General features: G+C 35.8%; 9 protein-coding genes and 1 non-coding gene across 19 annotated transcripts in view; 4 read left to right on the forward strand and 6 right to left on the reverse strand.

The window, feature by feature from the left end:
- Positions 1 to 5,491, reverse strand: part of OSCP1 (Organic solute carrier partner 1) — a 35,578-nt gene extending 30,087 nt beyond the window's left edge. The window contains exons 1-2 of the mRNA XM_017620150.1: positions 5,375 to 5,491; positions 5,066 to 5,285 (exon numbers count right to left, since the gene is read on the reverse strand). Of these exons, the coding sequence (XP_017475639.1) occupies positions 5,066 to 5,198 (133 nt within the window). The 5' untranslated portion in view covers positions 5,199 to 5,285; positions 5,375 to 5,491. The remainder of the gene's footprint in view (positions 1 to 5,065; positions 5,286 to 5,374) is intronic.
- An 11,926-nt stretch (positions 5,492 to 17,417) lies between these two features.
- Tes (testin LIM domain protein) lies at positions 17,418 to 20,046 on the reverse strand. The gene is made up of 3 exons (XM_017620262.1): positions 19,544 to 20,046; positions 18,269 to 19,408; positions 17,418 to 18,210 (listed from the first exon to the last, which is right to left on the reverse strand). The coding sequence occupies exons 1-3, from the start codon at positions 19,839 to 19,841 to the stop codon at positions 17,621 to 17,623; spliced, it is 2,028 nt and encodes a 675-aa protein (XP_017475751.1). The 5' UTR covers positions 19,842 to 20,046; the 3' UTR covers positions 17,418 to 17,620.
- A 7,736-nt stretch (positions 20,047 to 27,782) lies between these two features.
- On the reverse strand, positions 27,783 to 28,819 carry LOC108363919 (myb-like protein AA). The gene is made up of 2 exons (XM_017617483.1): positions 28,053 to 28,819; positions 27,783 to 27,846 (listed from the first exon to the last, which is right to left on the reverse strand). The coding sequence occupies exons 1-2, from the start codon at positions 28,817 to 28,819 to the stop codon at positions 27,783 to 27,785; spliced, it is 831 nt and encodes a 276-aa protein (XP_017472972.1).
- LOC108366063 (KH domain-containing, RNA-binding, signal transduction-associated protein 3-like) lies at positions 28,439 to 32,026 on the reverse strand. 2 transcript variants are annotated; one of them, XM_017620376.1, is made up of 7 exons: positions 31,921 to 32,026; positions 30,664 to 31,151; positions 30,035 to 30,159; positions 29,445 to 29,968; positions 29,256 to 29,366; positions 28,971 to 29,185; positions 28,439 to 28,899 (listed from the first exon to the last, which is right to left on the reverse strand). In XM_017620376.1, the coding sequence occupies exons 2-7, from the start codon at positions 30,989 to 30,991 to the stop codon at positions 28,823 to 28,825; spliced, it is 1,380 nt and encodes a 459-aa protein (XP_017475865.1). In that variant the 5' UTR covers positions 30,992 to 31,151; positions 31,921 to 32,026; the 3' UTR covers positions 28,439 to 28,822. The 2 variants fall into 2 exon arrangements, with proteins under 2 accessions (XP_017475865.1, XP_017475930.1); XM_017620441.1 differs by lacking the exon at positions 31,921 to 32,026 and adding an exon at positions 31,288 to 31,868 and having other exon boundaries at positions 28,823 to 28,899.
- A 1,739-nt stretch (positions 32,027 to 33,765) lies between these two features.
- Positions 33,766 to 35,651, forward strand: LOC108364001 (uncharacterized). The gene is given in 3 exon segments (XM_017617578.1): positions 33,766 to 33,774; positions 34,044 to 34,666; positions 35,177 to 35,651. Coding segments are annotated over 3 exon segments (936 nt in total). The 3' UTR covers positions 35,481 to 35,651.
- A 6,977-nt stretch (positions 35,652 to 42,628) lies between these two features.
- Positions 42,629 to 45,675, forward strand: LOC108366188 (uncharacterized). Of its 3 annotated transcripts, none has more exons than XM_017620605.1 (7): positions 42,629 to 42,829; positions 42,890 to 42,996; positions 43,052 to 43,194; positions 43,245 to 43,936; positions 44,025 to 44,740; positions 44,810 to 45,074; positions 45,153 to 45,675. In XM_017620605.1, exons 1-7 carry the CDS (start codon positions 42,802 to 42,804, stop codon positions 45,173 to 45,175), a joined length of 1,974 nt encoding a protein of 657 aa, XP_017476094.1. In that variant the 5' UTR covers positions 42,629 to 42,801; the 3' UTR covers positions 45,176 to 45,675. The 3 variants fall into 3 exon arrangements, with proteins under 3 accessions (XP_017476094.1, XP_017476031.1, XP_017476162.1); XM_017620673.1 differs by having other exon boundaries at positions 42,630 to 42,829; positions 42,896 to 42,996; XM_017620542.1 differs by having other exon boundaries at positions 42,629 to 42,996.
- ND-B14 (NADH dehydrogenase (ubiquinone) B14 subunit) lies at positions 45,321 to 47,545 on the reverse strand. The gene is made up of 3 exons (XM_017620786.1): positions 47,299 to 47,545; positions 46,987 to 47,102; positions 45,321 to 45,935 (listed from the first exon to the last, which is right to left on the reverse strand). Exons 1-3 carry the CDS (start codon positions 47,426 to 47,428, stop codon positions 45,807 to 45,809), a joined length of 375 nt encoding a protein of 124 aa, XP_017476275.1. The 5' UTR covers positions 47,429 to 47,545; the 3' UTR covers positions 45,321 to 45,806.
- On the reverse strand, positions 46,019 to 46,100 carry TRNAS-UGA (transfer RNA serine (anticodon UGA)). The gene has a single exon. It is a non-coding gene; the product is annotated as a tRNA-Ser (tRNA).
- A 5,743-nt stretch (positions 47,546 to 53,288) lies between the features above and the next one.
- On the forward strand, positions 53,289 to 114,180 carry hebe (protein). Of its 7 annotated transcripts, none has more exons than XM_017621287.1 (3): positions 53,289 to 53,450; positions 74,002 to 74,126; positions 110,262 to 114,180. In XM_017621287.1, exon 3 carries the CDS (start codon positions 110,279 to 110,281, stop codon positions 111,920 to 111,922), a length of 1,644 nt encoding a protein of 547 aa, XP_017476776.1. In that variant the 5' UTR covers positions 53,289 to 53,450; positions 74,002 to 74,126; positions 110,262 to 110,278; the 3' UTR covers positions 111,923 to 114,180. The 7 variants fall into 7 exon arrangements, with proteins under 7 accessions (XP_017476776.1, XP_017476375.1, XP_017476440.1 ...); XM_017620886.1 differs by lacking the exon at positions 53,289 to 53,450 and adding an exon at positions 54,268 to 54,754; XM_017620951.1 differs by lacking the exon at positions 53,289 to 53,450 and adding an exon at positions 54,268 to 54,746.
- Positions 114,181 to 130,873: 16,693 nt separating this feature from the next.
- dila (centrosomal protein dilatory) lies at positions 130,874 to 140,214 on the forward strand. Its single transcript, XM_017621387.1, has 14 exons — positions 130,874 to 131,634; positions 131,703 to 132,017; positions 132,068 to 132,294; positions 132,367 to 133,925; positions 133,983 to 134,112; positions 134,200 to 134,337; positions 134,434 to 134,671; positions 134,742 to 134,924; positions 135,003 to 135,220; positions 135,288 to 135,513; positions 135,579 to 135,790; positions 135,852 to 136,023; positions 139,663 to 139,784; positions 139,860 to 140,214. The coding sequence occupies exons 1-14, from the start codon at positions 131,608 to 131,610 to the stop codon at positions 139,990 to 139,992; spliced, it is 3,900 nt and encodes a 1,299-aa protein (XP_017476876.1). The 5' UTR covers positions 130,874 to 131,607; the 3' UTR covers positions 139,993 to 140,214.
- The last annotated feature ends 3,965 nt before the right edge of the window (positions 140,215 to 144,179 follow it).

Consider the following 144,179-nt stretch of genomic DNA (forward strand, 5'->3'; position numbering starts at 1 on the left):
GAATAACTGCTCCAAAACTTTAACGATATAGACTTGTGAGGTATCAGTGGAATGGTATTTTCTCACCCTTTTTATTTCTTTGCAAAAAGACTCGTTCACGTCCCAATTTTTTTCTTTATCAAACACCATCACATCTAAATTCAACATGGAATGACACTCGTTTATCTTATTTACCTTCCTCTTTAATACCTTGAATGAGCTTATTCGCAAATAAATTAAAAGGTGAGGTGAGAAAATATCTTATCAATGATATCTCATTAGTCTAAATAGGAAAGGTTTTGGCGCTCAAGCGCCAAAGGTTTCAGTGGTCCTGAATTTTAGTCCCCTCCTCCAGAGCGCGGAACATTCGCAAAGTTAGTGTCTCATTGATTCAGACTCTTCCTCATTTTGCAGTAGAGAGTCAGCGGGTCCCGGAACGTTTTTGTTTCCATGCGAAAGATTTGTATTTTGTTTAAGGCAGTGGTTGGCGCACAACAGGTGAAGCCCATTCTGAACCGCGAATTTATATAAGGTGGTATCGATTCAACAAATGCAACAATTACTTGTATTTTGTTTTTGCTTTGAGCGGACCATTGTAAAGTTTCAGCTATTCTTCCCCGAAGGAAAAGGTTGACAGAAAGTATAAACACTCTCACGTTTTCACTCACTCGCTAGCCAAATACAAAATTTTGACAATCACACGCTACTCACAGCTGATGAAACAACACCACCTTATATAAATTCGCCTTGACCTGTACACTCGCTTTTACATAACATAAAAAGTACATGCAACCATTTTTTTATTTTTTGTAGCACCGTGTTATTTGAAAAATTCTGGCTGGGGCTAGTCAATTAAATTTTGCAGAGTGTACGGGGCTGGTCCCAGAAGTACCCGACCTAACAAAGAAAACACAAAAATTTTAGGGAAAGAACTGTCTTGCTCCTCAAAATAGCCATCAACTGCCGACATCACTTCATCGTCGTTAGAAAATCTTTGACCACGGAACCATTTTTTGAATTTTGAGGACTGAAAATAGTACGAGGGGGCGGATCTTTTGCGAATGCGAATATTGAAGGGCCCGAAAATAACAGTTAATTTTTTTTACGAGTTAAACTTTGCCAAATATTTTTTATTCCCAACTAAAAGTCCTTTCCGGACAATAAACAAACCGCTTATCCAAATTAAACAAGTTTGGTACCAATTGAAAGAGGACTTAAATAGCTTTAAAACTGAAATGTCTAAACGAGCAAAGCCACCTATTGAAAAGTAGTTCAATAAAAAATGTTAATTAATTACCATAGAACAAACCTTGGGTCAGGTATATGAATTTCTTTAGTATTAAATTATATAAAAAAATATAAATAGAGGTGGTAACCTTCGTTCGTTATATCTGTTTAAAAGCTATTTCAGTCCTCTTTCACATGATATTAAATTTGTTTAATTTTCATAAGCTGTTTGTTTATTATCCAGATAAAACTTTTATTTCGGAATAAAAAATTTTAGGCCAAGTTTAACTGGTAAAAAATAACTGTTATTTTCGGTCCCTGGAATATTGTGTAAGTGCACTGATAAAACGTATATCTGGCCAGTCACAGAAGAAAGTATTAAAAATGACTTACAAAAACTAATATCGAAAAACGCTGTTAACGTTACAGGTTCTTTAAATTAAGAAACAACCAAAAGAATGAGAATGAAGAATTCTTCGGAAAACAACGGTGTTTAAACAACGATGTTGCCATGATACTAGATTGTGACGATGAAAGTCAGGGGGATACATCCGACATTTGCAGCCCGATGCAATTCTCAAAAAAAAATTATTGCACCGCAATAAAAAAAAAAAAAAAAACAATAAATATAACTGAAAGTCCTTTCGACTGGTGCAGTGTCAATCGAAAAGAATTTACAATTTTGTCCAGTCTCAAGTTTTTCAAGTTTTTCGCCTCGAGCGAGCAATTATATAGCGGCCCTGATTTACGACCCATTAAAAACTTTTTACTGGATACAATGTTCCAATTACTAACCTTTACATTTTTTATTTAACTAAATCACCTAATTTATTCATCTAAATTATTACTTAACAAGTAAAAAAGTTAAGTTCGGGCGAAGCCGAACATTAAATACCTGGCGCAAGTATTCAATATAGTTTTTTCAGCTTTCCGAAAACTACCGCTACATGGTAAGCAGGGGTGCGGTTACCCTATTTTAAACATCTTCGATAGAACGTTCAGTTAGATATAATCAGATAAACTTATATAGATATATGTGGGCGGCATCACGCCCAATTTCCAAAATTCAATAATAATGTTACTTTTCAAAGGATTGTTTGGGTCAAATTAGCGTCCTTAAATCTCGAAATATCGAAGTTTCAAACATTTCTGAAATTGACCGGTATGAAAAAGTGGGCGTAATTTTAGTCCGATTTCGATAACTTTCAACGCTTTGCCTTTATGTGGCAACCACAATAATCATTTCGAGTTTGGTACACATTGATCGAACGGTTTACGAGATACACATATATGATGTAATTGGGCGGGGTCACGCCCATTTTAGAAGCATTTTATTATAAGCGTATTTTTTGTTAAAGAATTATTGCAAACATCAATCTTGAATAAATTAGCTCCAGTATTTACTGATTTATCGAAGCTTTCGTATTTCTCTAAATTGCCGTTATATGGGATGTGGGCATGGTTATTATCCGATTTTTTAAATTTTCAGCCGTTTGGTATGTTTTGTGAAGGCCAACAACTGTGTGAAGTTTGGGAGAAATTGGCGGAGCGGTTCCCAAGGAATACTACACGTCCATTTTCCAAAAATTTATAATATTCTTATTTTTGATTGTAAATATAAGTTTCGAGTGAATAAGCTTCAGTAGTTAGTAAAATATCGCAATTTTCGTATATCTGAAAACTACCGTTGTATGAGAGGTAGGCGTGGTTATCGTCCGATTTTGCCTATTTTCAATACCATCCGTCCTACGCTCAAAAGAAGTTCACATACCAAGTTTCGTTAAGATATCTCAATTTGTACTCGAGTTATCGTGTGCACAGACGGACGGTCGGACGGACAGGCAGTCACCGCTTAATCGATTTCTCTTTTCATTCTGATCATTTATGTATACATTTGCCTATATCTATTTCGATTCGTTTTGCCTGTTACAAACAACCGTTATGTGAACAAAGTTATAATACCCTTGTGCGCAAGTGCGCTCGTGTATAAAAATACTTGACATCCGCATTCGCATCCGCATCCGCGGATGTCTAAAATTTCACATTCGCAACATCCCTGGTCTATAATTACACACCTGTCCATTTTATTTAAACATCAAAAGCTCCTCAGCATTCCAGTAAAATGAGAAATTTATGATGTAAAGATAACTACGAATAAAGCGAGAACGAGAAATTTTATTTGTTTTTCAAACAAAATATTTGAACAAAAATCTATCGAAATTTAAAATAAATGTACCTTTTTACCAATCAACTTTTTTCTATAAATTTTGGTAATAATTTACCAAAGGGACAACCGTGGTGCTGATAGTGGTGACGCCGATTCGATGACGTCCCAACAAACAACAAAGATGAAAAATAAACCTACTTGCGTGATTTTCAATTAATCCATAAAAATAAATTAAATTGATAAGTTGGACAAATAAATAATTAAATTTATTTGTGGTTGGATTCTTTGACTAAATAAAATATTAAATTTATTTGTGATTTGATTCGTCGAACACATATAAAACAAATTTTATTTGTGATTTGATTTGTAGGGCAAATTGCATAATTTTTTCCGTGATTTTCCATAAAAAAAATACGTTTTTCATTGAACGCATTCACGATTTTCGAGTTTTTGCTGAACAAGTAAAATTAATATTTTATTTCTCCGACAAATCAAATCACAAATAAATTTAATTTTTTATTTGGTCGAGGAATCAAATCACAAATAAGTATTTTTTTTTTGTATTCGTCCAACGAATCAAATGCCAAATAAATTGCATTTCTTATTTCGTTGGCTAATCAAATCACAAATAAAATAATTTTTAATAAAAAACTTTATTTCTTATTTGGTCGACGAATCAAATCACAAATCAAATTTATTTTTTATCTGGTCAATTGATCAAGTAGATTTTTAATTAAAAGTGGATTTAATATCAAAAGGATTTTAAATCAACACTGAAAATAAATATATTGATTTTCAAGATTTCTATACCATTTCTACAAAAACTTGTTTTCCCCATATCAAATACAGGGAAAACTTTGAGCGCTTTTAGCGACCTCTAAATATATTTTGATTTCAAAATAAAGAAACAGGGGTATAATGTTTTTCGCCATAGAACAATTCTAAGGGGTGAGAGCATTACAATTCCGACTTTACTTTTTTTTTGACCCCCCTAATGTACATACGTAGAAACGAAAACAAAGTTTTTATGCTTGTTATAAAAAAAAATTGGTCAAAGGATAGCAATTATCTGTGTTTTTCCCCTATTTGGACCTGTTTTTTATAAAAAAAACGCAAAAATCCGGTTACGGTTTTTTTCGGAGCACAAAACCCCACTGTGCGGCGTCGCCGTCGCCACCGCTAAGCCTATGGGCGTAAACCTCTAGTATGTAGTACCCATTAATATGTATGTACATACATACATATGTATGTATGTAGTGTCACTAATACCTTATTCGATATTCTAATAAGAATATTGTAGTTTTGCACTAACTATTAACCAAACTTGTATTGGATTTTGGTCTAATTTGAATAAACACTCATTTGTACGTACACACAAACTCTACATACATACATATGTACATCTTCGTGTATCAAATGTGATTTTATGAGTACTACAAATAAATATTAGCCCACACGCTTAGAATTCCCATAATGTTTTTGACGCACAAGGGGCACCAGTTTTAAGTGGCTAATTTCAGCTTAAGCACAAAAATTTATGCATGGATTCGAGTACATATATGCATACATATGTATGTATGTATGTATGTACGTGCAAAGAAATATTAAACTCGTGCATTTTCGCCCCCACGACCATCATTTGCACACACCATTACCCTTAAATTTTTACTAACTATTGTTGTTTTTGTTTACCTTGAGTGGACTTTTCCTCAGAAATTTGTTGCGCCTTCAAACGTTGATCAATCACATAGAGCATTTCGCAGCCCAAGTTGACCAGTAGAAAGATGTTGGCGCGCGGATTGCATTGACGGCTCAAGGACGCCATGGTGGGAACGTTAGACGACTTAAATAAACAAAGTAATCGCCAGCCAAAACAGCAGCTAGAGGCGCGCAAAGTAAACGTATAAAACTTCTTTATGTTGAAGACCAAAAACGGAAAAAAAATTATTTAAATTTTCTTAACGGTTATCGGCTGCCTATATATGTACATAAAAGATTTACCGCGATAACACACGCTCGCTTGCTCTAAATTTGCACGTTTGAATTTCACGAATACACAATTTAGCCGGAGAGCGCAACGTCTAGCACGCTAGCGATCCAACTGAAGACTAACTCAATCAGAACTATGTAGGCGCATACTGGAGTCAATTTTGTTACACAAGCGCCCCCACACCGGCATCAGCCGCCTATTATAAACACACACACACACTCACTCCTCAACTAAACACATACAAAGATACAAACATACATACGCCAGTTCATCGAAGTGGAGTGTGTTCGCTGTTGTCACTGTTTTCATTGCCGGTTAGCGCGCGCGCGCGCGTGTACACACACAGCTCTTTGCCCCCAAAAACGCTGGAGGCGGCGTCGAATGAGTGCGCTGGAGACATCGACGCGCGCGCTGACGCTAGCGTTTGTGTGTGCACTTCTTCACCGAGTTGGAGCTTTGCAGGACAATTAGTGGAAGCAATATCGCTCGCTAGCTAGCAAACAAGTGAACACAAGTCAACGTCAGTCAGTAAGGCATTCGGACAGTCAGTCAGTCACTCAGGTAGTAAAATAGGCAAAGTGAACAAGGCATTTACTTGCATATCTAGTACCTGCTGAGTAGTACTTTAGTATGTGGGAAAATATGAATTTCTTATGCAGAGTACTAAGTTTAATGGTACATATACATACATACATACATATGTATATATGTATGAATATAGAATAATCTTGTTTTTATTTTAGCCAAATTTTTGTGTTGACTAACTGCATGGCACGCGAGAGCTGCATTTTAGGCTGGCGCTCGCATTCTTAAAAGCGGCACTTCGTCTTTTCGATTCATTATTTGGTTTTGAGAGTACATATGTATTTCTTTTTGGCGGTGGTAAGGAAAGGTGTAAGCGCCGGAATGTATACTAAAATATACATATAAATACCCATTTTGCCGACTATGCACACACACAGACCTACGCGCATTTATGTACCTATACTTGTATTTGAATGTGCATACAGTTAAAAAAAAAAATATTTTTTAGCTAGCGGTAAAATGCAGTTGAGACGAGACTAGTAGAAGAGCTCCACGTAAACATTGAACTATAAATATTTTTGTATGTATGTACGTTAATAATATTAGGTTGGTCCGAAAAAGTCAAGTCGGTATTTTGATGCTCTCACCTCCTAGCATTGTTCTATACAGAAAAAAATTATAACCCTGCTTTTTTAGTTTAAAATCAAAAAATACTTAGAGAGCACTCAAAGCGCTAAAATTTGTTCATGTATTTTATATGGCAAAAAAAAACAATTTCTCGCAGAAATGGCATGGAATTCTTGAAAATCAATATTTTTCGATTATAAAACTATGTTTTCGACTATAAACTATTTTTTGATTTCAAAAAAAAGGAGTATACATTTTTTCGGTATAAAACAATCCTAGCGGTGAGAGCATTAAAATTGCGACTTAGCTTTTTTACATGCATTTCTGGACCACCCTAATGTGCATACATATATAGTTAGATAAGTAAGGAGCTAAAGACAGCTGAGCACTACTGCATTCGCGGCAAAGTCATAGTCATAGTAGTGAAAGTTATTGATCCACCGACGATATTAGCATGTGTTCCACAACAATACATTTACTACATAGGTATTTATGTATGTAAATATGTAAATAGATATTTTAGTAAATATGCACATTAGACCGTCTAGAAAAAAATTTCTCCGTACTCCGCTTAGTTTTGCAAGGCAATTTCGAAAAAAAAATGTTTGGCCGACCGTACGGTCGCTCCTTTACATTTTGCGTCATATCTTCAGCATTTACAGATGGATCTTAAAGTGTGATATATCGATATACATGTCTCGGAAATTTTTTTGTTCTAAAGTTTATCGGAGTTTGGGTTTGGAGTTTGCCAAATTGCGAAAATAAGTGTCTTGGCAATTGCTGTAGTGTCATAAAGAAATGCTTTTGTATAAAAACATGCTGTAAGGGGTTTCTTCGTCAAATTTGCTTAGAATTACACATAGAATTATCCTATGCTATACGCGCATAGTCCAAAAAAAAAATGGCCCGCCCTAACGTACATACAGTGACGAGCAAAACTGTAACATGGTGTAACACTTTTTATTTCAGCCACCGCTATATTTCCAAGTTCTAACGGCTTTCATCCTTTTGTTGTATATTCCTGTTGGTACATCGCTACTCCCTCTTTCATAAGGATTTGAAGTCAATACAACAACAATAAAAAAAACAGCAGACAAAAATGTAAATTAAGGCAGATGTTACAGTTTTGCACTCACTCTCAGTTTTGCATTTGACAGTTATCTCTTACTTAGTCGGAAGTCAGATGACTTTTTTCTATATTGTATTGTATTGAAGAAGTGATCACGAGTAAATAACATAGTTAATCAGAAACCATAAATGTAAATAATAGATTTACTGTGGAAAGGCGGGACCGCACGAAAAGTGGCAAACAATTTTGGAATTTGCTACTTAAAAATGTTAAGACTGAGAGCAAATATAGCCTGATGTGTTCCCAAGGACAAAGGAAGTCTGTCAAAAAATATTACGGTACGATATCTTGTGAACTTAGCAGCAAGCAGCGATGCAGCCACTATTACAGAAGCGCTTAAGGTATTAAACTTTAATGCAAATCAATAGACAGCAAGGCGAAGAATTGCCAAATTGAGCGCAAAGGCATCATAAAGAAGAAAAAAGCAAATTTGTGCATAATACATGTGCGAGTGTGGCAGCATTTCGCTGCATCGCACGAAAACCGAACCGTTGCCTATTGGGATATGTTAGGCCTTACAGAATGCAATAAAATAACACATTCTTATGTTTCAATTGAAGGTTATTTGGTCTGACAAGCCTAAATTAATCGCTTTCAATCAGATGGCCGGGCATGGTATTGGATCAAAGACCCAAATTAAGCCCATGCGCATTATGTAAGGAAAACTGTGAATCACAGTGGTCGGTCAATAATAGTTTGGGGTTGTATTTAAAAAAAAGTTTTTGTCCGTTAGTACGTATTATGCGTAAGGAACAGTATCTGTTCATATTTCAACAAAATTTGCAAGGTCTAGTCGAAAAAATGAGAGTTTCTGCTGAAAAATCACTCAAAACACATTGCACATGTTCACAAAGCCTGGATACAAAAGCAAAAATTTGCTAATTTCAAATGACCTCCACAATCCGCGGACACGAATCTCATCGAGAATTTGCGAAATCAACTAAAAGCACAGCTTAATAAGTATCAAAGTCCGTAATATCGAGTACATGAGCTGTGAAAGCAAACTAAGGATATACCTCCAGAGTTTTTACAAAGATACAAATAAGGTATGCCAAATCGCATCCAGGAACTGAAACAAGCAAAAGAGTACTGAACATTGTGTTAGTAGTTCTTTTTTTCCGTGAAGATTGTTAAAAAGTTCTTAAAAATATATGAGTGCAAAACTGTAACATCTGCCTTTATTTACATTTTTGTCTGCTGGTTTTTTTATTGTTGTTGCATTGACTTCAAATCATTCTGAGAGAGGGAGTAGGGATGTACCAACAAGAATATACAAAAAAATATGAAAGTCAAGTTAGAACTTGGAAAGATAGCGATGGTGAAGTAAAAAGTGTTACACCATGTTACAGTTTTGCACGTCACTGTATATACATTACGGTGCATCACTGTCCATACAAAAAAACATCGGTACTGGTTTTGCATCGCAATTATAAAATTTATTATATTTTAAGAATCCCCCAAAAAATTTAAGTGAGCTGAACTTGTTTGAAAATATCTCCAAATATCGAGTTTTAATAAATAAAATTCGTTTCTTCTCAAAAATCACCTCAGATTATAGAACACTTTACTCTTAAAAGGTCTGCATGAAAATGTTTAAAAATTTTATCCACGGAATCAAAATAATGAGAGGTTTGGAGGTGTTTTCCAATCAGTCTAGCTCACGCAAATCTTAATATTTTTCAGAAACATTTTGACGAAAGTCTTAAAAAATAAATAAATTTTATAATTTCGGCGGAAAAGCCTTTTTTTGGTTATGAACCCTATTGTACGTACATATTTGTATGTATAGGATTGCCAGATTTTTTATGCGGGTAATCAGTACGTTAGACTTTTTCGTGCTAAAAAAAAAATCAGTACTTTACTATTTTGGTATACATATAATTAAAACAAAGTTCTTAAAAAATAAAAATGTTATTCATATTAACATGAGTGTACACATCATTGTACACTAGGTGGTCCAAAAATGTACAGTCGGATATTTTATGTTCTCACCCCTTAGGATTGTTCTATACCGCAAAAACTATACCCCTGTTTTTTCTATTTTGAAATCCAATAATATTTAGAGGTCGCTCAAAGCGCCCAAATTTTCCATGTATTTTATATGGGAGAAATCAATAAAAAATCGTTAGTATTAAAAATGGTTAAATAAACAATTATTGAAAGTCTTCTGAAGACAACTAGAGTTTTTCGATAGAAAAATATTGATTTTCAAGAATTATATATCATATATCATTTCTACGAAAAGTTTTTTTCTTTCATATTAAAATACATGGAAAACTTTGAGCGCTTTGAGCGACCTCTAAATATTTTTTTGAATTGAAATTAAAAAATAGGGGTATACTTTTTTCGATATAGAACAATCCTAGGAGGACAGAGCATTACAATTCCGAATTCACTGTTTTTGGGCGACCCTATTGTACACATTTCAATAGCAATAATGAGATCATTTCCATTTTCAGTGTTTAAATAGTCAAAGAATTCTATTATTTCTAATTTTAAAGTTACTTTTAATTTGAAGTTCAGTTTCAAAAATTTTAATTAGAAGCCGGTTTCTCTCTTTGTGCATGGAAGCAAACCTTACACTTAAGATCCTCTCAGCTGCTTCGTTTGAGAGTATTGAAAAAAAAACTCAATTAAATATTTTTTTCAAACTGTGTAAGAATACCACTTTTTAAGGATTTCCTCTGTATTTCCTCATGGAAAGTCTAAGAATGTGCTAAAAAGAGTATCTAACTCTATGTCTTGTATGCAAAAATATTTTACAATGTCAGTAAATTGAGAAGAAAGAATAATTTTAAAGCTGAATTTACATGAGGCGATTCAACATTTCTCAAGAAAAATCGCTCGTGTAAATGGTGATTCGAAAATCGCTTGCCTCAAAGTAGACATAAACGCTGCATTTCTTTATTCATTCTGAATGTTTGGAATAAACTTTTCTGTTTACTTATTCTTTAGAACGTATTATGCTAACGTATATTTCAAACGCATTCTGTTTATTCTGGCTGTAAAATAGGATTATCTGGAATGTATAAAGAAACGTAGCCAAAGTCAACATTTGCAGGCGATTGACGCCTCTCAAAAAATCGCCTCATCTAAAGGCAGCTTAAGTTATAGGCAAAAGCCATTCGAATATTCAAATTTACTGTTATCAAACTGAAAGATATTTTCGAGATACCTAACAACACTCGACAAAAAAACGTCAGCCTTATTTTTAAATAATTTAAGCTCTGTCATATTATCGCAACTGGTACGTAACGACCCAGCGATATGCCCATAAAGCTATGGATATTTTTGTTGTATTAATTTCTTGGGCATATCAAACATTATCTAAACCAGGTAAACTATAATTAAATTATTTTTTTCTTACTTTTTACAGTACAATTTAAGGAAGCTCCAACGTTATGTAAAAACCTTAAGAAAATCCTAAAATATTTTGTTTGAATTGAAAATTCAGTACAAATCAGTACACATTTTGAAAAAATCAGGACATTAGCGTACTGATTGAAGAAATTAATAAAATCAGTACAAGAGTTGAAAAATCAGTACTGTACTGATAAAATCAGTACGTCTGGCAACCGTATGTATGTATGAATCTGTGATGAGCCTAACTTCAAGAAACATCAATAGAGCCACACATAGATCAACGATGTCATTAAAGCGATAAGCCGGCTGCCCACTGTAACGATTGAAAGTAAATTATGTACATACATATTTACATAGTTTCAAGGCTGCATGACAAAAAGTCCATAAAACAGTCGTACAGCTTATCTCGAGCATTGCTTTAAATTTGTAATGATTATAAACGGTAAAATTATCAAGTACATAAAAATGAGCTGAGAAAAGAATATTTCAGATGAATTTTAGGAATTAGTCAGCTGTACCTTGAAATTACAACTCAGAGTTCGCGTGTATGACCAAATAATAATCGACGTAGTGATCTAACTCATTATTTTGACTTATTTAATTCTCTTCGTTTTATTTCAATTCATTTATTTATTTATTTTATTTTATTTTATTTTATTTTATTTTATTTTATTTTATTTTATTTTATTTTATTTTATTTTATTTTATTTCATTTTATTTCATTTCATTTCATTTCATTTAATTTAATTTTATTTTATTTTATTTTATTTTATTAAATTTTGTTTTATTTTATTTTATTTTATTTTATTTTATTTTATTTTATTTCATTTCATTTCATTTCATTTCATTTCATTTCATTTCATTTCATTTCATTTCATTTCATTTCATTTCATTTCATTTCATTTCATTTCATTTCATTTCATTTCATTTCATTTCATTTCATTTCATTTCATTTCATTTCATTTCATTTCATTTCATTTCATTTCATTTCATTTCATTTCATTTCATTTCATTTCATTTCATTTCATTTCATTTCATTTCATTTCATTTCATTTCATTTCATTTCATTTCATTTCATTTCATTTCATTTCATTTCATTTCATTTCATTTCATTTCATTTCATTTCATTTCATTTCATTTCATTTCATTTCATTTCATTTCATTTCATTTCATTTCATTTCATTTCATTTCATTTCATTTCATTTCATTTCATTTCATTTCATTTCATTTCATTTCATTTCATTTCATTTCATTTCATTTCATTTCATTTCATTTCATTTCATTTCATTTCATTTCATTTCATTTCATTTCATTTCATTTCATTTCATTTCATTTCATTTCATTTCATTTCATTTCATTTCATTTCATTTCATTTCATTTCATTTCATTTCATTTCATTTCATTTCATTTCATTTCATTTCATTTCATTTCATTTCATTTCATTTCATTTCATTTCATTTCATTTCATTTCATTTCATTTCATTTCATTTCATTTCATTTCATTTCATTTCATTTCATTTCATTTCATTTCATTTCATTTCATTTCATTTCATTTCATTTCATTTCATTTCATTTCATTTCATTTCATTTCATTTCATTTCATTTCATTTCATTTCATTTCATTTCATTTCATTTCATTTCATTTCATTTCATTTCATTTCATTTCATTTCATTTCATTTCATTTCATTTCATTTCATTTCATTTCATTTCATTTCATTTCATTTCATTTCATTTCATTTCATTTCATTTCATTTCATTTCATTTCATTTCATTTCATTTCATTTCATTTCATTTCATTTCATTTCATTTCATTTCATTTCATTTCATTTCATTTCATTTCATTTCATTTCATTTCATTTCATTTCATTTCATTTCATTTCATTTCATTTCATTTCATTTCATTTCATTTCATTTCATTTCATTTCATTTCATTTCATTTCATTTCATTTCATTTCATTTCATTTCATTTCATTTCATTTCATTTCATTTCATTTCATTTCATTTCATTTCATTTCATTTCATTTCATTTCATTTCATTTCATTTCATTTCATTTCATTTCATTTCATTTCATTTCATTTCATTTCATTTCATTTCATTTCATTTCATTTCATTTCATTTCATTTCATTTCATTTCATTTCATTTCATTTCATTTCATTTCATTTCATTTCATTTCATTTCATTTCATTTCATTTCATTTCATTTCATTTCATTTCATTTCATTTCATTTCATTTCATTTCATTTCATTTCATTTCATTTCATTTCATTTCATTTCATTTCATTTCATTTCATTTCATTTCATTTCATTTCATTTCATTTCATTTCATTTCATTTCATTTCATTTCATTTCATTTCATTTCATTTCATTTCATTTCATTTCATTTCATTTCATTTCATTTCATTTCATTTCATTTCATTTCATTTCATTTCATTTCATTTCATTTCATTTCATTTCATTTCATTTCATTTCATTTCATTTCATTTCATTTCATTTCATTTCATTTCATTTCATTTCATTTCATTTCATTTCATTTCATTTCATTTCATTTCATTTCATTTCATTTCATTTCATTTCATTTCATTTCATTTCATTTCATTTCATTTCATTTCATTTCATTTCATTTCATTTCATTTCATTTCATTTCATTTCATTTCATTTCATTTCATTTCATTTCATTTCATTTCATTTCATTTCATTTCATTTCATTTCATTTCATTTCATTTCATTTCATTTCATTTCATTTCATTTCATTTCATTTCATTTCATTTCATTTCATTTCATTTCATTTCATTTCATTTCATTTCATTTCATTTCATTTCATTTCATTTCATTTCATTTCATTTCATTTCATTTCATTTCATTTCATTTCATTTCATTTCATTTCATTTCATTTCATTTCATTTCATTTCATTTCATTTCATTTCATTTCATTTCATTTCATTTCATTTCATTTCATTTCATTTCATTTCATTTCATTTCATTTCATTTCATTTCATTTCATTTCATTTCATTTCATTTCATTTCATTTCATTTCATTTCATTTCATTTCATTTCATTTCATTTCATTTCATTTCATTTCATTTCATTTCATTTCATTTCATTTCATTTCATTTCATTTCATTTCATTTCATTTCATTTCATTTCATTTCATTTCATTTCATTTCATTTCATTTCATTTCATTTCATTTCATTTCATTTCATTTCATTTCATTTCATTTCATTTCATTTCATTTCATTTCATTTCATTTCATTTCATTTCATTTCATTTCATTTCATTTCATTTCATTTCATTTCATTTCATTTCATTTCATTTCATTTCATTTCATTTCATTTCATTTCATTTCATTTCATTTCATTTCATTTCATTTCATTTCATTTCATTTCATTTCATTTCATTTCATTTCATTTCATTTCATTTCATTTCATTTCATTTCATTTCATTTCATTTCATTTCATTTCATTTCATTTCATTTTATTTTATTTTATTTTATTTTATTTTATTTATTTTATTTTATTTTATTTTATTTTATTTTTTATTGTAATTTCTTGAGATTTATTTCGTTGTATTTTATTTTATGAAATCTTCAATCTTATATTGCTATATTTTACATAATTTTATTCATTTTATTTACTTTGATTTATTTATTTTATTTTGTTTTATTACATTTTATTTTATCGTTTTTTTTATCATTTTATATTATTTTTCATTATTTTATTTATTTTTTATTTTCTTTAATTTATTTCCTTTTTATTTTATTTGATGTCATTTCGTTTTATTATATTGTATTTTATTTTATTGAATTTTATTTATTGATTATTGTTATTACTTTTTTCATTTATTTTTTTTTTTTGTTCTATTTCATTTTATTGAATTTTCTATTACTTTATTTTGTTATACTTTTTTAAATTTTTTAATATTTTATTTATTTTATTTTCATAAATGTATATCTTTTATTATTTTAATTTGTTTCATTACGTCTAACTATATTTATATTTATTTTTAATTTAATTTAATTTTTTTATATTTTATCATTTTATTTTATTTATTTATTTTTAGACTTTTTATTTAATTTTATATTTGTAACTTTATACCTTTTTTATATTGTATTTTAATTTTTCATTTTATTTTGCGTTGTATAACATCATTTTATTTTTCATTACTTTTTAATCAATTTTTGCATTGCACTTCATTTTGTTTTAATTCTTTTTATTAAACTTTTTTTGCTTTTTTATTTTTCAAGATTTTTTTTTAGAAATTAGCGACTCACAGGAATTGTTATTTTAACATCCCTTTTTCCACAAATTGCCTGCTTGGTCATCTTTCCCATCCTGCTCTGGATTTATTAAGCCTACAAACTATAGCAGTCAGATCACAGCTAAGCCAGGATTGACCTCATCTCGCGCGGAAGTCCATATTTATCCTCCTACCAAATAACTTCGTAAAGCAAGCGGTTTAAGCCTTCCAGGTGTAATTCACTATGATTGCGAATGTCCTGTACAATTTCCCCCTAGGCGAAGCGGTGCTTCCTGAGTAACATGCTAACAGAAATCTCTCCGGACAGAAATAAACCAATAGCATAATTTACATTCGGACAAAGGCCTTCAGTTTCCAGTCTTCAACGCTTTAGGGAATCACAAAGATGTTGTTTTAGTAACAGCAGTAGTCAGCGCCTCCAGGACTCTTGTCGATTGTCAACACGTAATTTATCCGACTCGAAGAGACTGAGTTTAGGGAAGCTTAGAGCGTGTGCAGGCGCTGACCTTTAGTTTTCTGGTGTAATGGTAAATATACGACGAGAGGTGTTTAAGTAGCGACTATGGCCTCACGCAGAACATGTAGTTATTGAAATTTTCATCCGCATTGTCGCTGTGTAGTTAATCATCTACCGCCCAATCGCCTTGCAAGTCGCGGATGATGGCCACACCTTAAGGACTGTCAGCATTTAAGTGGCACCAAGCGCTCTCGTGCTTTGTGCCGGTTGCCAGTTCATCCTCCAATCCTTGTTGTCAAGTTCAACTAACGGGAGGCCTGGGAAGTGTGCCATTCCGACTGGATTGGACCAGAGGGAGAGTGGTGCTAGTTGAGTGGGATTAAGCTAACATGTGAAGAGGACACTCATTGGGGATATTGGGGTCGAGTCTCGACAGGTAGCTGTTGAGGCGACTACAATATCCAGACCGTAAGTGGGCCGGGGTAAGGCGGGTCTCTCTTGGCAGTTGAAGCTCCGTCTCTTCTACGGGTGGTGATTGGGCTCCAGTTACGGCATTCATAGGTCGAGAATCAAGGTAAGTGGTGATCGATTCCCTATGAATGCCGTTGATCGCTCGTCGTAACGTAGCCAGGTCCAGTGGTTGGTCGATATATGTCTGTACCGCGTCCTTATAAATGAATAGGTGCCCCCTGATGTGTCGGCGAAGGCTCCTCCCCTAGCAAAGGTCTGTTAGGGTGTTCGCTTCTGTGGCACCCCACCAGAAACTACTTACAGAGCATTATGATATGCTCCCTTACGGAAAGCATTTGGACCTCGCTGTGTAGGTGGTGCTCAGGCGACATCAGAAGGCGGAGAAGGAGACCAGGCTATCAAAGGGTACCCAAAAAAAAAAAATTTTTAAGGTCCTTCAGGCGAGGATTGCCGGGATCAACCTGGCGTAGGTGGTCACGCTCATTTGCTAGAACAGCTGCTTTTGCCGGGAAATTTGGGCAGACTTCCGCGATGTTGTATGAAGCGAGCCCCTGCGGCAGTGACTACCCTGCCGAACTGGCGTGTATGTCTGTGGGTATAAGAAAGGCTGGCGAGCTGCTGCAGCTGCCCACAATCCTGGTGGGGGCGTGGTCGTTCATGGTGCAAAGTGTCGAATCGTCTATCTGCTCAGCCAATAGGTTTCCCCAACACACATTTGCCAGGCTTGATTGCGAACGATCGTGGTAGGCGTTGAAGACACCTACTACCATTCGGTTTTCACCTCCTCCGGCTGTCTTGGGAATGCTGTGGTCTGACCTCTTTCGTCCAGATGGTGAAAAGGTTTGCAGAGGATTTCTTAGGGGTGAGGGTTAGGGTCCTTGCAGTGAAAAAAAAAACAAGAAAGTTGGGGGAGGTAACCGTTTACTTTCGACCACAAGTCATTAATTTCATTTCTGGACGCCATTATCGAGATATCGTCAGCACAAAAGATGATGGAGACTCCCTCTGGTGGTCATCCTCTAAAATCAGGAAAGTCACGGAGTGGTACTCCGTTCTTACTTCTTGATTTTCAATTCTGGTATCTGGCGGACCTGTACAATGTACAGGTTCAGTGAATAAACATTTAATGCGCGCTGGCAAAGACAGCAATTTAAAGCAATTTAAATTTTACTTCGTTAAAGTACTGACCTTTAAACCCCTACACACATATGTAAAACTTCAGGCTCACATTTAAAAAGTGTATAAGTTTATTTCGTGACACCTCAAAGCGTGCAAATACAATAAGTAAACTGGCATACTTTTGAAAAAATACAGTATATAAAAATATTTATGTATATTATGCATTTTTAAATAGGAATTATGTCATTGTTCGTCTTGTGCTAAATACTTATGTTATAGTAAATACTAAGTTCTATATCAAACATTGTTTCATATAATACTTCTAACACATGCTGGGCTGCAAAAAGGCATTCTCTGTTTCACGCAAAAGCGACCACCGATCAACGATTTGCCACAATCAACACCTGCACAAATAAAGCAGTTGCTGTGCCAATGCACATCACCCCAAGCAACACCTTGATCGGTAGGTTCGATTTGCCGATTGCAACGTTCGCAAGTGGCCGCAAAAAAATCGTTGTAACATTTCAAGCATAACGGCATATTAGTCTTTTCGTCTGGTATGTACTGTTGCCCAGCCAGCGGTGTGTCACAGTGATAGCAGCAAAAATGTTTAATATGAAAAGTAGCACCTTCGGCGGCAGTGTACTCTTTTGTGAAGATTAATTCATCGCAAGCCTTGCAACGCGGTATCTTCAAATTAATAGCTAAATCACGACCGCAATAAACTTGGCCACCGTGAAAGAAATACACCAAATCCGCCAACAGCTCACGGCATGTATAGCATTTGAAACACTCGGGGTGCCAGGCTATTTCTTTACCAGCACGTTCTGCTTTTACAGCGACATCACCAAGTGCTATGGGCTTGGCGCAATCACGACATTTCACAACTGGTGGAGGTTCTGCAATATAATAAAGAAGATAGAAGGATATTTTCTAAGTATTTTTGTATTTACATACCTTTTGCTACATTGTTAGCAATGCGTATTTGTTGAAAGGCACTTGGTAAACCCCCTGCCACCGTGTCAACGCTACCCACCGGTGTTGAGGCCTTAGAACCAAAGCCTGAATCGTTACTGTTGGAACCACTAAGTCCCGGCTTTCCTAAACCAGTATCTATGGGACTTGTATACATAATAGCAGGGCTGTTTGGCAGTTGAGATACAAAACTACTGAGCTCCTCGGCTACTGGTTTGTTCACTAGCACCTCCTCTCTGAGCTCCTGTATGGGGCCTAAGACGCGACACTCGGCGAATTTTATATCATTTTGTTTTAATGTGTCATAAAGTGCATCATAAAATGGGCTATTCAGTAAGGCACTTTGCACCGCCTTTACATTGACACCTATGTCTTTAAGCTTCTGCTTTGTGGCTGAACTCAAAATTGACGCATTCATGAAATCTGGCAACATATGCGCTTGTGAAATTACTACAGGTAAAGTGGCCAAGCCTTTACTTTTATTTTCCATGGCCTTTTTAAGTGGTTCGGAATGAAGTATTTGAGCGAAAACAGTATCTTTATCGTAATCAACATTTACTGGCAACCCACATACACTTGCCAAATTGCATAGAGTGCCGAATTTAAGTTTCCTTGCGGGCGTTTCCTGCCGCATTTGAGCGCTATAACGTGCATGAGCCAGACTTTTGACCGGTACCGGTGAGTGGAAGGATATTTCACTTGTTTCGCTACTTAGGGCAGCATTTAATGGTATTTGTTGAATGTTCATTGGCAGTGTGTATGCATCCATGTTAGAAATATTTTGTTGTTGCGGTGTTATATATTCAACAAAACCGATGCCCATATTACCGATGCGTACAACGACTCCCTGGCCAACGCAATTTTCTCTAATCTTCACTACATATTGCTGTAGTTGTGCGGCTTCGGCTTCGCTCAGATTGTCACATAGTGCAGCATTCAGATCATGTGGCGGCACTTGGAATTCCAATTGTTGCTTACGTTTTTGAGCAGCATCACTGCCCACAACTGGCACTTTGGTAGCACCCAATTTTTCCATATAATCGGAAACAACATCTGGCGTGGTGTTCGGTGGCACCCAATCTACTTGTACGGGTTGGCTTGCAAGCGCTTTAATCTTAATGACTGCGAATGAAAGAAATATCTAATGTTAATTAAAGACGCTAACTTAACATTTCCTTACTATAATTTACATACACACTTTATATACATTAGTATACTCATATATGATTGAGAATGCAGATAACATCGACTACTTACAAGCTGGTTTTGAACAGATTTGTCCCAAAATTTCAAACTGTGCCCATGATGACAGGTCATCATCCACACATTTGTGCTGATCCTTACGACATTTGCAATTACGGCATACTTTACGCCAAAAATGCAAATCCAACCCAGGGCATTTATCTCCACATTCTCCACAGGGCGCACCAGCACCCACTTCGTGACTCAACTTTGTGGAGCGTTGCAAATTCTCACGGCGGCTTTCTAATTTCGATAGCCATTCCGGCGCAACAGGCTCCTCCACGCAGTTCTCACTGTTGCCACGTACACTCATTTTTCTGTCCGCCCTGTTGCTGCTTTGTTTAATCCTTGGGAGTAGTTTGAGTTTATATGTACATACATATGTATTTACTCTGATGAAGTCATGGCTTTCGCTCAACTGGTACAAAACGGTACAAGGCACAAATAACTATTTTTATTTTAAATTTAAAGTTAGTTTTTAGACACTTTTCGGTTGGATTTTTAAATATTTTAAAATTAATTTACAAGGAATTCTAAAAAAGTCCTTTCGAACAAATTGCAAACAATTTTGTATTTCACCACCCCCACAGCTATCATCAGCGTTCGGATGTCGCTCCGATCGCAGTAGATCTACTCCTATTTGTTTTATAAATTTACAATCTAGTCCGCTAAAATATGCTTCGATTTTTTTCCTTTTTTCGATTCACATTAATTTAGGGAGAGGGTTAGGCTCCTAGCAGTGAAGAAGCGAGAAAGCTCGGAGAGATATCCGTTTACTTTCGAACACAAGTCATCAATTCATTCCCAGTCGCCATTATCGAACAACCGTCAGCATAGGAGACAATCGAGACTCCCTCTGGTGTTTGAGGGCGATTTGAAATGTAGTAGTTAAACAGTAATGAGGAAAGGACACCACCTTGTGGAACCCCCTGTTTTAGTTTTCTAGGTTTACTCGATTTGTCTCTAAACATAACTGACGAGTTTTGACCACTTAGATAATTCGCCGACGACCATTTGAGCCTCTGTGGGAGAGAAGAGGCCTCTATGTCTTATAGCAGCGTGGAGTGGCTGACGGTGTCAAACGCCTTTGACAGGTCCAACGCTACTAGAATAGTTCTCTCACAGGGACGGTTGCGGTGAACTGCCGGCTAAAATAGCTCACGCATCGCTCTGGGTCTGAAGAAGCATGGTCACCGAAAGAAATTTCGACCCTGTTACCCTGCTTCGTCGGATTGGACAGTAACCTCACGGTTGACACCAGCGGCAAAATTTCAAGTTTTCAGATGCTCTTCCCACTTTTTCCGTTTATGTACGTTCACAAGCTGCCGAATCTCCGCGTTGATATCCCTGATACGGGGATTTCCGGTATCGGCCTGACGAAGGTTGTCACGCTCATCGGCTAAAACAGCCGGTTCAGCAGGAAAGTTTGAACGGAGGTCCGTAAAGCATCCTGGCAGTACGAAGCGAGCTGCAGCAGCAGTGCTAACCCTGCGGAACTTACGTTCACCAATGTAGATGTCCCTCGAAAGCAAAGTCGGTTGGTTTATCGATCGAGATGACTATGGGTAGATGGTTTAATGCCAAAGTCTACATAGGTCGCCATGATACGCTGTTTATGAGACCAGCGCTCACTATTATTGTCTGGCGTGCTGCAGCAGCTGCCCATTATCCCGGTAGGTGCGTCGTCATTCATTGTGCCGAGTGTCGAATCGTCTATCTGCTCAGCCAAGTCTGTTGCCCTACGCTCGTTTGACAGGCTTAAATGCCAAAGATCGTGGTGCGAATTAAAGTCACCAACTACCATACGGTTTTCACCTCTGAGGAGCGCACCTATATCAGGGTGATATCCTGTCTGGCAGCTGGTGACACGTTTAATTGCTGTGCAGCTTCGTCTCTTGGGCAGCAGCTATCAATATACCATGCGTTCCAATGAAGACGGTTATCTCCTCGATCTTGCTCTGAAGCCCGTTACAGTTAAATTGAAGGAGCTTCATGTACTTCGGGAGACGTGTTGTTATGCGGGGTGTGAGGGATGTGTGTTGCCTTGCCGACATTGGCTGTGTGCGTGGCTGTGGAGGATGCCGCCCTGTGGTACTAGTGGGTGGTGTCGCATTTTGGATTGGCGAACGAGCAGCGCAACACGGACCCTCGAACTTCCTCGTCCAATCTCGCGTGATGCGCAGACCTGAACATGCCCTAAAGTGGCACCAGCCAAGGCAGATGTTGCACTTGACTGTCGTGGTTGGCGGCGGCATGTGGGTGGTAGTGCGGTTGTGTCTGTTGTGTGATCTGTCGTGGTTGTGGTGTGGTCTATTGTGTTGTTGTGTTGTGGTGCTGTGGTGTTTGTGTTGAGCTGCTCAGTTGGACTGGTGTCAGCCGTGAAGACTGCTCTTTTTGAGCAGCATGGGGCCACAAATGATGAGGTCCACGCACCTCGGATGAGTTCGTAGGCCTGAGCAGACTCTGAGGTGACTCCACCCGTCGCAAGAATTGCACTTGAATGAGGTGGAGTTGTGGTGTAGTCGTCTCTGGCATACACAGAAGGTGTTTCTGGCCTTGGGTTTGACTCGATGCCAGCCCTGAGCAGAAGAATACGTAGCAAATGTAGCCCTATGGACGAACAACTTCTGAGATACTAAATATGAAAAATATGCTCACAACGAGTACGGTATCGATTTCAAATAAAATATGGTAGCAAATGGTAAGTTCGGACCGGAGACGGAATAAGGCCTATCACTACCGAATATTAGTTGCGATCCCGTACAAGTCCGGACTAGTCAGAATTACTGGAAGGAATCAGATTTTACTGGAAAGCGATCCCGTACTCGGTTCTCTGACTATTGAGAGGACAAAAAAGAGAGTGAAAAAGGTCCTCTCTCTGTCAAAAGTTACCAATTTTAGTCCGAAGATTTTTTGCTGGTAAATTCTGGTAAATGTGTCAAACGATGAGCTGTAGTGTGTTTGGCAACCAAATTGTAAACAAAAGAAAAAGTTCACTCTGCTAATTCATGTTGAAAAGTATTTAATTACTTGATCAAGTTGATTCTAATGAATTTTGAAGTATTTTTGGTTATTTACATGTGCTAGCTGAGTGTGTTTACATAAGAAATAAGCAAATATTTACAACCAAAATTTGGAGGTTATGTTAAAGTTGACTGAAGTCCAATTATTTACTTCCTTTTTTCATAAAAAAATCGCTCGTGTTTATAAATTTTTAAATTTAACAAACTAATTTATTCAAATTATTGTAGACAAAAATGCAACCATGCGCCACAACCACATGTTTTTCCTGTTTGCAAATTCTTGCTGGCAAAATTTTTTCCAGCAAGAATTTGCAACTTCTCTCCAAGAGAACTGTCACTTTGCTCTCACAATTTTTGAGTGTTGGATAATTTTTTGGTCTGCACGAACGCGATTTGGGCAAAAATCGTGATAATTCGTACAAATTCGTACAAATTTTTTGCTCGACGAACAAACCTAATTTGGTTGCCAAACACACTACAGCTGATCGTTTGACACATTTACCAGAATTTACCAGCAAAAAATTCTCGGACTAAAACTGGTAACTTCTGACAGAGAGAGAACCGTATTTACTATCTTTTTTTGTCCTCTCAATAGTCAGAGAACCGAGTACGGGATCGATTTCCAGTAAAATCTGACTGATTCTGACTAGTCCGGACTCGTACGGGATCGCAACTAAAATCTTGAAAAGTGTCAAACTCAACTGAATTTGAATTAACGGAAATTAAAGAAGTAAAAAAGTGAATTGAAGGTGGAAGGAGGCAAAAAATAATTGATATAGTAAGTGTTTATTGTGCTTGTGCTTGTGTGAATGTGTTTTGTACATAAATTTTATTCTTATTTGGAATAAAAATTTGGTTTTTTGCGTTCCTTTACTTTTCCTATTATTCTCTTTTAGTGAGCGCATTTTGCTTACGCTCTTGCATTTTGACATTTTTCAGGTTTTAGTCCGAAAAGATAAACCGACTGTTAAAGTCGGTTACGGTACAATGGCAAAGTTGTACGGCAACCTGGACATCTGAGACACAACACAGTCGAGGTGACTATTTTTGCTTATAGACAGGCCGGGTAGGAAATGAAAACCCAAAGCAAAGAACATTCAGATCAGATTTTTGACTTTAAATATTAAAAGTAAAAGAAATTAATATTAAAATTATAATAGAAATAGAACTAAATTTGACAGTTTTGAGTAAAATGTAAACAAAGTTGAGGAACAAATGCACAATACTACCAAATCTCGAATTAAAAAAAAAAAAAATAGGATCGATAGAGACCATTGAGGTGAACATAACGGTATATTTATTTTTTTTGGGAAACAACAACTACAACAATTATTAAAGGTCAAAGTTCAAATTAAGCATTTTCTCAAATTAATATTTCTCGAAAACCTCTTCAAGGAATTGGACAATTTTGATGTCATTTGATAGAGAATTTAATTCTCTTTACATATTTATACATATACCTTTTTATAGTTTTCACGAAAATGGAATTAATGTGGAAAAAAGGTATACAGGGTTTTTGTGTATAAACACCTTTCTCCGTAGGCGGCCTTCGGCCGCACTTATGGATTATAACCCTCACAAAGTAGAATTCTCTTTCTGTGTTGTGAAGAAAAGGCGCTGAACACCTTTTGCAGAGAACACCTTTCTGCGTAAGCGCTAAATAAATATGTATACAAATTAAAGAGAATTAAATTCTCTATCAAATGATATCAAAATTGTCCAATTCCTTGAAGAGGTTTTCGAGAAATATTAATTTGAGAAAATGCTTAATTTGAACTTTGACCTTTAATAATTGTTGTAGTTGTTGTTTCCCAAAAAAAAAAAATACATCGTTACACTCACCTCAATGATCTCTATCGATCCCCGTATGAATTTTTTTAATTCGAGATTTGGTAGTATTGTGCATTTATGCCCCTCAAGTCGCTCGCCGGCAGCACTTGGGGCAAAGACAAAGAAACGTTGCTGGCAACATACAAGGCATTGCCGCTTTTAAATTATGTACCACCAGTTTGGACGCCTTGGACTAGTTGGACGAAGCTACAGACTTGTCAGAACGCCGCACTCCGGACAGCGACCGGGTTCCTTCTGATGTCGCCTGAGCACCAACTACACAGCGAGGCCCAAGTGCTCCCCGTAAGGTAGCAGAACAAAATGCTTTGTAAGCAGTTTCTGGTTGGGTGCCACAGAAGTGAACACCCTAACAGACCACTGCTAGATAAGGAGCCACCGCCCAGGCACGTTAAGGGGCACCTATACGTGTAAAATAGGCGAGCCTTAGGAGTACCGCTACAACAACAGCAACAAGAACAATTTAAAAAAGTAATCTCAACTCCGAAAACACATATACAAAGGGCTTGTTCGAGTTGCAACCATAACCGCAGTACTGCGCGAATCATTAACGGATTTCTAACAACGTATTATCAGTTGGGCACCTTGTAAACTTTCATCACTGCTGCAGTATTGCCGCTTTTATTACACGCCTCGAACAGGCCCATACTCCCAGTTTTCTAAGCACAAAAAAAAAAATAGAAAACATATGTTGTACATTTTTTGTATTAATTAATGTATTTTTTTTATTGTATACCATTTATTTTTCGTAGAGTAATTATTATTAATTGCACAGTGCAGCACGTTTACAGAAAAGAAGGCGTCATTCAAGAAACGAGACTCATGTAAAAGCCATCCAAAATAGAGTGCAATACGTTTGTTTGGCCTTCTTCAGCGTTAAATCCCAATTCATTGCGAAAGTTTATAAATTTTTAAACCAAACACTGCTGCAATCATCGTAAGTAGTATTTAGTTTTTTTCATAGATTTTTTTTATTAATCCATATAGCGATTATCGTTTTTATTATTTTTTCCATTATATATACTGTATGCGTATGTATTATTTATTCATATTTTCAAAATCGATTTAACGACTGCTTGGTTTAATTTTATATTCTTAAAGTTTATACGTGTTACAATATTTTTTTATAATTTTATATTTGCTTGTAAGTATCATATTAGTTAATAACTTTATGCTTTATTAAGATTTCGTTACAAACTATATTTATGTGTATTGTATATTAATGTGTGGTTGTTTTTTTATTGTTTCCAACAATTTTCGTAATTTTATTTATTTATGTATGTATGTATTTTTTAGAAAAGTAATCATTGTCCCTCACTTTTTGCAAAAACAAAAACTTGTTTTCTTATTTTTATTTAACATAGTCAAGTCTAAGGAAATTTGCCAATTCTATTTAGGCGATGGATATTGGCATTCGCCAAAACGCGTTTCGTTTTCTTTCCTTTCCTTTAATTTTTTCATGAACAAATTTTCAAATGTTTGCTGACATAAATTCTAAATGCAATAAGCTCCAATAATATTCTTTTAATTAAATATATTTTTGCATATATAGGCATTTTCCTCAGTGCTAAGTCACATTTTTTTTTAAACAATTTTGGGTATTCATTCATACAAGCAGCATTGCGACTGAAATCATAAAATCAAAATAGTAATGTCAACTAAAATAAAAAAAAGACTAACTAACACCAGCTGTTAGATTACAACTTTACAAGCGGAGAAACTAAAGAACGGAAATCCACTTAATATTCTAATAACAAATCTATAATGTATTGCCCCTATATGCAGTCTGATTTCGAGCCGATTTAGTTTAAGCGTACAGTGTTGGGCTGAAATTATTTTTAAGTTAACCACGGCTAAATTAGGACTGAAAAAATTAACTCTACTTAAGCTATGATTTTTTTGATAATTTTGAATTTCTCTAGAGGAGACATAAATGACTCCAATAATGCTCACCTGCCCTGTTGAAAAGAATTTTGCGTTGCCTGCATGGGCGAGCTCACGCTCTAGATGAATACCCAAATATCTTTTGATTCTATACTTTTAATGATAAACATTTAGTTAATTTTGTTATTTAACAAAAAAAAAACTTAAACTGTGTCTTTATAAAACATATGTGTTACCATCCATCCTTCTGCGAAAACAATGTGTAAATCAGTATTCAGTTCATTCATTGCATATGTATAAGTATGTCCTTTGTGTACATCCATATTTTTGCATGTTTTTAAATGTCTTCCATAATTTTATCTTGTATTAGCCATTGTAGATTATTTATTCGTGTATTTTTGTTTTGGTTTTTTTCTTTTTAATGCCATTATATGTAGTATTTTACTTTTAGCTACTAATTTGCAATTTGAGCTTAAAATATGTAATAAATAGGCTTTTAACACATACAATTTCTGATTTTTTTTTTTTATCTCATTGTTAAGTTTTTCCCATTTAATTATTTGAAAAACTCTTGAAAGTATCTGTTTGCATGTTTCACATCATCTTTGATTTCTTCACCGCAAGCGCTATACTCTTTTGTTAAACCTTTCTAGTAATAAGTTTTTTTTTATTTGTAATATTTAGCATATTTCTTTTGTTGCAATCAGTTTCATTAAGAATATAAATATATAAATATCATTTTTTATGAGAGCTTATTTTTTAAATCTGCTTCCTATGCATAATCCCGGGGACATCTACATATGTATGCATGTGTCTGTATGTAAATACAATTTATGTATGCAAGTGGGCTTGATTTTACGTCATGTTTTGTTTTTCCTCTTTCTATTTATTACAACTTCTTAAACTTTCCCTATTTCGTTGATTTGCACATATGAATCTATATATACTTGATATCGCTGATCAATGCTGAAAGTATATTATTTAGCCTTTTTGTTTTTATTTCACCACTGGTATGGTGTATCATCTGCAGCATGCATATGTATGTATATGTTATCGGTCAAACCCGATCTTAGGACAAACTGGTTTTGCTTAGAGCAGGCGCCACAGTATTTTTGAGCAGAACTTCTTTCCGCGTAAGCAGCCTTCGGCCGCGCTTCAAAAAAATAACCCTCATTAGTCCAACTCCAACTACGCAGTCCAGAATATTGTTGCGTCCAACTTGATTCCGCGTTGGATGGATGTATCGGATCTAGTTAGAACTAGTTTAGCCTAGGAAAAACTAGTTTATCCTAAGATCGGGTTTGGCCGGTAACATATATATGTTAACAGCTCTGTTAAAGCGCCTATGTGTACACGTATGTATTTGAATGCGACCGAATGCAACCAACGAAATTATTGTGAATATTATTAATGCAGCTGTAGGTTCCTCCGCTGTTGTTGTGGGTAACGATCAAAACATTCCTTATTCCAACACTGCTACCTTTAAAGTTTAAATAAATTTAGAAGAGTTGCACCGGCACAAATGGTGGCAATTCACCAATGTGCAGCGGTGGATTTGCTGGTCTGTAAGTAAACAGATGCAGATAAAGAAATTAATATAATTATAAAAACTTGCTATACAACAGCATAGCTACAGAGTTTGAAAGGCAGTGCGTTAATGAAATGCTGTTGCACGTAAAATGTGTGAATGTGCATACATGTGAATATACATATGTATATATGCATTGCCAGTTAGCAATCCTACACACAAACACTACAACTTCTAGTACCTTACAAAGAACATGCTGGTTGCTGACAAAGCTGGACCATTAATTTTACTACTGTTGTTGGCAATAGCAGTCGTGTGCTGCTGCTGTTTATGTTGTGGCTGTGCCTGCGCCTTCAGTGGTGGTGTAGCGCCCATTGTTGATGTAGTTGGTGCGCCATTCATATGAAGTTGTGTGTGAGGTGCGGCTGAAGAGTATGTTTGCTGTGTTTGTTTTTGTTGCAGATTATTGGTGGAAATGTTGGGAACGACGTTATTAGTTAGGTTACGATTAAGATTATTGTTGTTGTTGTTATTATGAGCATAAGAGTGTGATTGACGTGATGGCGGTGGGAGGGTTTGTTGATGCCGCTGTTGCTGCGGTGTGTGTTGTTGTAGCGTATTCGCTGTCTGCTGATGTTGGTGTGGCAACAGGTATGCATGATTATTTTTCGAGTTCGAATTTAATTGCTGTGGCATGGTGAGCCCCAAGCCAGATACAGAATTTAAAAGTTTTCCAACGGAATTCGCACTCCCTCCGCCGCCGCCAGCATTCAAGCCGGGCGAGGCTTGGTAGTGTGGTAGGCTAGAGTTATGCTGATTGTTATTAATCAGGGATTGTAAGGGTGGAGCGGTGGATTTGTTGTTGTTGCTGTTATTGTAATAATTGTTGCTACTGTTCGTAATACTCTGACTGACTTTGGCGGTTGGGGGAGTGTTGGTGGTGACTGCTGTGGCTGTAGTAATGTGCGACGCAACAATACTTGCATTTGTGTGTGGTCTGGCGAACATATTTCACCTGTTAACGTGACTTCGATTATGACTCGGATTTATGCCAGTGTTGTGATTTGAATGCATGGCCGAAGCACCACCTGGAAAATGGAAAATAGATTAGGATGACAAAAAAAATAGCATTTTTCAATCGATTTAGTATGCTACGCACCACCAAAATTCGAAGAGTTGGGATAATAGTCGCGTCTATTGTAGTCGGTTTCATATTCGGAAACATCGTAGGGTCCACGCGGTGCCATGTTTGCTGTTCCTATACCGGTACTACTTGGCACATGCCCAGCATGTGTGTGAGTAGTAGGTCCATGTCCATAGGGGTATGCATCGTAAGAGGGTTGTTCATATGAGATTGGATCTTCATAGCCGCGTCTACAATGAGTTCGAATAAAGTCATTAACAAAGAAAGGCACTCGCAAAGTGTTTATGTAAGAGAACCAACCCATAAGTTTCCTCCATGGCTGTTCGTGCCTTCTCCAAAATTGAGAGTACCTTTTGTTTAGGTGCAACAGCATTCTTACTGAATGGCAAAGTTTGTGAAGGTTGTGGTGTCCTTTTATCAAATATATATAAATATTTGTATACATGAATGAACTCTCACTACTTTCGGCAATCCATTTAATTAACTTACCTGTATCCATGGTGTGGTGCACCTTTACCCATGCCGATATTACTGCTACCTCCTACGGATGCTAATGAACCACCACCCAAAACGCCACTCCCACCAACACCAACTCCAGCGCCGCCTCCACCTCCTCCAACACCACCTACACTACTGCTAGTTTGCTGATGTGACATTTTCTTATAAGTCGACTTGGTTACATCATCAGAAATGCCTGTATTGTCCATTAATTCTCGTAGCTGCTCTTGTCGTATAACATCGTTACTATCAGGTATTAAGTACTTTCGGAGCTCTGCCATTGCATAAGCAATACGCGCATAAGCTTCAGCCGGTGGAGCAATTGTAGAGATTTCCACATGCAAATCACTGTTCAAATGTGCATATTTCGGATCTTTCGATGAACGCAATTCCTCCTCCTTCGCACGATCGCGCATCGAATTTCGGCCCAGCACCGTCATTTTGCAGAGCGTCTCTTCTTGCAGACGACGTAGTGAATTTCCTTTTGGTCCCAATAGTTTGCCAACAAAATTAAACTGAAATAAAATGTATATACATAGGTATTAATATGGCATTGAAAAGCAATCCGAAACTTAAATTACCTTGGGATGTTCCCTAATTGGTACTAACACTTTTTGTGAAACACGCAAAGGTTTTTCTCTGTAAATATCCGCATATTTTTGTTCCCGCGGCGGTATGCGACCCATAGATTGGACTTTTTCGATTTCTGGAAAAAGTTAAATTAAATTAAACAATGTTCGTAATTAAGTAAAGTACCTACCTAAGTGTGTATTATGAACTTATTGCTATTTATTAATAGTATCGTCATAAGTATGTAGTAATTTATATTAAATATGTATTTTGAGGGTTTTTAATAGATATTCTACATATGAAACTCGTTAGAAGTGTAGACATGTAGGTAGTTGTGTTATAAAATTATAAAAAATAAATAATTATTTAGCACGAAAAATAAAGAGAATTAAATTAAATACAAATACGAATGTACAAATAAAATACATAAGTAAAAAATTTAAATAAAAACTTTTGAAAAAGAAAATATCTGAGAGAGAACGAATGAAGAAAATGTTTGCTATATTAGTGGTATTACTACGATAGCAGAAACAATTCTTTAATTTTTAATCAAAGCCAATTAACAAACACAAACACTCAAAGATATAAAATATACATTTAAATTGTATTTTAAAAAATCGATGCTACCGCTAAGACTCACCACAATCCAGTAATTTTTCAGCAATTGGAAACTTTCTATCCATACGATTTTTTTCCGCCATACAATCCCGAATGTATTCGTTGGCCTTATCATTCAACTGGCCGCCATCGCCTCCTATAATGCCGCCACCACCGCCCACCATTCCCATACCGCCAGCTACACCACCTCCAACTACAACACCACCTACATGATGGTGTAGATCATGATTTGAGTTATCACCGTTGTGAGGATCGACTCCAGGCACGCAACCACCTTTGCGTTGCTTGCCATAGTCATCGTCGTCGTTGTATGCTGCATAGTCACCGTTGCCGTCGTAGACGTCAGTCATCTTGCAACCGGACAACAACAAATGTTCGCGCCGCACACACTGCAACGTGTGGAAAGCAGCAGCTCCAAAAGCAGTTATCAATTCACAAAACGGTAATAAACGTAACAGCAACTACGACACAATCAGCCAAGTGAAGGGAAAACCTAATACGAAAGTAAATCTGGAAAATGCATAAATTGGAAAATAAATTAATACTTATAAGATTTTGGATCATAAATGCACTCAATTTAATACGTATATGTACATATGTAGACTTGTATTAACAAGTCTAAGCAACAACGAAGAAATATATATACATTTATGTATGTAGATATCTATGTATATAGAGATTTCTATTCGTTTTCCTGTTTCCGGCCAACGATTTTCTTCACCACAAATCGAAAATTTACTTATTTTACTACGCTGTGTAGCATTCAATGGACTTTTTTTCGTAAAATGTCCATCACTTTCACCCTTGGTGTATAGAAAAAAGTTGTATATTGCAGTAGCATATCAATCTATTCAACTATGCATGCCAATCCGACGAGTAGCGATGCAATTAACGGTGCCGTTAACACGACTGACTTTATTTCGGTGTTGCAGTTACACTTATAATGATTTTAACAATTTTTGTTTAGTGAAAAGAAATTGTTTTTATAAATTTGCATCTAGATAAACGTAAATATCAGTATTTTCATTTTATTATCCACCGATACGGAGTAATGAAAAACCGAGTACCCACTACCACTAATGCAGTCACTTTCTCACAACACCAACATCCACATATATTTTTTCTATGCATGCAATTGCAGACATCAGCAAGATGCAATGCAATCTTGACCGAGCTCTTTATTTACAAATTCCCTGGTTATTATTTACATTTGCGTTTACACTTATACATATATATTTAAAGCACGCACTAAAGAAGGTTTTTTCACATCGCTTATTACCTTTAACAAAAAATAATAACTATTAATTGTCGGAAAATGCAACGTCCGACGACTTTTCCGATTCGCCGCTTCGATTTTTCCAACAATGAGCAAACTGATGAATGTATTCAAAATTCGCAGATTACAAATATTGGTGATTTTGTGGATCACCAACAAAGTTCATTGTGAATGGCTTAGAAAACAGAATCCACAAAAGTGCAGCCAATAGCTGAAGAGTTCGAGCGAATGTGTTACTGTGAAGTTACACGATCAAGAACTTGCTTTCCAGTTGATCACATATAGGGCGTTTTTCAGTGCACAGCCGCGGTTTAAACTCAGTTTAAACGCCCGATCTGGCTGGTTTAAACTAAGATCAGCCAATCAAATGTCAGCCAGCTGTTCAATTTAAACCCAGTTTACTTAAACTAAGTTCAAACTGGCACTGAAACACTGGCCCATAGAGTACAACTTCACAACGTCATTTCTTGTTGTTCGCTTCGAGCTGACGCAGTATTCGTCACAATATTAAGAAATTTGAATCTTCCGCTAGTTTCTTTGCCCTCCTAATCGGCTTTGTTTACTTTTACTTGAGAAATTTCGTCGCCGCCGGGACGGCGCACAGTGTTTCGACTATATGGAGGCAGGTGGAAATAATAGTACACCTGCACCGATTTCACTGAAACATGAAATGTGCTCTAGTTTTACTTAGAAATAGAGAATTATGAAATTTTTCAAAGCTGGATAATTGCCACGCCCTCTACTCTTGTGGGCGGAAACATTAAATCTCATCCGATTGCGCTGAAATTTCGTTTGTAGTCTTTATTTTATTAGGAAAACCTAAATATAACATATGGGGAAGATTGGATCTCTATAACCTCCAAAACTCTCAAAAATGTGGGCCCAGTCATTAAATGTGTTGGAATTTTGGTTAATTCTTGTTTCCTGCTTTCCACTCTCAGAAAACTAAGTTTATACTATAAAATGACTTAGGTGTAAATATTCGCTTTTTCCGGTGAGATTTTTACATTGTTCGAAAAATTATTTACCCGAAATTATGCAAAAAGAAGCTGAAAATCAAAAATTAAGAAAATTAAAAATTTCATATATTTGCAAAGTCGCGCGCAAAGATCAAATTATATATTCGGAAACTACATAAAATACTCTAAAACATTCGTCTAATGTCAAGACCTGGCGGACCGGTACTCACATTTTTTTACTAATAATCTTTAGCATCTACATTTCAAAGTAAATTTTTTGGTGAGAAAATAGGAAAGTACCAAATAAATGGTAAATACCTTCACCTGAATATTTCACGACATTTAAATAATTGATTACAGTTTAAAAAGAAACACTTTCTTTAATGGGTTAATCGCCAAAGGAAACTAAACTGATTAGTCGGTATCGCGCCCATTCCCGTATTTTTTTGGAAATGTATCGTTCGTGAAGAAGGGGTGAGTAAATAACTTAAAATTTGGTATTTATGACTTTTATTTTTCCCTCTCTAAGTCCAACCGGTTTTTTTTATCAACTGTCACCATGACTTTTTTCTACCTGCCTCCATATAGTCGAAACACTGCGCGGCGCAATCTTTTTTTTTAACATTCATGTATCACCCCATTTTGATAATCTATTTCAAGAGAGGCAAGTTTAAAAAATGTTTTCTTTGCTATTAGGGGTCTTCATCAAAAGTGATAAACTGTTTATAAAATGATAAATATATTTAACTTCTACAGCTCAACTGCAACGGACTCCAAAGCAAGATTGTGGAGATGGTGGTCTTTATGGGTCGGCATGGCATATTGATAGCTGCGGTCCAAGAAACGAAATTGCACAGCAACTCAACTCTGTTGGGTTGCGCCTCCTACAATGGTATCCGTAAAGATCGCGAGCGAGATAATGGTGGCGGATTAGCGTTCATGCTACCTTAGAATGTCAGGGCATAGCTGTCCGGTCAGGCGATGTCGAGCTCGAAATATTTAACGTCTATATACCGCCTGTCGCCCGATGCCCGGCAGGATATCACCCTGACATAGGCTGCGCTACTCAGAGGTGAAAACCATATGGTAGTTGGTGACTTTAACGCGCACCACGATCTTTGGCACTCAAGCCTCTCAAATGATCGTAGGGGAATACATCCGGCTGAGCAGATAGACGATTCGACATTCTGCACAATGAACGACGACGCCCCCACCAAGATTGCGAGTAGCTGCGGCAGCTCGCCAGACCTTACAATTGCCAGCGCTGGTCTGATCAATAGCATATCATGGCGACCTATGCTAACACTAGCATCAGACCATCTACCCATAATCATCTCGATCAATAAGCCCACCGGCTTTGCTCCCGCGGACCACCGAACCTACACCAACTTAAACAAAGCTGATTGGGACGGCTCCGCCGCTCTTCCCACACCCACAAACGTACATGCTGGCAAATGCCAGTTCCGCAGAGTAGTCACTGCCGCAGCGGCTCGCTTTATCCCGTCCGGACGTATCGCGAAACTCCGCCCAAATTTCCCGGCCGAAGCAGCTGTACTAGCAAATGAGCGTGACCACCTACACCAGGTCGATCCCGGGGACCCTTGTCTGAGGGACCTTAATTTGGAGATTCGGAAACTGGTAAATCAGCACAAGCGGAAAAAGTAGTAGGAGCACTTGAAGGCATGTAACTTCACATCTGGTGTGAGTAAGCTCTGGTCAACCGTGAGGTCCTTGTGTAACCCAACGAAGCGTGGTAAAAGAGTGGAAATCTCATTCGATGGTCGCGTTTCGTCGTACCCAAAGAAATGCCCAACCTACTTCAGTAGGAAATTCACACTGCATTCTTCGGTAGACAGGGCCAAACGTCGAGTGACCAGGAGGCTGCACAAGCTGCCAAAAAACAGTGCACTACTTGTTTTCACCAGCTATGAAGTGAAGGGGGCTATCGGGAAGACGAAAACCTCCAAAGCCATTGGACCCGACGGCATCTGTATGTTGATGCTGAAACATTTGGTGCCTACGGGAGTAGCTTACCTAACGGAGGTCCTTAACCTGTCTATGGCCACTCTCATCATCCTGATGTGTGGGAATCAGGGAGAGTGGTCCCACTGCTGAACCCGGGGAAGCCCGCCAACAAAGGATACTCTTATCGCCCTATAACTCTCCTTTCCCCGGTCGCGAAGACATTAGTGGCCCTGCTACTTCCACACTTCACCTGCCATCTGACCCCAGCGAAGCATCAGCACGGATTCAGTAAAGTGCATAGCACAACAACAGCACTTAAAGCCATAAACAACCAGATACACTCGTGGCCTAAATCGAAACCGCCCCTGTGAGAGAACGGTCCTAGTAGCGCCGGACTTTTCAAAGGCGTTTGACACCGTCTGCTATTCCACGCTGCTGGAAGACGTTGAGGCCTCCTCACTCCTACAGGGACTGAAGCGATGGTCGGCGAATTATATGAGTGGTCGACAGTCGTCAGTAATCTTCCGAGATAAAACCTCAAAACAAAGAAGAATTAACCAAGGGGTTCCACAAGGTGGTGTTCTCTCTCCCTTATTATTTAACTTCTACATCTCGAAGCTTCCCCAGCCACCTGAGTAAGTCTCCCTGATCTCATACGCTGACGATTGCTGAATTTTGGCGTCCGGGAATGGAATTGATGACCTCTGCTCAATAGCAAACGACTATCTCTCCAGTCTTTCTCACTTCTTCACTGCAAGGAGCCTAACACTCTCCCCAACGAAATCAACGGCGACCCTCTTCACTACCTGGACGAAGAGGTCAGGCTAGAATTAGGTATATACGTCGATGGCACACCAATACCGACTGTAAACAACCCAAAAATTTTAGGGGTCACCTTCGATAGCCTGCTCTCCTACCCTACTCCACGCACACACGCACTTGGGGCAAAGACACAGAAACGTTGCTGGCCACATACAAGGCAATTGGCCGGCCGGTTATAAACTATGCTGCGCCAGTTTGGACGCCGGGGACTAGTTGGACGCAGTGGACGAAGCTACAGACATGTCAGAACGCCGCATTTCTGACAGCAACTGGGTGCCTTCTGATGACGCCTGAGCACCACCTACACAGCGAGGCCCAAGTGCTCCCCGTAAGGGAATACAATGCAATGCTTTGTTAGCAATTTCTGGTGGGGGCCATAGAAGCGAACACCCAAACAGACCTCTGCCTCAGGAGGAGCCTCCACCGAGGCACGTCAGGCGGCAACTATTCGTATACAAGGACGCAGTCCAGCAATACGTAGACCAACCACTGGAGCCGACGACATACAGACGAGCCATCAACGACATCCATAGAGAGTCAGTCACCACTTACCTTTACTGTCGACCTAGGAATGCCGTAATTGGAGCCCAATCACCATCCGTAGAAGAGACGGAGCTTCGAGTGCCAAGAGAGACCCGCGTTACCCTGGCTCAATTACGGTCTGGATATTGTAGTCGCCTCAACAGCTACCTGTCCAGACTCGACCCCAATATCCCCAATGAGTGCCCGGCATGTGGATAATCCCCTAACGACACCAACCACCTCTTCACATTCCACCTCAATCCGACTCAACACCCCTCTCCCTCTGGTCCGACCCCACTGAAACAGCTTGTTTCCTGGGCCTCCCGTTAGTTGAGCTTGACGAATATGATTGATTGTCGACCCGAAATAGTCGGGCTTAGTAGTGCCACCACAATAACAACAACATAAATTTCTCAGTTTGTTAAATGAACTCTCAAACCTTGTATGGAAATCTATTTAACCAAAGTTTATCACTTTATCAAACGCTTTTGGTCGATAAATGTATAGTTTCAGCAAAATTCAACCCTGACAGATTACCACCCAGCAAGAACCCAGTAAGAACCCTATCTGTTAACTAATGCGTTATATACGCCTAGTACTACAAAAAGTTTGTGTGAGAAATTCAAAAACTTGTCATCATTTTACATAGGCCTCCTGGAGAAATCTAACGCATAATCGTTTCAAGTGTTTTTATAATCCAGGCATTAAGGTTTATACCAGACAAAAGCAGCGTTGCCACATTGATATTAACAAAATATGATTGATGGTATTTTGGGTTGGGAGTTTCTATTATTTTTAATGGGTCTTAGTCTTTTCAGACGATCCTAAATAAGACATATTTGGAGTTTTAAAATGTGTAATAATTATGATTAGAAGGTCGTGAACTGGACCGATTTGAAAATATGTAGTTATTTTGAAGGATTTTCTGAAAAAAAGACCCTTGGACGTTAAAACAGTGTAAGCTTAAAAAATCTGCATAAAATTATTAAAAAAAAATTCAACGGGATTATAATAACGAGAATTTCCATGCTTTATAACTTTTTTTCAAAGACTGATTTAAGAAAAACTTAAATAACAAGACCAAAACTATACCCATTTAGACTTACATATGTGGAAAGGTATTTTCTCACCATTTTTATTTACTTGCAAAATCTCATTAATGTGGAAATTTTTATTTTTAAATATCAACGCATCTTAATTAAAGTTGGAATGACACTCGTTATACTTTGAATTAAATTATGCAAAAATACAAAAAGAGTGATAAAATATCTTTCCAATGGTACCTTACGAGTCTAAATCGGTGAAGTCTTGACTTAGTTATTCAAGTTTTTCTTAAACCAATTTCCGAAAAAAATTCAAAAGGAGCATCAAAATCAAAAATCTTAGGATTATTTTTTTTTAAGTTCAATGAATGTTTTTTAGTTAAAACTATTTTGTCATCTGAGGTGATTTTTTTTCAAAAAATACTTCAAAAAGCTATTTCTATTCATAAAAACTCAAGGAGGAGGTATTTTCAAGGTGGTATTTGGAGCAAGTCTTAAAATATAATAGATTTTAAAATTCCAATGGAAAAACAGTAGTGGAGTGATCCAATCTAATGTAAATATGTATACAAGTATACTTACATACATACGATCCAGTTTCTCCAAAACCTTTGAAATTGAGGAAATATATTGCTTTGAACAAACAAATTGTACTTCGGGAAGATTTTATTCTTTCACGTCACAAGAGCTTCTAAACACTTATTTCTAATAAACGAGAACAAATTTATAAGATTCCTACAGCTTTCAATTCATTTTTTATTTGATTAAAATGACTGATTTTCGTTTTAAAATCTGTTGTTTGAAATTATTGCAAAGGCAGTTGAAAAATATTTTTTTATAGCTGGTAGTTTGATTTTGATAGAGATGTCATAATGGCAGGAAAAGTCAAATGGCTAACATGGCGGCCGAAATCATTGAGTGAAACTACCTTCTTTTTTGTATCATGGGAGAGAGTACAACTCCACAACAAGCTTTTCAGGCGTTCAGTGCTTTTTAAGGCCGGTCCACATAGAACTTTCGCGTTGGCTTTGGGGTTGGCGTTAGTTTGACAGAACGCACGTTAAAAGTATGCTTGCTACAATGAACGCTTGGCAGCGAATGCTTGGGCCACTAAATTAACATACTCATTACAGATAAATCTATGTTTCATATCAATAATTGCATTAAAAATGATATTTCTTGCCCGCACTTGACTAAAAAAGAAAAATATTTCACATAATTTTATTTATTTGCAACAGCTGACAAGCGACGCACGCGAAAAGTTGAGAGTTGGCCACCTTTTTGCTTTGTGTTGGCGAGAGCGTTGTCGAATTTTGGCTATGTGGACGGCTGGATAGTCAGCTGTTGAAGCGACGCCAACGCCAACGGAACGCCAGAGTTCTATGTGGACGGGCCTTTAGGCTTTCAGCAATAGTTGAATTGTGCACACGGTTGCCACTTTGGTAAATTGGTAGAAAAAATTTGGGTTGGTGAAAAGATAATTTTTTTATATTTTGGTAGATTTTTTGAAGTATTTGGTTTGAAAAATTTGCGTTCCCGCTTTATTTTTCGCAGCTATCTTTATATTATAAATTTCTTACCAAAAGTGTCTACTTTATTGCATTAAGTTTCGAAAGTTTGTGGTACACTTTTTATATATACACACTAGGGATGTCAATATTTTAGATTCTTGCGATCCCAAGATTTTCAGTATGTCGTTGGTTCAATTTGGAGATCCCGGGATCAGTCCCGGGATTTAGATATTTATTATTTTTCGATGAATTAACATTAAAAATTGCATCAATGTGGTTTGAGAAGCTCTCCTACCATATAATAAATAAGTAAATGGGTTTGCAACGTACTTTTTTATTTAAAGTGAAAATTATTTCATAAGTAACAAAACGACAGACAGTAATTTAATTTATATGCATTTAATAATACTTTAGTACATACATATCTGATAAAATAATTTAAGGAATGTCGAAAAAAGCTCGATGCAAAAATATTAAGTCAAAAAAATTCTTTTCTGGTTGAAAGAAGACCATAATTTTAGTGGCAGAAATAAAAGAAGCGCTATAATTCGAACAGTTTTGTCTATATTCCTTTTCTTTATCCAAAATTTACATTGTTTTTATAAAAGTCTACCTCATATTACACCTAATTTACTGCAAATATTTATAAATGGGCATTTCTCTGACGTCATGATTTTTTTAAAAAGTCTTTATCGAGCCCTAACCGCCAAAATAACGTAAGCGACATTTTTTCAAAATTTTCTTTTTGATGTAGAAATATTCCTAAAACATCTAGATGCATTTCTGCATCAAAATGAAAGTTTTGAAAAAATTTCGCTTACGTTATTTTGGCGGGTTATAATTTCAAAGATATGGTTGATTCTAAAACTTATTTTAAAAAATTCAGTGCGATGTAAAACAAAAGTATGGGTACCAAATGAAATAATTTTTTTGGGTTCACAAGGACGAATAAGATTTGAAAATGCCCCTTTAATCTATTTTATATTTTTAAGCTAATAAAGTTGGTCCTTAACATATAATTTTTTCAAAAATACGAATTGAGAAATTTCAAGTTTATTCAAGGATAAAATTACAAAAGGGTATTTTCAATATCTTCCCATCCCTTACGGACCAAAAGATGTAATGTGTTTTAACTCTACAGAATCTTCTCTTTCATATGATACCCATACTGGTTTCTTAAGTATATTGCACTGAAATTTTTAAATCAGTTTTTTGAATTACTCATATCTTTCAAATTTCAAAGTTCTTTTTAAAAATCCTGACGCCAGAGAGAAAAATTAAGAACGCAATTTTACTATATTTGGCCCTTGGTTTGGCGAATATATTGGCCCGTAGTCATAGTCAAAATAAAGTCGACTTTAAAGTTTGTTGCAGCTTTTTGACATAATTTTCAATGGGATATCTGTCAAAAAAGCTGCAACTAACTTTAAAGTCGACTTTATTTTGACTATGACTACGGGCCATTGATTTTTTTTGTGTGCAAAATTGCAAACGAACAAAACAAAAGAAATATAGCCAAAACTGGTCAACATAAAACGTTTCTATTATTGCCACCAGTGTAAATTACATATCCCGAGAATCCTGGGATTCTAAGCAAATAAATAATTAAAAAAGACCGGGATACCGGGATCTCGGGATTAACATTCCTAATACACACAATTATGCACAGCGATAAAAAGCGAACATTTCGTGCTACTTTCAAGCTTTATTTTACTGGAATCGTGAGGAGCTTTTGATTGCCTAAATATTTTAAAGGATTGTTTAAATAAGAAGAAAAAATGGACAATACACTACGATTGTTCGCAAAAAAAAATTAAAGAAGCCAACGCCAGTTTTTATAAATGAAAATTATTAAATGCCAAAAAAAAAAACAAAATGACTGGCGGCAAACAAATTTTTAAAAACTTTCGGAAAATATTAGCTAGACATTATTACTAAAACTAATCTTCCATGGGCTATACAACGCCATACCAAAAAATTTCTAAAAATTCCGAATAAAAATTTCAAAATTTAGACGACATTTTTTCAATTTTTCCAAATGTTGTATATATTTAGCTTGAATCCTCAATTTTTATTTTTATTTTTATTGAAATCACTAAAAAATAGAACAAATGGTATGTATTTTCCAGATTTGGTAGATTTTTTTAAATTATTGTTTAGCTCAAAGCCTGAAAAGCGCAAAACTCCTGAAAAGTTTTTTGTTGTAGAGTTGTACTCAGATATTTTTTTCGTTGCCAATAAGAGTGCTTTCTCTTTTGCCCAAATACGTTTTGTGATTGGATGAAAAGAGAAGGTACGCTCCTGATGTTCACACTCGCTACAATTATAACGTGTTGTCTCCTCTTATAGATTTACGTTCTTTGGTTAATACAAATATTTTTTTAAAGTATGAATATTTTTAAAGAAAATTGTTTGTACATCACTATCACATAAGTGATTTATGTCATTAATTATTACCCTGAAGGCATTACATTCGTTTTTGGTTTTAAAAACTATGGGTACTGTTTATGAATTTGTACAACGATTTTGGGTTGCTGTGCCCAAACGCGTGAATCGAATCAAAAAACTTTTACACACACTTGTAGACAACAGTTCACGCTTTATTACAAAAATTTAATTTACTAAATCTGTGCACTAATTTAACAATAATGTCGGTTGGAAATATCGTATTTGTTGCAAATTTTTGTTATAAATTTGTTTATACACTTTTATGTACAAGATATTTTTATAAAACACCCAGTAACCAAAATAGACATCACTGGGGCGGCAGCCCNACTTGTAGACAACAGTTCACGCTTTATTACAAAAATTTAATTTACTAAATCTGTGCACTAATTTAACAATAATGTCGGCTGGAAATATCGTATTTGTTGCAAATTTTTGTTATAAATTTGTTTATACATTTTTATGTACAAGATATTTTTATAAAACACCCAGTAACCAAAATAGACATCACTGGGGCGGCAGCCCCAGGTTTACCACACAGAAAGGGAATTCTAGTTACCTCATCCTTTCCCAAGGTTACATCACTGGGGCGGTAGCCCCAGTTATGTCACACAGAAAGGAGAATTCTACGTAGTAAGGGTTATAATCCCTAAGCGCGGCCGAAGGCCGCCTACGCAGAAAGGTGTTCTCTGCAAAAGGTGTTCAGCCCCCCTTCTTCGGACGCAAGTTTAACTTTGTTTTTTCCTTGCAAAAAATCTAAAATTCCCCTATTTGCAAACAGCTCCCCAGTGGTCTGTGGGAGGGGTGAGTTTTCATAAAGCGGCGTCAATCCTCTTTCGTTTAGGGGGGCTTTGTGGGGCCCACACCCCCTCCCCCTCCGCCCCCACCCCTAAATCGTTGTACAAATAGCTAAACATTTCCCAAAACTATGTTATATGTAATTTTTAAAATAAAATATTTTTTAAGCTAATTTCATGAATCTTATAAAAAAAAACTTTGGGTGATTTTTGGCGTTTTTTTTCAGAAATGGCGATTTTTTTAACAATCTGGATACCCTGGTTTGTTATTTTTGTTTTTGTTCAATAGGGCTGACAGTTTCAAAGATCGCGCCAAACTTAACAGCTGCATATGAGAAAAAAAACATTCAGCACTTTCTCTATTGTGAACAGGAAAAAAATTCACAGAGAACGTACGTTCTCTGACATTCAGCTATATATTCATGTGTGAAAGATTTGTTGAAAATCGAAATTTGATCGAACAGAAGNTCAGAAATGGCGATTTTTTTAACAATCTGGATACCCTGATTTGTTATTTTTGTTTTTGTTCAATAGGGCTGACAATTTCAAAGATCGCGCCAAACTTAACAGCTGCATATGAGAAAAAAAACATTCAGCACTTTCTCTACTGTGAACAGGAAAAAAATTCACAGAGAACGTACGTTCTCTGACATTCAGCTATATATTATTCATGTGTGAAAGATTTGTTGAAAATCGAAATTTGATCGAACAGAAGAATTTGCAAGGATAATTTTGCTTGCCGCTCTGCTGAAGAACAACTTCTGAGGGAAGAAGACGTTGAGAAGCCGATCATTCTCCATTTGAATTCTGTTGGGCCAGGATGTCGTACTTCGATGTGTTAGAATTGCGTGAGTACTGCCGCGCGGCTATGATGATGTCGTCGGTGTTGTGTGTTAAAAATTTTACAGTTGCAGAGGCTTCGAATAGTCAAAATTACTTCGTAAAGGATAAAATGGCATACACCGAGGATAACGTATTGATATACAATATTTTTGTATACAGCATTCCAAAGAAGGTATAGCAGCGCACTCATACGAACTGGAAGATCACTGACACATTTTTTTATTTAGTTTAACGAAGATGACGTACGCTGCTATTTCTCCAAGTTTGGCAAGGTTTCTAATGTGCGATTGGTTCCTGACAGAAAGCGATCCCGTCGCGCTGCACCCAAAGTCGGATTTGTAAACTTTGCCGAACCGGCTGGTGCATTCAGGTAAAACGTCATTCATGTACGAAGTTATGATATAATTTGGTAAAACTTAGTGCTTTGCGGAAAGGCAATCATCGTTTACAAGGGTCTCGCATTGGAGTTAAAGCCGGCGACAGCTGGAATCAGCCAGACGCCGAAAAGGCATGTAGCCAAAAACCAAATGAGACTGATGCGGCTTCTACTTCAGCCGAGAGCAAACAAAAAAATAAAAGCGAGGAGGTAAAACCTGCCGCCACTCCGACATACCACGCTGCGTCCGTTGAAGGCTTGAATGTACTTGCGCTCAATGACGACTGCCTGGAAATGATCTGTCGGCTTTTAGAGCTGCGTGACCAAGTACGTTTTGCGCGTGTATGTCAGCGTTTCCAAGATGTATTCAAAATGTTCAGCAAACACGAATTCAAAAACTTCGATCTTTACAAGATGTCTGGAATGACTTTATGGGAGATACGCGACTTCTTTCGATTCGCGGGTGAAAATATAGAACACGTGGCTGGAAATATACCGTTTAAAAATCGTGAACGTATCATTGAATTTATAAGAATATTCTGCAGTAATTTGAAACGCATCTCATTGGATGATAGCAAAATGCGACCAGAATGTCTGAAGAAGCTACTACGCAATTTTCCTCTACTAAAGGATTTAAATTTACATGATTGCTCTCTTAACGATAGTTCAGTACAGACGCTGCACCATTTAGATAAATTAGAGTCATTGGCGCTCTCCGAAAACTATGAGTTAACAGGTAAGGCAAAGGCAGCTGCCGTTGAATGGAAAATTTACCCTTAAAATATTAATGCGTGTGTAAATGCTTTGTTTGTGCTCGCTCACAGGTAAATTCATAAGCGGATTGGTGCAACTAAAGGCTCTAAACCTGTATGGCTGTAGCAATATTCAAACTACGAATTTGATTGAAATTTGCAAGGCGATGCAAAATTTAAAAACTTTGGATATACGCCGCTGTGAACGGCTATCGATAGCATTTTTCGACGCCATGCCTGAACATTGTCAACAGCTCGAGGTATTGAAAATGTCATGCCCTGATTTTTCATATGAAAAGGTAGCATCGTTGCCACGATTGAAGCAACTTGAATTGTTGCGCCACTCCTCAGGTTTTATATCAAATACAAGATTATTTGTCGAACTGGTCGCACAGAAGGCCGATCAATTGGAGACTTTAAAAATTGTTGCCAAAAATTCGCTCACTGCCGAGCACGTCAATCTGATATCGGATTTGAAGAAACTGAAAACTCTTTTTTGCGCTAATAATCAGGCGGTCGACGATGATGCGCTTCGAAAATTTTGTAAATTAGATCAACTCGAAGAGTTGACTATTAAAAGCTGTGGTGATATAACAAATGAGGGACTGCTTAGACTGTTGCGCTGCTGCAGGCACTTGCGTCACATTAACATACAGTTCTGCAAAAAAATAACATTGGAATTCATTTCTAAGGCCATAACTATTTTAAAGGACCGTACTGATAGACCAAAAGCGCCATTGATCATTTTGGTATATGGAACATCTATAGATAATTATGGACTTTCGGCAGTGCGTTACAAAAATATTTGACAATTGGTATCAGTAATAATGTGCTCTTTTTTCCTTTTATTTATGCAGTGCCAGGAATATAAGGCTGCTGAGAAAGAGTCGCTTATGAAAGTAGTTTTCCATGCGCTAAATATTGATTTGGGCCTTGACGATGGCGTTGATATTTACGATATCTGGGATGGTGATGGCTGGTTAGATGACGACGACGACGACGACGACGATTATGACCCCACCGATGAGGATGATGATTTCTACTTTCCCGATTCGGACATGGATGATGATGACATCAATTTCGCTTACAACATGTTCGGACAAATTTATCCACATGGCTTTGGTTAGTTTTTAATGAAAATAAATTTATAACAAATTGTAAATTTCATATCAATTCACACTTTCCATTTACGCCTTACAGATATTGATGATGTCATTTGGTGAGTTGTTGCCTAGACATCGGGGGAGTATTTCAGTGAATTTTTTGTTGCTGTAAACCACATGTAACCATATACTACGTGGAACAACACACACAATTTATTTATGTTTAGCCTTCAAGCACTTTTGCTAATTTTTTTTTTATTATTTGAAATAAATTTGAGATTTTAAATTGTTAAATAAGATAAATGTTTCAGAAATATTCCCAAGGACTTAAAAGCATTAACCTTAAAAAAAGAGAATTGTTAAAGTATTTTACTTTAGTATTTATAAAAATTCCTCAAATTTACATTCGTACGAATAATCGAAAAAAATTCACTAATTAAATTATGCAAGTTGATACTTAAGTTGTCAGCTATCGCTTTTGAAATATGCAGTTGCTTGAAGCAACATGTGCGTTAATGCGAAATGTAGCTTGAACAAAATCGTTTTAATTTTTTAAGTTTAATTTTCTATTACCTATTAATCTCGAATTTCAGATAAGAAATAAACAAAAAAATACTTTACGAGTTTTTTTAAATAATTTTATTTAAAATTATCACTATTTGCTTCGCAGTTCTGACAATTTATTGTGTTAATAACAATCTTGGGTAGCGCGTTGGACAATTTCTTAAATATTTATAAATTAATTAAAACTTCAATTAACTCCTTGCAAGAATTTCGACAAGAAATCGGTTGGTTTGGGATCTTGGCTCTCCTTCCAGTAACGCATTATGTGACCCTTTTGCTTCCAGATTTCGACTGTCTCCTTCAGCTCCATTTGACCCTGGAAGAGAAGTTTTTCTTTATTTTTTACGCATTTTAATTTAAAACATTAAAAAAAAAAGAAAATGAGAAAAAACTCCACCTCGCTGCGGACAGGATTCGAACCTGTGCGGGTAGAACCCAATGGATTTCAAGTCCATCTCCTTAACCACTCGGACACCGCAGCCGCACGCCCAGCGATTGATAAATGATATACTCATTATGAATGAGAAGAGAGCACTCTTGCTCAACTAAAAAGAGCGCATGGACAAAAGCATTGCCAATGAGAAAAAATTGCATTCTATTTTTGGATAAATTTTGTTTACAAAATGGCAATATCTGGCAATAGCAATATAAGAGTTGTCGCTATACAAAGTTTGGCGTCTCAATATTGGATTGTATTGTATATTGTATTCGGCACTAAATTTTTAAAAACAACAAAAAAATTTTATTTCACTAAGCAGGTTTCTCCATCCATATTTTGAAATAACATTTTTTATTATTAAGGTGGCCGCCATGGCCGAGTGGTTAGGGGTGCGCACTGTCAGTCGGTAGGTTTAGGGTTCGATCCCAGGTCCAAGCATTATGCATTTTTTTTTAATAGAGGTAGCCCCTCGACTGGCAAAATTAAACCTCCAAGTGAATTTCTGCCATAAAAACAGTTTCTCTTTAAAAGCATTTGCCCTTTGTGTGACATCAAGTCACACGCCACAAATCGGAGGCTCGGAAATGCACTAGGAAAATTTTAGGCCTGGATACATGTTTTTATTTTCAGTCGTGAAAATCCGCGAGCTCTTTGTTTAGAGGTTTTTGTTGTTGTGGTAACAGCATACAAATCATGTACTGCTGGAGAGACACGTCTTGTACCAGAATGCGTTATGAGGTGTTTGTTTCTCCGCACTAGTCGATAATAATCGAATACATACTTCTGACTCTGGTCAACGCACTATGCAAGGGCTGGCCTTAAATTAACTGCGCCTTCAGACGGCGCGGATTTCGTTCATAATATTAATAAATATTTGCAATCTTTTCGCGCTTGAAGAAATGATAATTTTAGACCAATGTTCGCTTACCTTTATCACTAGGATATCAATGACACGCACATCCGTCACGTTGCGATGTTTCTCAAATTCTTCCCGCAGTTTAGCGCGGCATTGTTGTACCGACTTTGGGATGTCATAATCCATAACTGCAAAGAAAAATCTTAGTAGTTGTAATAAAATTATGCATCTGCAGTATTCACTACGGCATTTGCCATGGCACGAACTATCAAATCTTATAAATGTGACGGCGAATTTTCAATTTGTTTACGTCTTTGGCCACAAGCGTTCTGGTTCCAACTTGCTCACATCGGACGATGACATAATAGAGATTCATGCACTTACCAATGTATGGAATTTGCCGATACCAAGCTTTGTACAGATTGAGCGCACGTTTGCGCGCCTCATCCCGATCCACCGACAAGATGGGACGCACTTGCTGTACAGCTTTTCTTACGGCTTCACGTCCGGCCATGACTTTGCTTTTGGCTAGGTTTTGTAAATACAAGAAAAATTTTGTTCAAATGTGAGAAAAATTTGTAAGTGGAGCAAGTTAAAGTTGACAAACAGCTGATTGCCAAAGCAGTCTTCAAGATGTTGCCATCGGTCAACAATGTGGTTAGCCGGGTTTTCGCCTACAGGTACTCTTAAAGTGATGAAATGTTATCGGATTGTATCGATTGTTGTAAAATTTACAGAAGCCACAATAAAAGTAATGAAAACAAGATTAAACACATTTGTAACATTTCTAAATGCAAAATTTAAAAAATTATTTAAATATTCAGTTTCTATTTGTTTTCAAACGTCAATTTCAATATAGATCGATAATTACACAGTGCAACGCTCAAAAAGTGATGGGAATATGGCCAATTGCATTCACTAAAACACGTCAAAACATGAATAACTACATACCAAAGCAATTGTAAAAGTTGGTTCCCTTTTCCTTTTTATATCGATTTGAAGTTGTGAATTTAAGGTTAAACAAGTAATTTTTAGCAAAAAAAAACCGACTTAAAAAAAATATATACATATATCTATATATTTCATGATCGGATCTAAACCAAATTAGTATGGGACCACCTCTGAGACACCACCTTTCCGTTGCAAAAAGAATTATTGAAATCGGTTGATGTGGTGCAAAGTTATGCGGTAACATACATAAAAAAAAAAAATATTCCGACGAACTGATAACCTCCTCCTTTTTTGGAAGTCGGTTAAAAATAAACAAGCACAATGGCGCGTATTCATAGTCCAGCAACTAAGTCGAAACTAACAAAGTTGCAACTTAAATTTAAGTACCAACTTAAAATTTACTTCTATTCATAGTCGCATTTCAGACTTCTACTAAGTAGGCGTTCAAACACGGAAACTCGAGTTTCTTATTATCGGCGATTTCTCTTTTGGTGTTGCCCTTTGCATTCACACACAGAAACTCTTTTGTACGCAATTGTTGTTGTCAGCTGTGGATCGCCAACTTGAATTACTCAGACGAACGAGAGCACAAAGAGGGGTTTTCCCGAGCACGGGCGACTCGGTACCCGTCCCCTTTCCTCGTCGCTCTCTCCCCTACAAGCTTCGAGTTTCCGCAACATCGACTAAGTAGTTTCGACTTAGTTTACGATATAGCAAACCGAGTGTGAAAATGTATCGATTTTTCTTTACGATATTTTGTAAAAATTACATTTTTATTAAATAATGTCAAGTTTGATCATCCGTTTATGTAATTTTTATTTTCATTGCATGGTTATGCAAAAGAATAAGGTATCATTTTCTTGTTAATTGTGCGAAATAGCCAAAACATCCGCAGTGATGTGAAGTCGATGTTTATCGAAAGCATGCTGTGAAACATACAAATAGTAGATATCTAAATGTTATGCACAAATTTACTTTAAAAGAACTAGCGTGAAACTGACTTATTATTTGAGAATTTATCTAAATTATTCCAATTATAAAATTGTGATGTAGCTTTATTCGAATTGTAATACGCATTTAATTTCATCTTCCGATTAAAATGGATCGATCTTTGTAAATTTTAATGGGAGATTATTCAATATTATCAAAATCACCCTCTACCAACTTAATTTTTACATATTTCGTCTGTTTAATTTGATAAAATACTTCTTCGTAGTTACGACTTAGTTGCAGCTGCAGCCGAAATTAAATTTTAAGTTGGTACCTAGCCAGAAAAGTCGAAACTAAGGCGACTATGAATAGCTTTAGTTGTGACTTAGAATAGTTTCGACTTAGTTGAGTACTAAATATGACTATGAATATGCGCCAATGATTTTTTTTGTTTCGGTCACAAATTTCATACCTACACACATATATGTGTGTATATATATTAGGAATGTGCCGGGTAGAGATTTTGCCGGATAACCGGATTCCGGATATCCTTTAAGAAATAACAAACAGCCCGGATTCGGATATCCAATCGATGTTAGGTTTTTTTGTTTAGCTAGATTATCTGCTTTTTCGAGCTGAGCTATCCTATACGAAATTAAGAATAACCATTTCTCCTCCGAAATCCAAGTTATGATATAAGGTTTATTCCGCACGCTTTCCGGGCTGTTTCGGTAATTAGAGCATAAAAATAAGTTACTCTCTTACAAGTGTCACAAATGTGTTAACTCGTGCCAAAAGTGCCAATAGCGTCAGGAACGCAAAAAATCGCCTTTCGTACCCGGAATCAACAAATCAGTTCTAAACAATGACTTTATGTGACTTTTCTAGCATGAGTAACGCTTTCTGGGCTGCGTGTGTGTAACAAATCTATAATCCTGTATTAAAAAGATAACTTCTCTGCCTTCAACCCGCATTTATCGATTATTTTTGGTAAATAGAAGAGAAACACCAAAGCCAAAGTGAAACAACAATGAACGCCGTTAAGAAAAAATACGTGATTGATTATTTTTTATTAAAAAATATGATGAAAATCGAACTAATCTGCATGGAAACATATCGATTCGCTCGAATCGCTCCGAAAAGCATCATTGTTGCAATATTTTCTGACACACATTTAAAAACTCGTTTTATTTTCTGATGATCCTCCAAAATCCTTTAAATGAGAGTCATTTTTGGAGAGTTGTGTAGAGAATGAAGTTGCAAGATTTTATCCGAACTTTTTCTTCTGGTAAAATCATGATAATTGTCAAGCGATCACTGGTAGACATTTTTACAGGAAAAATGCTTTTTTTGTTCCCGTACTCTTTCTTGTTACTCACTTTTTACTCTCACTTCAGAGAGAATTTTTGCTGTTTGACATTTTTACAGGATTTTACACGAAAAGTATTGGATCAGAGCTATTTTATGAGTTTTATTCGATCTTCGACTGTGGTAGGTCGGTGTTATGCAGACAAACTTTTGTTTGCCAAATTAAATGGCGGCTGCTTAGTTTGCTCGGAGGTGGTTATGTCGAGTTTGGCACAGGGTTGCGCGTTCATTATGGTTTTCATGGCTATTGCCAACACGAAATGAGAATTTCAGATGTACATAACGCGCACAATTTAAAATTTTTGTATATGACAACACCGAATTTGCTGCAGTTTGACCAAACAAAATTAGTTTGCTGTGAGAGTCGCCAAACTCGCTCTCTCCGAGTTTGCTACAACAACAATTGCCCGCAGTTTGCCAAACAAAATTTCTGCATAACACCAACCGTAGACAATTTTTTGTTGTTGCCTTTTAGGCTTCGGTGACATCAACAGAAGTTGGCTGCGTTTCATTTATGTCAAATTCAACAAGCGAAGTTGCTGCGATGAAGGCAGTTGTAGTGAATTTAGAATTTGGGCTAAACTGAGCAGTACTGCTAGCTGCCACTGCTGTATTGTGAGTCGCTTCATTGGACACCACACTTTCTAAAAAAACAGCTGATTTCGAAAAACTGACGCTGCCACTGCCACTGCGTATCGAACTGATTAAATTCTAAACCCAACATATGTGCTCTCTTTTTTAAAACTTGGAAGATTTGTATTTGAAACTGAATTTAGTTTGGTCATATATGTAGTCCAAAAAGTTTAGAATTAAAACCAAAATTTTTAACCGTGTACTGATTCCAGAAGTGATGTGGATAGCCAAACGATGCAGAAATGGAGAAATATTTACAGTACCCCTTATACCCAGACAAGAAGATCCTCTCATTTGGTGGAATCATAGACGGCTGCTGTGATATAGCGGTTAGCCTGGGTTCAAGCCCGGTTCAACCCACGATCTATACATAGAAGGTCGCGCAATCCGCGAAATAAAAATTGCCTCTCTCTGCGCATATCGTCTCAGGGCGATTTTTTACTTTCACGCCTTCATGCGGGCAATTTTTGCGAAATTTGCATTTATATCTCAGACGTTTATGATTCGATTGATTTGAAATTTGTACACAATAGACTAGATTCTATTCTGAAGAAGATGAGTCTAACTGCACTTCTTAATACTTATTTAAAACGAAATGGCGGATATTTTAACTTTTTTATAAACATTAAGGAGGTGATTTTTACAAATGCAAAAGTTGTGTTATGAAGTTAAAAATTTTTGTTTTGTTTTAATGCAGCATTAAGAACAAATATATACGGATATTTTTGGGAAAGTTTCAGGTTTAGACAACAAGTAGTTCTAAAGTTATAACAATATTATGATGACACCCACGAGTGGTCGCTCGTCTCTAGATGACAAATATTTTTACTGGGCACTTGTACAAGTAATTTTGGAAGTAATATTAAGTGAAATGTTGAAATTCATAAATTTATCAGTGTAATATAACTTATTAAAGCTCTACAGACCTACATACTATGTATGCATATATCGAGCTCTAACCGCCAAAATAACGTAAGCGACATTTTTTTTCGAAATTTTATTTTTGATGCAGAAATATTCCTAGGGTATCTAGATGTATTTCTGCATCAAAAATAAAATTTTGAAAAAAAAGTCGCTTACGTTATTTTGGCGGTTAGGGCTCGATATGTAATTACACACATAGTCAAAATAGTTATTCGTACAGTGATTGTTTTACAATATTCGCAATGTTTTTAATTTTTCGTTAATTTTTCGCGAAAATTCTATTTTAACAAAAACCATATAAATGAAATTTTCAAACTTTTTGCAAAACTTAAAAAAATTATACAAATTTTCATCAAAATTTTGAATGACAGTTTTTAGAACAAATTTTGTATGCAGAGTTGTAGCTCATTCAGTTAGTAAATCGCAAGCATCAAGTCGCTTTAAATTACCTTTGATTTTTTAGAATTTGTTTCTCAAGGGTGTTACATATCTGCTTCCATGAGCAAAATGTAGTTTTGCTTGGAAGAAAACGTTCCACACCATTGAGAAAATAAAATCTCAAAAAATAACGCAATTTTTCTCTAAAAAAAATGAGTCAAAATTTTGAAATATAGATGAAAATTTGTAGAATTTTTTAAGTTTTGCAAAAAGTTTTAAAATTTAAATCGTTTGGTTTTTGTTAAAACATCAACTTAATTTTCGTGAAAAACTACCGAATAATCATTATTAAAAACATTGCGAATATTGTGAAACAATCACTGTACGAATAACTATTTGTATGTATGTATGTATGTAAGTATGTCTATTAGGTTTAGTAATAGTTACATAACACTGATAAATTCATGCATTTCAATATTTCACTTAATATTACTTCCAAAATTACTTGTACAAGTGCCCAGTAAAAATATTTGTCATCTAGAGACGAGCGACCGCTCGTGGGTGTCATCATAATATTGTTATAACTTTAGAACTACTTGTTGTCTAAACCTTTTTCCAAAAATATCCGCATATATTTGTCTTTAATGCTGCATTAAAACAAAACAAAAATTTTAAACTTCCTAACACAACTTTTGTATTTGTAAAAATCACCTCCTTAATTTTTATAAAAATGTTAAAATATCTGTAATTTTGTTTTAAATAAATATTAAGAAGTGCAGTTAGACTCATCTTCTTTAGAATAGTATCTAGTTTATTGTGTACAAATTGCAAAGCAATCGATACACAACCGCCTGAGATATAGCGAGTTGAAATGAAAATTTCACAAAAATTTACCGCAGTGAAAAATCCGATTTTGTGGCTTTTTCGAGATACAGGTATGAGTAAAAATTTGGCTAAAATTAAATGTAAATGTATTTTCGAATAAGCTATCGATTACAATTGGTTTGAAATCGCTTCACTTCATTTCAATTTTATGTTTTTTACGCTGCTTGTTTTCGCTGTTGTTGTCGCCCAATTTTGCGAGAAAAGAATAACGGACCTGCCTCTCTCTTATATATAAACCTTGGGTTCAACCCAACATAAAAAAAAAACAAAAAAAGTTTTTCTAATAGCGGTCGACTCTCGGCAGGTAATGACAAAACTCCGAGTGTATTTCTGCCATGAAAATAGCTTCATAAAAATACAATCGCCGTTCAGAGTCCGCATGAAACCGTAGGTCCCTCCCTTTGGTGATAATATCAATACGCACGCCACAAATTGGAGGAGAAGCTCGGTCAAACACTAACAAATGCGTAAGCACAAATTTATTATTATTAGGGGTCTTCATCTAAAGTGATAAAGGGATAAATTTCCTAAATTTATCAGTTTATCCGCATTCTTTCATGAACGCATTTTGGTAAATAATTGCATAAAACTGTTTATTATTTAACTTATATGGCTAGTTACGTTTCATTCTTACCTCGTCCATTGTGCTCATTTGCTTTTATGTGTTCGACTACCTGGCAACCTGTAAGAGTTTAATTTTGCTGAAATTTATACATTTATCCACCAAAGTCATTTTATGAAGTGATAAACTTTGGTTAAATAGATTTCCATACAAAGTTTGACAGTTCATTTATCAAAATGATAAATTTATCCCTTTATTTACACTGGCAATGAAGTATTTCTGTGAACCACCTTCCTCAGTGAACTAAAAAAATACGCAGGCACAAATATAGCCTCTGATAAAATGTTTATCAGGCAATAAAAATGACAGTTGGTAGGCAAAACCTTACGCCTGTGGAGATGGACTGTAACGCACTGCATTCTAATCTGCTCTCCAAATACTACCAGTTCATTATAAACTCAAACATGAGGAATCAGCGCACCATATTTTGCAACGTGAAAAAATAGGAGAGTCACACTTTTATTTGTGAATATTTTATTTCTGAATTATATGCATATTTGGCTAAAAAATATGTACGGTGGGCCTTTCTTTGTATCTATATATTTAACCTGATGTGTGTTAATAAATTTATGTCCGAATAAAAGCTGTCGAGTCATGCGAAAGTTTCAACTAATTGAGAATTGCCCATATAACAATATTAAAATACTATTTAAAACAAGAAGGAAAATTTCCTACAGGCACTTAAAGTAAAAAAGCTCAATTATGAACGTTTGCGAAAAGCGCCGCTTTTACGCTTTCCTCCACAACTTGTTTTTGTAAATTTTTTCGTACGCTTTTTCTTCACAGCAGCATGTTTTGTGGGTGCTTCAAGCAATGCAATGTCGTTGGAGCCGGCTCTAGCTGATAGAGGTGAGTGGTTGTGGCACGGTGGGGCGAGTTGGTTGAAATGCTGGCTGACTGATTGGCTTCTGGGGGCTTTTTGCTTGCCCTGGCCTGACTAACTTACTAGCTGGCTGATTTACTTTGGCGCGTGTGCGGCTGCCTGGAGTTCAATTTTTAACGTTGAAGTGGTCGGTCAAAACGGTACGATCGCGGCTGCGCATTCGCATACTCGTATACAGTACATATAACAAGTAAAATAACAAACATTCACGGATACAAACGACGAACACATCCATACTTCGTAAAGCTGTAACGCAACGTAAGCAGGTAGTTTTGCTTGTGCGATAAAGTAGTATTTCTTAGTTATTTCTTTTGTCTGATTGTGTTCTGCGCGTAAAATAGTGAAATGGCCACAAAAATAATATGGAATGATAAATACAAAAAAAACTTCTTTAGCAAAAATATGTATACAAACGCTATGTGGTACTATATGTAAACTTTTGAAAATAAATACTAAGTATGTACCTACTTTGAAAAAAAAAAATTAAAATTACAACCGCTAATGACTAGCAGCAGTTTCTTCTGTATATCGCCGCTAGCGCCATGTACTCCGCTATGTTTGCAACGCCACTTTTGCCTTTACATACCTATGTACATATGTATGTGTATTAGAGGTTTACGCCGACAGGCTTTGCGGCGGCGGCGTGGTCAACGTCAAAAATATTCGGCGGCGGCGGCGACGCCGGCGCGTCTGGAAACGCCGGCGCTACTTCTCATAAGGTAGATTTCAAAGAGCCATGAGGCTACTAATCTTATCATTTCAACTCGTCAGCGTTAGGCATTCGCCATGCCAATTATTCTATTATTATAATTCTATTTATTTCATTATTGAATTAGTTTTAAATTTAAATATTGTTACTTCCTACTTGAATTAAAATGTTGAGTGTCTGGCGCTGATTGATGGGCGAACAGAAGCAGGTCTGAGGTATATACATACATACACACACGGATCTCTATATTCTCTACAGATCCGTATGTACTATTTAAATTTAAAGAAAAAAAAATTGTTTAAAGTTTAGTTATTGGGGTAATTTATGTCGCTCTCAATAAATTTTTGCAATAGTCTTATCAACTCGAACCAGAATGGGACTTTTTGACCCACTGTTGAAAAAAATGGCTTATAGATGGTTAAAACTTCCACTAAAATATGAAGCGCCAAATTTTTCTAAGGAGAACCGAATGTAATGAAAAATAATACTAATGTTTACCATAAAGAGGGAACTTTAACCCTGTGTAGAAAACATAGCGATGCGAGGGAGCAAAACCTTCCTGGGGTTTGACCACCACTAAGGAATGCTAACGTAATTTTCACACAGCCACCTAGTACTTGTATACTTATGTGGGACCCCAGAATAAAATAACTTACGAATGTAAATATTAGCAAAAAAGTGTTTGTTTAAAATATTAAAAAAATACATAGAAAAATCAACTTGTCTTTGATTTATCTTCAATAATTGAGGAGTTAGATGCAAAGAGGCCGCTTCTATTAAAACTGCTTTCTGAGATATTGGAGCTAAAGTTTTTGATGTGTTATAAGTTTCTTGTTGTTGTAGTAGGTGTATAAAAAAGTAGTATTTTTGTAGTATAGAAAAGAATTGTCTACTGCGGAAAAAAATCGTTAGATTACCAGTATTCGACCCTAATTTAACTGTAATAAACGCTGTCGTCAAAAAATATGTTACCTATGTTTTTTCTAAGTTATGCTATTTTTGGAAAAAATAAAGGAGATCATACTCTTGTCCAGTGGCCCAAATTATGCAAAAAAAACTAATTTAAAAATGTAATTTTCATTTCGTAAAATTGTGTTTTTATACAAGTAATATTTAGTTCCTTCAAACGATGTATTTAATGTACATATATCATGAAAATTTTGTACAAAATTCCTTAGGCGCCGAACGCCGCCGCCGCCGCCGCCGCGCCGATATTTTCGTAACTCGGCGGCGGCGCGTGAGGAATGACAAAAAACGGCGGCGGCGGCGGCGTGGCTCGGCGGCGTATACCTCTAATGTGTATATGTACATACATATATGCATGTATCCACCTACTTAAGTATCCACGTTTATACAAACATATATGTACATACATACATACATACGACCGTGCGCCATCACTTTAAGTCGTTATAAAAATTGAAAAAGTTGAATTTATTATGCAAATTCAGTTCAGAGAATCGGAAAGTCGGTACCGGAATGTCAAATCGGATATGTACATATTTATAAAAATTGTTTTATTCGTCGTTTTAATTAAAAAAACTAAGCAACCGGTGATAGTAAGAGCAACAAAAGAAAAAAAAAACATGGGATGTATGTACAATAATATGTATGTATGTATGTATGTATGTATGTACATATGTGTACATACGTTTTTCGTGCTTTTGTTCGAAGAAAGTTCGATAATGCGTTTTTTGTTGTACCGGATGACCAGAGGTGCTGGTAATATATGTACATATGTATGTACCTATATACTTATCTGCATATGCATGAATGGGTGCCCTACAAGACATTGCTGAGCACTTTAGGCAAAAACTCTCACACATTTACACTTTTGTTTTTGTAGTACGGCATAAATGAGTAGTTTGACTATTAGTACTGAGGACTTTCTGATGACAACATTGAGGGGAAAGTACTCAAATTTTTCCCATGGCCTGAACGAAAATGAGGACTTTGATAAGCACTTTTGTGATTAGGAGTAATGATAATATGAGTACTCATATGATACTCAGCTGTCTTGTAGGGTGTCCACTTATGTATGTACGTGCGTGTTGCGTTTGTAAACAGGTGGACGTGATGTCAACAGAGGAGCACCAAATTCAAACAGCCGTTAAGCTTGTAATTTTTTGATTTTGTTTGTATGTTTTAAAAAGTACGTTAATAGCTACAGAATCTCGCTTTCATTGGGCCATTTCCATATCCGAAAATATGTTTAAGTGTTTCGGCATAAGATATCGCTGCAAAAAACTAATTCGAAAGCATTTTAAATAGTATGTGGCAAAACATTTTTTTTTTTATAAAATATCAAGAGTCTATAATTTGCCAACTCTTAGCAAAAGTTCAATGATTTTTACCGTGCTTTAATTTGCCGACATTAGAGTGGTACATTACCTTTGAAAAAAACAAAATTGCGTCGAGAAAAAAAAGTCGATATATCATACACTAAGATCCGAATATAAATGCCGAAGATATGACGAAAAATGTAAAAAGGCGTCCCCTACGTTGGGCCAAAAAATACATAATTTTTTTACACGAAATTGCTGTCCAATATCACTTAAGACTCGGGTGTACGCCGAATTTTTTTTCTGGTACGGTGTAATGTACTTACATACACATTTGAAAAGTGATGGGCGTCTTGAGTGAAGTAAAGTCTATGAATGCCGTGATCGAAGCTCAACCACACCCTGCGTCAGACCCGGAGCTCCAACTGCCACGACCCGCGTCACCCTGGCCCAGTTACGGTCTGGATAATGTAGGCTTCTCAAGAGCTACCTGTCCAGACTCGACCCCAATATCCTCAATGAGTGTCCGACATGTGGATACTTGCCGTACGCCACCAACCAATTCTACATATATGTGAGCTCAACCCCACTCAACTAACACCCTTCTCTCTTTGGTCCGATCCTGTTCAAACTGCCTGCTTCTTGGTCCTACCGTTAGTTTAGTTCGACAACAATGAAAAAGGGGGAGGGAGGGCTTTATAGTGACGCTACAATCGATCTAATGATTCTAAGGCTGCTATCGCTATTAGTATCCTGTTCATTTGCTTCATCGCTGCGGAGTCATGCTGCACAATTTGGAACTGAGCTACAAAAATGATTTAGTTTAAAGTCACACCCATCGTGGCAACGGGATGCCTTAAAATGCTTCCGAAACCCTATCCGAACAACGAGGTTCCGTAGGCATCTCCACTAGGTCTTGTCCCATAAATTCCGTTGTAGAAGTGCAATCACTCCCAGTAACAGGTCAAATCACTACGTATTCACAAGAGTTATTCGGTCGATAATTGTAAAAAGAAGTCATTGTGAAGTTACGCAATTAGTTGAGGTCCGTTCCAGTGAGTTTCCAAAGTGTGAAGAAAAATCCGACATTACTATAGCCCGCAGGACAAAGTTATCTTCGTGTTTGTAACTTAAAAAAAAAAGAATCGAAATTTACAAGTCCGAAATGGAGAAGGCTAAGTCATTAGTGACGAGCCTTCAGTGTAGGCGTAGAGGGGTGCCATTCTCCTAATTCAGATGTGCGAGTAGTCGCTTAAGATCATCCATTTTCAATGCAACTCAATCCCAGGAGGAACCAATCCATACGATACTGGAAATAGCGGTACCGGCTTGTGTGACCTTTTGCTTGAGCGACGTTTTATTCGGTCAATAAACTCTTAAAAGACCCTCAAGCCAGCGTGATCGGAGCGCAATACACCAGGCCACTTGTAAAATACTATGCAGGTGGCTACTCGTTGGCTGAATCACTGATCAGAAAGACGTCTGTATATTAAGCTGGCAAAAGCAATTCCCCTAAGGATTCAGAGCTATCAGTCTCTCTACCTTACTATTTAAAGCTCTGGAGAGTCATATTAAAAACGAGATTCCTGGTGATCGACTGCAACGACTGCTCAGCATGCTTACTTTAAAGGAAGGTCGATCGACAACGCCTTGCATATAATCGTGAAGTTGATAGAGGAAGATTTCAGGCACAAGGTCCTGACAGTGAGTTCGGCATAACGTGGGAAATTTTCAGATCCTTATCTAAGTTTAGTGTTAGAAAACGATCTAGTTAAACTTAAACATGCTTTGTGATAGAACTGTCGCTTCGAAATAATGTAGTGCTACCATCGAGCATGGGCTGAGCCATGGTGGACTTGCTGTAAATGTATAAGATATCCATCCTACGCGGCTCTTCCCTCAGTTGGAGGTGTTCGATTTCTTATCGAATTGAGTACTTGGGATTGACTCTAAATAGGAAGCCTAATATTGGGGAATTAGTAAAAAAAGGCATATCAGTTCCCCTCTACCGCGATCGATAAGGGATGGGCCCTCCCTCCTAAGGTAAATTCTTTGCTCTATGAAAACAAAATGCATTCCTTTCATTTCGGTTGGAGTCCTCGTCCGATGGAATGCACCACAGGAGACTATCCTAGTCGGGAATCCCAAAAAGGTATAATCGACCACCGTCTTTAGAAACTTTGGCTCCTAACATCATACTTAACATAGCTTCACTGATACAGGCTACACTCTAAAATTCATTGCGATACGGCTAGACTGCCACCAATTAACTCTTACTTCACTTATATACATATCCTATTGGGATGAGTGGACGGGAGACAGTGCTGGTAGTAGGCACCGTAGAACATTTACACTGAGTAGTCGAAGCTTGAAGGAAGGATAGGTGGAAATTATTTATGCTTAGGACCCCTCCATCAACCTTCAATTTAGGCCTACAGATCAATGTAGGATTTTCCAGGCAAAAGTAGCTGTGCTTAAGAAAACAGGCAAGGTAAATATCACCACAGATACCAAAGGGGGGGGGGGGGGGNGGGGGGTTTGGATGTTGGGAACTGGGCTCGCTCAAGCTGCGCTTAAAGCTAGTTGTTGCATGCCTCACCTCTCTTTCGGTAGCATCTGACTTATGGGTGGAATTATAGGAAACCTTACGGTGGTTGAGCTGACCTCACCGAGAAAAAAAGAGGGGAAGTACCTTTACCTACATTTGGACTACTCTGTGACAGTTGGGACCTCAAGTCCGCTCTGCAAACGTTGGTCGAATGCCATGAAATGGGCTACTGCAAGGTCTTTCTAAACGACAGTGTATCGAAGCCAGTCAAAAGATCTTTTCAGGCTCTAACAGCCGCAATTCTAAATCTAGTAAGACTAAATAACATACCATATTCTCACTAGTTGCAGTTACTTGGACGATGAAGAGGTGAACTCATCTCAACTCATTCTCATAAACTCAACAGATTTTGCAAGGCAGTCCGTGGGAATCCGCCGGTAACAACATCTGTCATTGGTAAACCTGCGTTCTTGGCAATTACCGTTGGTAGTGGTGCCGGAAAGGGCGATTGCTTAAGGCCCAAGAGTGCATCTAATTTGATGTAACCACCTTAATTTAATATAACCTTCTAGCCTTAAACACTTAGCCTCATAAATGCGAGGAATAGATGATGCTTGTTAAGATTTTGAATTGTTTTTTTAGTTAGTTGGTTTTTTTTAGCAAACAAGTGATATGCACTGTGTATGCAGATTACGTTTCGTTTCGAATTAATTGCCTTCATACTATTAGTCACCTTTATATTTGTTGGGAACACAAGTTAAACAAATGTAAAAATCTTAGCTGGGACTCAACGCCAATTGGCATTCAAATCAAATTAGTTCCAATCAAATTAGTGGACACAAATATGTATGTACATTAGGGCGGGTCAATTTGTAGGGGTGATTTTTGTATAGCACTGAATGATTCTACGTGTAATTCTAAGCAAATTTGCCGATGAAACTATGAGTCTAAAATCAATTTGGAGTTTGCCAAATTGCGATTAGCATTTTGCTATAGTGTCGTAAAGAAATGCTTAAATTTTGCATAAAAACATGCTATAAGGCGTTTTTTGTTATAAGGAAACCATTTCTGCGCTTATCTTTTTCTTAAACTGCCACTAGAAGGTGAAACAGTGAACATTTTCACATTTTCTTCGAAGCTAATTTTCGCAGTTTGGCAAACTCCAAAGTGATTTTAGACCCATGGTTTCTTCGCAAAATTTGCTTGGAATTACACGTAGAATCCTTCTATGCTATACGCGAATAGTAAAAGAAATTGACACTCCCTAATGCACATACATATGTAAATATGTATACTTACTTTATCAACAGCAGATGTGTTCATAAGTAATTGATACACATATTTATGTGTATATATAAAAGATACATACATATGTTTGTATGTATGCATAAGGCTATGCATGAATGTGAATATTTAATTTAAATCAAATAACTCTGACCTTTCACTTTAAAGCTATGTGGGCATAGTGAAAAAGTACTCAATTACTTATTTTTATGGCATTTCGTGCAAAGTGTATTCTTATTCAATTAAAAAAGATATTACATAATCTCTCTTAAATACTTCTAAAACTTCAATTTATTGCATTCTGTTTATTTTTAAACTTTGCACCTTTTGTTATATGAATTACTAAGTACATATTACACTTGCACTTGACTTGCTGTTTTTCTGTAGTTCAAGTGTGTTTTTGTTTCCATACATACATATATGGGTACATACATATTGGCTTCAATATTATTTATCTGCATGTGAAGTTCAAGTACTCGCTTATTTTTTATGGCTTAATTTAATTATTTTTGTGTGATTTTCTTCTTTATTATTTTTATTATTGCTGTTTTTGTGTCAGGCCGTTGTTTTTCGTTAGCATTTATCATTTGTACTTGTAACTACATTCAAGTACTCGTACGTCGTTGTACATACATATGTATGTATATATATATAATGTCGTAAAAGTGTTTGTTTTTGCCTGTACACATGACCGATTACCTACTTATTTTTATTACTTAGATTGACTTATGTGTTTTGTAAATCACATTTGAAAGGTTTTATTCGCACTACAGCAAGTGTACAACAGTAGAATATTAATTATCATATTTTAAGCTAAATTATTGTGTTAATAAAAATGTTGATAAACCATTTTTATTCGCATTTGTCTCTTTTCAATTTAAAGTCCTTAAAAGTTAATCCGTTTTATTTTGTCTTCGCATTTGTCTTTTTTTTCATTTTAAAGTCCTTAAAATTTAATCAGTTTTTTTTTTTTTATTTGTCGGAACTAGCACAAAACAACGCGTACCGCCATCTCATCATCTTCAAGGCTGGAAGGGCAAATGCGGCTGCCATGTATACCGATCACAGTCAAGCGTTTATGCCAGAAGTAACCAGTCAATAGTCCCACAAGTTATCTGCGTTCCCATCTGCTCTGTGGACGAAAGGTATCCATACCGGAACGTAAGACGTATTCGACGTCAAAAAGCGCACTGCATAATCATTGTTACGTTGCCGCTGATATTTATTGCGGCCTATTTTGCCCTCATGTATTGCACGCGGTAATCATACGGTCTAGTGATCATAGCTTCTTCCTTTTCAGCTTGAAAAAACATTTCCCAATCCGTATTTTCAAAAAGCACTGAGTTATTTTGAAGTTATTGAGCCACACTAAAAAAAGAGGTCCCGAATCTGTCTAATAATTTCCAACAAACTTAGTCTGATAATTAGCGCTGGTTCCTTTGGATGAGCCGTAGATTAATCCTTCGCCAATTCATCAGACAGGTTTTACCCTTCAGAGCACACAATCTTGGTTCCCACTTAAGCTCTCTCCTCTTTGCCAAAGAATTTGCCTGGCGCGTACTTCAGACTCTGCTGTTATAATATCCGCCACGAATTATAATCAATTATCTGCCTGCTGCCATGAGTACTGCAAAAAAGCTATGACTGAAAAACTCTCTGCGAAATGTTCAGCATAAGGTGTATGATATTTTTCTCATACAATATACAATATAAGTACAGTTTTCGATCCCCTATCTCTCCATTGTTCCATAGAAAAAAGGCCGATGCTGTATTTTCTGATAAACGATGCTTTAGGCAAAAGTAAATCATTTGAGACCAGCATTGTGCTGGGAACGGTTCGGCGCAACATCCCTTTGAACAATCTAGGTGTCATCATCACCCGCCAGATATTTATATAGATATTCGATAAGGTGTGTATTCATTGCGAACAAAAGACCGAGATTGTGCCTGATTGATTTTCGCCTGGACCTATACTGGAAATATACTTGGAGTTTATCCATATGAATTAAGACCTTTTATGTGTATCAAATTAATATAGCTTTAGCTTGCCTCATTCCCTAATTCTATTTTGAAGTTCCTTTCAAAGTTAATAACTCTGCTGATGCCATTCCGGGGGATTTGGGTTAGGAGTAGCTGAGTCCAGATAGTTTTGACACGCAAAAAAACCTTCTGAAAGTTATTACTAAGCGACCGTTTGGCCGCCCGCTCTATGCTTATGTACACCCATGCCTTGGTTATTCTGTGAATGTACTCTTCTTAGTCATTAAGTTGACTAGCGACACACAGGTTAACGTGTCTAAGGCTGTCATAGGCTTTATTATCATAGTACACATTCATGCAACTTCAAGATTTTCGTACAAGTCGGTTAATTAGATACCATTAGAGCCGTTTGTTTCTCTGTATATATCAAAATCTTTCTTTCATGTGAGCTTGTAGTGTGATGCCCAAATATCTCACTTTAGAAACCCTACTGACTCTGATATAACTCATAGTTCACATAGCCGTTAGGGTTCGACTTCTTGCGAATGGAATGATGGCTATTTTTGTTGAGTTTACGAGATTCACACCAGCTCACTAGTTCTTTTTTATCTTTAGTGCCCTTTGGATTATGTCAAAAAGAGTGCTCACTTCACTTTGACCATGTCTTCCGCATAGCTTTAGCAACGGACACCATTGTGGGGTAGCGTTTGCAGAAGTTAATTTATTAAAAGGCTCTAAAAAAGGATCGATAGTAACCTCGAGGTGTTGTCGAAAGTTCAATCCATATCAAAGAAGGCTCAGAGAAATATTACTTCATAGTCCAAAGCGCTGTTGGGATCAGTACCATTGATAAATTCCAACCGATGGCTTAGGCTGGACCAAGTTCGAATAGGGAATTCACTCGAAGTTCAAGCAAGCAAGTAGATAAAATCCTGTCCGTCCACGAAGAACTGATTCAGAAATACGAAGCATATTCCTTGAAGTCGAAGCCATTCACATATAAAGTATTGAATCGATTATATTTATTTGTTCTTGGTCGTAAATGTCTAAACCGGGTGGTGTTATTGAGAGAGGTGCAGTAATAGTAGTCCTATTTGCAGTAAACTTCGTAAGCTTTGCTCGTCACGTATAGGCCTAAGAAACAATCCATTTTCATCCTTACTAAGTGAGTATATTGCGGGTCTATTACTTTCCAATAGGTTGGGTCTATGCGATACATAAATTTTTAGTGCTATATTAAAGGCTGACCATGAAAAAGATAACAGCTGCGCTATTCGTATTAACCGCAAAAGCTGTATTTTCGTTTTTTAGAGCTTGAAAAGGTTTTGCTTGTGCTATTTGTCGAGTGAATACTAAAGAGAATGCAATAGACTGCAAGTGACCAGATAAATTTACCTACGCTTGGGAGACTTTATAACCTTTTGACAGGTACAAGTTCTCTGAAGTGATTTGAAACTGGCTACTCAAGTCATGTCCGTTGTATTTTCTGGGTCCTTTCGCAGTTTGATACACATCTCGTTGGGATATCTGCCTATGTACATCCTATGCTGCTTGGTCAAACAATTTTCATTCTCTAATGAATCTGCTGATAGATCAGTTAGTTGTGCTACTAGGCGTTTACCTAATATTTTATTTCTAATAGTCGAAAAGCCTGGGTATTCACCAAAAAAAAATGTGGACACTTTCTAAGCTATCTTCTAGCTGACAACTGCGACAAATCCTTTTACGGGGTAGTGATATTTCTTACGCATGTTTGCCTAGGGATCAGGTTGCTACAATTCCGAACACTTCTAGCCTTGATCTGCTCAGCGGGTCCAAGGTCTTCGTCCTGTTAGAATCAGGCTATAATTTTCTCGATATCTTACAGGTCTCTATATCTGACCATCTGTGTCTAGACGGTTGAAGAAAAGGCAAAGTAATGTCACTTTCTACTCCAAGAAGACAACCCAGTGTTAGCGCTTCGGCTCCTGCCTTCGTCAAATCATCAGCCTTCTCATTGCCTTCTATGTTCCTATGTCCGGGAACCCAGACAAGAGAGACGATAGCCAACTGAGACACTGAGCGCAGTACCATTTTGCATTCCCTAACTAATTCAGATTTGGTAACCGGAGTTGCTAATGCTAATAGCACCGCCTAGTTGTCAGAATTTATTATCACTTCACTCTTGCAGCCGACTCTATTGCCTATGATTTTACAGGCTTCGAGGATATATAGGACTTCCGGTTGAAGATGCTTGTATCCTTACCCAATCGTAGAGAAAGAACAACAAAGACTTCCTTGGAGTAGGACCACCGCTCCTACACCTCAGCCTATCTTGGATACGTCGATGTATAGAGAGGTAGCCTCTATATCCGCAACTCGGTGTCTCCTCCAATCTCTTATGGATGGGAACAACACTTCTAATCTAAATTTTTTATCCGTTGATTGTCACATTGTTTTTTAATTGAGGGCCTGGCTTTATGAATAGTAAAAATTTTGGCATTTGGATTAATCTTTCCTTCCAAGCGTATACAAAATGTGCTATAAGTTTTTTGATTATAAAGACACATATCATGTTATCGTGTATTTTTCTTCTCACTTACTTCAATACTCTCCATAAAAATTTACAGCTAACACAATTCAATTTTTCAAATTATCACAAATTTTATTGCATATTTCTTTTCCTGCTTCATTTATACATTGTTGTTAATAATTTTGCAGCGCAATTTTTATTCAATGCCGCTATGCCATCTTTCTTTCTGTGAGTCTCTTTGTTTTGTTTTCTTTTTTTTTTGTCACACTGTTGGTTTGGGTTTTTTTATTTATAGATATTGGTTGATTTTTTCTTCGCATTCCCGCAAGCCATAATGCTGTTGCTGTTAATGAAATTTTTTGTGGATGCAAACAGTCATCTTAGTAGCCTCTTGTCGTTGCTGATGTCTTCCTATATAACTGTCACTTTAACTACAGACCAGTCGAAGCAGCGGCCACACTTACAGTGATATGACAATTTTTTTTCGCAATTCATCGGCCTCACCCGGCACTTGATGCTCAAATACACTAGTCTAACAGTAGAATAATACGGAGCAAAGTATTCTGAAGAATGTCAATCACCGAAGTAGAAAAAATACAGTTAATCGAAGATTTCAAGCCACATTTCTCGTGACATTTGTCACCTTAATTATTTTTTAAGAAATTCTGCGCTGTTCGTGAGTGTGAAAAAAATTCACAAATTCAATGAAATTCTAGACGCTGCGGGGTACATACTTACATATGTATTTATGTATACTAAAATCCGGATTTTGCGGCGAAAGAGCAAATTTAGTTGTGGGCTCATAGCGCCAATAACCAGTATTTCGTACGCTCTGCTCCAAAGGCAATGGCTTTTTCTAAACGTCAAAAAGCATCTATCCAAAGCGAAGACCTACATATACCTACCCACAAAAACTCGAAGGATCTTCAATTATTCTATCTATTTAAGATAATCGTTCTCTAACCTAAATATTTTTTGGGGAAGACCTAAAAATTGAGTAATAAAGGAGCACTCCTTGTAATTTTATTAAGGAGACATAAGCAAGATTTGCAAATTTTGTACTTATGTCTCCCAAGGCGTCAAATCCAGGAGTACTCCTTTTACATCCTAATGGAGCAATTAAGGGTTTGAAAGTCAAGAATACATAAATATCTCTCAGCTTGAATCGTATCATTTTTGGCTACTCTAAGATAGTAGTTCGAGGCCAATTTCCGACCAACATCAGAAAAAAAGATACAAGTTTTTCTAATAGCGGTCGCTCATCGGCAGGCAATTGCAAACCGCGGAGTGTGTTTTGGCCATGAAAACAGCTTCTAATACACAGCTGGCCAAATGCTGAGCGATCCGCACATGGAATGGAAAAGGATTCCCTCAGCAACATCTTAAAGGAGCGTTTTCGAAGCGCTCCGAATATGGAGTGAAAAGAGAGTCAAGGTGTTTTTTGTTATCTTGTTTTAAGGCTTTTTGTAATCTAGTCCGTAAGATTGTTAATACCATAGACTGATATGCTCCTTTGGGACGGTTTTCAGAGCCTCCCTAGGAAGATTAGCGCACCGCACAGGAAGTCCTAATTGTGCATCTTGCTGAATCCGTTGGTTAGCTGGAAGCACTTTTCTCCGGCGGATATGCTCCTTTTGAAGTCTCTTCGGAGCCTCCCTAGGTGGATTAGCGCAGCGCATAGAGAGTCCTAATTGCGCATCTTGCGGACTCCTTTGGTTAGCTGGGTAAAAATACAATCGCCGTTTGGAGTCGCTCCATAACTGTAGGTCCCTTCCCTTTATTTGACAACATAAAGGCATACACCCGATATTGGAGGAGAAGCTAAACCAAACACTAACATATTGTGCAAGCGCCAAACTATTATTATTATTATTATTAAGGTATATAGTTCTCAGTCAAAAGCTCCTAACACTGGCACGTACCTTTCCAAACGGACGGACGTTGAAAACCCTAATGTGAAAGTGCCTGAGTGACGGCACCACTATTCGCAATCTGAGTATTTCGGGTAATCGAAAACGTGCAATGAAGAGTTCTCCGATCAATCGAACGATGATCCTAAGTGCTACTGGGAAGCTAGTAAGCGCCGCACTTACTTTCTAGTGGCGCTATCCGAAGTATTCGGTTTAAGAGTCCGCTAAAGTCTGATGCGTTCGCTAACCAGCTTCTGGCTTTGAAATCCCGCCACGTAAAAACTAACTTTAATGGAAATATTAATTTTGTCTTATTTTGTAATACAATTGGAGGATAAACATCTGAAATGTTCAAAACCATAATGGGAAATTTGTTTCTGTAGGGCTGGTTGAAAGGCAATGAACGGGTAGGGGAAAGGAAAGCTAAAGACTTTGTGAGCGAAAATTAAAGTTTTTCACTCGAATTGCATTACATTTCTTTTGCTTATTCTAAGATATCGATTGGACTTTAGAAACATTTATAATCCTTTTAAACTTTGAATATAAAAAAAACATTGTATGCGAATTTTGGGAATTCTACCACCTCTTCGCCTTTCCTATCACATAAATACAGTGACTTAAACAAGTGACCACGTGCTGATTTTTTTTTAAATATTCACAAGGCTTATAAGTATTTTTTTTTGTTATCTATATTTCATATAATAAAATTGTAATAGGCAGATGCCTGTATATTATAGATATTAAAGAAAAATTAATATGGAAGAGCAGCAGAAGCAAAATCAAAATTTTTTTTAAATTTTTGCTCATCACTCGAAAACTAACGTATGTAATCGAATGCAGTTTTCACCGATTTATTGCTAGGGATCTAACTTAAAATATAGAATAAAAAAATTATAGAATAGCCACCTGTTTGAAAACTATTTGAAAAGTTGAATTCAGTTAAATTGATAAAAAAAGGTAGATACTGATTTAAGCTCTCATGGGAAAATCGATACTTTACCTAATTTTGAGTACCTACGAAAATATATTAACTACACCCACAAATATTTGAAAGTCTTACCTCATAAAGCTTTTTAATTCTAATATATTTTTTATGAATGAGGCCATACGAGTTTTGGGAGGAAGTAAATACGGGTTTTTAAATTTGTTTTTTGTTTTTTAAATATTGTACAAGCTTTAACCAAAACATTAAAAATCAAAGTTTCAACTGTATATACATTCATATGTATATCAAATGCAATTTATAAAAATATGCATTGATTTTTCGAAATTTTGTTGCGAATGTTCCGACAGCAATAAAAAAATTATTAAAGATGAGCGCGATTTTTAGTCGCTTAAAACTTGCACTTCATTAAACTAAAATTGTACGGGCTATAAAACTACCTAAAAATTTTCTAGAGATTCAGTTTAATAAGTTTGAAGTTTTTTTGAAAACTTGTTCAATTTTCCTAAATTTTATATAAAGTCAGACATTTTGATTTAAATGGCTTTGGTTAAAGCCTGAACAATACTTTTATAGAAAAATAACAAAAAAAATTACAAAAAAAAAATTATAATAATAATCAACACATGATCACTTGTTTAAGTAACTGTATAATAATATTTGGCATTATTGGTACTCGTACATATCGTTATCGCACAGCGCCGTACCGTTCGAGAGCCGTTGCCAATGCCAGCTAGTCAAAGTTATTGTTCGTTAATTTTGTTGCTTGTTGTTATTGCTGCTTGCTACTTGTTTTTGCTGCTGTTGTTGTTGCGGTTTTCGTCTCTTTTATCATGCGCTTACAACAGTAGATTTTGCTATTGTTTTTGTTGTTGATCGTTAGCGTCGCGACGCGCACTTTTGTTATCGCAAAACTTTTGTTTTATTTTTGTTGTCGTTGTTGTTTTTACTATACCCGTGTCGTCCAGGTATTACCAATATTCGCTGCATACAAGCATGATTTTAGCCATTGGCAAAACCACTACCGATGCATGCGGCGCGCCGTCTGCTACAACTACATACACAAAAACTTAAACGCACACACCGGCACACGGGCAAAGAGCGCCAATATATTACTTTTCCTTTGATAAGTCGTTGCTTGCCAAGTGTATGCGAAACTTTTCAATAGACTTTTTTAAATACATACATTTGTATGTATGTACATTGTGTGCGTGTGTGTGTGCCTGTGTCTCACTGTATGCGCGCTACTTCAATTCATTCTGCATTACGTTGCGCCTTTGCGTCAGCCAAACGCTTTTTCGCCTAACCACATTTTCGTCTAACAAAATTTCAGTTACCTCTCAGCAGTGCGCCGCGAAGCTTGTCTAAATTTTTTCTGCTTGCTGTGTCTGAAAGTCAAGAAAAGAGCGTTAAAGTGAAAAGAAAAAGCAATACGGAACGGAAATCAATAAGCGACACATAGCGAAAAACGAAATAAACAGGGAAAACACTAACTAAATTTTCGCTAAAAAAATATAAAAATTAAAGCTTAAACTGGTGAACTTGCTGTGATTGCCATACTGCTTTACACACAAACATATGTATATATATTTTATCGCTTCGATTTGAACGTCAGTGAAAAAAGTGCCAGCGAGTCCACTTAAGAAAAAAAAAATGTTAGTGAAAATCAATTTATGCCTAATTGTTAAATGAGAATGATAATTTGCATGCCTGTCAGGTGTCCGCCAAAGCGCACCAAGCAACATTTATGAAGATACATACGATTAATATCACTATATCACTTATTATACTTATATATTTATAAAAAAAAAAATTATTTTAATTAATATGTATATAACCTAGCGCATATAAAAACACTTTTAAGCAATCATAATTTTTCCACTGCTTTCACATGTGTCAGTCAGCCAGCCAGCTTGTCACAGACACACACATACACCAAACAAAGCGCCAGGGCAACCAAACACTCCTTCAGTCACCCACTCACGTCTGCGCGCTTGCCAGCCATTACCATTTATTTATGTATGTAGATATGTGCAGCACCACCCACGTTGTTTGGCTGGCCATGTCCATTGATTTGCTTTTGTTGCAATTTTCCACGTCACTCATACGTCCTGTGGCACGCGAACGCCATTTGACGGCTGTTGTCTATTTTCATTTCCTTTCGTTTTATTACGACATATTGTTTTCATATTATCATAACTTCTGCTTTGCACGCAATGCCTTCAGTTTCTGCAAGTAATATGATTGCGTCGCAATTCTTTGCACTTCCTTAAACTTGTCTAGTAATGCGTAATTTGGTATTTCTGGCTCAATTGCTTATCAGATTTGTTCGTACTGCGCATAAATGCCTCCGAATATTTTAATGACCTCGGCAGTGCAGTGCTTTTGCCATGAATGTTACGCTGCAGTGAATTCTCGATATAAGGAACCCTGATATTAGCAAAACTATCTACATATATCATGATCTTTTTTTGCTAAATATGTTAGGCTAGGCCTTTTATAATACCGTAATAGAGGCTCCTTCTATTCATAATTTCCGTTGAAGTGATATCAATTCGCAGATTTTTCCGTCTACCAGCCGACAAGGGAAAGTATCGCTGTACGCTGCTACTGTCCACTGATTCTGTACAGCTTTCGTGTATTGAACTGTCGAATTACTAATCAGATTTCCCAGACAGTCCCTTATATAAAATTGTAGGGTTGAGTCTTATCTATAATTCTAGTAGCGCCCTGACAGTTTACCAATATATCGCAGTCGCTTGTCAGAGCTTATCCTTGTGATGGAAATCATTGTCAGGAATATTTATCCAGCACCGAGATCAGTGCCCCAGGCCAAGGTATTGAGTGCTAAAGGCCTTTCTGGGAAGTAAAAGAGATAACTTCTTTCGAGAGAATCTTTCCGGTAGCATGCTACAGCCAGTCTTACCTTTGTTACAGCAATTTTAGCTTCGGAGAAAATAGGACAGGTAGGATTTTGTAAGACCCAGGCCCAGTCAAGGAAATCTTTCCAACACCAAAAGTGATTATCTCAAAGGGAAAGCCAGTCTAGGCTCTAAGAAGATAAACCTTTTTCAGGTCAACCTATCCTGAGATTGATGAGAAAATATATTAAGCGTCGGAATAGATTACACCGTACGCGCGAAATCATAGGCCAAATATCATAAAACTGTGTCTTTAGTGTTTATCTTTGACGTCAGAATTTTTTATAAAGCTTTACGTATTCTTACCTCGCCGATCAAGGAGGAACAGATCTCAAAAGAGTACTTCGCGAAAGTACAGAAGCAAAGCAAATCATACCGGACTTCGACATCAATATACGTGGCACGTAAGGTACCTTAGAGCGCCATACATCGGTGAAGGAAACCCCGGAATTTGAAGCGAAAAGGGCCAAAACACAAGCAGCTTGAACTCGAAGCGAGAACCTGGGTACCTTCTGAGGTTAACGCGAAGAGATATATTAAGAAAACAGAAATATAGAAAAAGGTTTACGTTCTTTACTGCCTACTTTACTAGCTCTGAACATTTTTTTCCAATAATTATAACAATAATTTAATAGTTACTCCGTTTGAGAATTGCATATACACTTCCGTGTGCTTTTTTGATATTTTTCTGATTAAATTTTTTTCTTAAATGCGTTTTCGCTTTGCACTTCCCAGGTGTTTTTTCAGAGTTTTTGAAAAAAAACACAGGAAATCATATCAGAAGTATTGGTACAGTATTATGAAATACATATTCATTCGTTGCCTCCAACAGTAATTGAATCTGATACCTTCTTATAGCAAGCATAAGCTTGAATAAGAAATAGCTACGATTTTTGATGACATTTAAGGATGCGAAAAATTATCAGAAAGGGAAACAGTTTTCGGGCCTTTTTTGTATAAGAACAACTTTGCGGAAAACACATCGCCAGCAAAACGAAAGTTTATTTGGTGCCTCGGCTAGCAACGGAGCGAAAGTAATCATGAGATACGGTGGAACTTGATTCAACACTTTCCTTTCTTTTCCACTTTAGGCAAGGATAATAAGATTAGATCCTTGCTTAAATAATCTTCGGTTAATGTTTCCTCGAAAGCTTCAACATCCGAATCAACTGTCCTCTGAAAGTAGCGGTAATACGGGCTGTATAAGTACTTGTAGATAGTTAGTTAAAAAATTATTTAACTCCTGATAAACATATTATTTAAGACTTAATTATTTTGTAGTTGATTTGTGATATTTTCTTATTTATCGCACTGTTAAAAATTCGCGTGTGTTGTTCATTTAATAATTTTCGTAAATTTTTTTGTTGAGTGATTCCTTAATCTTTAGCTCACACATTTGTCATTAATTTTTGCACTTGATATGTATGTATGTATTTATGTAGCTATGTAGGTATGTACACTGCCGGCAAAAAGTATTGGCACAACAAATTTTTCACAATATATGCATACACTTCTTTTCTAATATTTTTACGCCAATTTTTTATAAGAATATGGTTCATTCTACAACAAAAAACATAAAAATAAAATTCCTAAACTAAAATTCAGTAAATTTTCATGCAAATTTCAACTTTTTAATTAGATTTTTAGAATTTTTTCGGGTATGCAGTTTTGCAGCCCATCGCATTGAATTTTGAGAATTTTTTTTGGTGAAGTTGTTTTGCATTTTTGCATATAAAGTATTTTCGAAAAAATTTTTTTGTATGGAAGAAACTGCGTGAAAAAATTGCCAAAAATCAATGATAATTCCCAGTTACTTAAAACTTATACTTTATTATAATTAAATTAATTGGGCTACAAATCTATATACTCAAAAAAGAAATCTGATTAAAAGGTTTAAATTAGCTGAGTTTTTGTGAGTTTTGCACAAAGTTTGGGAATTATGTTTTAATGTTTTTTGTTGTAGAATAAACCATATTTCTATAAAAAATTGGCGAAAAAAAAATGGTTGCATATATTGCGAAAAATTTGCTGTGCCAATACTTTTTTCCGGCAGTGTACGTTTTTTCATATATTCGAAAGTTGTTATTTTTTCTCATCAAATTCATTTCACACATTCTCCAAGCAATCGTCTTAACTTCCGCTAATTCTATCTGGTATTTGTGGGTTCGTAGGTTTTTCTTGTTTTTTTTTCTTGATTTGTATTCATAAGTGTTATGATCTGTGTTGATGTTGCTATACATGCTGACATTATTTTTTTTTGTTATGTATAACTCATATGGACGTGTTTTTGGTTTCTATGTAAAAAAAATATATATATATATATATATATATATACCGTTTGCGGTTCGTTGATATTTAGTTAAACAATTCCTGTTCTACAACATAATTCACAAATATTCAATTGCTCAAAAATTTTAATTGCAGTGCAAACTTCGCGCGTGGACTATATTAACTAGAACGCAAGCAGTGAAGCAGATGCAGTAGATAAAAATTGTTTGGAAAGAAGCGCGCAAAAGTGGATAAAATTGATATCGATTGAGATAGAAACGGTGAGTTCTTAGTAAATAACAATTAATTTTACGCTGAATTGAAGTATTAGCTAATTAGCAGCTAGTAGATATACATACATACATATGTACTTGGTTTTCAAGTTTTGTCCCTACAAAAAATTTGTTTATACTCTTTGAGAATTGCACACATGAGAATGAGGAGATTCAAGTAATACGCAAAAGTGTTGTGCATCTTTTGTTGCATACGTCTGTGCATTCAATATTTTTATTTCAGCTCTGGGCGAAAGAGATCGTCTTTTAATCAAAAGAGGTGAATGTCGATCCCACGCGTGACTGAAGTGAATCTTTTACCTATTATCCATTAGATCAGCATATATGTATATATGAGAATTTTTCTGCATTGTAATAAAAGTTGATCTTAATATTAAACCTTGTCTTTATCCTGATCTTAAGGTCAATCTTAACCTTAACATTAACCTTAATCTTGGTCTTAATCCTAAACTTCTTCTTGGTCAAAATTTTAATCTCAATCTTAGTCTTAATATTAGATAATCCTTATCTTAATCAAAATTTAAATTCCAATCTTAATCTTAACTTAGATTTTTATTTCACCTTAATCTTGATCATAATATTAATCCTAATTTTAATCTTAAAATAATCTTAATCTTAACTTTAACTTTAACTTTAATTTTAATTTTAATATTTGTTTCCTCTTAATCTTGATCTTAATCTTAATCTTTATATTGATCTTGATCTTAATTTTAGCTCTAATTTTAATTTTCATTGTAATTGTAATTGTATTTGTAGCTGTAACTTGAATTTGAATTTGAATTTTAATTTTAATCTTCTTAATCTTAATTTTATTCTTAATTAGTATATTACTCTTAAGTACCAGGTTGACCGAGCATTGCCCGGAGTGCATATACTTTTTAAAGTTTTCAAGATTTGGATAGCTTTAAAAAAATATTTTGGAATTGAAAAAAATGGATTTCGATATCTAGTAAGTAAATTTCTTACTCTAAAATTTAGGTGGCAACCCCATTCCGAAATACGTCGGAATCCATAGTACAAGTCTTAAGCGTACATGTACTGTGTATACTTACAAAAAATGCTGATTGAAATTAACAAAATACAAATTTGTATTACATAGAAGCGTGGCAACCTTGATCGCAACCTTACACTATTATCCTAAGGGATAACATTTTGTATATAGGGAAAGCATTGTTTAAGAAACTTCTCTTGGTACCCATGAATAGTAATATTTTACCTTTTTTTCTAAACAAAATTTTAAATAAACTTGCGATTCAAAATAGGTGGCAACCCTCTTAAAAATATTTTTGAATTAGAGATCTTTAAAATACCTTCCATTTGATACCTATATTATGATTTTTTAATTAATTGTCACTAATTTCGAATAGGTGGCAACCTTATACGAGTCTTCTCGGAGATTATGCCTATACAGATGATCTTAAAATCCAAAACATTATCTGTGTACAAAATTTCGTCAAAATCGTTAGAGCCGTTTCCGAGAACCCTATGGATATATATATATATACAAGAATTGCTCGTTTAATTTAATAAGATAATCGTAATCGCAATTTTAGTCTTAATCTTAGTCTTAATTGCGCTCAACAACCCCCGCCATCCTATTCTTTCTTCTGTTGCCTTTTTGTTTCATTGAAGTTGGGAATTAGAGCCCAACGATCCTTTCGCTTTTTCGTTTCATCGATGTTTGTATTTACAAACAAGCGCAATGAGGCTTTACTTCAAAACATTCTACGACACATGCTATTCATTAGACTGTATCACAAAAAAAGTTCAATTTGCTCCAGACTATTTTGAACAAGTATTTACATACTATGAGAGTATGTTAGGAGTGTACAAATTATCATTTTAAGCTAAATCAGGTTTTTTCTATAACTTCCTTTTTGGAATCGATTTCTAAAAAAGGTACACCATTGTAAAGCCTACATACTTTTTCCAGAAATATTATCCTATCATGCCAAACTAAAAAGTTAAAATTTTTTCTGAAAACGGTACACTGTAATTAATAGTAAGAGATGCTTAACAAGTAAAGATGTATACGTTCAGGCGAAACCGAATTTTATCGGCCCGGCGCAGGTTTCAAATAGCGTCATTTCATCTTTCTCTCAACTACCTTTCCATGATAAGTCGGGGTGTTTTTCCCGATTTTAAACGTTTTAGATAATATGCTGACTTAATGAAATCATTGAATCAAGTTTGATAGAAATCCTTTGTAAAAGTCTTATTTATTGTTAAGAGATTGGTATTAACTTGGCGTAAATAAGTGCCCTCAGTTTTTGAAATATCGGAGTTTTCGTATTGGGTGGGTAAATGGGTGTAATTTTAGCCGATTTTAATAATTTTCAACAAGTTGCTTTTCCTTACCTAGGTTTTAAGGTGCACCAATTTTGGTTGAATTTGATAAATCGGCTACCGAGACACACATTTGTGGTCATAAGTGGGCGGCGCCACGCCCATTATCCAAAAATTTATAATAATCATATTTTCTGCTAAGTGATTATTGCAATCATCGATTCGGAGTGAATTATCTGGTTTGTCGCAGTTTTCATGTTTCTATGAATTACCGTTATATGGGGGGTGGGCGTGGTTATAGCCCGTTTTCAAAGATTTTCAATCTATTTCTTAGTTGGATCCTAAGCAAGGTTCGGACCGAGTTTGGTAAGGATTGGTGAAGCGGCTACTGAGATACAGAATTTCATCATAAGTGGGCGGGGTCACGCCCATTTTCCAAAAATTTCTTAATAATATTAGGTATTTTTTTATAATAATTCTACTTCACATACTAATTTTCAACAATTTGGATTGAATATTTACTGAAATATGGTAGTTTTTGAATTTTTCGAAAATATCGTTATATGGAAACTGGGCGTGGTTACTGCCCGATTTCAATACCAACGTACCTTGGGTAAAGGGCAACCTACATACCAAATTTCGTTGAGATATCTAAATTTTTGCTCGAGTTATCGTGTACACGGACGGACGGTCGGATGGACGGACAGCCAGACATGGCTTAATCGAGTGCTCTTTTCATTCTGATCATTTATGTATACATTTGTCTATATCAATAAATACCTATACAATGGTGTACCATTTATAGAAATGTATATCAAATGAAAAATTTATAGAAAAGCCGATTCAGCGGGGCAACCATTTCAACTCCAGAAATACACCTTCATATAAAAAAAAAATCGCTAGGGACAAATTTAACTTTTTTTGTCCCATACATCGTGGTACGGTCTAATATTCATATCTGTTTTTTTCGTTTTTTTCCTTTTTTGTATCAAATCTTTTAAGCTTGCTTCATTTCTTTCTTTTGAAGATACTTCAACTCCAATCTTTAATTTGTTCAAATACTCGTAGCTTTAAGTTTTAATTTTTTAATTTCTTGGGCAGGTTTTTCTAAATAAACTCGTTAAGCAACTGCAACTCATTAGAAACTAGAGATGTACAATTGTTAAAAAAAAAAATATTTCATTAAGTAGAGCAAATAAAAAATGTATTATACTATATTATTTAGAAGAGAATAATAAAGGGGTTTTCAATAGGGCCTTTACAATTTCATTATTAAGTGTTATCGAACCATTAATGTTCATCTCTCAACTGTTTTGGTTGTTTTGCTTGTGATATATGGCGTTTAATCGATATGAAGTGCGTATGTACACAAGCGGGCAAAGTTTAATAATATTCAAATTAACTACCAGTGTTTCCATGTTGGTGCTTTTGGCGCTAGATTTAACTCTATTTTTTTTTTTAGTTGCCCCAGAAACTTGCTTTTAGCCCCTAGCTCTTTTTTTGGCCCTTTTAAATTTTATACAGCCCTTTCAAGCTCCAAAAATCTTAACTGAGTTTTAAACATTTCTGCTGTCGAAATTTTAAATATTTTGCCTCTTATTGAAGATTGAATTAGCAAAGTCCCTACTGAAAAACCCTTTAAATACAATTAAAAATAATAAAAACCCCATATGACTAAAAATCAACAAATTGACACAAACAACTTGTTGACTGTCTCATTAATGCTGTTAAATGAACTAACAATTGTAAGCCAAATAAAAATAATAACCGTAAGTGTTGTTGCGACACGTAAAATTTGCATAGCTGATAATGTGAGGTATTAAGTATCTAGCAGAAGAAGATGCCAATAGGGAATGTTCATTCACAATGGAGTTTTAATAGAAACTTAGTGTTGATGGTAGTGTCATCCCATTTGGGTGACACTTGAGTGGACCACGTGATTTGGCTAAAATTTGTCGTTGTTACTTGTTATTGGAGTTACTGCGAAACGGAATTTTTTCGAAGCAAAATATGTGTATAGTTTTTTGTCCGAAAAAAGATACGAGGGTTAGGTATGATCAGAAATATAAAAAATAACGATACAAAATTAAAAAAAAAAAAATAAAAATCTATCAATTTGTTTCTTAGCAAAAAAAGCAACCGACGAAAATGGTTAATGTAATGTTAATTTTTTTTGGTGCAATAGAAACAAGGGCACCGGCACCTAGAAGATCTTTAGTATACCTATGATGTTTCCTAACCCTGACAGCCCAAGATGTTATTAGCCTCCCTAATAAAAGCTAAACGTTTCATGGTAGACGAATTCCTAACCTGAAGTATTGCATTCTTGGTCTGGCTAATTCTGGAAAATAGTATATAATGTGCCCCGATATCTCCTCGTCTTCAAGGAAAAGCTGGCAATCCGGCTCTGGGGAGAACGCAGGTGATTATGGTCGGCTAGGTAGCCACTTAGCAACTTGATGTAGGCCCTACTCAAGAGATTTATATCTTTACTAGCAAAAGGATAACAAAAAATTCTGTACTGTCTAAGGCCCTCTGCCTGTCCCCAGTACCTATTGCTTTCTGAGTTTACCCACGCTTCGATTATGAGCCTCGATGATGACTAACTGAGTCCACAAAACGGTTCCTACCCCACAAGTACAGACGATGAGTCATCCCTTGCCAATGCAGTCCTTCACAAGTTTGGAGTTAATCATCCTATTGGAAAGGGTCCTTATGGCCGCTTGACTCTATCTGAAGCCAACTAGAAACGCGCCTTTTAAACCCTTCTCAAGGTTTAGTCTGGCAGAAATTGAGATGCTAGTACCTCGGCTTGAAAAACCGTGCACCAAGTACCTATTTATTGCAATAGAAAGTTAGGTGCCAGGTCCGAACCTCCATCTTTGAACCGTCTGTGTACGAGTGTACATATCTGGGATCTAGTTCAGGAAAACCATTTGGCCAGACATCTCCGTCCGGAATTTTGACCTGAAATTTCTTTCCAAATGACCTGGTATTTTTCTCAAAAAACGTTTGTGTTGTTTCTGGTTTTTAAGTGTACTGTCAGAATTTTACATTGCATGCTGTTGCTGCTTGGCTTGGACGAAAATTTGGCGTGGAGTTCAACCTAGGAGTGACTGTAAGGCCTCGGTTGAACATATTCTCAGTATAACCTTCCTTTGGAGTTTGTTCAGACGTGAAACGGCAGTTTTATGCAGCGGTCACCAGACTATTTTAATGTATTGACAGTGTCACTAGCCTAGTAGCACATTCTCATCAGTACTAAACATTCGATAGCGCTTATCGTAAACATACAATTATGCCATCTTTCAAAATTCTGTTTATGCTGAAAGTAATTTATTGCTATGGATATTCACTGACCGTTTACCTTCAGAACATTGTATGTAAATTTTACTCTTCTTTCTTCACCGGCAAGAGAGAGATATTATAAATTTACTAAAATAACTACAAAAAAGAGCAGCTTGTTTGAAACTCTCACAAAAGTTTATAGCTGCGAAAGTAAAAGTTCGATAAAGAAATGAGAATTACATCTTTATGCAAATACTCGTATATTTGTAGATCACATATAATAAATTTCTTAATAGATGACTTTTACTAATTTGTCCATTGAATTTTTGTATTTTGTCTCAACCGCGAATTGGTCGAAGGGAAATAAGTTTCAATACTTTCATTTTGATTTAAATTTCTTTCACATTAAGCCGGCAAAGTTGTGGTTTTTAATTAATGCACACACCCAGGAATATAGATGTATGTACATCTGTATATACTTTAATACGCAACCTGGTAGGGAAACACACTAGTGCCGAGCTGGTTCGGTTCTATAGACCAAAGAACCATGACTACTACAACCAGAAAAAAGTCAGCTAAATATATTTCTCACAACACATGACTTGGTTTTAGTTACATACATTATTTGGATAAAGTTACCAAATCCTGTGTTGAGCGAAATAATTTTAGCTAACATTTTTCTGGCTGCATTCCTTTTTCTATAGTTTCGAATAATTCTAACTTCGTCATCTCAGATATAGCCAGGTTTCTAATAAAAGGTTTTTGCATTTTTTCGGACTTAATTATCATATTTTCTGCGAGTATTTTGTACTTAGCTAATTATTTGCAAATGGTTAGAAATAAATTATGTAGGTAGTTTGATCTTTTAGAAAACGATGCATTTTTAATTGTTCTTGCGCCTTGCATCAAAATATAATTTTTTAGAAAAAAGCGCAGTTATCAACTTTTCACTATAAGCTAGCGATATATAGGATTTAAAAAACAGTTTTGTAAAAGTGCCATATTTCGCTGCTTTTTGGCTGGTAAGCATCTAGTTACTATTCGACTGGTTAGTTTTTGGCTGGGGATTTACCTCCAGCGAAAGTATGTACACTCACACGCTCTCACGCGCATGCGAGCGGATAACGACAAGGTAGCGGTTAAACGTCGTTGAACTTCTTTGAACACCTTATGCCTTGCTGCTGGTGTGGTTGTGGCTGTGGCTGTGGCTGTTCTTCATCTGCATTTGATCTCAAATAACCATTTCGCACTTAGTAAACGATGAAAGGTCTGAAGGCGTTACGTTAGTGCGTTAAACACCGATTTAATATCCGCATAATTACAATATCAATATTTAATAGCAATAATAATAATAATAATAGTGAGTTTGCTTGCAGCTCAGCTCGCGTTTCCATTTCAATTTGAATTCCCATTCGCTATCGCGTTTTTGTTTGCAGTTTTTATGCATAGCTGCCGCTATTGTCGCACCATCAGCTAACCGACTTAATCTCTTATGTGTTGGTGTTATTACATACTACTTCTGTTTTATTGTTGTTTTTATTTTAATTTTTCGCTTATGTCAGCCGTTGGTTTTCTCTCACACGCATATGTATGCACATTCATTTTGTTGTATTGTGCTTCCTCTGGGTGCTTTGAACCGCATTTCCACATTCGCCGGCGCCAAGCAGTTTTAGCTTTGGTCGTGGTCTATTCGTATTATGCCACATGGACAAGAGAGTGTTTTATGCGTTACTTTCAAGTGGAAAAATGCAAAAAGATGAAAATGAAGTATTACATATAAAATTTACGCACTAAAAATTCCCTCAATGCTTAGCTGTGGTTTTGTTTATGGTCAATAACTAATAGTAAAATATTTATTTTCTTACTACATATATTTATTATATAACTCGCAAATACATGGCCAGCTTCACTGCTTTTGGGTTGTATGATAATCATATTGTAATATTTCATTAATTTTATAAATTTATTTAAAGAGAGTTTTTCAAACAGTTGACAACCCTCCTAAAAATATTTTCGGCAGTAAACTTTCCTAAACCTTTTTAGTTTGATACCCATATTGCAACATGCAACTTATCTTATCAATTAAATTAACTTAAAATTTCCAAATTGGTGGCAACCTTCCCGAAAATATTTTCGTCGTAAGCCTTCTTAAACCTCTTTTTTTGACAGCCATATTGAAATATTTAAGTTATCTTATCAATTTACTTAAACTGCAATTTTCAAACAGGTGGCAACTCTCCCATTTTTTTATTTCTATATTTTAAGTTAGACCTCTGGAAATACACTGGTGAAAACTGCATTCAATTCCATGCATTAGTTTTCGAGTGATGCGCGTACAAACAAACAGACAGACAAAAATTCTAAAAATTGTTTATTTGGCCTTTGTTGCTCTAATATAGACGGGGGTCTTTAAATTAAAATGACATTATTGAAATTGATTGAAGTAAATTAGAAGTAGACAAATTGACAGGGGTAGACACATCCGTTTTGGTCATAGTAGTGGAGCGTTGTCACTCACGCTCTAAAACTCCCCTAAACTTTCTACCCGTAGAGCTTTTTGGGGAGCTTTAGGCAAGCTGCAACTCCGTAAAACTCATTTGAAGGACAACAGATTCGGCTACGTCAACATTCTAGCCAATTATCTCATTACTTTTAGGTCCCCAGACTACGAAACACCGTCTCTGGTGCTCGCGAACAGGTTCTCCACTCGTATCATTTCGAGAAAGGACTGGGAGGACGATTCGTTCGCAGGAAGTGGAATACAACCGAGGGACCTCTCATTAGACTTCTGTTTAGGTTGCCAGACCACTGCAGTGTCTTCTGAGGAGAGCTCGCAGCGATAAAAGAGGCTACATTTTGGCCTGTAGGGGTCGCCGTTTTACATTACTGTAGAAATTCGATCGAATTTCTAGTTTTTTTTTTTTTAATAGCACTGGATTTATTTTCAAACTTAGCACGTCGATTAACTTATAAGGTACCAAATTACTTGCCGAAAAATCTCCTGCTCTGGAACTAAGTAAAACGTGACTAAATTTTTTTATATAATTTTTGTTTTATTTTATGTATTTTATTAGCGCCAAAATATCGATTTATCCATAAATTTCGATAACTGTGGGTTTCCATCACTCGATAATCTCGATAACGTCCAAACTTTGGATAACTCTATAAATTTTGGATACTCGATACACTCCGATAAATAGTGATAACTCGATAAACTTATATAACCCTAGAAATTTCGATAACTCGATATACTTCGAAATTTCCAAAAATTTCGATTCGATAAACAAGTTTCGATAACTACCAACAATTTCCGATAAATCAATAAACTTCTATAGCTCAATAAGTTGAAAGAGCTCGATACATAATGATAACTCAATAAAAATTGCGATAACTATAACATTCGATGACTCGATAAATTTGGATGTCTAGATAACTTTCGATAGCTAAATTTTTCAATACTGCATATACATATTTCTATTCTAATCGAAATATATACATCGGCATATGCAGTTCATATCACACTAGTGTCGCAACCTAATGTTACTAAAGCTCACCAAATATTATCAAGCAAACCTATTTAAAAAAAAATGTTAAATTGGTGTCACCAAAAAATTTAAAAAGGCAACCCCTAGGTTTTTTTTTCGAAATTTCATTGCAAAAATACTTTACACTTAGGGGTTTAGTGATTTTTTTTATTTGCTTGTAAGGTGATACGGTCTAATGTACATAGTAGATACCTTCCCCGTGATAACTATTCATGAAGATTTATAGCAACCTATGAAAGTGTCAATTTCGCTTATCGTGCCAATCTTTGTTGCCAAATTATCTTCAAATACATTTGTGAATAACAATCATAAATGCATAATTTGTATGCTTATTCTTAGAAAAAAAGCTGTAGAGCTTTAGTAATATCCGTGATTGTTTATTACGTTATTAATGCCATAAAAAAAACTATATCTGTATCGCTGAATCATACAAATTTTTATCAGAAAATCTAATTTTGATTTCCTGTTTTATATTTACATGAAAAATTGTGATCTCGCGATTTCTCATGCCGCAAGTACTCGTATAAGAATATAATATAAATTTGTATACTTGATAATAAAATTTTTATTAAAATCCTCAGCGTAGTTGTGTCTTAATAAAAGATAACAGTTAAAACAAAAAATATTATGGCCCAAATTTTGGTTAAGTTTTATGCCGTCCCCGAACAGCAAATGGGTTTTATAAGTAGCTTTTGGACGACAAATATGCACTCAGGCTTGCCGAGGAGCAAGCGCTGATTGAGTAGATTTTTTATTTTTTTTGTAGCTCGCTCAAGAGATCGTTGCTAAGTTCTACCGTGTGATATTATGCAACTTTAACCACACGCGACTGTGGTCGTCGAAATCAGTACCTATACATAAAATAATATAACAGTATAAACTATCCATTCCAATGCCACATCTGAGTTTCATACATTAATTTCGGCCCTTTTGTTAAAATTCTTTACAATTTATTTGTTTTTAGTTCATTAAGTTGCTTACAAAAAGTGTAAACAGTTACGCGTAAAAATTAATACATATATAAATAGCAGAATTTAATATCATATACATACATATGTACATATGTACACCTACACAATAAAAGCAGGTTATTAAACTGCAAAAGCTGCGAAACAGTTTTGCCACTTGTCCACAGTTAATCCAGATTTATTTCGTTAATTGCGCTATTCAAATAAGAAAGCACACTTAATTGTTTCAACAAATTTGTTTTGACTTTAAGTAGGCAAATGAAACATAAGCTTATAATGAATAAAGTAGCCAACAATGGCAGTCTGCTGTTTTTGTTATTTGAAGAAGTGGGTTGAGTAAACGTTACAGTTGAGAAAAAGGTATTGAAAATTAATAAACGGAAGTAATTTCGATTAAAAAAAAATTCATTAAATAATGGTCTGCGTGAGAAGTCTCCGCGGATTTTTGGATAAAGTTTTTTAAAAGATTTTCTTTATTGAAAGTCAATTTTAATCAAGTACACAATGACCATTAATATCTATAATTTTTTGCTAACCTAAGGTTGTTTCATAATTACATATATCAGTGTAAAGCTTCGGTCGGTAAATTGTTTTTCATCAAAAGAGTTTTGCAGAGACAGAAGCAAATAAAGGTAAAGCGGTGCAAGGTAGGGGCTATGCGGTCAAAACTTCCCAACCAAGTTCCGTCATATTTTTTAAATTTCTTTAATTTTTAGAAATATATTTATTTTTAATGTTTAATTTTTTCATATTAGTTTTTAGATGTAATTGTTTTAGGAAGAAAAATATATTTTTTTTTAAAGAAGAGAGAGATGTCTATTTAGGCACGATAGTCTTACCAAAAAAGCTCTCTTGGCAACTTTGGTGGCGAAAAGCTCTTTTGACAGAAAGCACTTGATCATGCTCCAAAATTTATATCATTTAGCTCACACAGCCGCAATGGCCAAGTGAGCAAAGCACTCACGTGCCCTTCCAAAGATCCAAGGCTCGGGCAGTCGATTTTTTCTTTTATTAATTTTTAGGATTTATTGCTTTAAAAAGATATTTCTTTAGTTTCATTAGATTTTTGGAGATTTATTTTGTATTTTTTCCTGAATTAGTTTTTTTTTAATTTGAGTTTCCTATATCTAATTTTTAGATTAATTTTGTTTTAAATTGAAAAATATTTTTTTAATTTAATTTAATTTTCAGAAACTACTTTTTTTCTTTAATATTTCTTTTCCTTTATTTAATTTTTTTGAGCTTTCGGTTGTTATAAAAAGAAAAAGATTTTGTTTATTTTATCCGATTTTTAGAAACATATCTTCTTTTAATTTATTTTTTATTTAACTTTCTTTTAACTTTTAGATTTTACTGTTTTAAAAAGTAAAATTGTTTATTTAAATAGAATTTTTAGGAACCTACATATTTTATTTTTTCTTTTTAGTTAAATATTTTATATGCTTTATATTTTTTTAAAAAGAAAATAATTGTTTTCAATTTGATTTAATTTTAAAATTTTTTTTGTTTCTTTGTTTCAAAGTTTAATGTTTGGAGAATTAATTTTATGGTAAATTTTTTATTTTAAAGTTTGAAAAAGAAGATTGAAACTTTTAGGAACCTATATTACTTTTAGTTTATGATAGAATTTTGTATACGCTTTATTTTTTTTTTCTATTTCATTTAAGTTTTGAAACTTATTGTTTTTCTTTTTTTGTTCAACGTTTAATGTTTGGAAATTTAATAGTCTTGCAATTTTTTAAAAAGGTATTTAATTAATTTTTTAGAGAACTTATTGGTAAACGCCAGACAGAATAACGCTAAGACCTCCTCGTTAGCAGATCTGTCAATAAGTCTTTCCAAGGACAGAGAAGAGCTTTCAAGATAGTTTCCAGAATTGAAAATTTTCTTACCAAAAACTTTCGTCTTTCAAATGACTGTGGTGAGTTGAAAGACAGTTGCCAGAATTGCCCTGAAGATTAAAATAAAAAAACTAAATAATTTGTTCACAGAGAATTAAATAAAAATAGTTTAAAATTATTCCCGCAACTGAGTAAATATTACCAAGAAAAGTGATTTTTATTTATTTTACTTAACGATAATGGATATGCAATTTGCCCTGCATTTTAATTGTCCACTTAAAATTGCATAAAAATAGTTTAAAATAATTAATATGTAAACAATTTATTGTGGGACACAGACCACGATTAAAATTATAATTACTTGAGTGCATTCTTTTCAACCACTTTCCATTTACTCGTAAATTCGTACCCACACAAATCGCGCTCATAAATAGTTTCGGTGCATTACGCTTTCTAAACGGAGCAGAGTAGCGGCTTGGCAAAAGGGCAAAAAGCAAACAAAAATGACTGCTATAAAAAGCTATACAATAGCCACTAACTATAAATGTTGGGTTTGGTAAAACGCCATCATAAATACTTTAGTTTTTTTTTTCACTTAGCAAACATTGGAAATCTTCGGTTGGGTATTTACGAGTATTTGGAGGGTAAACGTTGGAGTGCTTGCACAAGCTTTCCGCATGCTTTGCACTAATACCACTTTTCCTCAATATTTATTTTTATGCCATGTATATATGTATGTGCGAATATGTTCATATGTATGTATGCACATTTATGGCATAAATTTATGATAGTCATATTGTATTAGACACGTTTTTAGCAAAGCTTTATTGCCCACGCTGGTCTAAATTCTGATTGTAAATAAGCTTATCAGCGGTACTTACCGCCGTAAGCTTTAATTTTTTTGACGTAAGCAGTTCAATTGCAACGTAATCTAAGGCTAAGAAAATTTCAAGCAACATATTTTTGTTTTGTATTTGGTACCATGGATTACTACATACATTGTTATCGTTTTCTTTGATTATCATAAAAGTTTTACTAGATTTTTGCCCCCCTATTTTCTTTACACTTTGCACTGTGTACCCACTATTATCATTATTATTATTTTTTTAAGCTGTGCATACTTCGCATAGTGTCTATTTATGTACATACGTATTTCTAGTTGGCTTGAAAAGAGCGTAAACCCAGCGTCATTGCCGCTCCTAGACAGTTATGGAGTATGTATGTATGTATGAACAAATGGATGTTTGTGTGTGTCTGTATGTGAAGCAGGTAAATAGATAATTGCCGACGTGCGGCAACATACCAATCAAGCGAACGACTTTAGCCTCTTTCATAACTGGAGCGACGTGGTGTGACGGGGGCTTAGAGAGGCGTTTAGGAAGTTGTACTTACTGTTGTGAAGAGGTATATGTGTTTGTTGCGGTGTGACTTAACCTTGAAAATTGGAATTGTTGCTAATGATTTGAATATATTCTTTTTTTCTGCTATTTTCATTGGTTCGTTTGAGTTATTTTGGTTGATTAGGTTTTTAGTTGTTTAATGTTTGCTATTTTGCCTATTTTTCTAATGGTTTTGCTTTTTGTTTTGATCTAGTTTAGTTACTTTTTATTTAAACTAATTTATTTTTACTATACCCATTGTTTAGCTTACTATTTATTGAATTTTAAAGCCAATTTTATTATTTTATTTCATTATACTTTCAAAATCTACTTTTCACTAATCGAAACCGTTTTTATATAAGAACAAATGATTATTTTCCAAGAAAAAGTACTTTGTATCAAAAAAGGTACTTTATACAACAAACATATGAACATATGCTTAAGGGTTTTATCAAAAAATTCTTTAATTGTATCACAGAAAAAAATTTCGCTAGCAAAAGCGGGAACACTCTTAAACTGGGAACAGTTATAAGCTGGGAACAGTTCTGAACTGGGAACAGATATTTTCTAGACCCAATTGGTAGAATATACATATCAACGAAACGTAATATCCGTGCAAAAAAGCCATACATGGGTAAGTAGTTTTTAAATCGCTTTACCTCTGTCACAGACTTAAAATAGGTACGGGTACGAATATAGATTTTGAGAAAAACACGAATAGTTTTTAAATGAAACAAATTTTAAACTGGAATAACTTGCCTATTTCAAAGCTAACAGAGACTACCTATGACACCCTAAAATGTTTGATTTAACCAATTAATTATTTGTTGGAACTTATCGCGAGAAACTAATCTTTTTATTCGGTTCAATCGTATCGGCCAAGGCCTTATCTCTGAAACTGTGGCAAAACTCGTTGCATTCTATGGATACCTTGGACTTTGTTCCGTTAGATTTAATTGATTTTATAGCTGCCTGGTTATCAGAATAAATAGTGATAGGTCATTCTGTAGGACGGAGGCTCATAGGCCTACGAACGGCTACCATTATAGCGTTTAGCCCTGCTTAAAAAACGCTACAATGGTTCGGTGAGCGAATACTGACCATGACATGACATGCCATAGATTTAAGTTGAGAAGAGCAATTTAAGTGGGAACAGATGTTTTAATACAAAACAAAGGGCTTTGAAATGTCAAAGAGAAAAAAACGACTGTGAACGCTTTGTAACTGGGCCAAGCTAGTTTTCTGAACTCAAGTGGTCGTATTTGTCAATGAAAAATAATTCCAGCGAGAAGGCAACGAAAAATTATGTGTTTTTTTGAACGCTTTACATTTGTAATAGATTTAAACTGGAAAAGTTTTTAGTAAAAACATGTTCTTTACAATTTTAGAGCAACATAAATTAATGGGAAGAGTTTAAAACTGGGAACAGATTTCAACACAATTTGATAAACTTGATAGAACTCAAACCTAGAAAAGAATTTCCGCGTTAGAACAAAATAAATTACTGGGAACAGTTTAAAAGTAGGTACAGACTTTTTAAATGCAATTGAATACTTAAACCGCGGAAAGAACTGCTGTATCAGAAAGCAACAAATATTCAAGTTCATGCGGTTATACACGGTTTATACTTGTCACAGATTTACGGCTCTATTCTGTATTAGAGACAAATTCTTACATTTTTTAGGGACAAAAATGAGAAAAAATTTTAAATTATACACTTACAAAATTTTTGTCATTGATTGATAATTGCATTTTAAAAGGCGAAACATACGAAACGGTTTAAAATTGGGGACAGCTATTTTTCTACGTACAAGTGGTTTAAGTTTACAACGAAAAATGATTCCTGTATAATGAGAGCCACGTAAACTTAAGTACTTTTTTCAACGTTTAAGCTATTCATTTTTTTGGACTGTATGTTTGTAAATTATGAACACACATTGTACTTGGATAATCTTTAACCCAAAATTGTTTGCCTATCCAAATTCTCATTCATAACCAAAATGATTTGAGCTAAAAATGAAAATCTTCTATGGAAGGATTTTAGAGTACAACTTTTAAAATTTTGGATGAAGAATCTACCTCTATCCATTATAAATAATACTCATTTATTTTGCTGCAAAAAAATTTACTTGGGCTTTAAAATTTGCAAAAACCGTAAAATACCATGCTTTTTGCTACTTTTTGCGCTGAGTCGTCATACTTTTATTTTGACCGAAGTGCTTATTTTATTTGTCTAAAGCTAGAAAATTCATTTAACTTGTAAGAGATTAAAAATAAAATTTTGTGCCATCTTTGATTTGAAATGTGTGCAATTTAAAATTGTTTTCTTAAAATTTTGTTATTTTTTCTTTGCCTTTCATTATCTTAGTAAAAGACAACCGTTTTAGCAAAATAAATCGTGCAAGGTCATATAGTTACTTGAATGACAAATCTTTGAAAAATCGCACAATGGGCAATTGTATCATACCTACGCACTTAATCGCAATGGAAGCGACAGGGCGTATGATAAACTTCGATTGATTCAGCACTGAAAGCCGTTTGTGTGTTAACAAGCGCACGACTAGTTAAATAAAGCCTGCACGTACAATGATAACCATTTAATTAGCTAATTTAATTACTAGTCAATGATATGATATTTAATGCAATAAAAATGCTACAAATGATGAATGACTGAGTTAAAAAAAAGACTGCGAAATTGCAGGAAAGACCTTCGATATTTTTCGCCTGTGACTATGAAAACGAGAACAGTCATATTTTCATATACATACATACATATTTATGTATGTATTTTGTTGGGGGCTCTAATAAGAAAACTCAACAAAGTGGCAAAATTACGTTTAAAAATAGTCGCAAGTAAACGTCTCCCAACAATGTAAACAAATACATATTATTGAAAAGTCAACAATTTGAAATTTTTAAACACAATATTTGCTGCCTGCAGTTAACTACTGCAAATAATAACGTGCTAAATATTGCGGGCTGTAGGTGGAGGTGCGCCAATTCGACCGATGACAAACTGTCAGACTTTGCTCAATACAAAATGCAAGTTTATTATTCTCGCGTTGCATTGTTGTTATTTTCATTGCCAGAGCCAACCAAACCCACAGCAGGCTGTATGGCCGTATTGCCTGGTAGCCGTTTGGCCGAACTACTTGCCTGCTCACTTACTCCATACTGCGCTACTCTGCTCGTACTTGGCTGTCATGAATTACTTATACTCATTTGCCGCTTTTTGCGCCAGTCAAGGAACCAGCTCTACAACGGAGTACAACCACACACAACCCACTCTAACTAACACTCGCCACTATAGATTATTGCTTACACTGCCCCAACTCACAGCTCAGGTACAGTTTGCTTAGCGTTAGTGCGGCACAAGTAGAGCAGTTAGTTTGGCTAAAATGTGTCAGTAAGGTTGTGAGTTAGTGTGTCGTTGGCGCTATTCAAGAGTGAGTCATTTTAAAATTTTTGGGCGGAATGTGCGCGTAATATGTAAATAAAAAATTTTAACTAAAGAGGAAAACAAGAAACACAGTAAATAGCAAAACGTTTTGGCGTAAAGAAAAAATAAACTATAAAATTAAGTACTTTTTTCCTTTTTCGAATATGTATATTGTAGCAAATAAACGTGAAAGGCTGTGTGTAAAAAAATGTATAATAAAACTGCTCGAATTGCTAAAATGAATAGCGCACTCTGCGCGAAATAGTTGCATTACGCATAAACAAGAGAAATAGACAGTAAAAAAATAAAAATAAAAAACAAATAGCCAGCTAAACCCAAAACATATCTAGGCTTTATATATATTGGGCTTTTAATTTAATACGTACTTCTTAAAAAAATCATTAAAGGCCTCAAAAATTAATAAGTGGATAATAACTTTACCAAGCATTTTTAAGGAGTTGAGCCTCTAGTGTAAGATTCTAGCTTATGTCTTTAACAAAAGTTTAAACTTGGATAGGTAGGAGTCACTTTGATGTGAAAATCCTACGATTAAACTTCGGGTTCCGCCAGTATGTCCTGGCTTTAGCCTTCGGCGTTCTCAGAGGGCATAAACAATTAAAAGTAGTAGCGAAGGTAGTTGGTTATTGGTCATTTCCAGGTAGTCTGAATTTCGTAAACATCTGAGTGTCCTAATATTATTTTCAGAAAGACCCCAAACTCCGAAAAGTCCCAAAAAATCCCGAGAAATATAACTCGAATATCATAAAAGTCCTGAAAAAATTAAGTTAAGCCCCAAAGAAATGCCAATGTTCATAAAAAACCGAAAAGTAAAAAAAGTAAACTGTAGAAAATCTTAGAAAATTGCTGAAAACTACGAAGCATTTCATATTGTCGATCTTAAAAGACAAAGTTTACTGATTAATTTCTGTAAGTTAATATTGGCTCATTTCTCTAAAGTAAAAGATATGTTCTTGTGTATGAGTTTAAAATAAATTTACTAAAAATCTGTCGTTTTAAGAAATTTTTTGAAAAATGAGCTAATTTTTGTATTACAAAAATACTCGAAACCCACTCGAATGATTTTCGTTGTGCTTCTTTTAATCAAAAATTTAAGCTACTTATATTCATATGTACTTTCGTTTGCAATTTGGGAGGTATTGGTTGATATCAGCCAAGTACATACATATTTCCATTCATACTCACTAGGAGGCATCACTCTCCTTTAAACTAAAAATCGGTACTGTTTTTCCATCGGAAATCAAAAATTTATTATATTTTAAGACTTCCGCCAAACTTTCAGTAAAATTATTAGATTAACATGAGCTGGATCTATTGGAATATATCGGCACAAATCGAGTTTTTTATAAATAAAATTATTAAAAAATTTATTTTATTTTTTTTTAATCACTTCAGATGATAGAGGAGTTTAAGATTAAAAGAAGTGCATAAAAATGATTAAAAAATTTATCAACGGAATCAAAATAATGAGATTTTTCGAGGTATTTTCAAATCCGTCTAAGTTAGGTAAAGCTTAATAATTTTTCCGAAATATTTTGGGGAAAGTCATAAAATAAAATAACTTTCCGGTGGAAAACTGTAATTTTTTTTTTGGGTGATGCACCTTAATATACATACATACATAAGTATATACATTCATTTCATAACTACCTACACAGGAGCAGTGGGACTGTTGATTGTAGATAAGACTAAGCCTAATACAAAGACAAAGGCTAAGAAAAAGACCAAGGCAAGGCAAGGGAATGCGAAGACAAATACTAAGACGAATAAAAACACCAAGACGAAGACGAAGTCGAATATGAAGATTTCGAAGTCGAGTACGAAGTCAAGTACCATTACCATTTTTTTTTTTTTTTTTTTTTTTTGTAGGAGGGGGAAATGCTTTATGCACTGGCCGGGGGCGCTAGTCTCTATACTACCTTCCCCGAGTGTGGGACTCCCACCGAAGCGTGTTGGGTTACCCACTAAAACCCAAACTCCCACCGCCCGCGCAAGAATCCCGCATCTGGTACCGCAATTCTGCATGTCTTCAGATGCAGGAGCGCGCTGTTAGATCCTTGGGGCTGCTCTTTTGTAGCCCGAAGCACGAATTTCACGTATCTCGCAACTGCTTCCCACTTTTCTGCGCTGGAGATCATTACCCCAACTATGTTGTTCGGAGTTATGTCTCCGTGTCTTTATTCCAACATTCTGCGCGAAATCAAGAAGTGTTCGCAGTTGAAGAATGTGTGGTACACGTTATCTTCGACGTTTCCGCTATTACCATTACCTTAACCTTTACCATTATCATTACCATTACCGTTATGATTACCATTGCCATTACGTATGATGACGAATAATAATACCGCCACTTAAGCCATTATTAAGAATAACAAGTAAGAAAGTCTAAGTTCGGGCGGAACCGAACATTAAATACCCGGCGCAAGTATTAAATATATGTTTTTTCACCCTTCCGAAACCTTCCGCTAGATGGTAAGCCGAGGTGTATCAATTTTGAGTAAATTAGCGTCCTTCAATTTCGAAATATTGAAGTTTCAAGCATTTCTTAAATTTACCGTTATATGAGAATCGGCCGTTATTTTAGTCCGATTTCAATAATTTTCAACGTTTTGCTTACACGTGGCAAGTACAATAACCATACCGAGTTTGGTACAAATTGGTAGAACGGTTACCGATATACATATATGTGATCATAAGTGGGCGGTGCCACGCCCATTTTCCAAAATTTTACCATAAACGTATTTCTTGGTAAAGAATTGTTGCAAGCATCAATTTTGAATAAATTAGCTTCAATATTTACTGATTTATCGAAGATTTTGTATTTCTCTAAATTACCGTTATATGGGATGTGGGCGTGGTTATTGTCCGATTTTAAAAAGTTTCGGCGGTTTTTTATGCTGTACCAAGGCCAACAACTGTGCCAAGTTTGGAAGAAATTGGTGCAGCGGTTACCAAGATATACACATGTAACCATAAGTGGGCGTGGCTACGCCCATTTTCCAAAAATTTATAATATTCTTATTTTTCGTCTGAAAATTATTGTAAATATCAATTTTGAGTGAATTATCTTCAGTAGTTACTAAAATATCGCAGTTTTCGTATTTCTGGAAATTACCGTTATATGGGAAGTGGGCGTGGTTAAAGTCCGATTTCGCCCATTTTCAATACCAACCTACCTTGGATTAAGGGAAACCTACATACCAAATTTCGTTGAGATATCTCAATTTTTGCTCGAGTTATCGTGTACACGGACAGACGGACAGACGGACAGACGGACAGACGGACGGACAGACAGACATGGCTTAATCGATTTCTTTTTTCATCCTGATCATTTATGTATACATTTGTCTATATCTATCTCGATTCGTTTTGGCTGTTACAAACAACCGTTATGTGAACAAAATTAATATACCCTTGTGCACAAGTGCGCTCGGGTATAAAAAATGTCTGCAATATAAAACGAATTAGAAATGAATCGAAGGAAGTTCTGCTTCCGTTGTTTGGCCCAGGTGCACTCTTTTTTTTGACTATGCATTGAATGAAAAATGGCGTTGGTCAAATCTTAACTCATAGAGGATACTGGCGATAGGAATATTTATTAGCTGATGGTACCTACATATGATTACAATTAATGTTGGTCTGCTGCTCTTTGGATAATTATTAATATGTTGTATTTGTAATGATTTATTGTGTTTCAGTTTTTAACTTGAATGTTCTCTTCACACGTATCACGTATTCTACGTTTATGTTTAGCGGCTGTGGTTCCGACACAACAAGAAGGCGCTGAACTGATCCTTTTTTGTTTGAAATACTTTTTCTTCTGTTATGACTCATTGGGCTTTTGATTAAATGCGCGTTTTCTAATTAATTCTCTTTTGTCTTCTTTTTCGCATATTATATAGTTTTTTTCCAACTGATTAATAATTTATTTTTACATTTATCAAATTTCTCACAGATAATGAGTATCGTTACGTTCCGACTTACCAATTGTTATACTATACAAGTACATACTCAGTACATATAATCATTAATCAAATGCTTCAAGTGACTGACTCATCAGAAACTCAACAACCAAGCTATTGCCCAAGTAAAGGCAGAGGGAGTTGATCTGAGAGATATTAAGTCATTTAGTGTTAAGCTTTTTGACGTTAGCACTTGTTTTCATTTTTTTGTTATCATTAATTTATGGCTGGCTGTATTTTTTTTATCATTTAAATAAACATTCATCAGCATTTAGTAACTTATAACTAATTAGTATGCATTCGTGCTGGGCCGTGAGAGTGTGTTTTCAAATTTTCGTTTTCATTTACTTCCATATTTTTTACGCTTACAAAGACGTCACGCGCTTAATTTTTTCCACATTTCACGCAAATTTATGTATGCGCTTAAATTAGAAAAAAATTGTGACTTTTTGCAAGTGAACGCGTGTTTTCCGCTTTGTGTTTCTGTACGCTAATAATTTAAGCATTTAATTAAAGAATATAAAGCATATTCAGAAATTTGCGCTTTGTTGTGGTTTGCAAATTTGTGATTTTCTTATGCACTTTTGATTTTTTTCACAACAAATATTTTATTTTTTTATGATTAATTAGCACTTTTCAATACCTCACTGACATTCATTCAATGCAAGTATTTTTTCTGCTGTTAATGCACTGGTTGTTCACACAATTTCATACGCATTACCTGCCGCTCGACAGTAAAAAGTAAATACATCAGTATGTGTTGTTATTATTGGCAAATTTTATTGATAACTTAATACCCCTGCATACAATAAATACTTAAGTAAGTGAATACTTGTAAATGAATTGGTTTACCATGAACCGAAAAAAATCAGTCATTCGTTTTACAAATGCGAGTCTCGATCAAATATCAAAACAAGATATGAATTCAAGTATTTACAGGCATTTGACTTTTTCAATACTCATTTGTTGGTTTATTACACTTGTTCTTTTTTTTTTGTAAAGAAATACTCAGAAAAGGTGAACGAGATTAGTGGTAATTGATTGATGGCGATTTGTTATTATTGAAAGTTGGGAAATTTTCATAATTCTGTTGTGGAGTTCTACGAATCGTTGGGCTAAAATTGCATTTCTTAAAATATTTAGATAAATATCTAAAAATACGAAAAGTTTCTAAAGCAATATGCACGCGATTTTTCGTATTGCATATTACGCATTTTTGAGTCAGAAAAGGCTTAAGGATTAAGATTACACAAACAAAAATTGTTTAAGCAGAGGTCGAACTCGAAAAGCAGCAAAAATGTTTTTCCTTTTTTCGTACGGGGCAATTCAGGCTAAGATAGTAAAAAGTCTTGCAAGGCAAATGAAAGACAGATGACAAGATAGTTCGAAAGACTTTTTTTATTTTAGTATAAAAGTCTTTGAAAAAAACTCTAATTCACCACTCGTGGTGAAAAGCTATTTTGAGAGAAAGCAGCAAATTTGTTTTAAAAAGAATATATATATTTTTTAATTTCATAAAATTTTTATAAACTTATTAATTTTCTTTCTATTTTCAAAGTAAATATTTTTAATTTTTCAATTTTATTTTCTTATTGGTTTTAGATTTTATTGTTTAAAAAAAAAAATATTTCTTTTATTACATTTAGTTTTTAGGATCATAATTAATTTTGGTTGTAATTTTATTGTTTCGTCTCTTTTTAGTTAAATTTTCTTTTAATTTTTAGAACTTCTTTTAAAATTAAAAGATATATATTTTTCCATTTTTCCATTCTTATTTAATAAATTTTTTTTCTTTTTTCAATTTAGCTTGATTTAATTTTTCACTTTATTTGTTTAAAAGGAAAAATATATGCTTCTAAATTAATTTAAATTTCAAAATTATTTTTATTTATTTTTCCTTGTTATTTTAATTTTATTCTACTTTTATTTTTGAATTAAATTTTCTGTTGCTTATTAGTTTTTATTGTTTTAAAAAGAAAAATATATATTTTCTTATTTAATTTAATTTTTATAAAAACTGATTGCTACGAAACGAACATCATAACGCTAACACCTTATCGTTAGTAGATATTTCAATTGGTCTCTTGGCTCTCGATAAGTGTGCTAACTCGCGGTTTTGGTAGATTTAAAGATCGATTGTCGGTGCCTCCTGTGAGTCCAATGCTATAAATAAGTCTGTCTGTTAAAATTTTTCTTGGTTTAGTTTAGTTGTCATGAGATCTATTAGAGCATAGTTCTTATACTTTTATATACTTTAAAGGACCTTATAATATAGAAACCACTATTCTACATAGCGCTGAGAAAAAAAATTCTCAAAAATTCCCGGGAGGAAGGAGGAGAACATGTCACAAACCTACAAATATTCAAGGACAACGGCCGTCTTAACTGACGGTTCCAGGCTAAATGATTCGTTTCACGATTAAGAGTGCTCACCTAGCAGTAAAAAAAAACACTCGGTGGCTAAAAACATCTGCCTCTACTTGGCGACTTTTGACGATTTTCTCACACATCCAGGCTGATACTGAACATCTGAAATGAAAGTGCACCATATTCAAGGTACCTATCGAGTTCAGAAGACTTCTAAATCAGCTGGCCTTGCAACTAAGTAAATAAAAAGAACAAATAGAACTCTAACTCTAGCGGTGGTGTCACAAAAAGTTGCTCAGCCAAAGTGTGCCATCATGATATCTATGTATAGGACCACCCAACTAACTTTTGCTTTTAATTAAAGTTGTGCGTACTGCGAGCATTTTTTTTGCGCATAACTTGATGTTATCTGTTTTTTGTTTACTAAATCAAGTACAAAATGCTCACCACAATTTCAGTGTAAACAATTTAAAAGTGAATGGAAAAAATTTAGAACAACTTTGCAAAAGATCGACAATATGTCGAGCATAATTAAACAGCTATGAGGAGTGAGGTCAGTAAATATAACGCGTTACACATACTTGAGCATAAATAAAAATAAAAAAAAAATGAATAGAAAGTAAGATAACAATGATGGCACAATGGCAATAAATTCAGTAAACTTTAACAACAAAATCAAATTATCGGAACAACAACGGAATTCGCTGATAAAAAAATTACTGTCAACCGCGACTTCACTCACTTAAGCATACTTGATAAAAAAAGTACAAGAAAACAATAGCTCAAACAAGTAAAACTTAAACACAATAGAAATAGAAAACCATTCCCGGAGAACGGAATTAAAATTTAAGCACGTAAATTGATAGCAATTAATAGAAAAATAGCGTACAATTGCATCATCAATATTGAGTACGTATGTATGTATGTATGTATATGAATGTGCTCTTGTGTAATGAAGCTTACTTTTAAATCACTTTATATACTCGTAGTAAAACTAAGTAGTAGATTATTTATTTTTATAGGAGCGAAGCCCCTCACTGAGGCTTCAGTTGATCTATTACAATGAAATTCTAATCCGTTTTAGATCACTATCACGAGGACGCTGGTCGATGATCCATTCAGGAAAGTGAGTCTAGATAAGGCTGTTCTAGAAAGTAAAGTCTGCTTCCAATGTGTGATTAACCATGCCACATTATGTGTACTTCTAATTCCTTTCTTTTTCGAAAAATGAGTTACTGCTCAAATGTACTACCTCTCACGTTTGACAAGTACTTCAGCTCTACAAAGGCCAGTAAGAACGTCCTATAACCACGGAACGTAACAATTATTTTTTTACTTTTATTTAATTACTCCTTAAATAACGGTTATTTCTGACTTTTATTTTATAAATCCAAAATAACAATTATTTTTTAATTTAAATAAGTAATTGCAACAAACAGTTATTTTTGATTTTTAAATTAAATGTCTCAGATAACAGTCATCGAAGACTTTTTTTATAAACGTCATAAATAAAAATCACTCACTGACCTTTATTTTTTAAATCATGCTTATAAAAGTCATTTGTTAAGTCGTGGTTTTGTTTCCCAACAGCTTCTTAATTGCAAAATATGTTAATGACTTTTGTACGAATGATTTAATAAATAAAAGTCGGTGACTGATTTATATTGATGACTTTTAAAAGTAAAAGTCACTGACTGATTTTTATTGATGACTTATAAATAAAAGTCTTTTAAGACATATAATATAAAAATAAAAAATAATTGTATTTTGGATTTATAACGCAAAAGTGAAAAATAATTTTTATTTCTTTTAATTTTGCATACAAATTTATTTTCAAATTTGAGTCTCGGTGAAAAAAGAAATCGATTGGTATGTAGCACTTAGTTGTAGAACATTCCCTTCATAGCGAATTTTTCCATGACAGTTTTCATCAATAACTGTTATGTTCGGTCCCTGCCTATAACTATTCTAATGTTGTGTGTTTTGAGATTGACTTGGTTCTCGTAACTGAAATTTCCAGAAAGAAAATTTTGCACTCGTTTTTCATCCAGACATCCACATACTAGTTTTGCTTAACCGAACTCTATGAATTTCCGATATTTGTTTTTGTATGCACTTGGACTAGGAGATTTATTGTGCCCAATTACTCCTTACAACACCTCGCTTAGTTCTAACTTCCTTAAGAAATCCAATAGAAAGTTTGGTGACATTGAGTCCATTTGTTTTGGCTATGGGTTTAATGGCCTAAGTATTTCTCCCATCTTCTCGACACAGTGACGTACTTGAGCAGTACAGAAGTTTCAACTGTAGTTTTTTTTTGTAGAAATTGCATAAATCGTTAAAACAGCTGCCGAGTTTGTGTAGATGACTTTTTAAACTGAAATGTAGCGCTGCTCTATACTACGTATTTCCAAAGCATTCTCTGATGGTGTGTGGTCCTATTGCAGAGAAAACATCAGGACCTATTGGTGTCTTTGCTGTTGCCTTCCAAGCAAGTATGTCTTCCTCTTATGAGCCCCTAAATCCTGGGCCATGCGGGGATCTAAGCTTAGGTTATAAGCCCAGCTATCCCCGTTACATCCCCGGCTCGCTATTCCACCGTTCTTTCCATCGCCTAAGGGCTCTTAAAATTATTTGTTCTCTGGCCTATCTTCTACATTCTAATGTCTAATCATGGCGAATTTATACAAGATGGTGTTGGCAGAACAAAAACACAAATTACAACAACAAATTATACGCACATTGACAATTAGTACAAAGAAAAATTACAACAAATACATCATTTTGACAAAAGGTACAAATTCGTCGTGAAATCAGCGGATTCGATAATACCACCTTGTATAGATACGCCTTGTGTCCAATTTTAATTTCACAATATTCTTGTTTGGATGTTGTGCAACTTATCACCAACTTGGTTGGCCCAGAGAACGTGCGATTTGCGGATGCTACACGTAGAGCTGCCACATGCTGCAAAGAAGATATGATTTCTGCGGTATTTTAGTTTTAGAGCGTCAGTCCGGGCTGATTCTGGGATACCAAAAAAGGCATACCAAATTGAAATTTTTATAGTAATATGTAAACCCTATTAAATTTAGAGATGAAATCAGCTGTTATCCTGCTGTTACTGTTCAAAGTGCTTTGAGCCTTAGTAACTATATCATTTATATGATATTTTAATGAGTAAATATATTTGGTTTAAATTTTAAGTTTTATATGTTGAAAGTTTATTATTGAATAATAAAAAATTTTCTTTTTGATAACAAACAAATTCATTGAAATTGAACATCAAGAATTTAAACTATTATAAAAACATACACGTAAAATACCCTGCAGTAACTATCTCAGCTGCATATGGTAGTACCGATAAAGTCGTGGACAAAAGGAGCTGCCACTTGTCGTATTGTTTGCATTGCCCATTAATCTGATCAGCATGTTTTATTTGCGCCAAACGTCTGGCGTGCAGTCTCATTCCCAAAAAAATCACTAACTTTTGTTTTGTTGTCTGAAATCCGGTGCATGTCTTCAGATTTACTTCCAGTGGTATATGCTTGTTTGTGAGGAAGATGACTTCCATTTTTCAGCCCTTAGTTGGAGACTACAAGCCTTTAAACACTCTTAAGTTCTGATCATGACTTGGTTCAGACTCCTGATAGCTGCTCCAGTGCTGCGCATGGTGATAACGGAGTGTGGATGCCCTATAGTGTCTCTATCATGTTGAACCAACTTGCCATGTTAAACGAGTTTTTTGACGTCTTAGGTTGCCAGTGAAACTATTCGCTTTAGGTGGCAGCTAGTTCATAGTGCTGCGGCTACACTATTTATGACGCGTTTGGTTGGTCCTATTATTTATTATTTTCAGGTCTTAATCAATGCTGTTTGGATTAAAGTCCACTTGTTTGTTAATAGCTGACCTCAGCCGAGAATTCAATTATATTTCTTATAAATCCCTCGGTGAAGCATGCCTTACTTTTGCCTATCGTGGCGGTAAATTTTGGAGCTCTTTAATATATCTGAGGGTACACCGTTTGTGCAGTTTTTTTTTTTGTAGTGATGAATAGCAATTCTTCAGCTATGGAAATGATTTGACAGCTTCCCGTTAACCCGCAAGTTCGGCATGGAAGGTGCTGCGATGGAATGATAGACGAAACGACTTTTGTACTTCTAGTTGTTATTTTTTGGCCGCGGAATTGTAGAACCGAACAAAGTCAGGGGATGCTGGAACGTCTTGGATCCATTGCCTAGAGTAGGACAATCAGGCTACCACACCACCCCTCCATATAATAGTGTGCTCGTCGATTCTCTCGTTTGATCAGACCAGTAGCTATTCGACGCCCATATTTGTCTGCGCTGTCGTGTGCGATAAGGGAAAAATGTTGTTGAAGGAGCCCTCTTTGTCTATTAAGGCTATTAAGCTATAGTCCTGCCGTAAACTGCTGTTTTCGTCGACTTGTCCATCGCGTAAGCCAGCTGTGTTGTCAAAAGAATACCTACCTGATATACATACATTCATATAAATTTACTTGCCGCTCCATTAGTATTAATCGAAAAGATGATGAAGTTTTAGGTCTGAAAATAAAACAAAACATATTAAAAAATAAAATTAAATAAAAAATGTAACCTACCCATGGTACCTACCATCCAAAAATTCATCCTAACAGAAGTAAATGAAAGCGGCTTACAAAATATTATGCATCCAGAAATGTGAAGATTTTTTTTTTTTGGAAAACAAGTTGACAATCTGCGCGCCGTTATGCAGAGGCTGCAACACTACAAAGGCAAAACAACAGCCTAGAAAAGAGCGCCTGTTACACCCAAACAAGTTATGCACCGCAAAGATGCGGAAGTAGAACACCAGCGAGCGAGTGAGTGGTGAGTGAGCGAGCGCATACAGATTGCATTCGTAGAGGTGGGCTTGGCAGTATCAAGTTGCATGCCGGTGAACGCGTAATTAGAGTAACGGTTTGTTGGTAACAAGAACAATAAAATACATGTTATAAAAGTTGCAGAAAGACAAGAGCAAAACAAGAATGAAAACAACGCAACGAAATCATCGCACGCGTCAAACACATAATTGGCCTTATTATTATCATCATTAGTGATGTAAAAGCATAATGACAAAAATTACAAATTAAACAAGAATTAAACAAACGCTTTAAAGCAATGCAAGCGCATAAAATTAAAAGAAGTAACGTGAACCTTGCATTATGCAAAAAAAAAAACTAATAGAAATAAACTTATTAACGCTATGTGCGGGAGTTATACAAAAAATAAACGAACTATTGCTTAAAAAAACAGTCAGATTTGCATTTCAATGGCATACATATTTTTTTGACAATAAAAACTGTTACTCCATCTAACTATAGTCGAACATAACTGTATAATAAGTATGTATGTATGCATTTACAACCGCTCATGGCTGGCTGGCCATCCAACTCAACGTTAGATGCACATAAAATTTATTAAAAAGTATAGTATTTAGTAACAAAATTCATAGACTTAAGCAATAATATATCTACTCTTGTGCGCATGCGCACGCGTCACCACCAGCAAAGCATTGCATTGTGCACCAGACGTCATGCAAATCACAGCTCAGCTGTTAGTCACAATATAATCACTGATATGTTGTTCAACTCAACAAAGCCAGTCTCGCTTAGGCAATGAAGCAACAAATTGTCAAATTGCTTGCAAACTTATCCAAAGCGTTTAAACGAGTGAATGGCTATGGTATAAATGGTCAGTGGCTATTAGATAAATGCATGTACAAACATATGTATAGGTACACAAAAATGCATACTCACTCACTCATCTGTGCGCTCAGCTTAAGTTTCATGCCAGATGATATCTTAATGCGCAAAAGAAAAGCTGATGATGTGACCGTATACCTTTTACAGTTTAGAGAAAAAATAACAAACTAAATATTTGAAGTCTTAAACGTCGGTGGGTGAAAACAGATTTATAAGTACTATGTATGTAGTTTTCATAGAAGTCAAACTGAGAGGCTATGCTTTAAAAATTATCTCGAAAATCTGATAGAACTGGCCAAATACTATACGTTACTACAGGGATGTGTGGCTCCAAAAATGCAATATGTATTCTTCAATTTCTCTAGAAAATTGAAGATTCGCTTTTAGTCACCACCTTTCCTTAAAAAATGTGCCAGCTATGAAGTGGTTGGTGTTGTTGTAGCGGCTACTCAGACCTGCATCGATCGGCTTGTTTTTCAATGGTTGCCGTCAAGCTCAACTAACGGGATGCCGAGGAAGCGTTCAACTTCGATTGGGTTTGTCCATAGGGACAAAGGTGTTAGCTGAGTGGGATTTAGGTGGCATGTGAAGAGATTTCTCCAGTCGTGGGGTGTTTCTCTACATGCCGGACACTCGTTGGGTATACATATTTGCATCTAATCTGCTCAGGTATGAGCTTAGCCTGCTGTAGTAGCCAGTAGCCAAAGCGAAGTTAAGCTATTGTGGCGCAAGTCTCCCGAGGCAGACGACGCTCTGTCTCGTGCGCGGCCATAGTCCCAAAACGGCATTCACAGGTCGAGAGTCGGTGTAAGTCGAGACCGCCTCCATGTGAATGCCGTTTATGGCATGTCGGTATGCTGTCGGGTCCAGACGTTGTGAATTTGAATTTCTGGGCTTCGTCCGTCAGTTCGTGCATTGGTGTGAGCTCTGCTGCAAGCAGGTGTATGTTTTGGTGCTCGTATCTGTGACACCCTACTAGGAACCGTGTGCAGAGCATTGTGTTATGCTCCTTGATGGGGAGCATCTGAACCTCGTCATGTAGATGGTACTGTGGCGACGTCAGAAGTCATACGGTGGCTGTCCGGAGTGCCGTGTTTTCGCAGGTTTGCAGCTTCATTTACTGCGCCCTGCTTGTCCCCGGCGACCACACGGGCCCTGCTTTTCCGCTTGTCCCTAAATAGTTGTCGTCACGCTCAAGTAATGCTAGGCCCAGGAAGTCTTCCACTCCGGGTTGGACCAGAGAGAGGTGTAGGGGTGGTAACTGTGTTGGGTAAGAAGAGATTTTGTGTCATGCTCTCTCCATGCACTCTCCACATGTCGGCCGTGACAGTTGAAGTACTATCTCATCCACGGTCGGTGTTTGTGTTCCTAATACGGCAGTAACAGGTCAGTAGGTGACGTAGGTTGAGATAGACTCTCTGTGAATGCTGTTTATGGCCTGTGCGTACTGAGTCGGGTCCAGTGGTTGCTTTAGTTCGTAGATTTGGCTTCTGACGTGCCATGTTGGAGGCTACGCTTCAAGTAGGATCTGTTACTCACGGGGTACTCACGCCTGTAGCACCTTATTAGGAACTGCTTACAAACCATAATTTTGCCTTACTTATTTGGAACATTTGGACTTCGCTATAAAGGCGATTTTCCATCGAAATCAGAGGGCATCCCGTAGCTGTCCGTGGTGCTGTATTTTGACAGATCTGTAGGTTCTTCTACTGCGTCCTTCCAGTCTTCAGCGACCACACGAGTGCTGCAAAAACGTGTCTTGGTCTTGAGGCTCCATACGAACTGAAACTTGCAGTTGTGTACGCGGTCGTACGCAAGCTCGTGCGTAATACAGTTACCCTCTAAGAACCTTTACACGGGAACCCAAAAGGTTTAAATTGTTCTGCTTAGTCATCTCTTGCAGAAACCGGCGGCAGTCCAACACAATTTTTGATATAATTTTAATAGAACTTACAGCATTGATAGCTGCCTGGCTATCAGTAAAGATAAACATCTCATTACCTTTTAAATAAGTTCGAAGTTCATTTAAAGCCTCCATTATAGCAGAGGCCACAGACTGGAAGATACTTTAAACTAGTAGTACGGAAATTAACGGCTCAGGTTTCGCTTAACCGAAGTGCAGTTAGAGATACTGCTGATCTGCTGATCCACTAGATCTAGTGGTAGAATATCCCAAAAAGTCATTTAAAGCAACATTTGTCGTTACGCTGCTGAAGCCCATCATACTAAGCCTACGTACTTTGCTGAATAGATTAATATTAGAAGCCTTATACAAGGCAGGCCACCATACTATAATTTCATAAAGGAGAATCGGTCTAACCACCGGGTTCAACCCTCAATTCTCACCAATGGCCTTCACTGGTCATCGCCGGGCTTAAGAAAGTTTACTGTTTTTTTTTATAGTTTCTTACTCCACCAATAATATGTACATATATATCATGTAAGGTATAACGAATATTTAGACGTTTAAGTTACTCCACCTGTTGTCGCTTGCAAGACCGCTTCGCGCAATTAGATGCCAACATGCGGTGGAAATGTAAAAAACGTCTACAGGCGTAGTGTTGCCACACCTGTCGCAATCGGTTGGCAGCTGACAACATTTGCGATACATAAATAAGTACAAGCATTTGTATGAAAGCATTTAAGGTATGCACATAGGTGTGCAGTGTGACTCTGAGGTATTTTTTTTTGTCTTGCACAAAGGCCGATCGCTACATACCGGCAAAGGCGATTTAATGCATTTTTATGTGTATACATATGCACTATGCATGTAAATATGTATGTTTGTATATCTATTCATTTGTTTGATTAGTTTTTCCACAACACACAACTAACTTTACTTGCTGCAAACCATTCACCATTACATCGCATACACTTGGTGCGTGGAAAGGTCGTTTTCATCACTGCCACTTTTTCTTGCATTTATTTATTTATTTAGGTATTTTATGAGAGCGATTTCCAACAATTTCAGCAATTCCAACAAATACCTACAATGGCCACAATTGTGAATGCCAGCGCTTTACTTGCCGCAAGCCTACAACAAAATGAAGGATGCCCTTCTAACTAAATACATATGTACAAGTTGTTGTGTTGCTAATGTGTTGAAGTCGATTGTTGGCTTATTTGTTGCTGTTGTTTGTTTTATTGTTGCGCGAAAGTGTTAATGAATTGAATTTTGAAATATGTGTTGCCAAGTTTACTTGGCTGCCATGCTGACTTGACTGACTTACGATCTTCTGATTACCTGCCAAGCGGAGCGGTCACTCAATAGGCGGCTGGCTAGAAAAGGTAAATGGGGCGCGTTGTTGTTGTTGTTGTTACTGTTAATGAATTGCAATGTTTTCACTTTTGCGTTGCTTTAATTGTTGCAATTTTTGTTGTAATGTTGCTTGGTTTATTTTTTGTGTATGTATGTATTTATGTACCTTAGGGTGGTCCAAAATAAGTAAGTATCTACTATGAAACAATTGTTAAATAAATAATTGGGTATTATTATTGGGCATCTTTTGAAGAGAAACAGAGTTTTCCATTCGAAAAATATTGATTGATAAGAATTCTGTACCATTTCTACGAAAAGTGTTTTTTCGCACATAAAATACATGGGAAATTTTTGTGCGGTTTGAGCGACCTCTAAATAATTTTTGATTTCAAGAAATAGGGGTATATTTTTTTCCGTATTGAATAATTCTAGGGGGTGGGAGCACAACGATTCCGACTTTACTTTTTCACATGCATTCTTGGAACACCCTAATGCACCTACATATGTATGTGCGGTTATGTGTTTGTGTTGCGGCAATTTATATGCATATCAGATGTTTTTAATTACTAATGCGCATATCTGCAAGCCCATTTGTATATAAGTACAGTAAAAAGTTTAAAATGCTAAGCTCTCACCCTCTGGGATTTTTCTAATTGGAAAAAGAATACCCGTATGTTTTTGTTAAAAAAATTATATTTAACACTGCCTCAAAGCACTTCAAGTCCCCATATCAAATACATGGAAAAATTCATGGGCTTTGAAGCACAACCAACATTTCAACCTTTTTTGACCACCCAAATGTACACTCATACATGTACTAAGTACAGTTGTATTAATGTGAATTCTCTTTAGATATTAAAATTTACAAAATACGGCCAAGTCGAATGATTGCATGCGATCTGACACGGTGCGTTAGATGCGTTTTACATATACATATATATGAATGAAAAATTTACATACGTGCGTACTCACATACGAGTATGTAAGCAGGTTGCTATACTAGGCCAAATTGTGCAACTCCAGTTGATTTGCTGTACGTGTTCATTACAAGTTTGAATTATTTATTGTTTTTTTTTGCCAGTTCATTGACGGAAGTTATTTTTAGATTTTTGTGCGAATACAGAAAAAATTGAATTTTAGTAAACGCAAAAAAAGTTGCAATTTAGGAAGGTTTAATATACTTATTGCTGAACTCACTAAAGAGAGATGCCTGGAGGGCGCAAAATCGCGCGTTAAGAAGTCGCATCTAATCTCATATGCATAGGGACGCATAATCAGTTCTCGAACTCTCTCTAATGGTTATTACGGTGTTCGATTATTCGCTTCTTTTCCAAACCCGGTTTTCGAGTTGTTCCAAAAATTTCAATTAAAAGGGAAAAACCGGTTCCCGATTTTGAAATTAAGAAAAAAATCGGATAAACCGGTATAAAGTCATGACCAAAAGTGACGATAAAACTACTAACAGTAAAGGTAGCTTTTATTTAGAAATGGGCAAAGCAAAAGAGGTTCAACGTTTTTTTTTAGATCAAAAGTAAAACAAATAAAAATCAGGGAAAAACTCACGTTTGGTTTTATTTTAAAAATTTATTGAATTTCTTCAATGTCGGCAGACAATGGCGAACATCAAGAAGTAGAACACAAACATTCATTTACTCAAACAACCGATTGGTTTGATAAAAAATCCAAATAACCTTCGCCTTTTTTGAAGTGGGCTAAAAAGTAATATGAAATCAGTAAATTTTCCGAGTAAATCTTCAGTTCTATTTGCTAAAAAATTTAAATTGGTTTAAAATGTTTGACCACAAGTTCAAATATATACTTTACTGTTGAAAATAAAACGCTAAACCTTCCACTGTCATTAACTCATAATTTTGATTGATATGAGTTAGCTTTATCAAAGGTCAAACATAAACGCACATACATACTTATCAAAATTAAATGCACACCGTTTTACCGATAGCTTCTTGCCTTCCTCCTTTGTGTTAATCTTTTTTGTTCGCTTACTTCAATGCTAAATATTTGAAGGGTATTTGTTGACACAAAAATGGCTTAGCTGCACGCTGAAAAGCAGCAAGGTTAAAGATAAAAAATTACTGCAGTAGCCAAGAAAGTTGGCAATCATCGTTTAAAAATAAAGTAGAAAATACCGAAGTATGCTAATTTGTTGCTGTATTGCGTAATCTTGATAAGCGAGCTTTTCTGGCTATTGTTGACGCTATGTACTCATATCGAGCCCTAACCGCCAAAATAACGTAAGCGACATTTTTTTCAAAATTTTATTTTTGATGCAGAAATGCATCTAGATGCTCTAGGAATATTTCTGCATCAAAAATAAAATTTTGAAAAAAATGTCGCTTACGTTATTTTGGCGGTTAGGGCTCGATATTTTGACTACGATAAATTTTGATAAATTCTTGGTAAAATTTTAAGTCCTCAAAAAAAAAAAAGAAGAATAAATGATTGATAAATGTGTAAATGGGGTTAGATATGTGACTAACAAAGTTAACAAGGAACAGAAATTACTAAAATAATAGAATTCCAAAGAATTATGAACCTCAAGCATTCATGAGCACCCCAGAGGATAATTTCGATAGGCCTTCTTAAGTGAAGCCATTCTAAGAGGTCTACCCAAGAAAGGATAAAAAAGAAAGGAGAAGGGAATGTAGAGTGACTCTCAAGAAGGCATTTCGAAAGGGCTTTTAACTCCTGAAATTATCTACTGGAACACGCCACAAATAAACTACTCTTTGCTCCAGTATTAGTATGAGTTATTCGACTTCTGTGTAAATAATTTTATAAGTGTGTATGTAGTACGAGTTTCGATTGATTTAAATACACGCACCATCGTCCAATGGAGGGCAATAACTTCTTCAAATCGTTTTCTCTCCTTAAAACTCAGCAGATTTTTTCATTTGATTTGTCCTATTGTTTGGTTCCACTTTAGCGTTTTTTGTTTTCTTATTTTCTGCGCTCTGCTTTGATGCCAAGTGGTTTCACCACAAAAGGAGGATAATGTGCTAAGTACATTAATGTTTTGTAAGTTCAGAAGGCGCAACAGTTGAGCGTAACCGTTAAAAAAGAATTAGTGATTAAGTGATTAGTGAGCAATATGCCTTCCGAACGGCTTGATTCATTAGGTGTCAAATACAACTGTAAAATTTACAAACAACATGTTGTCTCAAATTCTCAGAAAATATTACGATCACCAAACACGAAACTGTTGATCAGAAGTACGAAACGACGCGTTCAGAAGGTGCAATTGCAACAGTAACTGAGCTGCCACGCCTTCTGAATGTGTCTTTCTCATATCTCTGGTGAAAAAAAAAATTATTCTAAGCTTATGATCTTAGATGGTATGACCTTTTCTTTGCCAAAAACTTCTCTTGGAAAGTTTAAGAGATTACCTTAGCTGCGGTTGACGGACCTATGTATGTTTTGAGTAGAAGTCTATGCAGGGCCTCAACTAGAAGAAGCGCAAACATCTGTTGTTGATTCTTACCCCAGAAGGCTAGGTATCACCCTCAATAACCAATGCACCCTTGTACATTTCATAAGACTGGATATCCTCCTTGAAGAAGGGACCCCCTCGCGTCTGCATAATCCTGGTGACATACACAAGAATTCCATGTCGGCAAGCGGAGCTCCCTAGATTACACTTGGACAAATCATCTCAGTCATTTCTCATTTGCGATGGCAGCCTAATTGAATGAAAATCGTACTGAACGTAGACTTAACAGTGGTCAGAGGCTTTTAAGATTAACGAGAAAAGTTAAAAAGCAAATTTCGAAAAAACTGCGTCCCTTTTTTGTTATTTTCCCGTTTTGTTATTAAAAGTTAGCCTTAATCTCATTTCTACGTATTTTAGGAACTAAGAAAACCCTGGGTCGATTGGGGGTGGGAAATTATAATCTTGTAAAGATTTATTCACTTATTAGCTAGAAATTGGAAGACGCCTTTGTATTTATACTGTAAAATACACCAAAAAAATTAAAAAAGTTAATAATCTTCCTCTCGACTTTATTTTCAGAATACAACAAACCCACAATGTCTGACACTCTGAGCCGAATCAAGCTGCAATTGCGTCCAGTCAACGGCAGTGTCCTCAATGGCAATGGTGGTAATGCCAGTGGTGACGACAAGGCACCCTCTTCACCAGCCACAAAATTGCTAATCAATCACGGCAAACCGAACTACACCATCCAACGTTCACCGAAGGCGCAACAAAATGGTGGCACAAATCCGTTAAACAACGAACTGCAGAATAACAATCGCAACAACTACTACCCCTACAAGAGTGCTGGCGTTAAGGGTACAACCGGCATTATTACGAATGGCAACATCAGCAAAGTATATGGCTCTACAAACAACAACAACAACATCAGCAGCAGCAGTAATAGCAGTCAAAATGGTGACGAAATTATCGTACAGAGTACTAAATTCAATGGCGTATTCAAGCCCGCCAACATACAGCAAGTGGAAAACAAAGATGAGGTCGACAATCAAGTTGTGTTGAGACATGTACCCAAGCCCGAAGCTGTGGTAGCGCCACAAAACGGCAACGAAGGAAATGTGCCTGAGTTTATACTACGTCAGCGTCGAATTCAAGAGCGTTTGGCTAAGGAGAACGTTTTGGACTTTGAAAATCGGCGCAGCGGTTACTTTACGCACGTTGTCATCTCGCCAACATCACCGAACCGTACTTCCTTGGTTGAGACGATGTCAAGTCCACCAATTGTGCCATCTTTGGAAATTCCACCGCCAGCTAAAGAGGTGAGAGAAGCGTCTATTGTTGAAGAGAGCAGTGTTGAAGTGAGCGCGGCCAATGGTGAGTTAGAAACGCCTGAGCAGGCTGCAGCGGTGGAAACTAGGAGACATGTTGAGGAGGAGGAAGTGGCTAAAGCGATTGAAGAGGTTAACAAAGCCGTCGCTGGTGAAGTAGATGATGAGAAAGTGGATGCGGCAGAGGATGAAGCGTCGATTGAGAGCGAGAAAGTAGCGGAAGTCGCAAGGGACGAACAATTAGAAGAGCATACGATTGCCGCAGAAAAGGAGGAAGAGCACAAAGCAGACGAAACTAAAGTCGAAGAAGCACACACACCTGTTGTTTCGGTGGTCGTCACAAGTGCTCCCTTAGCGGAAGCAGAAGTGGCACACGTAGTAGAAAAAGAGACAGCAGCCGCTGAGCAAATAACTGAGCCTACAGCTGAGCATGTGTCGAAACCAGAGGCAGCGATCGCACAAGTGGAAGTGTCGGAAACGGCGGCCGAGCCACCAAAGCCAGTCGAGCGCCAGCAGCCTGCGGCTGACGAACAAGCCAAGCATAACGGACATGACGCCGCTGAAGAGGTGCCTACAACTAACGGAGATACCGATGAAACAGTAACCATCTCCCATACGAATGGTGTGGTGGCTAATGGTATATCCAATGGACATGCGGCACCCAGTCTGCCCACACCCGATCCCAGTGGTGCTCTGGGTGTTAACTACGAACCAAAGACGGTAGTTTCCTTCTCGAAGGATTTGGGAGAGCCAAATAAATATCCCGATACTGTGAAGGTGGTGAAGACGGCAGAGGATAAGGCGGTGGATGCGGCGAGCGATGAACTAAAAGAGTTAGCCAAGCTGAAATTCGATATTAAAGCTGATGATAAAGATGTGCAGGTGACGCCAGTTTTGCGGACAGAGTAGGGCAGTGAATATGGATATGCTACAAAGAAGGGGTTTAAAAATTAGACAAAGGAAACCCATACTACGTAGCGGGAATGGGGATTGGCAAATGAAGAATGTGTACTAAGTGGGAGCAAAGTAGACAGAAGGGATATTTTAATAGCTTATACTACGAGTAATACAGTGCATTAAGAGCGCCGAAAAGTAAGCAAACAGTCTGCAGCGATCCAAGAGGGTACTTTGACGGTATTAGCAAATTTTTTCCAAGCGTGGGACTAGTGCATTATAGCCATAAGTGACGACAGTTTGTTGAAGCGCACTGCTCGTTATTAAATATATATTGTAATTATTATTTGTCTGCACTCGTGTGTATGTAAACTATATTGTTTAAATTGTAAAATTATGTAATTTTGTTTTGTTTATATTTTAAGTCAAAAAGTTGCCAAATTCAGTTATTCATTATTGTACAATAAAATAATTTATAAAAAGTTCGTTAGTCGTTTTAGCAAGCAGCGTAGGGACGAGTGAAAATGGGACATTATATTTTTTTTGTTGCTAAAACGTTTTGGCGTTGCAAATTTTAGCACTAAAGCATCCTAAAGCACCACTATCTAAATTTAAAGCTTAAGTTGCATGTAAACGAAAGTAATTTTAAAATGGAACACATATTAATGCAAAGAAAAACAATTGATGGCAATGTTGGCTAAATTTTGTTTAAGGAACAAATGGAAATGAAACAGGATCGCTTAGTAATGAAAATACCTTTTTAGCGGTAATAATTGATTCTAGTATGCAATATTTTAATTTTTTGCGCGTTCATTCAAATTATCTTAAGGAACAGAGTGGAATTGGAGCAAGCAAGCAAGCAAAAAATGAAAACAATTGAGTTAAGTATTCGAATTTTGATTGAAAATACAGAGCCTGAAGTTTCCTTGTGCTCTCAAATTATGGAAATTCAAAAAGAAACGAAATGGAAATGAGACAGAAAAACAAAAATTTAGTTTGTATTATAATAGTCAGATGAGAGCAAGTATTTAGCTTGAAAAGGCTATTAGTGGAAAACCATTATGGGTGAAAAATTTGTTTGAGGAACAAATGAAAATAAAACAAAAGTTAAAATAAACGGTATTTCTTGGCTGAACAAAAGTTGATAGAGTTATTTGGCCGTTCATTAAACTATCTACATAAGTTTGTGTTACCTTTGGAACCGAATGGAACTGGAACAAGTGCAACTAAAATTGCAACATTTAGGTTCATTTTTATATTTTTGTTTGAAGGAGCACATCTTTAAATCCCTTCAAGCTCTTAAGTGATGGAAATTCAGGATGAAACGAATGGAAATGGAACATAATTGAGTTTCATTTATAATAGTCAATTGAAAGACGACAGGCACTGAGCTCGCAAAGGCTTTTAGTGGAAAAATGTATGGGCTAAGAAATTTGTTAAGGAACAAATGGCAACGAAACAGGGATGCTTAGGAATGAAAAAAAATTTAAATAAATGGTTTTTTCGCGTGAGTAATTGCTACCAGAATACAAATCATAATTTTTTTGTGGAGTTATATAAAATAATACCTTGAAGAAACGCATGGAATTGGAACAACCATGCCTGAAGGTTGCTTAGGAATAAAACGAAACAGAAATAAATGTTGTTTTTTGTGACAATAATTGCTGCCAGAATACAAATCATAAAAATTTGGGAATTATTTCAAATGATTCCTTTAAGAACCGACTAGAATCCGAAGAAGCATGCCTTATTCAGTTGAAACAGTTGAGAGACCACATTCGATCTTGATTAAAATGCAGACTGCGTAGGCTTTCAAGTTCTCAAGTTTTATTAGTTCAAAAAGAAACAATTGGGAACAGAATAGAGAAAAAAGTCGTATACGAGACGGCAAATACATAGTTTGAAATGACTTTAAGTGGAAAAAAGAGCCAAGACGTTGGGAAATGGAACAATAATTATTAGCAAAATCGTTTCAACGTATTAAAACATTGGTGTTCCGAATAAAAAACTCTTTTAAGATAATATATATGTGTGCATTAAAATCTTCTGTTATTTAAATATATTGTTTCAACTCCATTACTTAAAATGGAATTCAATAAACAAACTGAAACGATTGTAATGAAACCGATTTTCTGCAATGTACTGCATTAAGTGACTTAAATGAGTGAAATTGGAAGACAAGTAAAATAATAATCTACTTGCTGAAATTTAGAAGCGTCAATTTGGACTTCTAAAACAATTGAAAATGGAACGCAAATTTTGAAAAAAAAAAACAAAACATGCAACATTTTGGTGCTTGGTTGCTGAGATAATATTTAATTAAGAGAAGAAATATGCAAACGCAACGAATGGAAATGAAACAGTGGAACGATTGGAAATGAAACCTAAATTATGAAGAACAGGACGTATTAGTATTTGTTTTTGTTACTGAATCATTATATTATTGAAAACATAAAATAAGCAAATGGCGCGGCACGATTGAAAATGAAACACTACTTTCCAGTAGGTGTGGAAATTAATTAAACTTTGTTTTAATATGCAAAGAGGAACCAACAAGAGGTGAAAAAATATTGGGAAATGAACGATGTATCAAACAGAACAGTAATTATGGAAAAATGCACATAATATGCAGACTTTCCGTTCTAAAGAATTTATGCTATAAATTTATAAATTTTAGATGGAAACGAATGAAAATGAAACAACTAAATTAATTAATTAAATGAAATACCTATGTAATTGCCCAAAGCAATATTTTTTGTACCAATTTCATTACGTTCCTACGCTTTTATTTATGCACATAATTACTATTATTTCCAAAAAATTATGTACTATATAATTTCAATATACACTTAAGTATTTACATAGTTACATACATACATATTATTTTAGTTTAGTTCAGCAATTCGAGTATGCTGAATTGATATTAAACTTATAAATCTGTAACAACGCTGTTTTTTGACTATAAATTTTTGGCAACAGTTTTCAAATTTCCTATTTAGTCTTAAGCTTTTTGGCTATTTATTATAAATTATTACTAAATTACTTAATCGCAAAAGCTTTATACGCGCACTAACGCACATCTTTAGTAAGAAAATAAAGCACTACTTTCACATGCAACTCTTACAAAACTCTTTTGAAAGAAGTGAAAAAAGTGAAGCAAATTAGTTAATAGTTATCTACTAAAAATGTATGAAATTCCTGCATATCCAAGCAACAATACTTTACTCTCTAATATGTAAATGCACTATTGTATTATATTTTATTGTAAAAGATTTGTTGTATATTATAAATATGTATGAACGAGTATATAATAAAGTAAACAATTTCGCAAAAGACAGCCAAACAAATGCAAATATTTTTTTTTGGTAAAATTTACTTTCAATTGCTTAGGTGAAAAAGTAAAAGGAGTGGCCTAAAAACAAATCTGCATGAATTCACGCATTGCCACATTCGAATGACATTTTCGCTTGGTTGATAATGAAATTTGTGAAGACAAAGAAACAGTTTCAATAGTTAACTGGATTTCAGCGAAACGATAAAGATGTCCAGACAAAGCGCTGAACGTTACATATCTATGCTCAAACATACATATTTACTAATGAGGTTGCCTACATATACATAAGTAAATGTATATGCATAACTAATTCCAAAGAAAAATTTTGGAAGGGATGTTTCAAAGGAAAAATATTTATTATACCCAAAATCTGTTTTAATGGAAGTCAATAAAATTCAAACGATAACGGTTCAGCTGAGTGGAGTTTGAACTTATGGATTTGTTTTCTATTGTCTGCCAAGTCTTTGCAACCATTTCGAAATAAAGTAAATTATATTTGCATAATACCTTTACGAGATCTCATCTACTACCTTAAATAAGGCGTAAAAAAACTTGCATAATATGACTATCGTCGAGCTAAAGTTTGTGCAGAAGTTCACGAAAACCGGAACCTTCCAGTTTCCTTGAAAACAGCTCTCGCAACGATTCTTGAAGGCCTCGTTAAGTACATGGGCCACATCGTCTCTGAAAGGACTCCAAAAAGATTTTTCTCTACGTACATCGAACCCTCGCCGTCAAAAAGGCGTAAGCGACATTTTTTTTTAAATATTTTCTTTTTGATGCAGAAATGTCCATAGAGCAGCTAGATGTACCTTTGTACATCCTTTTGTCGGTTAGGGCTCGATTTATTCGCTATAGAGATGAGGGTGGTAATAGTGAACTTTTTAGCGGATGGGTCCCAATGAAAGGATTAACTTCGGATCTTTCGATAGGAGCTCTTTATAAATAGGCTTCAAGACTGCTGCAATTTTTCGAGAAGAACTGGCTGTCCTTGAAGAAAGTGTCGCCATTAGCTCAGTACATGAGGTCAGCATCTACCTTGATAGCCAAGCGGCAATTAGGACCCTGAGCTAAATGATGCTGCGCTAAAAACAGACGAGTTGGTGAAAAACGATACACTTAAAATTATATCACTAGACAGGGAGCGTATGGTAGCGCAATTGACAACCTGCCGTTCCTGAAGGGGGACAGATGGGCGCCAACTAGGAGATGAGCAATCGCAAGTTTCTTCTGTAATAGTGAGTATCAGGGACGGTCCAAGGGTTTTCTTAGGCTTACACAACCTCGCTATAGATTTTGGTGGGGTTTCTGACGAGTAAAGATTCGATCGGAGTTCATGTTGTGAGACCAAAACCTCATCTGGCCCTTACTGGGTCGCTTTGGGTTGGTGTCATAAACGATTTGTTGGTGGCTCTAGAACGAAGCTGCCGATGTAGCTATAATAATAAAATAAAAGGAGGGGTCCCTCACCGAAGGGAGTGGAGTGCTCATCTGATGGAACGAACTAGATAAGGCCTTCCACGTCAGGCAGCTAGAAAGAGTGCAAAGAGCTGCGTTAATTGGAATCAGCGGGGCGCCTCGAACCACTCCTACTCTGGCACTGCACGCCAATTTTAGGTCCGAATGGATCTTCCATCACCCACATTCCAACGAGAGTGGACTACGAGGTGTGCAGTATCTAGAATTGGGTCCGGTTAACTTATGTACGGTTCAACAGGAGCTGAATGGAAAAGTTTCTTGAGGTGTTTTCTGTGAAGAACTCTCCATTAGCATAAAATGTAGGCTACTAGAGCATTGCAGCACTTTCCAGGCAGAGATAGCTGCAAAAAAAAAGGCTTGCCAAGGTTGGTAGCTCTTTAGTGTGACACTTTTTAAGGTGGTGAATATCTATTCCATCAGGGCGCCTGGCTACTTGATGATTTGTTCGAGAACGGTGAAGGATTGTTTGACTTCCTTATCGACCACATCGGATTACTACGCTGAAAACTGCATGACCGATGAGCTGCCAAGACAGGGAAGCTTGAGGAACTCGTGAATAGAGTAAGTCTGGGTGCTCCCCTGACCTTACTTTTGGACAAATGGGCATTGACTCCGCTCAGCGGGCGTTGGGTGAATGCCTGGAATGCCGAAAGCTCTTGGGACTTAGCAAGTTAAAGCTCTCAACATTGGATGGAGTTCTAACTGGTCATTGCGTGATAGGTAAGCCAGCGGTACGGCTGAATATGTAATAATCTTGGATTCCACACTCCCGATGAGCTTTCGGGAATGGATACCAGCCGCTTTATGAGGTTCGTTCTTCCGCTCTTTCTATGGCTTTACCCTCCTCTCTTAAGCACATCGCAATGGACAGTTTAATCCGTGTATTAGTGCGCCTTCACCTACCTAACTTAAGCTAACCTGCTGTGGCACCCAAACATGTGGAGCCGCTTTTAGATGGCTTCAAAGCCACTATATCCAATATATTCAATTGGGAAATGAACGACCAAAACCCCGTAAGATAGCCAGATCTTGTACATAGATAGATCCAAGACTGGCCTGGGTGCCGGAGCATTGGGTCTATGGTACACGACCAAGAATATTTCTTTTCACTAGCATGCGACAAGCTTACTGCCTTTCAACTCATTAAACTATGTAAGTGTAAAATGGAAAACAAACACATCTGCGTATACTCTTATAACAGAGGGTGCTCCTTGCCTTGAAAGCATACGTAGTTACCTCAAATATGATGTGGGATGGCACTCAACTCCAACTCATCGCAATGAATTGGCAAACATTTTACCCGGGAAAGTCTTTGCACAAGTATTCATAACTCTTCAATGATCTGCAACGAATTTCGTTAGGGAAATTACTATTTACAGGCTTAAGCCTTCTTCGTGGAAATATTCACAAGGGGAACCAAAGTTAGAGGCTTCCTTACTGGCCACTGAAGGGTAATGAAAAACTTGTCAGATCTGGGAGTGGTGTTCACCAGTGAAGGTGTGCCAATAGGAATAAAAAAACCGTAAAAATATCGGTTCTTGGAATCACCATGCCTGATTATTAAAATTTTTGGAAGTGGTTCTAGAAAAGATCACTTGACCTTTACAAATACATTATTTAAAAAATAATACGATTTTTTTTGCTCCATCCTCTGTGGTGGGCATGGTTCTGGTGTTTTTGTCGAATTGCCTTCTAATTTGTATGCCAAGTAACGTCCACGTTTGAGAATGAGATATTTTATAGTGAGATATTTTTTTCCATCACCGGTAAGCAAAACCCTTTATATTTCTGAAATTATAGGTGCTAGCAGGGTAGTGACTCCCAATATGTGGAAAGTGTTGAGTTGCCAGAAGATACTTTGCCTTCCCATCGTTCTTCGCTGAGCCAATACCTTTTCCAAGTTGGAAGAGTGCACAACCCTCTCAACCCTCATATTGGAGAACCTGGCAATGTACAATAGATCGTATCATCTTAGAAAGTATTTGTTCAAGAGAATTTCGAAAAATAATATTTTTAGCCGGACCTAGTGGTCGCCTTTTAACATTTTACATTTAACATCTACATTCGGCAATAATATTTTTTTTAAATAGTTCTACTGAAACCATCGAAATACTTCTTGAGCAAAAGTTTAATGGTTTTTGGTTGAGCTTCAATTTACTGTCATTAGTGTGGTACGTTAGGGCAAGGGCAATAAGAGCTGAGATCTTGTGAGCAGGGTTACCAGTTTGATACAACCGGATCCATAGTGAAACTTTTTCGAATGAATTTTTGAAGGACAGCCCTGTTTTTACTCATTATGAATTACTTTTCGTACGAACATATTTACTATTTACAAGTCTATTCTGCATACTACCAAATATTTTAACACTAAAAATTTTTTTAACTGCGGTTCTAAGTTTTCAGCGTTGCCATACGAGAAGACTAATATTCAAAATTAAACTTTTCCGACATGATTTTTTTAATACGAAATTATTTTATTTAAATATTTTAGGAACAGTTTGGTGAAGTGAAAGAAATTTTGGATTTCGAAAGGACTTTTTGAATAAAAAAAAAAATGGTTTCACTGATAAAATCTTCAATTTAAATTGTTTTTAAAAAAATTAAGGTTTTTAGCTGGTGTTTGATTTTTTACGTAAAAAATAAATAAAAGTGATACATATTGTATACATTACAGGCCTTGTAAGTGCTTTACTTTTCTACAAACGGCGCCGTAATACTGCTGGTGGGTAAAAACCAGAAGACTTGACTTGAGGTCAATGAACCATGCAACAAAAAAATTGCCTCCTTGAGACAAGGACATTGATATATCATACTAGAAGGCCCGACTGTAGATGCATAAGATAAATATGACAAAAATGTAAATGAAAGGGGGCGACTACGGTCGGCAAAAAAAAAAGATTTCTGTTTTGAAATGGCCTTCCAACGGCGAACTTTTTGTTTCTGGTGAGGCCTAATGTACATATTTTCTTTAAATTGAGTTAAAGGGAAAGTAAATAGTAATGGCCTTATTCATAAAAAATAAAATAGCTTTATAAAAGGTTTATGAATTGAAATGCTCTTTAAACCTGCCATATTTTTTATGAATAAGGCCATAAGTATATAATTTTTGGTATATGTATGGCCAATATTTAAAAAATACGAATAATAGATGTACATATGTATATGTATTACTAGTCCTCTGGGGCTTATAGACATCAAGTGACAGTAATAAAAACTGATGAAAAAAAAATGTTGTCATTGTACTCGTATTATTATAGGAATCACATGGGTAGCCATAAAAAGAAATAAATACGAAAAATTTCTAAACGAAATTATAAAAAAGTATATACGGAAGTATGGATATACATACATTATGGTGGTCCCTAAAAAATATCAACATCATGGGGCACTACTTTATTTTGTTCTACGCACAAAATAAAAAACATCCACAAAAATTGCAAATTAAGGGTTTGAAAAAATGTATATGTATGTCTTTCGAATTGAACAACTTCAACAAAACTTTGACTTTCAAAAGCTATAACTCAGCGAGTTTACGAATTTTTATTGATGAGTTGCAATAATATGCCAAAATTATCAGATTTAAAGTTACAATTTTGTCGAATTTTGCGATAAAAAAAAAAACGAAATTAATTTTCCCAAACCATGCTAGCGGAAATTTTCGTGGTGGTCTGTTTTTGCGTTTTTACGAACTTTGGATGTGGATATGTTAAGGATTACCCTCATATATGTAAATACATACATATTTATGTATGTGCATGCGCATTCCCTGTTTTTATGTTATATAATAAAAAGTCACCTGTAGCAAAATCGTTTAAGCCTTAATGGGGCGTCGTCAAAACACGCGGCAATTAATATCAATTGGCAATCCATCAACAAAATAGTTGAATTTCGCTAAATGCTTCCTACAAGTACATAGTTGTCGCGTTGAAAATGCTTTCAGCTGAAATTTTTTTAAATCCTTCTTTTTAATTCTGTTAATTTAGTTTCAGATATATGTAACCTCGCGAAATTTACAAAAAAAAATTAATAGCGTCATTTAAATTGTTTGCCGCGCATCGTGGTCCTGCAAAACCTCTTAACTGACATTTGTGCCAAAAAAGATATTTGCTCACCGGAAGCTTTTGGCATCTAGCCCTTATCCATTCATACTAAAATATCGATGCTTAGATATAAAAAAAAAAGAGATAGTTACGGATAATAGAGAGCCGTCTTGAAGCAAGACAAGTTTCACTCTCTCGCATAAAATTTTTGCAACTTCACATACGAGGTTTTGCATTATCTTCATGCCGAGGTACACTGTTCTGTACTTTAAACGACGATATTTATTTATATATATACATACATAGCTTATATTTAGAAAAGCATTGGTTTTAATTACTCATTCCTCTCCCGAAAAATTCAAAAGTCTCATTTAGCGCTTTTTGCCATGAAACAACGACGCTATGTAGGTATAATGTACAATGTTTGTTTTTCGGTTATTCATTAAGCTGTTGCCGCCTGAGGCGTATTTTGTTAATTGTTTTTCTTTCCGAAATTTGCATTTTGTTTTGCTCCTCTTAAGTGTGGGTGTGTGCAAAAACATGTGAGCAATGGTAATTAACAAGTGCGGAAAAAACGAGAATTAAAGAAGTGCTTGTCGCGACATCAGCAGATAAGAGCGTGACGGGATTGTACTCGTAGATAGTATGTGTGCAAAAAATTATTGAAGAATTTTACTAAATATATTTAATTTTCGAATATTCCTCCAAGAACTACTATTTATTTGATTTAAATTTGATGAAGTTTTATTTAAATAATTTGATTTTAGTCTATTTAAATTAATGGGGCCACAGCTCGGCGAGGTGTAAGTAGCCTATTCCCTTTATAAAGCGCTGCAGAGGAGGCGGCCGATTAGTCGCTTCGCTATAACTAAGCAGCTCCAGGCATCACTGGACTTGCATTGAGGGAATACCAAACCCTAAAATAAAATCCGCTGCCAATGCTTTAAGGAGAACATAGCTTAAGTTTGCATTATGGAGGCGTTTCTTAAAATCTTTAAAGCCTTTGCTTTCGCTGAAATTTTAAATGTTTAAGATTAAAATAAATAAAAATCCTCTACTTTCGAAATTCAACTTTTTAACGGCAAATTTTTCGACAAATTTATAATTTTTTTCTGGTTTTATTTTTAATTTCTGTGTTTGTGTCATAATTCCATTGACTTTCATCCCTCCAAAAGTCACATTACCATTTAACGGCTAATCAGCGACACTCAATTTGTGGCACTTAATAAATAAATACAATAAAAACAATAAATACTCGTACAATGGAATGCTGGCTGACATAACGCATACACCATGCAAACTTCAGTGTAAATATGATTAGGTTTTGCACGTATGTAAGTATGTGTGTGTGTATGTATGTTCGTATGAATGTATATAGAATACTCTTGATATTTGTCTTGACCTTATCGGCAAACTTCAATTCTTCGAGGTTAGATAATATTTCTTTAAATAATTGTACATATGTATATTAGGGTGGTTTTAGTGAATACGGGCGAATTTTTTTCCTGAAATTTGTGAGTGCTCACTTCTAGAAATGTGCCATTTAGTGTAAAAATACAGTTTTGAAATTTTGAACCCAATCGGAACATGATCTCCCGTGCCGAAAGTGCAGTAAAGTTTTAAAAAAAATAAAATTTTTCGAGAAAATTCGATATTTTTCTGTTTTAGCTTACGACTGCTTCTATCTAAAGCTATAAATTTACCATCACATTAAGGGTGATTTTATTGGCTTTAAGGTCAGTTTTGAAAAATTTTCTCCAAAAATGTACGGGGTCGAAGATATTTATCATTTATATATAAAATTGGGGTAAAGTGCCGCTAGTATGGCACTTAAAAAAATTTTCAAAAGGCAACGGTATTTTATAGCCACCAGAAACTTGCACTTCATTATACTAAAATTGAATGGGTTCAAAAATAGCATATCCGATTTTTTTTATACCCGAGCGCACTTGTGCACAAGGGTATATTAATTTTGTTCACATAACGGTTGTTTGTAACAGACAAAACGAATCGAAATAGATATAGACAAATGTATACATAAATGCTCAGAATGAATAGAGAAGTCGATTAAGACATGTCTATCTGTCCGTCCGTCTGTCCGTCTGTCCGTCCGTCCGTGTACACGATAACTCGAGCAAAAATTGAGATATCTCAACGAAATTCGGTATGTAGGTTTCCATTAATCCAAGGTAGGTTAGTATTGAAAATGGGCGAAATCGGACGGTAACCACGCCCACTTCCCATATTACGGTAATTTCCAGAAATACGTAAACTCAGATATTTTAGTAACTACTGAAGATAATTCACTCAAAATTGATATTTACAATAATTTCCAGACGAAAAATAAGAGTATTAAAAATTTTTGGAAAATGGGCGTAGCCACGCCCACTTGTGGTTACATGTGTATATCTTAGTAACCGCTGCTCCAATTTCTTCCAAACTTGGCACACATGTTAGCCTTGCCACAGCATACCAAATGGCCGAAAATTTTTAAAATCGGACAATAACCACGCCCACTTCCCATATAACGGTAATTTTCAGAAATAAGAAAGCTGCGATATTTTAGTAACTACTGAAGATAATTCCAATTTCTTCCAAACTTGGCACAGTTACTTGGTACAGCATACTAAATGGCCGAAAATTTAAGAAATCGGACAGTAACCACGCCCACATCCCATATAACGGTAATTTAGAGAATACAAAATCTTCGATAAATCAATAAATATTAAAGCTAATTTATTAAAAATTTATGCTTGCAACTATTCTTTACCAAGAAATACTTTTATGGTAAAATGTTGGAAAATGGGCGTGGCACCGCCCACTTTATGTTTGTGTTTTTATTGTGCTTGCCACATAAAAGCAAAACGTTGAAAATTATTGAAATCAGACCAAAATTACGGCCGCTTTTCATATAACGGTATATTTCAGAAATGCATGAAACTTCAATATTTCGAAATTTAAGGACGCTAATTTACTCAAAATTGATAGACCCCGGCTTGCCATCTAGCGGTAGGTTTCGGAAAGGTGAAGAAACATATATTTAATACTTGCGCCGGGTTTTATTGTTCGGCTCCACCCGAACTTAGACTTTCTTACTTTTTAATATTATTCTTTGCACTCCTTTGTTGACATTTTTTGAATTTGTATAATGTTATAAAATCGGATTTACGCTCTTGTTGTAGAATGTGCTAAATTTTTATAAAAAAAATTTATGAATATTAAATAAACAAAAGGGAAACTGTACCTTCTGAGGATCTTTCAGCCGTGTCGTTTATACGGTGTTTAAATTAGGCAATTTTAGTTGAAAGCAACAATCGCCTGGTGTGAACGGACTTTCAACTAATCGCTTCCAATGAAGTTGGGGGCAGCCAACTTTTGATTCAACTAATCGCCTCTAAAGGTTCCGGTAAAATCGCCTCATGTGAACACCGTTTTACTACAATTATATATCTCACAAACTAACGTTATCTATAAATAATGGTAATGCAATAATTATCGATAACTTGATAATTTCATTAACTTGATCAGTTTCGATAATCCCATAAAATTTGGTAGTTCGATAGCTCTCTGTAAATATCGACAATTAATTGTATGTGCCTATGAATTTCGACAACTCAATACACATTGATCAATTTGAATAATTCGATACGTTGCGTTAACTTAATAATAAACATAGATAATTCAATAAACTTTGATAACTCGAATGCGGAAACTTTTAAACGATGATTTTGGCCGTAATTTTCATACAATTTTTAAATCATAAAAGCTCTGCTTATCTACAGAGTACCTTTCCATTGGAGCGATGGAAAAACAGTGCCAATTTTTTTTTGTATGGGGAGTGATACACCCTAATGTGTATATTGCTTTACGTATCTATATACACTGCACGTATAATTGCAGATAATTACTTCTTTCCAACTATTTATTTCAGTTTTGCTAATTTTAATTTTATGTTTTGTGGTTTGGGTAATTATGTTTTTGCTTTTTGATTGATCACTTAAAGTGTTTTCAAATTTAATTTCTATTTGTGAATGCTAATTTTTATCAAAGGGTCCTTGTCCAAGTTTCGCTAGCTGGATGGGCTTTCAAGTAAGATAACAGTAAATTGATAATTTGAAACTCAGCTATCGGAAATAAGTATGGCTACTATTTTCATAACTAAATTTGTGTTTTTTTTTTTAATATGTAGTTTAATTTAATGATCAATATCGCTTACCATAACTTAGTCGCCCATAGCATAATTTTATAATAAAACCAACAGAAATTGACTTAGATAGTTTTAGTATGAAATTTAAGTCAAAGAGAAGAACATCGCGCAGGAAATCAACACATTTTGTTAAGATTGGTAAGGAATGCATGCGTATATGCATGTACATTAGGGTGGTCCTAAAAAATCAAATTAGGGATTTTTTTCAGTCTCACCCCTTTATCTTGGTCCCGATTGGAGACGGTTGAGGCGTGTCGCACAGGTGCCAAAGCTCTGATTCTTCTATAGGGATTTAACAAATTAATATTAATATTTTTTCATCTAATACCGCAATTCGATATTACCATAATCAAAGATATTACCTACAATTTTTGTCCCAATTGGAGTCGCTTAAGGCGTGCCGCAACGGGATCACAAACCAGATGCCTCTATGGAGACTCAAAAAATTAATTTTTTTTTTCATTTAATACCTAAAATCGATACTACTATAGTCGAAGATGTTACTTATAAATTTTGGTCACGATTGGAGTCATGGGGTAATCTGAACTTCGCCCCCTGTGCGACGCACCTTAACCGTCCTCAATCGGAACCAAACCTTGTATGTGATATCTTCGACTATAGTAGCATCGACGTAGGGGTTGAGGGTTAGGAAATCTGATGTAAAAATTTGCTTCCTACATTTAAGGACCACCCTAATGTACTTGGATACGTAGTTTAGTTACATACATATATATGCAGGTTTATTTACCAAGCTTTTACTGGAAATTCTATGTACAACTGTTCACATAAACCGTACGCCGTCATGACAACCAACCGCAGAAATTTTCGAATTACATATGTACATATCAAGGTACATTGAACAGGTAGTATCAGTAGAGCAGCTGATTTGATTTATTTTCAAATTATTTGGTCTCGAAAATGTCAAATATTTTTAATTTTTTCTTACAAAAATTCTGAATTGTTAAAATCCATTTGCATGTGAAACCTTTTTCCATACAAAACAAGCGATTGAATAGCAACTTTTGGAACGTTCGCCCAACTCAGCAGCACGACCGCTGATTACTGGGCCTTGCAAAGGATGGATCAATGCTTCGAGAAGCAAACAAATTTACTAGGAAAGAAAGTTGCATCAATTTTTATTTTTTCCAATTTCAATTTTTTATTTTTTATAATTTTTTGTATTTCACATGGCACGCTTTGATTTAGAAGAAAAAATTCAGAACAATTTTTGACACTTTCGATACCAGAAGCAACAACAAAATACACGCAAATGTTGTTTTTGCTCTACTGATACTACCTGTTTAATGTGCCTTGGTACATATGTATGAAAAATTATACCGGCACACAACAGAAAAAAGTTATTTCTACTTTGGATTGTACCCCTTTACTTTTATACATGTTGGATATGTATTTTTTCGCGCTAAATTTGAATCCGCTGTTGGTTTTGCTCAAACTCCTTCAAATTTGCGAACGAAAATTTTGTGCTTCTTCCTTGAAAAAGTTGAGAATTAAAAATATTTTCGAAATAAAGAATTCATAAAACTCCTTTGCCATAACTTTATGAAAACTTAAAAAAAAATGGGATTTGAATTTTAAAAAGGTGGCAAACCTCTTCAAAATATTTTCAAAGAAAAGCTTTCGTTAACCTCTTTCGTTGGCCACACATATTGTAATACTACATTTGAATTAAAAATAAAATTGTATTTAAGTTTTTAAATAGATTTTTAAATCTCGTTCGCTTGGCATGCATATTGTGAAATTTCGTTGATCTAATAATTTAAAATAGAATTTAGCTTTTTAAGCAGCTGGCAACTCTCTCAAAAAATATTTTAAATCCAGGTCGTCGGCTGTCCCTATGCCGAGTTTACGCACACAGTCACTCACAATTTTCAAATTTATAAAATCAGTATGATTTCATTTCACTTGACAATTAAATTGATTTTAAATTCCTCAACTGATGGCAATGCTCGTCAAAAATATTTTCGAAATAGGAACAATTTTCTTAAGACCTCTCTTTTGTGATACCCATACTAAAATATTTCACCTAACTTGCTAAGTATTTGAATTGATTTTAATTTTTGTAGCAGGTGGAAACTCTTCTCAAAAATATTTTCGAAAAAACTTTCTTAAACTGCTCTCGCTTGACACCCATACCCCACAATATTTTCTCGTTTTATACCCGCATTTAAATTTTTCATTTAACTGTTATTTAATTTTATTGTGACTTTTTAAAAAGATGGCAACCTTCTGAAAGAAAATGTTGTGATATTTTAATAATTAATTGACTTTAACCCTTTTAACAGGTGGCAAGCCCGTCAAAAATATTTTCGAAACAAATAGTTTTGGTAGCCCTTTTATAATTTAATTATCTATTTTATCAGCTTATTTGCATAATATTATTGCCGAGCCTGCACAGCACAAAACTTACTTATTTTACAGTTTAATAGAAGTTTTTCATTTAAGTAATATGTAAGTAGCAGCGACACTTAAAATAAGAGAATCTTTTTGTTTACAGGTTTCCTTTTGCTTTTGTATTTTGTCACCTGATTGGAAGAACGCCAGTTCGAAACCCCCCTATCTAAGAAAACTTTTCAAGAAAGCCCTACTTCAGAATTTGATTAAAGAACGCCCTATTTCAGAATTTTATTGAAAAAAAACCCTACCTCAGAATTTGGTTCGAAAATACCCTATCTCAGTTGAAAATACATTGAAGATGTGCCGTGATAGGGCGATTTGAATTGGCATCTGATATAGGGCGTTCTTCCACCAAATTCTGAGATAGAACGTTATTCAATCTAATTCTGAAGTAGAGCGTTCTTAAAACCTCTTCTGAGATAGGGCGTTTTCGCGCTAAGTATACGATACACTTTTTTTTTGCAAGTAAGCTACTTTTTGCTCTTAAATAGTTTTTAGTAAGTTTTTGAATCATAAAACTTGTAGATGACTTATAATGAAATTGTTGATTTTATATAACTTTTAAGATATCCTCTTCAACGAATCTTGCTGCAAATATGAATGTGATTTTGTCTATGAAAAGCGATTAAAGTGGTTGAATTTATGGTTGTAGTACAGGTTAGACAGAAGAAATTATTCGTTTGTCTTTTTTAAAATGCAAACTATTTATATTTAAATTAATGTATGCATGTGCATAAGAAACAACATTCATTCTTATAAATTGTTGAACTGGAAAGCACTAAGAAACCAACTAGTTTTAGTATATTTTTGAGAGAGCTCACTGGCAGTGATAATTAATAAATACATAGCTAAAACTGGACATATTTTTAGACATTGTTAAGTATTTACATTAAAACACCAAATGTATTACGAACTTGCATAGATTTAATTATACAAATTTTACTGCTTATTGTATGCTTACTAATTAAACTACCTTTTTCGCAAAAAGCGATCACATTCTTCCTCTTTCTCTCCTATTTTCAAAATGCAACTACATATCGATGGCTGAGTTCAAGATCGACCTATCTTGGCAGCCAGTTCGAAAATGCTCTATTTCAGAAAATTTTTCAACAATGCCCTATTTCAGAATTTGGTTGAAGAACGTTTTTGGAAAATACTTGAAATTAATTTCAAAAGTCTGCAATTATTTAAAAAATGATTCATGAACATTTTTTTATTAAATGTATCCTTTGGAATTATGAATAATTTTTTAAATAATTGCAGGCATTTGGAATTAATTTCAAGTATTTTCCAAAAACGTTCTTCAACCAAATTCAGTCAACTTCAACATAACCTCCAAATTTTGGTTATAAGGGCGTGTGTGAATCGGTAGCAAAGTTCTATGGGGTAAGCTGTTGAATAATATTTTTACTATGGTGAGACAATTTTGCCAATCCGCTGGGTGAAATGAAATATTTTTTGACAGCAGTACATTTTTCATAACCGCAGATTTATGCGGAATAAAATATTACTAATTGAAGTGAAATTAATATTTTAAGAAAACATCTACCATCGTTGATTGCAATTCATCAGCTTAAGCTTTTATTTAACGAAAAATTATGCACATCAACAATCTATGCGACTGTCAAAATTTTTCATGCATTTGTCAAAAATTTCACTAGCCTCATGAGCTACTAAAATTTTATTCACCTCATAGTTTACTCGCCGCGAACTTTGTTACCGATTCACACACGCTCTAAATGTATCCTTTGGAAAAAAATGTATGAATCATTTTTTAAATAATTGCAGGCATTTGAAATTAATTTCAAGTATTTTCCAAAAGATTTTTTTCTTTCATTTCTCAGCATAAATAATTAAAAAAACTAGAGCCTTTTTAAAAAATCGCCACCTATTGATCGATGCAAAATTTAATTGTCTTTTATTAAAAAAAAAAAAATAAATAAACTTGAAATCAGTTCATATCCGGGCTCTCAAAATTGATTTGTCCATAGCAACCTGTTTTGCCCCACTGTGCGGCGTACCGACGAGCGATCAACGACATTTATAGGGAGTCGGTCCCCGCTTACCACGACTCCCGGCCTATGAATACCGTGATCGGAGCCCAATCACCACCTGTAGCAGTGACGGATCTTCCACTGACAAGAGTGACTCGCGTTACCCTGGCACAGTTACGGTCTGGATACTGTAGCCGCCATAACAGCTACCCCAATATCCCCAATGAGTGCCCGGCATGTGGAGACTGTCCGCCCGACACCAACCATCTCTTCACATTCCAGCTCAATAATCCTACTCAGCTGACACCCATCTCCCTTTGGTCCGACGCTATTGATACAGCCCGTTTCCTGGGCCTACCATTATTTGAGCTTGACGACATTGATTGAAGGATGAACTGAATTAATGGGCTTAGTAGCGCCGCTACAACAACAACATCATCAACAAAAACAACAACAACAACAGGGAAAACTGGTTGTTAAAAAAAAAAACCAAGAATATTTTAAATTTTTCAAATGTTTTTTTAATTTTGAGCTTTTTAAGTTTGTTTTCGAATTTTTGGCAAACATTTGTCAGACATTTTTGAATAACCTGTTTTTGAGCTATGAAAATATGTTTTTGGATTTTTTCATATAATTAAATTTTGGATTAAGTACTTTCTTTTATTTCTTCAGTTTAATTCAATTTATTTAAGTTTTTAAGAATTAATTTAGGAATTTTTTATTGAAGAGTTTTTTTGATTGACTTCGCCTTGATTTGCCCGCTTCAATTAGGGGAATGATACTGTAAGTTTTTTCCAAGGAGGCTATGTATTTGCTTCTTAAATTCAGAGTAAGAGAAAGGTGTAAAAAACCTGGGAACTAAAATCCATAAAAAGGCATGGCTTTGCATAAACGAAAAAATTAGGATTCAATCGCAAGTGGCCCGCATTGCGTTCTGAAGGACTATGGTTGCACATTAGGGTGATCCAAAAATGCATGTGAAAAAATAACGCCCCAATTTTAATGCTCAAACACCATATATTTGTTCTATATTGAAAAAATATATACCAATTTTTTTATTTCAAAAGAAAAAAATATTTAGAGGTCGCTCAAAGCGCTCCAAGTTTTCCATATATTTTATATGGGGAAAAAAATTTCATAGAACTGGTACAGAATTCTTCAAAATCAATATTTTTCGAAAGGGAACTCTGTCTCTCTTCAGCAGACTTGAAAAGTAATAGCCAATTGTATATTTTACCAATTTTAATATTAACTTTTATATGGGGGACCTCTAAACTTTTTTTTGTTTGATTTAAAATAATTAAACAGGAGTTTTTCGGTGTAGAACAAACCTAGGGGTTGAGAGTATTAAAATTGCGACTCAACTTTTTTTTGGATCATCCTAATGCACATATGTAGGTATGATGTATGTACGCACAATACGAATATTTACTTAGAATCGCAAATGAAATGGAAAAAGTCGTAATTAATATTTTAATTTTTTTCATAAAATGATGTGGGAGTTGTTAATCGATGAAATCCATCATATAAATCAAAAAGTAACTTTTGAATTTTTTATTAGTTATGACTTATTGCATTTCAACGATAATGTTTCTTACGTCTTTTTGCATTTCAGTTGACGATATGTACGTACATACTTTCTTAAAAACACTCACCCTACACTTGTGGACAGCTAGCGAACAGTTCTCGAAGGGGTAGATTTTCCCGAAGCAAGCGAAGAAATGTCTAGATGTGTGCGTGCAGAACTACAGCTGAGCAGGGTGCAAATATGTATACATTCACCATATTTACGTTGACCAACTGTGTCTAACACGTGCTCAACGTTTAATCAATACAAACGTGAAACAATAACAAAACGAAGCACTGGGCTATTAGTAATAAAGCCGGGCTGATTGGCCAAGGGTTGATAGAGAACGTAAACAAAGGCGACACAAGCGAGTTACCAAACAACTTGTAAAATGGCCAAAACAAAGCATAGGAGGACACCTGCTGGTGACGCGCTCAGAAACGATTTGGTAGCCAAACAGAGGTGATGTTTGTCAAAAGCGATAAAGGCTGACATTACAAAAAAAAAAAAATTATAAATAAAAATTAAAAATATTGGAGAAAAATTAATTTCTGATTTCGCTTCTTAACTTAATTTGCTAAGCACTCGGAATTCTTAAAAAAAAACTGAAAATTAAATAAAAAGTGAAAAACCATCAGTTCTGCATGTGCTTGGACTGTGTAGCATGGATTTGTGCCTGCGGGGGTCGCAGGTAAGCAGCATACTCTATTACCTATAGTAGAAAATATTAAGTTTAAATTGTGCCCCCTATACCTCCAGATAAATTTAGTTGAACGTCAGAAACCGCGTCCCAAATATAACTCTCAAACAAATCTATACAACACGAGTGCCAATAACAGCCACAACGGCAGTAGCAGTCGCCTCAACAACTCCAACATCCGCACACGTCCACGTTCGGCACAATTCTTCACGAAACGCAGTCGCTCTTCACCTTTTCTCAATCGTCCACAATCGGCAGAGCCCTGCCAATTTAGCGCTGCTAGCGGCATCGGTGTTGGGCGCGCGTTAGGCAGTAATTCCGGTCAATACTGTGACCGTGGTGGCGAGTACGCGGCCGATAAGTTTAGCAAAAATGTAAGTCGGCTTTTTGATTGCATAATTTTTTACTGTTCATCCTTTTCCAGAAGCGCTACCAGTCGATTTCTTCGTCAAATTTACTGAAGCTCCTGCTAGATGAGCCGATAAAGCGGTCCTGGCTTTTCCGTGGTAGTGTTTCCTCGCCAGAAACGCAATCAGAACAGAGTAGCGCCAGGAAGTACGCGCCAACTCCCACAGTTGGTAGCAGTGTGGAGATCGAGAAGTTGAGAAAGCAGCAGCAAGTGAGTGGAGAGAATAATAGATTCAGTATGAGGTAAGTTCTTTAATGGGATATTCTAATTGGCACACAACTCCCTCGCTATTAACTACTTTTTCTTCCACCCAGTGCTTCAACTTCGCGCCTCTCTAGCGCCACTTCCGCTTCGAGTTATTCACGCGAGAAGTCGGCCGCTTCCACTGCCTCAACCACATCGCTGCGCGCTATGGACTATTGGCATACAGGCACTGCATCAATGCTACAAAACCAATCCAAGCCCGATCTGCCAGGGCGTGTGTCTTTCTCTAAACCCAATACCACTACACAGTATGAACCGAATCTCAGTCTCAGCGACTGTGAGAACGATAAACAGAAGACATGTGATTTTTCGGCCGCTTCTAACCGATCTCAAGTTGAGAGCTCCATTTCTGCGCCTGGACCTGCAACTCTGCCAGCTGGCAATAGCTTTAGCACAAAACCCGAATTCGTGGCACCAACTGTGTCTTCTGCTGAACTTTCTACTGCAGCGGGCGCTAAAAAGTCGGTGCATTTTGGCGCAACTGCCGGTGGGGAAGGTATACTCGCTGAGACTTATGAATACCCCAAGTGTCCGTCAGAGAATTGTTCTTGTAGTACGCGTAGCTCATCGACAGCGAGTAGCACACAAGACGTTGTTACGGACGCGAAGTGCGCGTGTGACTCGCCGACTTGTAAATTTAGTGCAGAGCGTATGTTGAGGAGAACAAGTGTGACTGGTGCTGAGGATAAACTTGATTTTTCACTTAAGGATGGCGCACCGAAGCAGTGCTCGCCTACAGAGGAACTCAAAGTGATACGCGATTATAAGAGCGTCGTTGGTGATCAGCTGGAAAACTCAGTTGTCAAACAGATACTTGAAGAGGACAAAACAAAATTTGTTGGCTATGAAAGCTCTAATAACACACGTGAAATGTCAACGTACTTGGATAAGTACGTCTCGCCAACTAAGACGAATGTTTATTCAGATAAGCCCAATAATTTATCTGAAGCGAAGCAGTCAACGAATTTCAAAAGTGGCACAAAAAAGAATTTAGCCAGCAGCACTGCCAACGAGCTCAATAAGATGGATAATAATTTGGAAAGCAATTTGAACAGAAATACTTCGTACGCTGGCACTAGTGAAACAGTCATCAATAATTACCTAAAAGTAGCTGCGACCACACCGCTAATGACCAAGAAAAAAGAGAATAATCGCCCAGACTGTGGCGATAAACAGCCGCAAGTGAATGGCAAGAAGCCGCCAACAACAGCATCTACGAACAACAATCAGCCGCCGAAGGGTAAACGTAATGGCAATGCTAAGCTGAAGAAATCAACCAGCTTTGGTAGTCTCCGTGAGGATTCCAGCCTGACTGAGTTCAATATAGACAAGGTGGATAGCTGGATGTCCATGTATGGTGAGAGCATGCAAGATCGCAAAACTTTGGGGAAACACAAGTCGCTGGAAGCAGATTTTGATAAACTAACAGGAGAGCTCAGCGGCGGAAATGGTTTAGACTTAGGTGCCCAAGAAGACGATGAGCAGGCGCAGCATAACGGGGACGAGCCTGGCGATAGTGGATCACAAGTGTCTACGCGATCGGACGGAGAGTCCACGTATGATGAAATCGTGTCGGTTATTAAAGAGATCGATGAGGACAAAAAGAAAGGTAAGTGTTGTTAGGATAATTTGAATTTGGAGACACTTAAGAGTCATGCATTTGCAGATAACTACGCTGAAAGGGCGGCTAATGAGTTGGAGCTTAAGCTGAATACACAACCCGATACGGTGACTTTGCCTTCGACACGTAGCGAGCTGACTAACAACGATACGTCTAAGTCGCCGGATAAGTACACGTGAGTTTATGAAGTTTTGTAGAGATGACTTAAGAGGATGAAGCATTGGCGAATTAGTTGCACTTACGAGCAAATATTTCTTTTCAGGGACATACTTAATTATTTGGATAATGTAGAAGATAGTTGCGATCGCACTTTACTCGAAACGCGTCGCTCTATACCGGAATCAAATCGCTCTGAAATGGAATTTGTCGTGGAACCCGATATAGCCGAGGATGTGCCTAAGTAAATAGCAGTTTGGCCGATTACTTTTTCACTCAACGCACAATTTATATTTGTTTCTCTCTCTATCTCTCTCTTTCTGCTCTCGCCGATCTTCAGACTAGCCGATCTACTCATGCTGCCCAATCATCAGCTCGCACGTCGTGTCATTGCGTTGAGTTTGCGCGCCAACGAGCTCGCCAATGCCGTTTACCTTTCCAAAGAGCATGTGATAAAAGTACGCACTGAGAAACAGAAATGTATACGAACTGAGAAGGCGCATGCAGCAAATCGCATGCGTGAACAGAAGAAGCATTACGAGACAATTGTGAAGCGCCATCAGGGCTTTATAGAGCAGGTGAGTGTAAGAGTTGACTTATTTAAGCGAGACTTATTTTTTGACTAACAACTTAAACTGCCTTCCATAGCTGCTTAAGGATAAAGGCTCGTTGTGTGAGAAAGTTGCGGCGCTCACACGTCGCTTGGAGAGTCAAAATCAAGCATGGGAGCACAAGCTGGAAGCGGAGGTAGCGCGAGTGAAGGAAGTTACGTTGGCTGGTGAGAAAATCCGACGCGAGCGCTGGGTGCGCGAAAATACAAAGAAAATTAAGGTACCAGTACTTTCAACCAATTGATCACTTACATATATTGCTTATACATTTGAGTGTCATGATACACTTCTCTTGCAGGAACTCACAGTGAAAGGTCTAGAAACGGAAATCAATAAAATGACTTGCAATCATCAGCGCGAAGTAACTGAGCTCAAGCAGGCTCATCAATATCAACTGCTGAATGCATTAGAGGAGGCGCGTTTAAAGCATGAGCAAATTGAGAATTCCATACGTGAGTCGTGCGCACAAGACCGTGAGTCGATTATAGAGAAAGAGCGGCTCGCGATACGCGAGAGGTGAATACAGTAAAGGCGCAAATATTTAAGAGTTGCTAAACAGAAGTTCGGTTTCCTTTTGCATTAGATTCGAGCGGCAATTGGAGGAGGAGCGCAAATGTTTCGATGAGCAGCGCCACAAGCTAATTGAAGAATTCGCCGCTGAGCGCGAGCGGCTACACCAAGAGCTAAAGGCAAAGGACGCGGATTATCAAGCACGTCGTCATGAGTTGCAGCGCGAAAAGGAAATGGAGTTAGAGCAAACAGTCGCCGAGTTGCAGGATAAAATGTTCAAGCAGGAGGAGAAGTATCAGGTTGGTGTGCACGTTTATCTATTACCACGAAATACTATTCTACAGAAAATCATTTGTAACTTTAGAACCGCATCAATACCATCGAAAAGCAGTACGAAGCAGATTTTAAGCTGTGGAAACGCGACTATGAGAACGAGTGCAAGGTGAGGCAAGTGGAGAAAGAGAATACAATTAGGCAACACTATCGCACCGAGCGTGATCGTCAAATCGATGCGATAGTCAATCGTATGGATTCAGAGGCACTCAAAAATGCCGAGGAGTATGAGGCGAAATTGAAGTATGTGCGAACGGAGGTGATGCTATTAAGAGCGTCTAACTAATTAAAATAAATTTTATAGTCGTTTGAAGGAGAAATACGAAAAGGATTTGGAGCTAGTCGATAATGCTGAACGTGTGTTGCGTGAGAAATTTACAGAGACGCGTAGCTCCTTAGCGGAGGCGGATGCGCAAGTGCGGAACTCAGAGGCGGAAATTAAGCAGTTGAAAATGGAGTTGGAGCATAGTAAGAAGGTAAGTTGGGGAAATATGGGCTGACGAAGGTAGGGCAAAGACAAAGGTTTCAGGTGAGAGAGTTGCAAGCAGATCTTTGAAAAGAGAGATCTATAATTCGCGCTTTACATTATAACTTTCGGATGGAAGTAAGGCGGTCTGGTTAGATTCTCGTGGCTGTCCTCATCTGGGTTTATGATGGAAGCAAAGTTGGACTTAAGGGTGCCCTTGATCATACCGTTCAAAAATGTATTGATGTACATAGACACGCCTATGTCTAACTAGACTCAGGTGGAGGCAAAGGAAAATTACAACATTAGTCGTTCGCCGAAAAGGCGATTCTGCTGGCGCGAGTGCCCATAAGGCATAGGTCCTTTATGATCCCTAAAATCAGTAGGATTTGAGAGTGTTCCAATGAGCTTGTGACCGTGTGCACTTCCTAGTCCTAAGTACAAAGTCGCTCAAACGATGATTCTATAACTAGAATAACTCGAGAAGGGAGGTTCTTATAAATTTTCAATATGTCGTTAACTTCTACAATTTCAGAACTTTATTTTTAAGAATTGGGATAACTGTAGATTGGAAGCAGACATTGTCTTTGTGCTGGGGTAGGTCGTTGGCTGGGGTAATACTCAGGCACCAATGGGCCTTGCAGAGGATCCATTACCCAGCTGAGCGGCGAATTCAATGTATCAAAGGAGGAAGAGAGATCACAGTGATGAGAGAATAGGCAGCAGTAGAGATTTTGGCCTTTACGGAGACGATAAGGGAAACAGTTGCTGTTCTTGTGACAGTATAAATTATTGCCAACAAATTGTGTGGAATGCTTAGTGGTAACAGTCGAGTAGAGATAAAACAGGGTAATTTCAACGTCGCTTAGTCGCGGATGCTGTAGTGTCGAACTTCTGCACTTCTCATCTTTTGCAATTGAAAAGGCGACGAAATTCTATACAATTGTGTATTTGGGCATCGCATCTTCGATAGTCTCCAGCCTCAGTACCTCGCGAGATAAAACTTCTAGATGAGCTGGTTGTGCTTCAAGCCGTTCGCAATCGAACAACATATGTATGTTTCACGTCTCCTCCTACGCCAAATACATGACATCTTTCGCAGTTATGAGGCATGATTCGGTAAATATTGCTTCTAAGAAACTGAGTTCTCCGTGTTACCGTGATATCCATACTGCTATAGGTACGTGGAATTAAAGTGTACGTCCATCTGCCGTTAGACGATGCGTCTCACCGACCTTGCCTTATTTGATGTGATGAAGCTTTTTCTCCCTGTATTCATTCGCTCTGCCCTCTCGTCCTATGTCCCCTTTTCATACGCGAGAATGTCAAATGGTAGCCTGCCAGCTGTTTTAAAGGCGCTGATAACCCGGATAGAACTTGGTCTGTACACCGACTCACGCATTACCCTTTTAAAACTTCTTGAACCGCTCACATTTGAAATAATTTTCGTGAGTGAACTATTAAGTTTTGTGGCCTTTAGAGAAACATATTCAGCATGCTGTCGAAAGCTTACACTGAGGTAAAAAATTTTACAATTAAAAAACAACGTACTAAATTAAAAAAAATACGCATATGAAAGAGCACCAACCCAACTCGTTTTAAATTTGAGTATGTACGTTATAAAAGATGTCGTTGTGAAGTGCACACATGCTTTTTCATAATTAAGAAAAAAAAAAGAATTTAAAGGAAAAAAATAATTTTTTATGTCCGTCTGATGGTAATTGAATCCGGGTCCTCTTGGCAACAACCAATTGTTTCAAGCGTCTTAGTGCATTTAGTGCGCGATTAGTGCATTTGTACAGATAAGCATGTATCATGCATGTGTACGTGTGTATGTGTTATCACCGCTGTGCATGCTTTGTATACATATACTTTCTAAATGAAAAGGCATCCGAGACGTGCAAAACGTCATCCGTGCAGTAAAAAATGCTTCATTTTAATACGGGCGTATTTGAATTGAATATTTCCATTATACATAGTGTAAGTATAATGGAAGTATTCAATTTTTCACTTGATTTAATACGTACATTTTTCACACATAGCACATGAGGACTTTTACCTTACAGTCTGTAGACTTACAGTCATGGGTCTAGGCGAAAACCAACAGGGAATATTGTTACTATGCCAGTACAGTTACCATAAACTGTAATTGTACGGTCCTATACTTGCTAATCAAGCGAAGCATAACTCTTGCCAACAGGTGCTACTTTGGGCAAGGTAGGCAATTGAAAAGTAGAGCTTTTTACGACGAACAAAACCCCGTCTTATTATATGGCCAGAAACGTGGACGATGACGAACAAAGATGAGAAGGCTTTGGAAGTTTTCGAGAGAACTGTCTTTTGCAAGACCTATAGCCCTTCGCGTGGGCGACTGCTACCGAAGAAGATGTGGAACGACCAACTGTACGAGAAACACAAAGATTGCGCTGGCTTTTGCAAGTTGTACGTACGGCTAAAGACGCTCCTGTGAAAAGATCTTTCGACTCCATAGCCCTGGATGGACCACGAAGGTAAGGGCGCTCACGAACAAAATGAAAGAACCAAGTGTAGAAGAACCTATCTGCAGGATGTACAAATGGCGCGAATTCGCAAAGGAGAGAGGCAATTGGCGAACTTTTCTGGTCTCGGCCTAAGCCAACAAACGTTTGTAGTGCTAAATAAGAAGAAGTTTTTGATCGCAGCTACTTTCATGCGCCAGTTCAGACATTTCCGAATCGCAGTTATCCCTGAAGAAATTACATTCAGTCCCGTGCACTGCACAATTCTGCCTCGTTTTGGCATGGATCGTTCCTCCGATATAATACTACTAAATAGACACACTTGAAGTGAGTACGTGGATGAAATCGCGTACATATTTGCCTAAAACTGATGCAGTACTCTGGGAGCAACCGAGGCCACATATCACAGGCCTTTATTTTCAAAAGTCTGGTTTGACAAAGATTCGATAGAGCAGAAGTCGAGGCAAATAAGAAGAAAGCTAGGGAAGGTTAGATAGGAAATTATTTATGCCAGATTTCTCATTGAGCGTAGAAGCCTATTGTAACCTACTTATTTGAGTCATATGCGCAGTTGTGCGACTAATGGGGCAATTTTACCCATTTTAAGCGCCAATACCCTTTGACCCGACTTTTTGAACATTTTGATTTTTTGACCCTTTTCCAAAATCATGAGCGCCTTTGCCCCTTTTCAGAGATTTTTAATGAAATGTTAACGGAACCATGATATTTCCTCCTGTAAGTACTAAAAAATGCATCACTTACAACTTTTAAAGGAAATACAACTACATTTTCTTTTTAAATTCAATAGATTTATTCTTTTACCAGTAAAGCAAAGGCAAAAATAATATGTTGACCCTTTTTCCGCCAATGACCCCTTTTTTGGGACTTTCTGAAAATTCCCAACGGCAACACTGCTTATGAGCTGGAACTCTAAGGGAGCAGTCGGATCTTATCCTATATATGTATTAAATTAAATTAAGGTGGACATAGAGACAAAAGAAGCCATTTAAACAAACCATTGAAACAAGTTTAACTCTTAAAAACTATGAGCTATGAGCCGGTTGCGAATTCATGTGCCGCTGCCAAATTGGCTACATTTACGCGAATTGTTCGCTAAAAATTACTTGAAACACCTCCGCTTCTCTTTTCAGATGTGCAACGACTTCCTGGCGGAACGTGATCAACTTCGTGATAATTTACGCAATGAAGTGCAGAGCGAGGTATCGGCCGTAAAAATGGAGCGTGACAATGAGATACAAAAGATACATAAAAGGTTGGTAATTGAAGAATAAATTAAGCAAGCAAAGCATTTTAAAATATTTTATTTTTTATGTATAAAATCAAAAAGGGTACAACAAGCAATTGAGAAAAAGGATGCCACCATCGATTTGCTGCAAAAAGAGAATGGCAGCTTGCGTGAGCGTTGTCTTAAATTGGAGACGGTTATCAGGCAGCAAAGAAAGGACTATTGTGTGAAGTAGGGAAGTTATACGGAATAAAATAACTCACGAGATTACTTCCAAAGCATATTATAGTTAGAGGAAAGAAAATATATTCATTGAAAAGGGAAATTACGATAAAAAAGAACTGAAAATGAAGTTTGAAAAATATTTACTGCTTACGGAATGCACTGCATGCCACTGAAGAAAGAAAAGAAAAATAACGCGTTGGATAATCTCTAAAGAAGTAGATTTAAGATTTTTGAAGAAAAGTAAAGCTAAAACACGGTGGCATTGCGAACTTGCATTGATTTTGATTAGATTCGGTTAAACCGATTGGATATTTTTACGTAATCAACTTTTGAATTTTATCAGTACCGCTTAACTTAATCTTTTCTTTAATCCCACTTAGCTGTTTTTGACTAATTTTTTTTATGAAAAAAAAAACAAAAGTATCTCAAGTCCACTTAACAGCTTTTAAATTTGTATTTTTATTCAAAAAATCGTATTTAAATAATTTAAAGTAATGTGCATATGCATATTAATTTATCAATAAAAAATATGTATTAATTTTAACCGATTTCAAAAGAGAAGGAAGGTTATCAAGTCATCCGAATACTGGTTTTTTTATGTTACAGGTTAACTTTGGCACCACGTCAACGGTTTTCGATAACTGTTTTTTTTAACGAAAATGCGGTTCTTCAAGGGTGGTCCCACTCGAAGTAAAGCGTAGTACACACACACACACACAAACTTTATTTAACATTGGTATTAGCATCGCATTTTACACTGCGCCTGAAAGCGCACTACAGCTTTCGTATACAATTTACCACACAAAAGTAGCTACAGTAATGGGTAACAACATGAGGACAACTGCTTGTTTGAACCCAAATTTTCAAATGGGAGTCGACGAGAATGCATTGCGGTAGCAGTTTGAAAAGGAACGTCTACGATTTTACAAAGAGTGCAGTGCAAATTAGCTACCGGAAGAACTCGGTTTGAGTTGTAGTAGGACTGTGCAACGCCTACTTACAAAGAAGCTCAATGTTAAACTATGTTTATAAAACAGCATAATCTACTTAGGGTACGTTCACACAGAAAGCTGGGCTGCGCCAGGCGAAGTAAAGCTGTTGTGTTTTCACACTGAACGAAGCGGAGCGTAGCTTTTTGTATACAATCGGCCGTAAATATATCACACAATTTACCTTCAATGAAAAGCGAGTAAAATATTCATTTTCATTTAATTATTTTGATATTTTGTTCGCATCAGCATCAAGAGGCTGAAAAATCAAAAAAGCTGTAAACCCGTTCAAAAACCATGTTTTTGAGGAATCGACTTCACTGCGAAAAAAAAGCTTCACCAATTGGTTCGTTATAGACGTGATCCTGTGGTTAATGTTAACAAGGCATTGAGAAACTGGTTAAGCCTATGTGCGGCCTAAATTGGCCAGCTAGCTCTACTGTACACAGCTTTTGCTAAGTGCTTAGTAAAATTTTTTAAATCCGCAACTGATTTCAGCATAAGGCTCGAGTTAATTAATAAATTGTTTTCTGTGTGTAAAATATAAAGGTGTCAATTTTCTGCTTTATGTTGTTAAAATATTTTTTTCTGCTAAAATATGTACTACTCTAAACTTTTCATATTATTTTACTACTTACGACTTATTACAAAATAGCAAATAAATAATATTCAATAGTAACTCAAAATACTACATACAAATATGTATGCATACATTATATTAGGGTGGTGAAGATATCACGTATAAATTTTGGTCCCGATTGGAGTTGGTTAAGACGCCTTCATAGGGTAATCTGAACTGTTTCCCACTGTGTGACACGCCTTAACCGTCTCCAATCGGGACCAAAATGTATATGTGGTATCTTCGACTATTGTAGTATCGACGTAGGGGTTGAGGCTTAGGAAATCTGATGTAAAAATTTGCTTCCTACATTTAAGGACCACCCTAATTTACATATGTTCATATATTTGCATGCAAGGATAGTTTTCCTCATGATAAAAACATTACAAGGTAAATTCATTCTCTCAATTCGTCGGCCATGATTTTGTTCTGACGTTTGCCAACATTTTAAAATCATATAAAATTGAAAATAAAAAAATTAAATTGTTCACAATTGTTGTTGTTTGAGATTGAAAATGAGAATGTGTGTGTGAGTTTGAGTTTTGATTTTAAAATTATATTGTTGGCAAACGTCAGACTGCCTCTCAATGGTTTTACCTTGTTATGTTTTTATCATGGTTTTCCTACTACGCAATGAAACTACTACAGCAAACAAGAAGCCTCTAAAAACAAGTAGCACACTCGTAGTTCTCAATTTTCATGAGTTTTGGGGTGAGTTGCTCTTTCTTTAGCCTTCAAAATGTCTTTAAAGTGTTAATATTTAGGTTACACTGTCTGAATCCGAAGAAAGGGGATGGAATTTGCCACCACCAAAATTAAACTACGTCTCAAATACTTCCTATTACACCCAACTAGTAATTTATGCTATAATCACTCAATATGTGCTAGTGTTTACTATATATACGCATTGTTTTGCTCTCCTGTTTACATACAAGTACATATATTGGGTGGAAGTGTCTAGTGGTATCTATTAACTATTGGCGCCGTTTTTACTACAGCGATATTGAAATTGATGCAATGTCATTTCTTTATTAGGAAAAAATGCATACATTTACTGATGTGCATACCCTGTAGGAAAATTTCTAAGTAAGTACAAAAGCTGCCATAGTTTACTAATATCCAGTAGCACTTAAGAGCAATTCTTGCACAGGGTAACATTAACAGTGGGTGGCAATGTGAAGTTCTCATAGGCAAAGTGGAATAAGAAGGACTTTCAGAGTTAGTTCTTTGAAAGCTTTTATGTCCTAAGAAGAACTATGCCAAACAATAGCTTATTTATTACTCCATTAAACAATAATAAATTGCATAATGAAAACTAATAAATGTTGGCGTTTTGATAGCAAAATCAATGTTACCCAAGAAACGTGTGTTGGAAAAATAAGTTGTCATTCGCTCACTATTCACTGGGTTTCAAAGTCCGACACCATCTATGTAGTATTCATTCGGCATACGATTTGATCAACGTCGAGAGTGAAATATTTACGATTCCTCAATTTATGAGAAACCTTTTTTATAGTCTACCTTATATTACGCAAGGAATAAACTTTGTATTGGGCGTTCATCTCTATAAATCGGTATTACTGTACTAAATATTCTTATATAAAATATACGGATTTTACTCTCCTACAAAAATTGTGTGATGGAAACTAACACATTCTCATTTACCTTACTAACACATTTACAAACTTTGCGTTGGTTAAAAAGAGACAACTAAATAATGCCATAAGTCGGAGGAGGACGGAACACAATCGTTTACATCAGATTTTTCACACTGCCCTTTAGAATTTGATAGAAACTTGTAGGTAGCCAGTGACTGAAATCTCTATCAGTCTTGCCACTCAAATGATTTGTCAAATGATAGTCACTGTTCTTGCAGGGTCCCTTAATAGGTGAGACCAAACTTTGAAAGCAGTTTTAAAGGGATAAGCCTTCGGGAGTTGTAATATGCGTGTGATAACGTTTGAATGTTTCGGATTATCCGAACTGATCCACAGAAGGACAGACTCGCTTTTCATACTAAATGTTTTACCGCCGAAAAAATAACAACACTAAAGCCTTTATGGACCACAAGTAATAAAGGATGAGCTGCAACCTGAGTCCTCTCCCTACATCTTATATGCTCTGCCGTGTTTCTATTGGATGGACCGCTGAAAGGCTAAGGACGGACCATACAGGCTCGGTTGGGCTCTGCATTTCACGTTAATATCAGCACTTTCGTTGCCACCAAAGCCCTTTTGACCTGAAACCCTTCCACAAGGTAGCCTTACTAGGAGTTTTTAGTTTGTCTAGTCGATTTTTGTAACTGTCTACCATCAATTTTTAATGATTCCAAGGCTCTTAATGCTGCCTGGCTGTCTGACTTGATGTTTATGCCACCCCGCCCTCAAATTTGGATCCAACCTGGAAATTACGGTTTGGTGCGGATTTAGGTCGGCGGTATAATGGGTCCGTAGCTCTTTAAAAACGACGTTCGTGAGGCCACGTACCCTTTTTATTGTGGGGTTTTCTAATTTCGCAGGTCTATGCCAAAAGATGTTGACTTTTGGTATTCATTTTTATTAGCACCTCTGCAGCTTGGTATTGCAAATT

The sequence above is a fragment of the Rhagoletis zephyria genome, unplaced genomic scaffold, assembly GCF_001687245.7.
Source record: "Rhagoletis zephyria isolate East Lansing unplaced genomic scaffold, Rhagoletis_zephyria_1.1 Rzeph_scaffold_00002, whole genome shotgun sequence".
NCBI lineage: Eukaryota > Metazoa > Arthropoda > Insecta > Diptera > Tephritidae > Rhagoletis > Rhagoletis zephyria.

What these genes read in the sequence shown, in the direction of transcription:
- Tes (XM_017620262.1), bottom strand. Translation starts at nt 19,841, where the DNA reads ATGAGTGTACGTGGCAACAGTGAGAACTGCGTGGAGGAGCCTGTTGCG. An exon ending in AATCTGTTCAAAACCAGCTT is followed by an intron (nt 19,409 to 19,543) that starts GTAAGTAGTCGA and finishes TTTCATTCGCAG; the next exon opens with TCATTAAGATTAAAGCGCTT. An exon ending in TGCTAACAATGTAGCAAAAG is followed by an intron (nt 18,211 to 18,268) that starts GTATGTAAATAC and finishes ATTATATTGCAG; the next exon opens with AACCTCCACCAGTTGTGAAA.
- LOC108363919 (XM_017617483.1), bottom strand. Translation starts at nt 28,819, where the DNA reads ATGTTCGCCAGACCACACACAAATGCAAGTATTGTTGCGTCGCACATT. An exon ending in ACCAGCATGTTCTTTGTAAG is followed by an intron (nt 27,847 to 28,052) that starts GTACTAGAAGTT and finishes GTTTACTTACAG; the next exon opens with ACCAGCAAATCCACCGCTGC.
- LOC108366063 (XM_017620376.1), bottom strand. Translation starts at nt 30,991, where the DNA reads ATGACTGACGTCTACGACGGCAACGGTGACTATGCAGCATACAACGAC. An exon ending in TGAAAAATTACTGGATTGTG is followed by an intron (nt 30,160 to 30,663) that starts GTGAGTCTTAGC and finishes AACTTTTTCCAG; the next exon opens with AAATCGAAAAAGTCCAATCT. An exon ending in CAACTCTTCGAATTTTGGTG is followed by an intron (nt 28,900 to 28,970) that starts GTGCGTAGCATA and finishes TCCATTTTCCAG; the next exon opens with GTGGTGCTTCGGCCATGCAT.
- LOC108366188 (XM_017620542.1), top strand. Translation starts at nt 42,802, where the DNA reads ATGTCGTACTTCGATGTGTTAGAATTGCGTGAGTACTGCCGCGCGGCT. An exon ending in TATACAGCATTCCAAAGAAG is followed by an intron (nt 42,997 to 43,051) that starts GTATAGCAGCGC and finishes TTTTTTATTTAG; the next exon opens with TTTAACGAAGATGACGTACG. An exon ending in ATAATTATGGACTTTCGGCA is followed by an intron (nt 44,741 to 44,809) that starts GTGCGTTACAAA and finishes TTATTTATGCAG; the next exon opens with TGCCAGGAATATAAGGCTGC.
- ND-B14 (XM_017620786.1), bottom strand. Translation starts at nt 47,428, where the DNA reads ATGGCCGGACGTGAAGCCGTAAGAAAAGCTGTACAGCAAGTGCGTCCC. An exon ending in TCGGCAAATTCCATACATTG is followed by an intron (nt 47,103 to 47,298) that starts GTAAGTGCATGA and finishes TTTTCTTTGCAG; the next exon opens with TTATGGATTATGACATCCCA. An exon ending in TTGATATCCTAGTGATAAAG is followed by an intron (nt 45,936 to 46,986) that starts GTAAGCGAACAT and finishes CTTCTCTTCCAG; the next exon opens with GGTCAAATGGAGCTGAAGGA.
- hebe (XM_017621287.1), top strand. Translation starts at nt 110,279, where the DNA reads ATGTCTGACACTCTGAGCCGAATCAAGCTGCAATTGCGTCCAGTCAAC.
- dila (XM_017621387.1), top strand. Translation starts at nt 131,608, where the DNA reads ATGGATTTGTGCCTGCGGGGGTCGCAG. An exon ending in CGATGAGGACAAAAAGAAAG is followed by an intron (nt 133,926 to 133,982) that starts GTAAGTGTTGTT and finishes ATGCATTTGCAG; the next exon opens with ATAACTACGCTGAAAGGGCG. An exon ending in AAGTCGCCGGATAAGTACAC is followed by an intron (nt 134,113 to 134,199) that starts GTGAGTTTATGA and finishes ATTTCTTTTCAG; the next exon opens with GGACATACTTAATTATTTGG.